The sequence below is a fragment of the Juglans regia genome, chromosome 7, assembly GCF_001411555.2.
Source record: "Juglans regia cultivar Chandler chromosome 7, Walnut 2.0, whole genome shotgun sequence".
NCBI lineage: Eukaryota > Viridiplantae > Streptophyta > Magnoliopsida > Fagales > Juglandaceae > Juglans > Juglans regia.
In genome coordinates, this window is record NC_049907.1 from 45692975 (window position 1) to 45833121 (window position 140147).

General features: G+C 35.9%; 11 protein-coding genes and 1 long non-coding RNA gene across 16 annotated transcripts in view; 8 read left to right on the forward strand and 4 right to left on the reverse strand.

The window, feature by feature from the left end:
• Positions 1-2936: 2936 nt before the first annotated feature.
• Positions 2937-4295, reverse strand: LOC109009764 (F-box/kelch-repeat protein At1g80440-like). Its single transcript, XM_018990377.2, has one exon. The coding sequence runs from the start codon at positions 4151-4153 to the stop codon at positions 3077-3079; it is 1077 nt and encodes a 358-aa protein (XP_018845922.1). The 5' UTR covers positions 4154-4295; the 3' UTR covers positions 2937-3076.
• Positions 4296-14066: 9771 nt separating this feature from the next.
• Positions 14067-17255, forward strand: LOC109008631. The gene is made up of 4 exons (XR_004802014.1): positions 14067-14128; positions 14452-15209; positions 15520-15630; positions 16689-17255. It is a non-coding gene; the product is annotated as an uncharacterized LOC109008631 (long non-coding RNA).
• Positions 17256-18747: 1492 nt separating this feature from the next.
• Positions 18748-59760, forward strand: LOC109008634 (N-terminal acetyltransferase A complex auxiliary subunit NAA15-like). The gene is made up of 26 exons (XM_018988803.2): positions 18748-18981; positions 20087-20165; positions 32411-32493; positions 32596-32745; positions 33416-33531; positions 34457-34562; positions 34711-34782; positions 34879-34994; positions 41595-41727; positions 42491-42568; positions 42655-42708; positions 42874-42944; positions 47978-48032; positions 48133-48228; positions 48550-48678; positions 48814-48896; positions 48996-49226; positions 56322-56454; positions 56534-56641; positions 56719-56850; positions 57181-57237; positions 57428-57525; positions 57621-57679; positions 57785-57896; positions 58024-58124; positions 58968-59760. Exons 1-26 carry the CDS (start codon positions 18931-18933, stop codon positions 59174-59176), a joined length of 2712 nt encoding a protein of 903 aa, XP_018844348.1. The 5' UTR covers positions 18748-18930; the 3' UTR covers positions 59177-59760.
• A 372-nt stretch (positions 59761-60132) lies between these two features.
• LOC109008635 (E3 ubiquitin-protein ligase At1g63170-like) lies at positions 60133-65412 on the reverse strand. Its single transcript, XM_018988804.2, has 5 exons — positions 65275-65412; positions 63549-64427; positions 61573-61698; positions 61195-61486; positions 60133-60753 (listed from the first exon to the last, which is right to left on the reverse strand). The coding sequence occupies exons 2-5, from the start codon at positions 64223-64225 to the stop codon at positions 60589-60591; spliced, it is 1260 nt and encodes a 419-aa protein (XP_018844349.1). The 5' UTR covers positions 64226-64427; positions 65275-65412; the 3' UTR covers positions 60133-60588.
• Positions 65413-77977: 12565 nt separating this feature from the next.
• LOC109008639 (auxin-induced protein 22C-like) lies at positions 77978-81298 on the forward strand. The gene is made up of 3 exons (XM_018988815.1): positions 77978-78392; positions 79389-79482; positions 80923-81298. Exons 1-3 carry the CDS (start codon positions 78023-78025, stop codon positions 81029-81031), a joined length of 573 nt encoding a protein of 190 aa, XP_018844360.1. The 5' UTR covers positions 77978-78022; the 3' UTR covers positions 81032-81298.
• Positions 81299-82630: 1332 nt separating this feature from the next.
• On the forward strand, positions 82631-83344 carry LOC108979433. Its single transcript, XM_018950105.1, has one exon. It carries the CDS (start codon positions 82631-82633, stop codon positions 83342-83344), a length of 714 nt encoding a protein of 237 aa, XP_018805650.1.
• Positions 83345-86881: 3537 nt separating this feature from the next.
• On the forward strand, positions 86882-88692 carry LOC109008638 (auxin-responsive protein IAA1-like). The gene is made up of 5 exons (XM_018988814.2): positions 86882-87225; positions 87529-87710; positions 87850-87961; positions 88114-88175; positions 88316-88692. Exons 1-5 carry the CDS (start codon positions 86969-86971, stop codon positions 88351-88353), a joined length of 651 nt encoding a protein of 216 aa, XP_018844359.1. The 5' UTR covers positions 86882-86968; the 3' UTR covers positions 88354-88692.
• Positions 88693-89947: 1255 nt separating this feature from the next.
• On the reverse strand, positions 89948-102242 carry LOC109008636 (cyclin-A2-4-like). 5 transcript variants are annotated; one of them, XM_035692338.1, is made up of 12 exons: positions 102132-102242; positions 100334-101988; positions 99711-99978; positions 98514-98641; positions 97817-97909; positions 92830-92963; positions 92454-92529; positions 91214-91290; positions 91080-91113; positions 90824-90973; positions 90598-90732; positions 89948-90449 (listed from the first exon to the last, which is right to left on the reverse strand). In XM_035692338.1, the coding sequence occupies exons 2-12, from the start codon at positions 100697-100699 to the stop codon at positions 90393-90395; spliced, it is 1518 nt and encodes a 505-aa protein (XP_035548231.1). In that variant the 5' UTR covers positions 100700-101988; positions 102132-102242; the 3' UTR covers positions 89948-90392. The 5 variants fall into 5 exon arrangements, with proteins under 5 accessions (XP_035548231.1, XP_018844357.2, XP_035548232.1 ...); XM_018988812.2 differs by having other exon boundaries at positions 100334-100690; positions 102132-102235; XM_035692339.1 differs by having other exon boundaries at positions 100334-100690; positions 101924-102234.
• Positions 102243-108885: 6643 nt separating this feature from the next.
• LOC108996364 (aromatic aminotransferase ISS1-like) lies at positions 108886-115705 on the forward strand. The gene is made up of 10 exons (XM_018972228.2): positions 108886-109283; positions 109361-109515; positions 109692-109739; positions 110719-110847; positions 111136-111195; positions 111877-112033; positions 112783-112889; positions 113085-113143; positions 114391-114499; positions 115093-115705. Exons 2-10 carry the CDS (start codon positions 109453-109455, stop codon positions 115543-115545), a joined length of 1185 nt encoding a protein of 394 aa, XP_018827773.1. The 5' UTR covers positions 108886-109283; positions 109361-109452; the 3' UTR covers positions 115546-115705.
• A 1550-nt stretch (positions 115706-117255) lies between these two features.
• Positions 117256-122492, forward strand: LOC108996066 (katanin p60 ATPase-containing subunit A1-like). Its single transcript, XM_018971823.2, has 7 exons — positions 117256-117569; positions 118378-118846; positions 119902-120099; positions 120637-120881; positions 121168-121326; positions 121469-121556; positions 122011-122492. Exons 1-7 carry the CDS (start codon positions 117448-117450, stop codon positions 122290-122292), a joined length of 1563 nt encoding a protein of 520 aa, XP_018827368.2. The 5' UTR covers positions 117256-117447; the 3' UTR covers positions 122293-122492.
• Positions 122493-123149: 657 nt separating this feature from the next.
• On the forward strand, positions 123150-127498 carry LOC108996211 (neurogenic locus notch homolog protein 3-like). Its single transcript, XM_035692341.1, has 6 exons — positions 123150-123318; positions 123492-123632; positions 124517-124606; positions 124734-124856; positions 125176-125271; positions 127182-127498. Exons 1-6 carry the CDS (start codon positions 123195-123197, stop codon positions 127268-127270), a joined length of 663 nt encoding a protein of 220 aa, XP_035548234.1. The 5' UTR covers positions 123150-123194; the 3' UTR covers positions 127271-127498.
• A 3496-nt stretch (positions 127499-130994) lies between these two features.
• Positions 130995-140147, reverse strand: part of LOC118348958 — a 9939-nt gene continuing 786 nt past the window's right edge. The window contains exons 2-12 of the mRNA XM_035691573.1: positions 138588-138851; positions 138439-138499; positions 137469-138295; positions 133676-136628; positions 133066-133220; positions 132558-132828; positions 132394-132490; positions 132170-132294; positions 132008-132086; positions 131297-131417; positions 130995-131147 (exon numbers count right to left, since the gene is read on the reverse strand). Coding sequence (XP_035547466.1) covers positions 130995-131147; positions 131297-131417; positions 132008-132086; positions 132170-132294; positions 132394-132490; positions 132558-132828; positions 133066-133220; positions 133676-136628; positions 137469-138295; positions 138439-138499; positions 138588-138851 — 5106 coding nt within the window. The remainder of the gene's footprint in view (positions 131148-131296; positions 131418-132007; positions 132087-132169; positions 132295-132393; positions 132491-132557; positions 132829-133065; positions 133221-133675; positions 136629-137468; positions 138296-138438; positions 138500-138587; positions 138852-140147) is intronic.

Sequence of the window (140147 nt, forward strand, 5' to 3'; positions counted from 1 at the left end):
ACATTGAAGGTTGAAGTCGTCGGTACCTTTTATGCAACTGTAAAGTGTAAAGTGATCTTCTTTGCCGCCAGGCGACGGTATGGCGTTTATACGAATCAACTCGCCCCTTAACAATTCAGTTCAGTTAGATTTTAACTGAGCCTAAATATTTGAAATGAATTGAGTTCTTTTTATAAATAATAGTGAATTAAAATAATAGAATAAGTTTTGTAAAATTCACTTAATATGAATTTAGACGTATTTAGATGTTAAAATAAGTTTAGATATATTTATAAGAATTTAAAAAAGATTATAGATCTCGCGTGTAAAGAGATGTTGAGTTGAATGTGAGTCTCATGTATAAATAAGTTTTGTGTTAAAATGAATTTAATAGTTTGAGAGTTGAGTGTTTAGATATTAAACTCAACTTAAAATTATATTGAGCTGACTTGATTTCAGTACAGTCTAACAACCAAACGAGACCTAAATACCTAACTTTTAAATTATTAAATTCATCTTGAGTCAAAATCTCTTTATATGTATAATCTATAACTTTTTTCAACTCAATATTTTTTTACACGCAAGACTCACAATCTTTTTAAACTTTTTATAAATATATCTAAATTTATCTTAATATTAAAATACATCTAAATTCATCTTAAATAAATCTCATAAATTTATTATATTATCTTAATCCACTATTATTAAATAAATTAATTCATCTCAATTTAACTCTAAATTCAAACGGTACCTTAGTTTTACGCCGGGGGGGGTGGTTTGAATGATTCCATGTAGAAGGCGCAGCAGGTTCCAAGCTGGCCTTCCAAGAACAGAAGAGAATTGAGCATCAGCGCACTCTTTTTAAAGATCAGTTAAGCACCTAACGAATACGATCTGTTCGCTGCGAAAATGTAAAATATGATGATCTAGTCAGATGGATCGCTCCATCATGTACAGGATGCGAGATATGATGCTTTGTTTGTTTTCGTAATATTTTTTAATTAATTTTATTTAATTATTATAATTTTTTTAAATTTTTATATAAAATAAAATAAAAAATTTAATTTTTTTAAATTTCAAAATAATTAAAATATATATTCTAATAATAATTTATTTAATTTTTAATTTTAATCAAAATTCTTATATTACATTGCAAAAACAGATGAGACGTTAGAATTCTTATGAATTATTACTACAGTAAAAACTTAGCTCTCTCAGAATAATGTGACGTAAATCTAGCCAATATTAATTAGGATAAGAATTTATTTCTTCCAAATAAGGTAGCCAGGGATCTCATATATATATATATATATATATATATTGTTCTTTTATGCTCAATTTAAGAACATGTGGCCGACCGTCCCCACAACGCTCAAATTATTGAGAAATTATAATCACACACATGGCATTTGTCGGCTTCGAAATGATCAGCCCAATTGAGTGACCAAAATTAAAACTAAAAATAAATAAATCCAGATAGTAATTATGCCTAAAGAGTAGGGTAGGGTAACTATGCCTCCTTAATTTCTCCGTCTTTTAGTATAAATTATATTTTTTTATTTCAATTATTTTTTAAATAAATTTAAATATTTAAAAAAAATATCAATTCATTAATAATCACTTCATTAATAATTAAAAAAAAAATTTTAAAAATTCAAATAAGTCAGGTGTTTTTTCTTTCTTTACACGGATTAATAGAATTTCAATACATACTTATTTGTGAGTCAATTTTTCCTTTCTCCCTTCGTCTGTTCATCCCATCTCCTCTTCCTTTTTCTTATATCTTCTTCCCTTTTTTCCATTTGTTTCATCTCTCCTCTCCTATTTCTTCCCTTTTTTTCTTTATTTATTTGGCATAAGAGAATTGGTAGTTCTACCCTCCTGAAAAGAAAATACTTACATTGTGAATAATGGTTTATCCTCAAGGCACTTCAAAACACACATGTAATCTTCTTGCTATTATCTGTGAGAAAAATTTTAGAAGACGAACTCAATAAAGATGTTACATATGATGAATTTTGGTGGTGCAATATTATATTTCTTGTTGTAAATTTTATGTTATTAATTTCAGAAATTATGAATGATAGATTTTTTCAAAAATTGTAAATTTTTTATTGCTGTTGTAAATTTTTAGAAGTGTAATATTGCATTGTGAATGTTTGAGAGACAAAGGGAGCAGACCGACGGCGGGAGGAGGGGAATGGGAGAGAGAGAGCCCGCCGGGGGGGAGGGGGGGAGTTCTTAATTTGCAGGTGTCAAATGGAAGATCCCACCCATCCGGTTGGAAGTGCCTACCTTAAAAAAAAGAAAAATAAATACATAAACAAGTCATAATAGCATTATTTTAGGCCTAAAAATTGATGGGCGGAACAGGGCGGTCGTTCACAAGACCCAAGGTTAATTGGTTTTGTCGGAAAGTGCCAGCCCAAGAACGAAAAACGAAACGGTGACACGCATAAAGCACGTCAGTGGAAAGTGGAAACAGAAAGATGACCAAAATAATAATTATAATCAGACTTTTAAGAGCTGATTGAAGGTAGTGGAACCTTTCCAACCAGTTTGTCCTGAAAAAGATCAACCTGCAATGTGATACGCACAACACAAACAAAGATGCAACATGCAAAACATCATATTATAACTTCAATAATGTTGCCTTTGGAATCACTACATATATAATTATTTCAAAACTGATCAGTACAAGGCCAACAAATATATATATATATATATATATACATTATTATATTATGCTGATGTGACTACCCATCAATTATTAAATTAATTTTTATCTGAAAAAAAAATTCAATATCTTTAATAATTTTATTTTCAAACATCACTCACACATAAAATATTTTTTAATTTTAAATTTTTAAAAATTTCAAAATAATTATGTTTTGGATGCAATTAACATGAAACAAGCCTATTGATGACCGCATTTAGAGCAAGCAAGAGAATTTTGTCTAACAGAATTAAATAGAAGCTCCAAAAAAGGCAAGCCTAAATTCTGATTGCATATATACAAGTAAAAATTTTGCTTCAAAAAATAAACAAATTAAATAAAGGGAAAAAAACACAAAAACGAATAACAAATACGGTAGGGTTAAATCTCCAAATAACACCCAGCTTGAACATGTCCGGAGTAGTTCTCAGGGGTCTGTAGTTTCGTCCATGCATAACTTTTCAAATCCAGTATGTAAGCCACGTGGGATCGACCAAACCCTGCAGAACCAATCACCATTAACTTTCCCAGCCACATCCACGTGTAAGCGGTATTGCACACCTCAGCAGGTAGCTTGGCCACCACTTGCCATTTGGCACTTTTATTCGCCACCACATCAGCTCCCCTACACATGTAAACTGCTCCGTCGTCGCCCCCGGCACAAGTGCGTGGACACTTGCCAGCTTCTAAAAAGTCCTCCTCTACATGATTCCAACACCACGTGGAGACATCGAACACTTCGGCGGTTCTCTCGAACCTGCCTTGCATCTCTGTACAGTAGCCACCGACGATGCGGAACTTGCCAGCGTGGAATATCGCCTTGCACTCGTCGCGATCTCTTGCCATGTCAGGTAACATGACCCACTCGTCTTTGTCCACGTCATACGCCATAGCAGATCTCAGCGCTACCTTGTCCTCGTCATGTCCACCGGCGACATAAACGATCCGTCGCTCCGAATCCGATGCGCACCCGAAGAACGTCCTGGGCCTACCCGGCATATCCACCCCACGCCGCCACGTGGCAGTCAATAAATTATAGACGAACACCGAATTGGAGACAGTCCACGTCATCGGATCCCATCCACCCATCACCACCAAATACGACCCCGTTCCGGCCAAGCGGCAAAACATTGGTAACCCGGCAGACATCTCGGGCGCCAACGGCAGCTCCCTCCAAACACCGGTGTCCGGTTCGCATATAGTAAGGCGGTGAACCGGGTGATGAACCGAACACTTTATTACGCCGGAAGTCAGATTGGGTTCGACCCGAGCTTGGGCCATGACAATGAGTTTCTGAACATGGCCAGCGTTCTTCCGTAGCCGGTGAAACTCCGGGAGCTGAATCTCGGCCATCCAATCCTTACACACTGATGCGATAGTCGGGAACCCCTCGTAAGAAACACGAGTTAGACAATCGCGGACTATATCGTCGGGAAGAACTGAAACCAGCTCCGTCATCAGTACTTGAAGAAAAGGCAGGAATTAACAACGATTAACAAGACCTTGGTATTGGCTATGAAAAAGCAGGGAAACAAATAAGCTGGGTAATTGAAGAAGTTTGAGACCAGGTTTGAAGAAGCATTTGTTGTATGGTATATATTTATGAGAAGTGGAACTAATTGGGAACTAAAAGCACGACAGAGGGGTCAACCTTTCCCTTTTTTTTTTTTTTTTTTGGTTGGTCTCCAAATTCAGTGTTCTGCTCCCCATCCTTTACAGCGTGCATATTCCGCGGCGCTAAAAGCAATACAATTAAAAAAATAGAGTTTCTAGAAATTTTTTGGATTGATCTGACAGAGACCACCGGATACCATTGAAACGGCTTGCTACTCTCTCTCTCTCTCACTTTTTTTTTTCTTTTTTTTTTTTTCCAAATATGGCATTAAATAGTTACCACCTTATTTCTTTGACAAACAAATAGATTGGAATCATCCAATTTCAGTTTGGATAAGCATGTGAGGCTGTCTGTGACGGACATATATGCCTCTTCTTCTTTTTTTATGAAGTAGAAGAAGACATATTTATGTATATTATATTAAAAATTTGTAAGTGGGAGGATCTTCTCACGTGGTATTGATGATACGTTCAGAAAGTATTTTGTCAAAAATATGAGGACAGCCAAATAAAAAATACGAGGAGTTCGGTTGATTTGTTTTTGCAGCTCATTTCAATTTATTTTATTTTATTATTATAATTTTTTTAAATTTATATATAAAATAAAATAATTAATTTAATTTTTTAAATTTAAAAATAAAATATATATTCTAATAATATTTTATTAAATTTATAACTTTAATCTCAATCAATTTATCTCAGATATAAAAACAAATGGGGTCGTAGGATGTGGTCTGAATCTCGATGAATAGGTCTAAAACCCATGGTGGCAATTCGGGGTATATATGATACAATACTCATATGTATATGATCCATAACAGTGAATAAAAAAATGAATAAAACACATAAATTTATATGATTTGATACAAGGTCTACGTCTAAAAATCGTTTAGAAGATAAATTTATTATAATATAAATATTTTATAGTCTCTAATGATCTTATATTTCTCTTTGTATAATGAAGAACGAAGATCTATTTTTCTAAAAAAAATAATATATCTGAAACTCTGGTTGTGAGATTGAAAATGATCCATTGCTTGATCCAATTATTGAGGTCTCTTTGAGTGTTGGTCAGAAGTTCCCTCTAATTTTTCATTTTTCTTGTGAGTTCTCTCTTCTCTTAAGACACCTTATGAGTTTTTGTTTTTTGTTTTTTTTAATCTCGTCCTCTTCCTCTATTTTTCCGTTTACCTCCTGTCATGACTCTTTAATGGAGTGCCCTGTTATATATTCGAGCTGATATTTTTAAGGCAAAAAAAATATTTTAAAAAGTTTTTTGCCTTCTCGGAAGATCCTCCTTAGCCCGAGGATCTTCCGAGAAGGCAAAAAAAAGTTTTTTTTATTTATTTTCATTCATTATATTTAAATATTTTAAAAAAATAATCACAATATCTTTAAAAATAAAATATTTTCTTAATTATTACGTAAAAAAAAAAATTCTTATAAATCACAATATCATTACGTTTAAATTAAGATTTGTACTATATATTAATTATTATTTATCTTCACTACCCACATTTGATATTTTCTTTTATAAGATATAAAATATAAAAATAAATAGTGATTAATGAAAATAATTATTTTTAAATTAATAAATAAATCGACTGCTTATGTTACCTCCCAATCCATCAAGCCCAAGACCAACCTAGACCGGAACCCGGTTATACTTCTTATAAGAGCAGTGCTACGGCCGTTGAGACAATCTCGACAAGGGTTATTTTTTTTTTATTATTCATTTTTTTATATCTTTAAATATTTTAAAATATATATAATATTATTAAAAATACTTCTTTAATTAGAAAATAAAATAAAATAAAATAATTATCGGTATCCAATCGGACTCAATCGTTCAAGGGAGTAGTATTCTGTTCCCCATCCTTAACAGCGTGCATATTCCAAGGCGCTAAAAGTAATATAATTAAAAAACAAATACAATCTAATGTATTGGGATTGTAAGGGATTTTTCCTTCCTATTAGCCTAATATGTTTTGTAAGTAGAATTCGACACAAAATTTTAATTTTAATTTATTTAATCATTATAATTTTTTAAAATTTTTATATAAAATATAATAAATAATTTAATTTTTTCAAATCTCAAAACAATAATAATATTAAAAAATAATATTTCAAACTTTAGTTTAAAATAAAAAATTCTCATCTTACTATCCAAATCTATGTCATAGAGATATTTGAATGAGTGAGTTAAAAAGTCCAATCAAGTCTAATGATCATTCTCTAAAACAAGTCAGTATGCCTTTACAATGTACTCGACTCATAAGCAAAATCCTCCATGAACCAACCAACGCATGGGAAAAGTGGATGGTAGGGGCAGATGGGACTCGTCGCCCTGACACCCAACTGTCGGGAACCTACACAGGGTGGGTGAGAAATACAGGAAACCCTCGATCTTCTGACAACAAGCATGTAAGGATTTAACAAGAAACGTCTGCAAGATAAAGTGAGTCAGAAAGCCATGCTGCATTAATAGTGCCACTCTCCGTACTCTACGTCGCATTAATAACACCGCCCCAAGAGCCACGTAGCATTAAAAGATTATGACTACGTGAACAGTTGAAATGACATGAACTCCCTAAGGTCAGATGTGAGTTGTCCCATTCCAGAAACTTAGTATAAAAATCGATTCCCAGGTATGAAGAACTCTCTCTAATTCTTTTAAATTTTTGCACAAACTACTAAGCAGATATACTGACTTAAGTATCAGGGACTCTTCAATCAAGACCTCCCCACTCTTTGTGTTTTCTTAAGTGTGCAAGTGAAAGTTTCAAAACTCGAGTTGCTAGAACCCGGCTTAAAAATATACGAAACACAACGTTAACATGAATCATCCAAGTTTTAGTTTGGATAAACATGTGAATCTGTCTATGAATGACATATATGCCTTTTTTTTTTTTTTTTTTAAAAAGAAGAAGAAGACATATTTATGTATATTACATTTAGAATTGTAAGTGGGAGGATACTTCTCACGTGATATTGATGATATGTTCAAAAAGTAATTTGTCAAAAATACGAGGACAGTCAAATAAAAAAATATGAGGAGTGTTAATATAAAAACTCGCACGATTAATTAGAATAGGAAAAAAAGTCATTTATGGCCTACAGATGTAGTCTGGATCTCGATGAAGCGGTCTAAAATCCGTGGTGGCGATTCGAGGTGTTAATACGGTGCTCGTACATACATGATCCATAATAGTAAATAGAAAAAAGAATACTGTAAATGTAAATGGAGATGGAGACACATGAATTTATATGGTTTGACACAGGATCTACGTCTACCGATCGTTTAGAAGGCAAATATACTATAATATAAGTATTTTACAATCTCTCATGGTCTCATATTTCTCTTTATACAATGGGGATCGAAGATCTATTTTTCTAGAGAATATAATATATCTTTGGAGTTCTTGTCGTGAAGTTGAAGATGATCCATTGCTTGATCCAATCAAATCTCCTATTATTGTGGTCTCTTGAGTGGTTCGTCAAACGTTCAACTTTATATTGTTGATTTTTCAACTTAGAAATTATTAAAATATTTGATGTAAAGTGAAAATAATGTGAACTGTTACCATTGTTCAATCTATCGGTTCGGTTATCTAGATTTAAATAAAAATATATATTGGTACTTAAACCAATGCATGCCTCTTATGGATAAGAGCCTTAACCGTTTCCCAACCAAACAAATGGTTGTGTCATTTGGTGAATTAGAAACTTTTTCAATGTATTCTCTAATATTTGAGAAGTTGTGACTTATCAAAAGTGCTCATTCATTTAAGTTGTGATTTTTCATACGTAGCATTTCATTTATGTGATGTGACTTTTCACTTGTACCATTTCATTTAAATAAGTTGTGACTTTTTACAAGTATTTTTTCATTCTCTATAAATAGGAAATCTCACCCACAAATTCAAAAACTTCAAATTCTCTACAAAAGTTAGAGAAACACTTCCTCATTCTTTTTATATTTATTTTTTTGGGCTTTGACTATTTTATATTGGTTTGAGGATTTTCTTTTGTGTGCACCGACGAGGAGATTAACATGAACCGACGTTTTCATATCTTGAGATTAAACTGTAAAAAAGACTAGTGCATGTTTAAATTTGAAAGCGACAGAATCTACTCTAAAGAAAGTGTCTATCACAACATACCTCAACATCGGATTCCCTCTTTCAAATTTATCCTTATTATTTTACATATTCTCTAATTTACAAAGCATTTCAAAATATTTTCGAACATATATTACTTCATTCTTCGTGTCTTTGACTTCCTTATCTCTTATTTCTCATTTTTCTTAAGAGTTCTCTCATTTTTCTCTAACATCTTACTTTTTCTTTTTATCTCGTTCTCTTCCTCTATTTTTCCATTTACCTCCTTGTTATGACTCTTCGATGGCTGCCTTCTAGATATTCGACCTGATATTTTTAACCCTAACAAGGAGAGTCAAATCGACTTATTAATTATAAATTTTAATAAATAAGTCAATAATCATTACGTAAATTAATGAGAATTTCTAGACTGATTTTACGTTTAAATCAGATTTGGAGCTTTTGTGTGGAGTCTAAAAACGAAACCATGTGTGGAGTCTACAAATGTTTTATTCTTATGGTTGTGGCGGCCAAGCCAGTAGGCTCTTTTTTTTCGCTGCAGAAGAAAATTGAATACGATCACATTTTTAAATTGAAAAAATAAATGTCAGCAGACACGTTTAGTGATTCAGCCTGGGTCTTCATTTTTCCTTTTTAATTATCTCATGATCCGGGTCCTGTGTAGTGTTTATGAAAAAATATATTTATCATCTTAATTTCTATTATCTTTTCATCTTCTTATTATGTGATATTAGATGATAGGTTTATAAATAAAATATAATAAATAATTTTTAATCACCTAATATCACTTTATAAGATAATGAAATAATGATAAAAATTAGAATGATCAGTACATTAGTCGTCTGTTATACTCGATCCTGCAACTGCCCTCTAATCCCAAATATTTGTTGGGTAACGACTAACGACATTTTTTTCTCAAATTATTCGGTTGGTTGGCAAAAGTTTTCTCTAATCTATTTAAAAAAGAAAAATTCTATTTGCAGTCTTTATTTAGAGATTGTATGTGCAGACCTTTTATTAAATAAGAAAAAAAATTATTTTAAGAGGGATTTTTTGTAATTTTAAAGATAAAATTACCTAAACTTGTATTACAGTCTCCAAATAAGAACTACATGTAGCATTGCTCTTAAAAAAATTACACCTGTCCATTAAATATACTATAACTACATACTTTTTTATAGCTTAATTAAGTTAAGAAATTGATATATATTCTTTATAAATACTTTTTTTATAAAAAAATTTATAAAAATAAATTCATAAAATTGATGTAATTTGATATGATACGTTATATTGTAAAATTATTTTTATTGTAAAGTAGATCTAACCGATTGTATAAATTTAAATCAATTTATAAATTTAATTTTATAAAATATATTTATAGGTTGCAACACTTTTCTCCCTTTGTAAAACACGTGATAATCTTTTAATGAATAATAGAGAATTTCCTAAAGCCTAGTTTGAAAGAAAATTACGGTAATTTGTGGAGAGGAAGTCATAAGGGGGTTTTTATTAATTTCTTGACGTTGATTTCCCAAAAGTCTTTTTCTTAAGTTTTGCCCTTTACCATACTATATTTATTGGAATACAAATATTCTCACTCATTCTTAGGGCGTATTATTGAACGTTGACATTTTTTTAATAACTCCCGCACGTTGAAACAGATAATACGACATTATTCTGTTTGTGTTTTGATTAGAGAAAACCAATACGTCACAGCGAAGATTACGATGCCAAATTAGAATTACCTTTCAACATTATAGTTCTTCTTTTAAAAATTAGGTATGCTATTCATCCTACACTACATATTTTAATATTATTTTAAAAAAAAAATTTATTAAATTAATTGAGTTGTTCTACTTATAAAAAATTAAAATTAAAATAAATATGATATATGATGTATAAAGATGATAAATAAAATTATTATTTAAAAATTATTGTCACCACCTTTGTTAAATTCCAATATGTGAAATAATTGAAATTTATCATTATGTAGTGTACGTTTAAATATTACAATATGATAATAGCACTTCTCGTTTAAACAATGAGATCATCCAAATCCTTAAATATTGTGAGTATGAATATAATAATTAATGAGTGACGTGGCGCCAAGAAAAAATGTAGAAAATGGCTAAGCATTATTTGATTTTGGTATTTATTTAATAATTAATGGGTTGACAATATGGAAATTGATCGAGGAAGATCTCTAAAGAGAGGAGTTAATAATGCCATGCAAAGCCGTGGTTGGTACTTTTAATTGAATTAAATTAAAAGAAATTAAAGAACAGTATATGTTAAATTTTTTTTTTTTTTCTGGTCAGTTATGTTAGTTGTATCATAAAAGTCTTAATCATTTGTAGATACAGTTTGTCGATTAAAACTTAATAAACGGCAGCTCATATTGTTGTTATATAATTAAGATAATCATTCTCTGGCCAATTGAAATTATTGGGCTATGTAGTAATGTATACTTTTTTTAAAAAAAGTAAGGTTTATTATTAAAAAAATAAGTGCATAAGACTTATATATCTTAAAGCGGCAATTATTATTTCTCTTTTACAGTATATTCAATGCTACTTGATATGGTCTTCTAGACAATATCAAATGCTTAGGATGCACTTGTATCTCTTACTCATGCCAATTTATTATGAAAGTTTTTAGTCCTTCGAAATGGCAAAATAGTCTTAAATTTAAAGGGTAACATAGGCATTCAAAGTTATGGTCCAAGTGAAGAGAAGAACAGCAATTATTACGTCAGACCGATGTTGGCGTAAGCTCTTGTATATGTGATTCGATACGAGAATGGAGGAATGCTGACTGCGAAGACAATCCAAATCAAAGGAAAGGAACCAAAAAATTGTGAGGAATAATGAACGATTTTGACATTTTCCAATAGAAGCTGAATTCTAGAAGATTTGGAACCATTCAAAGGTTCTACCGTGGGAACTGGAAAACCTTTCAGTACACTTTGATTAAGGTCACGAGCAACGAAAATTCGCAAAAAGGACTATTCGAAACCTAGTACTTCTCGAATGTTTCTTAATTTAATTTTTGGTCGTTGCCTATTTCGTTCTGGCTACCTGTTGGAAGAATAATTAAATGCTGTGGCATGTGGCCACTAGTTGAAACTTTCAAAAACTTTCTTTTGAAGATCTTTTGTCTTCCAAGTTCCATCTCTTTTTCCTTGAGAACTTTCCGTAGCTATATATTCTGGGTAACCTTTAAGAGTTTTTAGATCTGTAGAAAGTTCCGTAATCAAAGTTAAAGCAATTAAAAACATGTTACGGTAATTGTCAAAGGAAAATGATAATTATATCCAGAATTGCAGCAAATATCTTTAAACTAACAATGCTGGCAAAAGCTGCTATTATTTTATATTCAGCTTCAATGAAAGGAGGTTAAATGCACGTAACCAACTGATGATGATCAGTTTGTTGGACGAAGAAATTACACAAGGGAAAACCATCCCACAAGAAGAATTAAAAAAAAAAGAGTTAGTCTACATACAGTCTTCAAATGGGACTACTCATGCAAGCTCGTACAGTTTTGTTTAAAAAAATTTTAAAATTACAATAATATTCTTTTTAAAATGATTTTTTTTTTCTTTTACCTTCATTCATCAACGAGACTGTACACTCAAATAGAATTTCTTTTTGTTTGTTGTTTCCCAAAAGTTTGTTGTCTTTATAATTATAAAGGCATACTAAACTAATTCAAACCCTTAACAACAGAGTTATAATGAACAGACGTTCTGCATACTTCTATTTACCAATAAACACAAATTCAGCCATACCAAATAGGCGATGCAGAATTATGAACATAAACACTTTCCATCTACTAATGATTATTTTTGGCATAGAAGCTAATTGTCCACAATAAGAAGCATTTGATTATCTACCACCATTAGAACTCACAGATGAGTCTTCTCCCATTTTACATTATTGAGTAGAAAAGAAAGCGTCACAAGACAGATTATATAAGAAAACTAATCAGGGTACCTAATATTTCTGAATATTTCCATCATCTCAATGTAGAGCTGCTAGTTGGACAAGCTCTTTGTATTCATCCGATACAATAGATTTCACTTTGAGACTCTGAGACTGAGAGTGGGTTTTTCACCATCCTTTGTTGGAGAAGCATACTTCAACCCACTAACTGTTGCAAGACCTGTAAAAAGTATAATACAACATATCTATATGCAGGGTTCCTTTTTAATTTTACTGTTGGGGGAACACTACTTCCTTGCAAGTTGAAAACTGTATGGAATCTGAAAGGGATTTTCCCCACCTTACAAAGCCCAGGCCCATTATCCAGCCATTGGGTTCCAAGATCACCCACGAAGCAAGGTGCCTACAGGAAAATAGATCAAGTGACTGACGGGACAAACAAGCTTGACATCGCTTGTTAACATATTAAGGTTAGAATAAATATATCTTATATAATATTTGTTTCTTGTCATATAACTCTTAGATCTATCTGGCACAATATCATGAGTCAATTTATATTGATCATATAAATCTAAATGGAGAATTCTGCGCAAGTACCGCACAATCATTTTGAAAAATACTAGGATCCACTATTAAAACGATTACACGGTACTTGAACATTCCATGATTTACTTACTTTTTTTCATAAGTCCTGTATTTAATCATTTTTTCTAAAAAAATTGTACGACACTTTTACACTCTAAATTATAAATATCATTGATCTTTCATTAAATTCCCCTTAATAGGCAAATGATCATGACAAGCCCTCCAAGCAAAATTATTGATTAGGTAACTTCAAATCCCAAAAAATAGACTTCCCCAAGGGATCTGAACTGTCAACACCATCACCTGCAGCTTCCAAGTTTAATAATAAATTATATGCAGATCTAACAGAATAGCTACCATTCTGGATATCTCCCAAAAAATTATTCTAATTAAACCTGTGGAAGTAAAGGAACATGCAGAGTCTGATCAGCTTCATATGGCGGAAAAATCTCATGCACTAAAGCTTGATTCCAGGTTCTTGATTGCTGGTTTAACAATATACTAACTGTAGCAATGGAGATAAAAATTAAAAACTGGGAATGGTGCGGTTCTATGGTAACAGTATACATAGTCGGTGACAATAACCATTCGTGCAGGTCCACTTTGCGGCCCATCAGAAAAGGGCCATATTGCAAGAGAAGTTGGAAAACAGATCACAAACGTCAATACGCCATAGATGAGGGGCATTAACCAAATCCAAGTCAAAATTTTAGTTTTTTTGTAGTTAAAATTCTACACGTCAAAGAGATATTTGTGAAATTTTGAACTAATTTAGAGCCCTCATATTTGGATATATTTTATAATTTTTTCGTTCAACTATCTCTCTCTTTTAATATTAAATGTTAATATAAATACATAATATTAAATATTAAATATAAGTGTATTTGTAAAACACTAATTTTTTTTAAATATTATTAAAATATATAATATTCTATTATCATTTTAATTTTAATATGACTAATCTAATGCAATTAACTTCTCCAAAAGTGTTAATTATAGGCAAAATCTCAAATTTTAGTCAAAATTTGGACTTAGACGAGGGCTAATGCTCTTAGCAGCAAAACGGTGGCACTGAAAAGTGGAACGCCACAGCGCAATACACAGATTCTTTATGGAACTAGAACCCAGAACCCCGAATGTATCGACAGGCAAAGCGAAGACAACCGAGGGTTAGTTCTCTCACATTACTCTCAATTTGTGTTATTTTGTTGCATGCTTATGATTTTTTGCATGATATGTTCATGGAGAACCCACTTTGATGATTGATCCATATTTCGTTGATTTTTTGGTGGGTGCAATCTGATGCCATTGCTTATCGGTTTTTTTTGCGGATGCTTGTATAAGAGATAAAATTTTACTCGATACTCAATAGATCACTGGACGAACTGGAGTTACCTTGCAAATTTCTGGGTCCCCTTCTATAACAATGGTTTTGAAGCCATTCCATCTGTTGTAACTAGAATTTGTAACAATGTATCGGTGATTTGTGCAGGTTGTAACAGCTTTTACGGGCACGTTATTGTCTATAATTGGGACTGTGTATCTTTACTCTATCAGCCTATATGTGGCATCTCTACTACCTTATTCCTCCGTGGATGAGTTCAAGAGAGAATGATGATAGATTTTGTGGAAAGAAACAAACCTCGGGATGGTGAGGATGGGAAAAGTAATGAAGATGAGAAGCCTAAGCAAGCCAAAGGGTGTGGTAAAGGACATACCGGAACCACAAACTTCTCCAAACTTGTACTAAAATACTGTAAAATGACTTTACATTGTTGCATTGTTAATCATTAGTGCATAACCTCTAGAGGTTGGCTCAATTGGTAAGGGCTGTGGTCTTGGTGGTATGGTCTGTCCAGGTCTAACATACGAAGTCTTGGGTGCAAACAATTTCTAAGGATCACGTCATGTGATGAGGACGCGTTACATGGATCTGGGGTTTAACGGAGTTAAAGGCATGTTGTGTTTGCACGATCTCCAAGATTCCTCATCATAAAAAATCATTAGTGCATCATTTGAGTTGTCAGTATTGAGCTCATGTAAAACTTTTGTATGGGCAGGAAGGGGTAGTATTTGTGTTGTCAGGGTTTGTTAATCCCGAGCGCAGCATTTTGTGATCACACGCACTAGAAATGGGAGCAGAATATCAGGCTGACTGGAACTTGGATTGCACTCTCTTGGTTTGCGCATTTCCCAACACCCCAAAGTTTCAACAAGTAGAGTCGGACTGTGGGACCATTGCTTCAAAGGGTCTCTCTCTCTCTCGCTCTCTCTCTGTTGAGATATATGATATATTTATTAGTTTTTGAATTTTTAAGCAAAATACAATTCCTTCTAATTATTTGAGACTGTTAAAACTGAAGGCGAGGAGGATAGGTCTGTGAGAAGACTGTATGATACTTCATACTCTTGTTAATTTTTGTATTTCTGTTGCTTTGTATTTATAAGCACTCTGGGATTGCTTTGTATTTACTTTAGAATCAGTATAAACCCTGCTATCCAATCTGATTCTAAAAGTAAATATTTTTGTATGCTCCATTTGTTGCTGTATATTAAGCAGTGACAAGCTTCTAATACTGGCAAAGAGTGCTTGTCTCCTTCTAAAGTGAAAAGATGGGCTGCTGATGACTTGAGTATAACCATCACATGGCTAGAGAGTCAAGATGAAGAGGTATGCAACCGGCAATCTAGCTTCTCTAACAATTAAAGGAAAATGATTGGCCTTCAAGTTTGCCACTCTTTTAATCTTGATGGTAGTTATTATTGGAAGTTCTCATGAAGGGGCATGTGAAGAGGGTATTCTGCAATTTCTCTACTTGGTTGAAGTTTTTTAGTTATGTTAAATAGCAGATTGTCGACATCAATGGAATTTATCCATAAAAAAAGACAGTTTGAAAATGAACGAACGAATATATTAATAAACTAATATGTAAGACTGACAAATGTATGAAGTGAGCACCTAGATATCATCAGTGAAGTGGAAATTTTCTTATGGAAAACAACAAAGTCTTAAGTTCAGAAGACTGGTTTGTCATTAACAATATTTAGATTGTTATTAGCGTTATTTGCAACTTATTATATGTGAAGAATAGACTCTTCTCTAACCTCTCATATAATCTCCTTACCTAAGCCATCAGCATCTTCATTCTGTTACACCTGCAATTATTTATTTCCTTCCTGATGGCAGACACCATGGTAGCCAAATTCCATTTCTTACAATTGCTACTAAAAATCTTTCCTTGGCCCACTAATAGCCCCTGGTCAACTCACCATCCGAATGCCCACCCATTATTCTCATGAAACAGTACTACATTTTATCCAAATCTGTTTGCAAATTGGTGGTAAAATAATTGCCTCGATTTTGCAGCTGGAGCCTTGCATATAACTGAGAACATCTATCTAGTAATCCTACAGCACTTTATTTTGTATATCCAGCAGCTTTTCTTTCACTTAATAGTATTCTTTGCAGATCAAAATTCAGATGTTACTTCGATTTTCACTAAGATTAGTCTTTCAGTACCATCAAAAGTAAAAGATTCCATAATCATTGTTGAGCGATGATTAAAAAGTGCAACTAGCGGTCTTATAGTTACCTGTTAGAACACAACATCTCATTAAGAAAGTACAAAATCACAAGAATGCTCTATTCTGAAATTTGATTTCAGCAGCATTTATGTAATTTCCATATTTGATGCACACATGAATTTTGATCCTTGTACCTCTTGACAGTGACTTGCAACAATTTGCTCGTTATAAGGCAGGCAAGCTCTGCTGAATGCGTCATGTTCTTCCTGAACTTGTAATATTGTTGTCTGATTATTAGGATGTCCAGTACATAACTGAGCAGTGAAACTTCATCCCTCGTGTGGTTGAGGAGCTGGCACAGCTTGAAGTCGATGGAAATGATTTAGCTTCAGTCTCAAAGGAGGAGCTTTGCAGACAGGGCAAGGCTTGCAAACAAATATATGATGAAAAACTTAGCACTTTAGATGATGATCCGTCGACCAAGAAGAAAAAGCCAAAGACTGGTGAAAGGAATGAGAGAACCAAAAGGCAGCACCAAGGAAGCAAGAGAGTATGACAGCCATGAAACCGTTGAGATGACGGGAGGCAATAGAGCTTCCTATGAAACTATTGCGTCTAAGATCTGTAAATGATGACTTTATTCCAGTTTCTTGACAAGAAGGTGGTATTTTTGTGAGCTCATTGTGGATTAATATTCATATCACACCTATAAAATTATCTACCCACATCTTCAGTCCTACCCCATGACTTTTGCTAGGTGGGACTGACATTGGCTCATGACTTTTTTCACCCCTTGTGTATTTAGGAATTCCAAGCAAAATCAAAGAATCTTCTCTCTTCGCAGACCAATAATTTTGGAAATTGTATAATTTTCTACTAAAGGAGGATCATCATTTTTTTTTTCCTTTAGCTATTACAGGAGGATTAGACGGTTGATAATGTGCTTGAATGTTTGAAGATTCAAGGAGACTTTATTTTCAAGGATCTTTTTGATAATTTTGAGGAATGAAAAGGGTATAATTTTACTAGACCATAACTAAAGATATAGTTGGAAGCTTTTTTGTGCCCATTAAAACAATGAGTTATTCCCGTAAAATAATTTAATAAAGAATTAAAGGCATGACCTTATTATCCAATTTAGGTTACGTTTGAATGTTGAACTAAGTTCAGTTGAGTTAAGTTCTTTATAAATAATAATGAATTGAGTAGTAAAGAGAATTATGTGGGATCCATCTAAATTGAGTTTAAAGTATTTTTTGATGTTAAGATGAATTTAATACTTTTTATGAGAAATTGAAAAAGGTTACGAGTCTCGCATATAAAGATGTTTTAAGCTGAAAAAAGTTGTGGGTCTCATATGTAAGAAGGTTTTGTATTGAGATGAGTTTAGTAATTTGAGAGTTGAGTGTTTGAATGTTAAACTCAGTTTAAAATTAAACTTAATTGAGTTCAGTAACTAAACGAAGCCTTAAATAACTAAATGATTCATTCTAAGCAAAACATCAAATACTAAAATCTTGTTACAGATAATATAATTTATAAGTATTTTAATTATTATCCATTTATATTTTTAACAGGACATTAAATAATTATAGAGTTTTTTTTTCACATTTATATATAACATATTAATTGAAGATAAGGATTAAAAATAAGGAATGATTGTTAAAAACCTTACAAATGAGACATTTTTAATGTATAAACACCTTTTTAGTAGCTCTTTGAAAGTTTAAGAAATGTGTTTTTATACCATTGAACAGAACATAAAAATAAGGATAGAAGGATTTGTTTGGTAAATATTATAAATACAACATATCTTGAATGTAAATAATCTTTTAGAACCACTCTTGATAAAAAGTTAGTGATTTAATTAGTTTTGTATAGGAAAATTTTTGAAGATGCGGTATACAAAACCAAAATTTATTCTATAGGATGGGTTCGAAGGATCTACTTTGAAGAGGTTCAACATTAAAAAAAAAAAAAAAATTAAGGGCTCGTTTGTTTTTAGAGATGAGATGAGATGAAAATTAAAAAATTGAATAAAATATTGTTAAAATATATTTTTTAATATTATTTTTATTTTAGAATTTGAAAAAGTTGAATTATTTATTTTATTATGTATTGGAAGTTGTAAAAATTATAATGATTAGATGAAATGAGATAAGATAAGATGAGATGTTTTTTAAAAACAAAAGAGACCTAAATAAATAAATATAAAATACTTAATTGTACGTCATTGATCTTCGAGTCTTCGATCATGAAATAAACACGAGAAGTAAATAATCCCCAGGTCCCAACCTCGGACGCTTTGCAAATCGTTTGCCGTAGGGTTGAAGCAGCAGCAGATACACGCCACCTCTCTCTCTCTCTCATCGCAGCTCTTGATACAAAAGAGACAAACCCCAACTCCGCGAGACTTCTCTGTCTCTGTCTCTCTCGCCGTGAAACAATGGGTGCCTCTCTGCCTCCCAAAGAGGCTAACCTCTTCAAGCTCATTGTTGTAAGCTCCGATTCCCAACTCTCTCACTCACCCACTCACTCACTCGCTGTCTCGCTGGCTCTCTGTCAATATCTTTCTACATCTTCTTCACTGTTATTTATTACGGCACAACCGAAGTTCGTTCACTTTATCTCGCTTATTTTCCCCACTACCCAAAACCCTAGATTATTTTCTTTATTGTGTAGCTTTGTTTCTAGCTTTTCCTTTCTTTTTTCTTTTTTTCTGGAGAAAAATATGATTAAGCGAACTGGGCTTTGAAGTGATGGTTGGATTCGTGCTTTTAGTTTTATATAGGAAGTTAGTGGTGGGAAGACGGATAAGGAAAAATGGGAATTTTCTGTTTCATTGCTTTCCGTTTTCTCTCGGCATATGTGATTAATCAACAATAGTTTGCATAATTATGTCAATTTGCTTTAATGCGTGCTTTTCCTGTGGGATTGGATAGTTTGAATGGAACAACAAACTATACGAGTTTGGATTTTGTGTCTCCGTTTTTTTTTTTTTTTTTAGATTGCTTCTAAATCGAACGAAAATTTAAGGGAAGGAAAAATTGGGGACTTTGTTGCTCATGGGTGAAAATAATTAATTAAAAGTGTGTTTTTTTTCTAATTGTGCACAATTGCTTGAATTTTGGTTTCTAGAAGAATCATATGGGTGTACTTGCGAAAAAAGGGAAGAATCAGATGGCTGGAGAATAATTAGGAAGTGTGTGGGTGCGGCCTTCAATGGATTTCTTTATTTTGTGTTTATAACTTTGAAAAATGTTACTGGTTCAGTTATGCAAAGATGAGTTTTGAGATAAAAATATGTTGAAAATGTTATTTTCAACTTGAGGTAGGATTTTTTGCACTATTCTACTCTTTGTTTCGTCCGGATGCGATGTATGCTATACTTGAAATGACCTTTTAGGGACAATGTATGGACATTCGGACATTCATATGTATATATATTTATATATATGTCCATATGTATTTCTTATATTATGCCACATTTCTTTTGATGTATTTGCTTCCAGCCTATATTTTCTACATTAACAAGCAAATCTACCCAGGGAACTAAAATGAATGTGGAGAAAATTCTTAACTGTAGCTCATTTTCTATGCAGAAATCGTATGAAACTAAACAGTATAAGAAGGGGCTGAAGGCAGCAGATTCCATATTGAAAAAGTTTCCAGACCATGGAGGTAATTTTCATTTCATGCTCCATCTGTTTAAATTTTCTTTATTTTTGCGAAATTGAAGTACTTTTGGTTTGGGATTTACTTCTAAACACTGAACTTTATATTGCTTGATTTTCTCTCCATACAGTTGAGAAAAAAAAAAAAAAAAACGTTGTTTCATCTCGTTTCTGTTAATGGTGGTTGAGTTCAGTGGTGATTAGCTTAGTATTCTCTATCGCGTTATGAGTGTTTGCGTCGTGATGGGGTCGAGTAGGAATGTTATCATTGATCAAAAGTGTTTTGAGTTTAAGATGGTTAATGAAAGATGGTGGAGGATAACGGAGAGCAGTTGTCGGGTGGTGAATCACATTTCCATTGACCATGAATCGTTGGGATGGTTGGCTGCCATAGTGAAGGAAGGTGCAGCCTTTGGGGGTCCTTCTGTTTTTCTTAAAACACGGAGAAATGGTTCCCAGGTTTGGGTGGTGCAGAGGCAGTGTAACTCCTACGGGAGTTTTTTCACCTTATCGGAGTTCGGTCAAGCAAGGCGGTGTGGGTTGCTAGTGATACCAAAAGGGAGGAAAGGAATAGGATGAAGAAACTTTGGAGACTTGTTGGAGGAGCGCTCTGCAAAATCCTCCGTCACAGGGCCACCAAGCATACTCTTCGTTTAGAGAGGCCTTGTCTCGAGCCCCAAAACATGTAGAGAGGGCAGACATTCCTTATTCTTTGGTGAAGGCGCAGCTGTGTGAAGGGAATGGCAGGAGTGTGTCGGGGACGAATTGGGCATCTCTGTTGCAAAATCTTTTGTTTTGGGAGGGAACAACAGAGGGACTCACCCATTGATGCCTTCTCCTCCGTCATAGGGCCACCAAGCATACTCTTCGTATAGAGAGCCCTTGTCTTGAGCCCCAAAACATGTGGAGAGGGCAGACGTTCCTTCTTCTTTGGTGAAGGCGCAGCTGTGTGAAGGGAATGGTAGGAGTGTGTCGGGGATGAATTGGGCATCTCTGTTGCATGCCTTGACTAAAATGGAGATGCAAGTGGGTTGCTTGCATACTAATATGGAGTTTCTGAAACGCTGCGTTGAAGAGGGGATAAAGAAGGACTAGGACATGGGCCAGGAAGAAGTTCCTGGTAACGGGTTGGGTAAGGGAAAGGCTGTGGCCTCAAGTGGCCCCATCAGAATCTCAAGTGGTCCAGTGGCCTTTCATGCAGGCCAGTGTGGAGCTCCAGGCCCATCCTATCTCCCAAGCCTAGGCCTAGGCAGTGAAGCCTATCTGGAGGAAGAAGCCACAGGACTTTGGTGGCCCGTCGACGTGTCGACCCGTGCCACTGATACCATAGATGACATTGCCGAAGGTTGTAGAAGCTCCGGCGGAGGTCCCGGCGCTGGAGTCTGCTTCATCGGAGGCTAGAGGAGGGCTTAATGTTTCCTTGCCGGTTCGCATTGACTTGTTACTTGCTCAGACCACCTCGGCGGAGCCTGCAGGTGCACATACAATTGCGAAGAGGTCAGAGATGGTGTCTGTGAGCAGCGACAAGTCTATTGTCCCCGAGCTTGCCACGGTCAGCTTCTGCGATGATGTTTTGGAGCTTTTGACTTCTCCTCAAGCATAGAAATCCCCGACAGCCTCAAGAGGAAGTCTCGGGAGGATTACAGATGGTGTCTGCGAGCCAAGGTCAGCTTCTGCGATGATGTTTTGGCCACTATTCCCGACCTTTTGACTTCACCTTAGGCACAGAAAGCCCCGACAACCTCAGAGGAAGTCTCGGGAGGATTATAGATGGTGTCCTATGCACCGGTAATTGAGGAAGGGGAAATTGTGGACGTATTGAGGTCAGAGGAGGAGGGGGCTAGCCTGTGGAAGCAATCCTTGATTTTTGAAGATAGTGAGGAGGAGATGGGTAGTCTATCACCTCTACAGACACTACCCCCTCAGATCCACCTAGAGCATCAGATTGTGTTAAAAAAAGTTGGGGAGCTTCAAGGGTTGGTAGGATTGACATGCGATGGATATGAAGAACAATTCAAGGCTCTCCTAATAGCCATTGAAGCTGGCAGTTTTACGGCCATGAAGTCAGCTGTTAGAAAGAAGAGACAACTGAGATGATTGCAATGTTTTATCAATTATGATAACAAGGAGGGAACTTTGGGGAGAGTTAGAACAAAAGGGAGGGATTCAATTTTTGTTAATGAAGCCTAAAATACTGTATTGGAACGTAAGAGAGATCAATGACGTGAATAAACGTCTTTGTATTAGATCTCTTCTACGTAGTTGGAAAGTTGACATTGTTTGTCTACAAGAGACAAAATTGAGTGGTGTTGATAGAAGTATAATTTGCAGTTTGTGGGGTTGCTCATTTGTGGGGTGATGTTATTTAGCTTCGTCTGGGGCTTCGGGAGGTGTTAGTGATGTGGGATAGGAGAGTGGTGGAGATGGTAGAGGATTGCATCGGGTCCTTTTCTATGGCCGTATCTTTTAGGAACACTGAGGATGGTGGAGGTGGGCTCTTGTGGGTGTGTATGGGCCTAATGTGGATAGTGATAGAAGCTTATTGTGGGAGGAATTGGTAGGTCTAAATTCTTTATGGGATTTACCTTGGATTTTTTGTGGCGATTTCAACGTTGTTTGGTTCCCTAGTGAGAGAGTGGGGACATCTACAACGACAAGAGCAATGGAAAACTTTTCTGAGTTGATTTTTGAGTTGAATCTCGTGGGTCTTCCTTTGGTTGGGGGGGGGCTATACTTGGTCCAACAGTCGAGGGTGGTCAAGGTTGGATAGATTTCTAGTATCCCCTTTGTGGGAGACGCACTTTCCGGAACTATGTCAGAAAAGGTTGTCACGAGTATGTTCTGATCATTTTCCAATTCTGCTGGATTGTGGTGGCATTCATGGGTGTAGGCGTCCATTCAAATTTGAGAATATGTGGCTGAAAGTTGATGGATTTGTGGAGAAGGTAAGGGCCTGGTGGGAAGCTTATTCCTTTGATGGAACACCTAGTTTCATAGTGGCGGGCAAACTTAAAGCTCTAAAGGTTGACTTAAAGAAGTGGAATGAAGAAGTATTTCGACATATGAAAGTGCAAAAAAATATTCTTTGGGATGAGTTGCAAGTATTGGAGGAAGGAGAGGTGAATGAGGAATCTTTGTCAAGAAAAAATGTGGTGGTAATCGAAATTGAGAAAGTGTTGTTGATGGAGGAAATATCTTGGAGGCAGAAATCAAGGGCGCTTTGGTTGAAGGAGGGAGATAAAAGCACTAAGTTCTTTCACAAGGTGGCTAATTCTCATTGGCGCCACAACGCGATTGAAGTCCTTCATTCAGGCTCGAATGTGTTACAGTCTCCCGAAGAGATTCAAGACCATATAGTGTAGTACTATGAGGAGCTTCTAGCTGAAAAAAGTTGAGTGGCGCCCCAAACTGGATGGTTTATTTTTTGATCAGCTCGATTCAGAGGTAGCAAGTTGGTTGGAGAGGCCGTTTTTTGAAGAGGAGGTGCATCTAGTGGTGAGAGGCATGTGCAAAGATAAAATCCCGGGTCCGGATGGTTTTTCCATGGCTTTTTTCAAGAATGTTGGGAGATTGTGAAGGAGGAAGTGATGCAGATTTTCCATGATTTTCATTCTAATCTTAAGTTTGAGAAGTCATTAAATGCTACTTTTATTGCTCTTATTCCAAAGATAGTTGGTGCCCATAATTTGAAAGACTTTCGGCCTATTAGCTTGGTAGGTGGGATCTACAAGATTATTTCAAAGGTGGTTAGCTAATCGCATGAGTTTGGTGATGGACAAAATCATTTCCAAACCTCAAAATGCTTTCGTTTGGGGGTGGCAAATTTTGGACTCCATTTTGATAGTGAATGAATGTTTGGACAGCCGGTTAAGAGAAGACACTTCGGGGATCCTTTGCAAGTTAGACATGAAAAAAGCCTATGATCATATGTGTTGAGACTTCCTTTTTTATATGTTGAGAAGGTGTGGTTTTGGAAACAAATGGTGCGAATGGATTAAACATTGTGTTTCAACCACTCGGTTTTCGGTTTTAGTTAATGGAAAATCTTGTGGTTTTTTCCAGTCTTTGAGGGGTTTGCGACAAGGGGACCCATATCACCTTTCCTCTTTGTTTTGGTAATGGAGGCTTTGAGCCGCATGGTGGAGGATGTCGTTAGGGGGGGATTTATTGCTGGTTTTTTGGTGGGTAACAACAGTAATGGTGTCAGTTCCCTTTCTTACCTATTATTTGCGGATGATACGCTTATCTTCTGTGATGCTGTTAGTGACCAGATTCAAGCTCTAAGGGCGGTCTTGTTGTGTTTTGAAGTTGTTTCGGGACTTAAGGTGAACCTGGGGAAGTCGGAATTGGTACCAGTGGGGGTTGTGAGTAATAATGCTTCTCTAGCAGAGTTGTTGGGTTGTAAAATTGCCTCACTTTTTATGAAATATCTTGGACTTCCCTTGAGGGTGTCATTTAAAAAAGAACATTTGGGATGGGGTGGTAGAGAAGATTGAGAAAAGACTATCGGGGTGGAAACGACTATATCTATCAAAAGGGGGGAGGTTAACACTTATTAAAAGTACCCTGTCCAACCTTCCTACTTACTATCTTTCCCTCTTTCCATTGCCGGTTGGAGTGGCTGACCATATGGAAAAGTTGTTTAGAACTTTCTTGTGGGGTGGCATGGGGGAGGAAGTCAAATTTCACTTTGTAAATTGGCAAAGTGTGTGCTGTCCGATTGCGAATGGGGGATTAGGGGTGCGAAATTTGAGCATTTTCAACAAGGCCCTTCTTGGTAAGTGGTTGTGGAGGTATCAAATGGAAGGGAACTCGTTGTTAGAGAGGTAATCGAACACAAGTATGGTAGTGAGTGGGGGGGATGGTGTTCCAAGGAGGGTAGAGGGTCAGATGGAGTGAGCTTATGGAAATTTATTAGAAAGAGGTGGAACACCTTTGAAAAACATATTAGGTTTGGAGTGGGTGATGGAGCAAGACTCCGGTTTTGGTTCAATGCTTGGAGTGGGGAGGGGCCTCTTTCCATTGTTTTTCTAGTCGCTTTTAACATGGTTGGAAATCAGCAAGCGGCAGTTTCAGATTTGCTGTGTTGTGCCAATGGGACGGTAACTTGGACTGTCACTTTTACTAGAAATGCTCAGAATTGGGAACTTGATGAGATGGCAGCCTGTTTTAGACACTTGTATTCAGCAAAGGTAGGAGGAAATGGGGGTGACCGTATGTTGTGGATTCACACGGGGAGAAAACAATTTACTGTTCAATCTTTTTACAAGGTTTTGACAGTACAACAACCCAACTTTTTCCCGTGGAAGAGTATTTGGAAAGGACAAGCTCTGTCTAAAGTTGTGTTTTTTACTTGGACAGTTGTGCTTGAAAAGATTTTGACAGTTGATAATTTAAGGAAGCGGGGTATGGTGGTCATGGAGTGGTGTTATATGTGCAAAATGAATGGAGAATCGATAGATCATTTACTTTTACATTGTGAGGTGGCGGGGAAATTATGGGTTGGTATCCTTGATAGAGTTGGACTGAGTTGCTAATGCTTAAGAGTGGTGGAATGACTAGCATGCTGGAACATGAGGCATATCGGTGCACAATTGGTAGTAGCGTGGCGTATGATATCTTTGTGCTTAATGTTGTGTCTATAGTTTTTTTTTTTTGATAAGTAAAATAAGTATATATTCATCCAAAAAGTGTCAATTACAAAGAAAAGTTCTGCTGCTCCCATCCTAACTAGGTGGGAACATTAGAAACTAGAAACTCATGAAACTCCATGCCATTAAAGTCCACAGCATGAGCCCAAGTACAAAGGGTCCTAAAAAATAACATTTTTAGCTCTGCTATTGATCTCTCTTTATCTTCAAAAATCCTCTCATTGCGCTCCTGCCATAAGCACCACAAAATACAGTTTGGGATCATCTTCCAAACCGCTTTAATCTGTCTCATTCCTCGAATTGAAGTCCAACAGGCCAAAGCATCCATCACAGTTTCTGGCATCACCCATGCTAGATCTATTCTGTTAAACACCGCATCCCAAATAGTCCTGGCTACCTCGCAATGTAAAAGTAAATGATCCACCGATTCACCCCCTCTTTTACACATACAACACCAATCTGCTATGATTATGTTTCGTCTTCTCAGATTATCCGTAGTAAGAATCTTCCCCAAAGCCGCTGTCCACACAAAGAAAGAAGCTTTGAGAGGAGCCTTATTGCACCAGAGCTTTCTCCAAGGAAATTGACTGTCAGGCACTTGTGTGAGTACCTTGTAAAAGGAGCTAACAGTGAAGACTCCTTTCCTTGTTGGACACCACCACAAATCATCTGTATGCTGGGTATTTGGGCGACAAGAGTATAAAAGGCTATAAAAGTCTATAAAACTCCCCATCTCCCAATCCTGTGCTGCCCTGAAGAAATTGATATTCCAAAGGATGTTTCTACCTTCAACTTCCATTACCTCCGCCACCATGGCATCTTTAGCATTTGCAATCTCAAAAAGTGTAGGAAAACTGTCTTGTAGAGTACAATTGGTACACCAAACATCCTTCCAAAATCTGATCTTTGAACCTGTACCCAATTGCAATCTTGTATGTTGATGAAAAACCACCCATCCTCTTCTAATGTGTTTCCATAATCCCATTCCAGCGGCCCCTCGCACCTCTCTAGTACACCAACCCCCCTCGAGACCACCATATTTGTTCTCAATCACAATCTTCCATAAGGCATCCGGTTCCTTGTTATACCGCCACAACCATTTGCCAAGTAGTGCCCGATTAAACATCCTCAGATTTCTAATACCCAATCCTCCATTGGAGATTGGACGACATACAATTTCCCACTTGACTAAATGGAATTTGAACTCTTCACCTAAGCCCCCCCACAAAAAATCTCTTTGTATCTTCTCAAGACGTCCCGCTACGCTGGCCGGTATAGGGAATAAGGATAAGAAATAAGTTGGTAGATTGGAAAGCGTACTTTTAATAAGCGTGATCCTGCCCCCTTTTGACAAATACATTCTCTTCCAACCTGCTAATCTTCTCTCTACTTTTTCAATCACAGTATCCCAAATAGAAAGCGCCCTCGGGGCTATACCCAGAGGTAATCCCAAATAGTTCATAGGGAGAGACCCTATCTTACAACCCATTATACCAGCTATTACCCTTAAATTCTGAACTTCTCCAATAGGCACCAACTCAGATTTGTCATAATTCACTTTTAAACCAGACACTGCTTCAAAACAAAGCAACAATGCCCTCACAGCCCTCAACTGTTCTGTCTCGGCATCACACATAATAAGCGTATCATCTGCAAACAGTAAATGAGAGATGGTGGTGGTACCCCTACTCGGCGATCCAATCTGAAAACCACTCATATTACCATTAGTCACTAAGGCTGAGATCATCCTGCTTAGTGCCTCCATAACAATAACAAAGAGTAAAGGAGATAATGGATCCCCTTGTCTCAAGCCACGCGAACTCGGGAAGAAACCCTCTGGACTGCCGTTGATTAACACAGAGAATCTTGCCGTAGAGATACACCATCTGATCCATGACCTCCATTTGTTTCCAAATCCGCACCTACCCAGTAGATATAGAAGGAAATCCCAATTCACATGATCATATGCCTTCTCCATATCTAACTTGCACATAAGCCCTGGGCTACCAGTCTTCACACGACTGTCCAGACATTCATTAGCAATTAGAGCCGCATCAAGTATTTGTCTACCCTTTACAAAGGCATTTTGGGGCTTAGTGACGATCTGTCTCAAGACCCCACTCAGACGATTAGCAAGTACTTTAGCAATGATCTTGTACGTACCATTCACTAGACTGATAGGCCGAAAATCGGAGATCTCAGAAGCCCCTACCTTTTTAGGGATTAAAGCAAGGAAAGTGGTGTTGAGGCTTTTCTCAAATTTGCCAATCAAGAAAAGCTCCTGAAACACCTTCATAAGATCTCCCTTTATCACCTCCCAACATTCTTGGTAAAAACCCATGGAGAAACCATCAGGACCGGGTGCCTTATCTTTAGCCATTTTCTTTATTACATCATAGACCTCTACCTCTTCGAATGCCCTTTCCATCCTTTCAGCTTCCTCCAACTCTATATTACCAAAAACCAATCCATTCAAAGTCGGCCTCCACCCCACCTGTTCAGTTAGAAGCACCTCAAAGAAATTTACCACATGGTCTTTTATTGCTTCTTCTTCTCTACACTCGACCCCCTCAATTTTCAGCATCTCAATGTTATTATTTCTTCTATGAGAATTTGCAATTTTATGGAAGAACTTTGTGTTCCGATCCCCTTCCTTTAACCAAAGGGCTCTCGATTTCTGGCGCCACGACATCTCTTCTTGTAGAATTATCCTCTCAAGATCTACAGCCAAACTTGATTTATGAATTTGTTCCTCCTCAGTAAGTGGTCTCCCTTCTTGAAGTCTTTCTAACTCCTGTATTTCCTCCCACTTTGAATTTTTATTGTCTTCTACATTGCCAAAAGTATGTTGGTTCCACACCTTTAGATCTCTTTTTAACTCTTTCAATTTGCCTGCAAAAATGTAGCTAGGTGTACCTTCAAGATGATACGAACTCCACCATTGTTTGACCCTATCCACAAAACCTTCAGACTTCAACCACATATTCTCAAACTTAAAATACCTTTTACCACTACGAATGCCTCCACAATCAAGCAAAATTGGCCAATGATCTGATGCTAGGCGTGCCAAACGAGTTTGCCAGATATCAGGAAAATGACTTTCAAACTCAGGTGAAATTAAGAAACGGTCCAATCGGGACCAAGACTGATTATTTGACCAAGTTGCTCCACCCCCAACAAGTGGAAGGTCAATCAAATTCAAGTCAAAAATACACTCCGAGAACTCCAAACTTGCTGGTCTCAATCTTCTACTTCCAGAACATTCACTTTGAAAACGAACCACATTGAAATCCCCTCCAATGCACCAAGGGAGCTCCCACCAACTATACACCCCTACAAGCTCATCCCACAACATGCTTCTGTCTGAATCTAGATTAGGCCCATATACCCCGCAAATGCCCACGAAAAACCATCTGAAACACATTTGAATGCACACGCTATCAAAAAACTCCCTATATATTCCTCCACTTTCTCCACCACTCTCTTGTCCCACATCACCACCATTCCTCCCGATGCCCCTGAAGAGGCCAAATAAACCCAATCTACATATATGTTGCTCCATAAACTCCTCACAATCTTCCTGTTGATCATTTTCAGTTTAGTCTCCTGTAAGCACACAATATCCGCTTTCCACTCACGAATTAAATGTCTAATCCGAAGACGTTTCTCTACCACATTGAGGCCCCGAACATTCCAAGAAACAATCTTAGGCTTCATTGAGAAATATTCAGCCCCTTCCCTTTTGCCCTATTCCTACTCGAACCACCTTCCGAATTCATCGACCACATCAATCTTTTCAATTCTCGGCTTTTCTTCGATTCCCCCTTCTTGTTTTGGCGGTGACCAGCTTCCATAGCAGTTAACAAAGCTATGAACTGCTCCTCAAACCCATCACAATCTATCCCTACCACATTTCGAATTTCTTTTGCTTTGTGTATCACCCAATCTGAAACTTGGTCTGGAAAATAATAGTTCAGTGGGATTGGATTCCCCACTCTGTTATCCTGAAAGCTACCCCCTACCGAAAGCTCCTCAGATCCGCAAGCCTCAGGGATGAATAGTTCGTCCTCCACGGAGTGCATAAAATCATCCGAATCATTCTCCTCCTCATCTACCTCAAGCTCCTCCAAATGTCTCACTGAGAGGTCCACCTGAGTCGAGAAACCCCCGCCTCCCTTCGTCGGCTGTATCTGACCCACGTGAGGTGGAGAAAGTCGATCCTCGAAACCCACCATCGTCTGTTGCGCGAAGAGCACCGGCGTCGCTTCATTGGCGACAACTGCCACCGTCGGCACTGTCTGTGTAACCGTCGGCTGACCCAGCGCCGTCGATTGACTATCCGGCACAAACCCGAGGCTGCTCAGCTCGGGTGAGAGCCTGCTAGGGCTCGTGGACGAAACGGGTTTCTCAAACCCGAATCTGCTAGGGCTCGAGGGCGGCTCTGACCCGAGTCCTGCATTCCTGGGCTGAGCCGGCCCAGGCCCAAGTACCTGCTGTCCAGAAAGCCTAGAGGGCCCTGCCCCATCAGCCCGAGTGATTACGGGCGGGCTGCTAAGATTGGATTTGGGCCGCGTCGGCCCACTCTTTTTTCTCCACACAGCCCAGCCCTTACCTTTTTTTGTTTTCAACTGGGCCTTATTCATATAGCCCGGCCCATGAACCTTCTCCTTCCCTTTTAAAACCACCGTCTCCTCCATTGCGTTAATAGACCCGGCAAAGTTCACTAGTGAAGCCATATCTCTCTGCAGTGAATGCATCAGTCCCCGCAAATCCGCCAAGTCCTTTCTGACTTCCCACGTCTCCTGACACAGCGTATGGCACGACATACACTTAGGATGCAGCGTACCTTCCCTCTGCCATGGCCTTTGTCCTCTACCCGTAGCTCTCGCACCTTCTTCACGCAGGTTCCCACCGCCATCGCGCCTGTTCGCACCACCCTGCCGCTCACGCACGTTCGCACCACCCTGCCGCTGGTTGATATTCACGGACAACGCCTCCTTATACGACCAATCTTTATGTCTCAATGCCCCACTACCGAGGTTCCGGCCCCCTCCTCCATGCACGCCAACCCTTATCGAGCCATCCGCACCTTTCTCTTTCAGCTTCTCCCTCATCTTCCTCCATCCCCCTCCGTTAACACCCTCAGGAATGCAAATGACATTTCTCCTCCCTCCCTGATTATACTCGGATAATTCAAGAAATCTCCCTCGCCTGTTAACACAACGTTGTGCTATAAGACTAGAGAAACCATTCCGAGTTGCCGAATAAACCTCCTTCTTCCCCTTGCTCAAGCACTCCTCCAGTACCTTCACAAGCCACTGATTTGAAGAGTACCCCAACTCCACCGAGTACTCCGTTTTCCAACTTCTCTCTGTAACTCGCACAACACCCTCTCTAAGTTTTAACACGATGAAACATTTGGACTCAATCACAACTTCATCATACTGCCCCATCATAAACTTATACCTTACTCAGTTGCAAAATCAAAATCAAGATGACTTGGAATGCTTAAGGGAAACATTCCCGAGAAAATAAATGTTAGTGGAAGATAGAAAAAGGCCACACCTTAAAAACAAGTAAAATAAAAACTTCAAGAATAAACCGACAATCAAGTCATTACATGGAAAAAAAAATGAAAGAGTATGCGTGTCTATAGTTAGAAAGGAATGATAGGTGTTTTAGTAACAAGGAGCGTGCAATGGGGGAAATCTGGAATTTTTTTGTATTATCTCTTTTACTGTGGTTTTCTGCTTTTGTATTGAAGGGTGAGAATGTCTATGAGTTTCTATCTTCTTTTCAGCTCACTAGAATGTAATTAGGTGTCTCATTTTGTATACTTCCTGTGTACTTGGACTTTGCCTAGTTTCATTCTATTCAATAAAGGTACTTATTTACTTATAAAAAAAAAAAAAAATTATTGGTAAGTAAATTGAAAGAGACTTGATGAGGAAAACAACAGAAATGAACATTGTAGTAAGGAGCCTGAAAAAGCTGTGGGAGCTCTCTCTCTTTTTTTTTTTAGCATTTCTCGAGTTGATATGTCCTTTTCTATGATACCCCATTATGATAATTGATAAGGATATGTGGTATATGAGATCATACATTGCTTGGAGAAGAGAAGTTCTTGTTTTTTATAATGTTCTAATAGGGCTCCAATTGTATCATCGACTAGTCTTTTTGGAGTATAGGTCATGTGACTTGGGCCTTCTATTGGGGTGTTACAAATGGTATCAGAGACTATTCCAACTAGAAATGGGGGACTTGAGCCTTGCCACCTACGACGGGTTGACCTGACGAGGACGTCGGGAATATTAGGGGGGGGGGAGATTGTTATATCCCATTCTGATAAGTGATATGGGGAGGTGGGTATGAGATCCCACATTGCTTGTGAATGAGAAGTTCATGCTCTTGATAGTTTATAATATTCCAATGGGGCTCCAATTGTATAATTGACTAATCCTTTTGGAATATAGACTATGTGACTTGGGCCTTCTATTGAGACATTACATTTTCCCTCTGGGTTTAAATTTATTTTTTTGAGTTGATTTGCATTTTTCATTTCTTTATGTTTGTGGATTTATGTTTCCCTCCTGTTTACCAGAAACTTTAGCAATGAAAGGTCTAACATTAAATTGCATGGACCGTAAATCTGAAGCATATGAGCTAGTTCGGCAAGGACTGAAGGTCGGGATGCATTTCCAATTCATTTTGTGATAAAACATATTCATTTTATGGAATCATTTCTTTGCAATGTGATATCATACCTGAATTCTTGTCTTGATGCAGAATGACCTCAAAAGTCATGTTTGTTGGCATGTTTATGGCCTCCTTTATCGGTCAGACAGAGAATACAGGGAGGCAATTAAATGCTACCGAAATGCCCTGAGGATTGATCCTGATAACATTGAGATACTAAGGGACCTGTCACTCTTACAGGTATGTGTTCAATGCTGATCTCTTCTGTTGATGACTGCTTACTGCTGATCAAATAGCTAAGCTCTGTTCTGGTAAATTACAATGAATTTCTGGAACCATATGGGCATGGATATTTGTATTTAATATTGGCTTACGGCATGGCTTATACCAAATTTTCGTATGCAGTTTGTGCATTAGGGTTTGCTATGGTACATAATTCTGTGTTAATAGTGTTCTGTTACCACACTTGTTCATAAGGATGATGTGTGCGTTCTGCTTCTTTCATACTATTCCTAATTCTTGGCCATTGGGATATACTGGTAAAGCTTGGGGGTATCTTTTTCTACATGTCTGTACGTCTCATGGTCATTTGAAATGTAACAGCAAGAATCAATCCCGATTTGTGTGACCTTATATGCAGCTAATAAGTCTGTCCATTTGAGTCAGATATGGACATAATTAAATTTGTGGATATAAGTTGACATGATGCATTTGGGGCAAGGGAAATGACCACGTGCGAGTTAGATGATTCCTCATGGTTTTTTCTTGTCATTGGGGTTTAGATTTTGTTTCATGTTTCCATTAAGTGTGCATGCTTTTGTCATTTTTCATATTCGTTTCTGTAATTATAATAGATTTTTTCATTTGGCTACGATTCAGCAAATGGTTCCTTTTACCTTCCATTTTACAGGCACAAATGCGGGATTTGACTGGTTTTGTTGAGACAAGACAACAGCTTCTGTCTCTTAAACCAAACCATCGCATGAATTGGATTGGCTTTGCTGTTGCCCATCATTTAAACTCAAAGTATGGTTGGATCCTTGGATTTGAAAATTTGAAAATTAATTTACAATATTTTATTGTGCATGTATATTTTAGTTTTTATTCACAAGTTCTGGTTACGATTGTTTCATGGTAACTGAACAATAATTTATTTGTGCGTGTACCAAATATGATCATGGAATTCATTAAATTTGAGTTGGCTGTCCTTCTTCATTGTGGGTTTTAACAATTTTATGATATATTTATCTATGGATAGTTTAGCAGTTTTTTTAAGATATTGAATATCCTGTGGTTGATAGTAACAAGATATTTATCTTCCACTAATAAAAAGAAATAAAAAAAATAGATATTTATTTTCCACTCCGTACTAATGTTTTACCATGCGCACAATGGTTCGTTTGCTCCTTGAATGACAAAGATGTTTTATGATTAACAAATCCATCTTGATCAATGACATTATACACATCAAAGTCATCATTAAACCCATGCAGACATGAACTTTTTCTATAGGCTTTATATTGAGAATACGGTTAAAAGGGATTGAAAAATTGAGCCCCCGAAAGAAATCTGAGCAAATTTTCCCACATGTGGATACCTGGATGATCTTGCTACAAAGGGCATCTCTCTTCTTCTGATGGTATTCTCCTTTGTTTGCCACAAGAATCCGTAGGAGAGTACTATTTAAACAGATGATAATCTCTCTTTTTTCTTTCTCCATTTTTTTTAATAAGTGATAACACTTCATTAACAAGTGCCAAAGGCATGCCAGGTACCTTATTATCTACTTATACTGACAATTCCTTATAAACTTTATCTTGATTGCTAAATGCAACTCATATAGCACTCAATGTTCACTCTGGCAATTAAAATTTTTTGTCTAATTTAATGAAGTAGTAATTTAGATTCTCAATTTGTTTATTACTCTAATAAACTTCTGTTGATGTATCAGCGCATCAAAAGCAGTTGAAATTCTGGAAGCATATGAAGGGACACTAGAAGATGATCATCCTCCAGATAATGAACGTTGGGAGCATGGGGAAATGCTCTTGTACAAGGTATGATCATTGACTACATACATCTGCCAGCCCTCATCTATACTGGGATCCCTTTTCAGTTGTTTGATGTTTTATTTAGATCTGTATATGAGTTATTTAGTTTAATTGCATATACCTGAACTCGCGTATTTTGTGATGTTTTGAACAGATTTCTTTGTTAGAGGAATGTGGATTTCTTGAGAGAGCTCTTGCGGAATTGCACAAGAAAGAGCCAAAAATTGTAGGTGTTTTTTTATGTTTCTGGGATGATTTTCTATTATTGACTTTGACTATTGCTATAAGGATCATCAGAGGCCAAACTGCTCATGGTTTTTAGGTTGACAAATTGGATTGTAAAGAGCAAGAGGTTTCTCTTCTTTTGAAGCTTGGTCGCCTAGAAGAAGGGGAAAAATTGCTCCGAGCATTACTTTTCATGAATCCTGACAATTACAGGTACTTTATAGTCAGTTTCAACATTGACATTGAAAGAGCCTCTATCTGAATGACTAATTAAATGAGAAAAGATCTCTGATCTACTTAGATTCTAATAATGGAATGAGCTGACCTAAAATGGCTCAATACGTTGTGATGTTAATCGCTATTGTCTCTCTTTACTATGGTTGATTTGATGTTTAGTATGCCCATTTATTTTTGATCCACTTACATTCCTTAACTTATAACTAGGTGTTCTCGTTGTATACTTCCTTTGTACTTGGGCTTTGCCTATTTACTTGATCAAATAAAATCTTATTTTACCTAGAAAAATGCATTTCTTAACAATATCTCTTGCCACAGTTTTTCTTTTTGGTGGTTCTTGAAGTTTGGTAAAGACCAGAGATTTGTTCTCATTGAAAAGATCATTTATAGGAAAATGGAAAAATAACAACTTTTCCCAGACTCCGTGTGCTTGTATGCTGTTCCTTCTTCTAGTGATTAAAATCTGTAGTTGGTTTTAGTTCTATGCCTTTTGAGTACCTTAACTCTTTTGGACCGGTTATTGACCTCATGTATAATTCCCCAGATAGGGTAGATCAATACAATTTTAATCCCTGTTTAGAAAACAGTTGTCATTATGAGCACTTATAGCTAGCAACAGAAGGAAAGAGAAAATTGTAAATCCTGGTTGGACACCTGATTATTTTCACTTGATTTGCTGTCTCCAAAAGCCAGATCCACAATCAAAAGTTTTGGTCGTTTTGGGCTGTTTTATGAAGCTTTCTTTCACCATATTGATGCTGTTTTTGACTTTTCAAAAACACGATATGCGTGCCAGCTTAGAATATAAGCAACTCTAGCTCTTTTAGCAAGAAAAAATTGATAAACTTGTTAAGGCAAGATCTGCATCTTCATCTCTGTTGGCGACATTGGCTGTGGAGGGTTGGTTCTTCTGTTGCCCCTTTAGTTTGGGACAATCTTTTTTCCAATGCCTTTTGTTGTGACAAAAGGCACATTCATCTTTGGCAAGTCTTTTGCCGACTGATGAACCACGTGATGTGGCCCATGTTCTCGATTGAGAATCCTTCTTCTTTTTTGGATACCTTGATTTCGATCTCCCTCTTGCTGTAAAGGCTTCATTAGATGTATTTAGCTATACCTCCTTATCTTTTTTGCGGTACTCATTATTTATCAAAACACTAGATGCATCGCTAAAATTAATATTTTCATTCTCATACAAAAGTGTGGTAATCAAATGCTCATACGTGTCAGACAAGGAATTTAATAAAAGTAAAGCCTTATTTTCATCTTGAATTTCTACATCCAAGTTTTGCAAATCAGCAAGTATCTGATTGAAACTATTGACATATTCGAACATAGACATACCTTCTCGCAATTGGAATATGAAGAGCTTCAGTTTTACGCTATCAAGAAAATTCAAGTTAATCCAAATCAACTTTTGTCCACACCAGAAGGTTGTCTCGATAAGAGGAACACGTTGCCGCAAACGGCATAAAAAATGGATGTCGGAGGAGCTCACACGCACTCCTAGAAGGTCAGATGGTGCGTTTCACGCGCCAACGGTTGCCAGAGGTTGAAGACGCGTGAGATACATGCGCTCACGTGCCCCCACGTGCTCCAGAGGAAGACGACGCGTGAGATACACGCGCCCACGCTCCCCCACTATCGCCACGCTCTCCACGCGCTCCTCCTGCTGTTCCTGTTCAATCTGGACTATTCAAGATTTCAAATCTGTTTTGGGCTTGATCTAAGCCATTCGGAGTCCGATTTCAACTATCCAATAATATTTTTCAACTATTTGGATCATTCCGGACTCATCCGTACGGTTGGAATTTTGAAATTCGTTTTTCAGAGGTAAGTAATTTTTAGATGGAATCAGAAGGAGAAATTGTAGGTGCTAGTAGCTCTGGGCGTAGATCCATGGTGTCAAATGCCAAATTTGAAGTTGAGAAGTTCGATGGAACTAATAACTTTGGTATGTGGCAATGTGAAGTCATGAACGTTTTGATCCAACAAGAGTTGAATATTACGGTGGAGGAGAAATTAGAGGACAAGACGGAGAGGGATTGGGACAAGCTTAACCGACAAGCTTGTGATACAATTTGTTTGTGCCGTGCCAAAGATCAGAAATATTTTGTCATGAAAGAGACAAAAGCAAGTGAACTTTAGCGAAAATTGGAAGAAAAATACTTGACAAAAAGTATTGAGAGTCGCTTATACTGAAGAAGAAACACTTCAGATTCCAATTGTGAGAATGTATGTCTATGTCCGAACATTTCAATAGTTTCAATCAGATACTTGCCGATTTGCAAAACTTGGATGTAGAAATCCAAGATGAAGATAAGGCTTTACTTTTATTAAATTCCTTGTTTGATGCGTATGAACATTTGATTACCACACTTTTGTATAGGAAGGAAAATATTAGTTTTAACAATGTATCAAAACAATGTATCTAGTGTTTTGATAAATAATGAGTACCTTAGAAAAGATAATGAGGTACATCTAAATACATCAAATGAAGCCTTTAGAGCAAGAGGTAGACCGAAGTCAAGGTATCCAGGAAAGAAGAAGGATTATCAATCGAGAACACGGGCCACATCACGTGATTCATCAGTCGGCAGAAGACTTGCCAACGATGAATGTGCCTTTTGTCACAACAAAAGGCATTAGAAAAAAGGATTGTCCCAAGCTAAAGGGGCAACAGAAGAACTAACCTTCCACAACTAATGTCGCCAACAGAGATGAAGATGCAGATCTTGCCTTAACAGGTTTATCATTTATTTGTCATTCTAATGAATGGATAATGGATTCCAATGTACCTATCACATGTGTCCCAATCGGGACTGGTTTACTGACTTCACAAAGAGTGATGGAGCAGTACTTATGGGCAACAATAATGCCTGTAAGACTCAGGGAATAGGTAACATTCGGCTGAAGTTGCATGATGGAACTGTCAGGACATTGACAGAAGTTCGGTACGTTCTAGACTTGCGGAAGAATCTTATCTCACTTGGAACTTTGGATTCAAAGGGATTCAGAATCACCTTAGAAGATGGAATTTTTAAGGTGGTAATGGAAATTCAGGTGACTATGAAGGGCTTAAAGCGAGGAAATCTGCACTTCTTGCAAGGAAGTGTTGTTAGTGGAAGAGCTTCCACAGTTTGTGAGAAGCTAGATGAGATTGATGCTGACACCATCAGGCTTTGGCACATACGTATGGGACATGCGGAGAAAAAACTTTGCAAACACTTATAAAGCAAGGCTTACTCAAAGGTGCCGAGATTGGCAAACTGTCTTTCTGTGAAAACTGTGTATTAGGGAAGTAGACGCGAATCAAGTTCGGAACCGCAGTTCATAGTACACAAAGGATACTTGACTATGTGCACTCCGATGTTTGGGGACTTACCAAGAATGCATCTTTGGGAGGTAAATATTGTTTTGTAACATTTGTTGATGATTATTCTCGTCGTGTATGGGTGTACACAGTGAAGCATAAAGATCAAGTGTTGAAGATCTTCCTTGATTGGAAGAAGATGATCGAGACTCAAACCGGAGCGGCTCAGATCAGATAATGGAGATGAGTACACGTTAGAGCCCTTCATGGAAGTATGCAGGAAAGAGGGAATTGTTAGACACTTCACTGTATGAGGAACACCGCAACAAAACGGTGTGGCAGAACGGATGAATCGTACTTTGCTAGAGAAAGTACGGTGTATGTTATTGGATGCTGGATTCAGTAAATAATTTTGGGCTGAAGCTGTGCTGTGATGTATGCCTGCCACCTCATCAACCGATTAGCCGTAGCTGCTAATGGCGGGAATGGCGGGAAGACACCCATTGAAATATGGGAAGGTACACATCCTACTGATTATGACTCTTTACACATTTTCGGATGTCCAGCTTACTATCATGCTAAAGAAAGTAAGCTTGATCTTAGAGCTAAGAAAGCAAAATTTTTAGGCTTTAATACTGGTGTAAAATGGTATAGACTCTAGTGCATAGAGTCAAATAAGGTAATAGTCAGTAGAGATGTTACATTCAACGAGTCTGAGATGCTTAAGTCACATGAGTATAAAGACTTCCATGAAGGCAACCATGATAACAAAGCACCTTGTAAGTCGCAGGAGTCGCTAATGGAGAGCATGGGTAGCTTGAAGTTGATAGTCCAGTCACGATATCTCCAAGCCAACCTGAATCAATTGCAACAAACAGGCCGAGAAGAGAGACACCTTTACTGGCACGTTATGCAGACTTTGTGACATATGCACTGCCAGCTGAAGGAGATCAGATCCCAACCACTTACAAAGAAGCCATAAAGTCTAGTGAAAAGATTAAATAGAAAAGTGCAATGAGCGAGGAGATGCAGTCTTTTCATAAGAACCAGACATGGGAGCTTGTGCCGTTTCCAAATGGAAAGAAGTCGATTGGTTGTAAGTGGGTTTTCAATTAGAAAGATGATCAAGCTGCTAAAGGTGGGGTGCTATTCAAAACTAGATTGGTAGCCAAGGGCTATGCTTAGATAGAAGGAATTGACTATAGTGAGGTATTCTCTCCTGTTGTGAAACACATCCATTCGGATATTGCTAGCTTTGGTTACACAATATGATCTTGAGTTAGCCCAGCTTGACTTGAAGACAACTTTCTTACATGATGATCTGGAGGAAGAGATTTATATGTCTCAACCGGAAGGTTTTATAGAAACTGGTAAAGAAAAATTGGTTTGCAATCTGAAGAAATCTCTCTATGGTTTGAAACAGTCACCTCGGCAGTGGTACAAACGTTTCGACCGCTTCATGATTGACTTGAAATACACTCGTTGCCAATACGATCATTGTGTGTATTTCAAACAATTTGCAGATGGATCTTTCATATATTTGCTTTTATATGTAGATGACATGTTGATTGCAAGTAAAAGCAAGGTGGAGATAGATCAATTGAAAGCTCGACTGAGTTAAGAGTTTGAAATAAAAGACCTAGGAGAAGCACGAAGAATATTGGGGATGGAGATTAACAGAGGTAAGGTGAAAATCACAATTCATCTCACTCAGAAGCAATATCTGGAGAGAGTACTATAACGCTTCAACATGAATTCAAAAACGAAGCCAGTAAGTACTCCAATGGCCCCATATTTCAAGTTCAGTGCATTGCAGTCTCTTAAAAGTGATGAAGAGCGGGACTATATGGAAAATGTCCCGTATGCAAGTGTTGTGGGAAGCTTAATGTATGCCATGGTGTGTACACGACCTGATATCTCCCAGGCCGTCAGCTTAGTCAGTCGATATATGCATAATCCTGGAAAGACACTTTGGCATGTGGCTAAATGGATTCTACGATACATTCTAGGGACCGTAGATCTTGGTTTGAAGTTCGAGAAGAGTGAAGATAGTCTAATAACTAGATATGTTGACTCAGACTATGCTGGTGATCTTGACAAACGACGATCGACAACTGGATATCTGTTCACTATGGCTGGAGGATCAGTTAGTTGGCGATCTATTTTGCAGTCTACAATTGCACTATCCTCAATAGAGGCTGAATACATGGCTGTGACAAAAGCCGTGAAAGAAACCATTTGGTTACAGGGATTGGTAACAGATTTGGGCTTTAAACAGCAAGAGGTTACTGTTTACTGTAATAGTCAGAGTGCAATTCATCTGGCGAAGAATCAAGTGTATCATTCTCGAACAAAGCTTATAGATGTTCGTTTTCACTTCATACGTGAGATATTAGATGAATGGGACGTTCTACTTCAGAAGATTGGCACTGAAGACAATCCAACAGATATGTTGATGAAAGTCGTCACAGGGATCAAATTCCAACACTACTTGGAATTGATCAATATCTCACACTATTGAGCACCTTCGGGTGCGTTGGTGTCTTAGGGCGCATTTGATAGCGAAAATCTCTCATGGCAGATATAACGAGTATTGAAGGATTGAAGGAAGCAACAGTTTGCAGTATCTTAATATGACACACGAGTAAATGGGGTGATTGTTAAATATCAACCCAAGTGTGAATATGAATGTGAAAATGTCTTGTATAGCTGTTCCATAAACAAGCTTGTCTCCTAACATTTATGTCTGTCTCCAAAATATCAGACTTGTCTACCAACAGTCCCTCAATTGTCAATGAAAGTGGCTGTTAGTCGATTTGTCTCCTGAGCCTTCTCCTATAAATGGAAATCAGTTGTAAATGAAATAACGTGTGGGAAATACATAGAACATGGGCCATTTGTAGAGATAGAGATAGTTTGGTTGAGGTTTGTATATTTTGTACAAATACTTTGAAATCTATTGTTTCCGCTCCAGTGGACGTAGGCAAGTTGCCGAATCACTTACATATTGTCTCTATCTCGTGTTTGGGTGTGATTTTGAGTGGTTTTGGTACAACAAAAATATATGATGATTTCTATCTCTCTTTCTCTCTCTTTGATTGCATGTATGATGTATACATACTTACCTGCAATCGCATATTTCGCACACTTATGTCTGTGTGCACACAAAAACCTACATGATGTAATTACTCTTTGCAATTTGTTGAGTTATGCTTCGAATTTTTACTAGTGGACTCATTTTATTTTTATTACTTCCATGTTAGATATTATGAAGGCCTGCAAAAGTGTGTTGGGCTATATTCAGAAAATTTGCATTTTTCTCCTGATGAAATTGATCGGTTATATGCCTTGTACAAATCGCTTGGGCAGCAATACCAGTGGTCATCCGCCGTTAAGGTAAGATTGTTGTTTATTGCATCTTCCCTTTCTTTAGAAAGGAAATATTATTTCCCGCTGAATTTATTACAAAGCTTTCCAGGGATGGGTTTAAAATATGCCTTCAGAAACTTTAACAATCTCTCCTGTTTTCTAGTGTGTAGTAGGTATTTCCTTTGTATACTACTTGGGCTGTGCCTATTTTTAGTAATAAAATTCTTATTAATTATTAAAAAAAAAAAAAAATAATCATCTCTTACTATCTCAAAACTGCCATCTTGCTAAATTTTGCCTGCTTTGTTAGCAGGGATTTTTCTTCATTGTAATTTTCTCTTTCTTTTGGGCATCTCATACCTTATCTTCATGAAGACCATGTAATCAAACTTAAAACATTTTTTTTCTTGTCAATAACCAAATGCAACGAGTAGTATTGTAAAAGGTTTTTCCCTACAAAACGAGTCCTTCCCAAAGTGATCTTGGGTGAAATAATATTTACCAGCTGGACTCGTTGGATGACAAGGAAATTTTTTTTTTTGATCGGTAAAGACATTTTTATTGATCAAGAGAGTAGGGATGACAAGGAAAATAAGAAAAAAAAAAGAATCTAGAGGACAAAGTGTCATTTCTTAAAATCAGGTTAGTCCATAATACTCGCATGTTTTTTCATATTTATTGTTTGTACTTGCTGTTGTTATCACCACCACCACTGTGATGATGGTGTGCCTAATTTCTTTATATTGTAAAATTGATTTTTTAGATTTGACCCTTTTTTCCCTGGTCTCAGAGAATACCACTTGATTTTCTGCAAGGCGACAGGTTTCAAGAAGCAGCAGAAAATTATATTAGGCCTCTTGTAATCAAGGTATTTATCGCTCTTTCTTTTCAACTCTTATTGTTCTGTCTAGTTTTGTGTTTAAAGTCATAACTGTTCTTCTTGGGGGTGTTTAGGGAGTTCCATCATTGTTCTCCGATCTCTCTCCCTTGTACGATCACCCTTGCAAGGTTAGTATGACCATGCTTATTGTTCATCTGATATTAAGGGTGATATTTTCCTTGTATGTTGTAGAACTATGAGAAGCAAAAATATTTTTGAGTTGGCTTATTATTGTTGTTGCTATTGTTATTGTTGTTATTATCGTTTTGATTGTGATTGGCAATTTTGTGCAGGTGGATATTCTGGAGCAACTTATGCTCAAGTTGGAGCATTCAATAAGGACAACTAGCCAATACCCTGGAAGGTTATATATGCTTTCAACACTCATATTATATCGTAATAGAAGTATCAACAAAGTTCTCTTTTAGACTGGTTAAAATAGTAGACAATATTATGCATGTGGAACCCTTTAAGGATACTGCATTGGAGTATCTTGCACTTTGGATTCCCTCTCCCCTGTTCTTGGAGAAAGTTGTGTTGGCATTGAGTATAAAAGATATGTCTATCGTGCCTTTTTTTCTTGGCATCATCTGGTATTAATTTCTAATTATTCTTTCTTTGAGCTTAGGATGGGTTTCTCGAAGGGCATTGCAATAGAACATAAATTGTTTGAGGTGGTAAGGAACAGACGCCATGTAACTTTGTTTGAGAAAGGATGGAAAGTTGCAACAAAGATGAGACTGGGGCTAGTGATTGCTCGTTGGTTCTCTAAAGCTTTGGAGGATAACCTGAAGATTGGGAGGAAGGAGTATTACTTTGGGCACCGAGAAGGGGATAGAGGGTACATAGCCCAGAGGTGTTCTAACTTCAGAGGAATCTTCATGGCCTTAGTGGAGTACGGCGGGGGAGGTCGTCGGAGCTGTATCTTCATTCCAGAGGATACAGATGGGATGGGATGGGATGGAGGAAACTAGTAGAGGAGCTGAAGGAAGCTGGAAGAGAAGGTGGCTTTTTGCGTTTGCCTCCATCAACGAAGACGGTGCACACGTCAACTCCTCGGTCGTACATGGAGGTGCTTCAGAGTCAGAAGAGGAAGCCTCGAGACGTGCAATGCACAGCGAGGGAAGGCAGGTCAGGGTCAGGGGGCACCACTCTTTCAGCAGGTGTTCAGAGCAGTCAGGGGGGAGGTAGGGAAGTGGTTGGTCTGAAAGAGGAAACGTTGCTTCTGGCCTTGGATGAAGTGGAGAATCGACTAAGTGATTTATTTGATGAAGTGAAGTGGCTTAAACGGTGCGTTTAGGGTAAGGGAATTCTGCAATCGGGCTTGGTCGGGGTTGTAGCCGTGATCCAATTTCGGGCTCAAACTTGGGCCGGGATAGAGGGCCCAAGGTTTGTAGTTCTTCTGGCCAGCCGAAGGAGATGGAAAGGGCCTTGGGCCTAAGCCCATGGGATGACCTCCAACCTTTCCACAGACAGGCCTAGTATGGAGGAAGAGAGCACAGGGGGGTCTGGGCTCGGCTTCTGTAGTCGAGCCACCGTCGCTGGCAGAGGGTCAGGCGACTTCGTAGAAGGCTGCCGACCTCTCGTCGGAGATTACGCCGGTGAGGACAACACTTATAGAAGACGTAAACGCGAATTCCTGTAGTCATGTTTCTCTCGATGACTTTGACATGGTCACCGGCGCAAAAACAAGCGTCGGTGGCTGCTGGTGCTTCCACGAAGTTAACCTAGGTGCTTAGCCCGTCAGTAAGTGTAGATGTAGTAGAAGGGGGTTTGAACCTCTTGGGTTGTCCCACGTCTTTGGCTGGGCAGAGTCTGGCTATGGTTTCGAAGGTCTTTAACCTTCCCACCGGAGTTCATGAACTGGAAAAATCACCGGAAAATGGAGGAGGGGACAACTTAAGAAACGAGGTTCTCCATGTGGGGGGGTCAGAAGTTGAGGATCTGCAGTTGGCAATCTGTGAAGGGGCTGTTTGGGGGATGTTGATCCCATAAGCATGCTCCGTCCTAGTCCCAACACAGAAAGATTCATACCAGAGTGGGTTTTTAAGAAAGTTGAGGTGATTCAAGAGGTCATTGGGGTGTCCTGCATAGGATTTGAAGAACAATTTGGAGCCCTTCTAGTGGCCATTGAAGACAACAGATTGAAGTCCGCAATAAGAGAGATAGGGAACTTAAAAGGCTTAAATGCTCCATTAATTATGAAGCAAAGGAGGGGAGTGGTGGAAGGGATAGATTAAAAGAGAGGGGGCCACCTTTGCTCATGAAACATAAGATCCTCTCTTGGAACGTGCGGGACCTTAATGATCGCAATAAGCGCGCATTAAATCTTTATTGCGAACATGGAAGGTTGATGCGGTGTGTCTACAAGAAACAAAGTTGCGGGTCATAGATAGAAGAATCATTTGTAGTTTGTGGGGGTGTTCGCAAGTGGGTTGGTCATATTTGGCTTCATTAGGAGCGTTAGGTGGTGTTCTCTCCTTATGTGGGACAAAAGGGTGGTGGAGGCCGAAGAGGAGTGTGTTGGTTCCTTTTCGGTTGCTAGCTGTTTTAAAAATGTGGAAGATGGGTGGGAGTGAGCCTTTGTCGGCATTTATGGGCCCACATGGATAGAGATGGGAGAAGACTTTGGGAGGAATTGGTGGGATTATATTTTTCATGGGAGGTGCCGTGGTGTATGGGTGGGGATTTCAACATCGTTCGCTTTCCTAGCGAGCGATCGGGGGATTATCGACTCTCTCTAGCTATGGAGGAGTTCTCGGAGTTCATTTTTTATCTAGATCTCATGGATCTGCCCATGGTAGGTGGTGAGTTCACATGGTCCAATAGTCGGGGATGGTCGAGATTGGATAGATTTCTTGCCTCTCCGTTGTGGGAGGCCCAATTTTCGGAGTTGTGTCAAAAGAGGCTGCCCCGTGTTTGTTCGGACCATTTTCCTATCCTGTTAGATTGCAGGGGCATCCATGGGGGACGTTGGTATTTCAAGTTTGAAAATATGTGGTTAGCATATGATGGTTTTGTAGAGAAGGTGCGACATTGGTGGGCTTCCTATCAATTTGAAGGCAACCCCAGTTTCATTCTAGCAGACAAGCTTAAGGCTTTGAAGCAAGATATTAATTAACAAGTGGAACTTGAAAGTTTTTGGTAACGTTGTCTACCAAAAGACGTTTCTTATGGAGGAATTACAGGAGTTAGAGGGGAGGGAGTTGATAGGAGATACCTTGGAGGAGGCAACTTTGAGGAAGAATTCGGTAGTGGCAGACTTGGAGAGGGTTCTATTGATGGAAGAGACTTCATGGTGACAAAATCCAAGGCCCTATGGCTGAAAGAAGGAGATAAATGTACGAATTTCTTTCATAAAGTGGCTAATTCTCATAGGCGCACAATGCTATTGAGACACTTCATTCAGGTACTCAAGTGCTCGCTTCTCCCTCTGAATTAGAAAACCATATTGTGAATTATTACGAGAACCTTCTCACGGAACTGGCCTGTTGGAGGCCGAAGCTTGATAACTTGTTGTTTGAGTTCATTGATGCGTAGAGTGCAAGTTGGTTGGAAAGACCTTTTGATGAAGATGAAATTCATAAAGTCATTATTAGCCTGGCCAAGGACAAAACACTGAGCCCAGATGACTTTTCGATGGGGTTTTTTCAAGCTTGTTGGGCTATTATAAAATGTGATGTTTTGCAGGTTTTTGGGGAATTCCACTCATTCAGAAAGTTTGAAAAATGCCTCAATGCGACATTCATTGTTCTTATTCCAAAGAAACATGGGGTTACGACAGTTGAGATGTTTCGTTCCATAAGCCTTGTGAGTGGAGTATATAAGATTGTTGCGAAGTTCCTGGCCAACTGCCTAAGTTTGGTTTTGGAACAAGTTATTTCTAAGCCTCAAAATGCATTTGTTTGAGGGAGACATCCTAGACTCGATTCTTATAGCCAATGAGTGCTTGGATCATAGGCTGCGGGAGAGAGTTCTTGGTATTTTATGCAAGCTTGACATGGAAAAGACGTATGATCATGTGAGCTGAGATTTTCTTATATACCTGCTTGGGAAATGTGGCTTTGGTGATAGGTGGATTTCTTGGATTCAACATTGTGTTTCCACTGCTCGTTTCTTGGTGCTAGTGAATGGCACCCCTGCTGGCTTCTTTAACAGTTCTCGTGGATTGAGGCAAGGAGATCCATTATCTCCTCTTCTCTTTGTCATAGTCATGGAGGCACTTGGCCGAATGGTAAAAGCAGCGGTGGGAGGCAGTTTCCTATCAAGCTTTTCAGTGGGTAATGGTAATAATGGCTCAATCATAATTTCACATCTCTTGTTTGTTGATGATACTCTACTTTTTTGTGAAGCGGATCATGGCCAGATTCAAACTTTCCGAGCTCTCTTATTATGTTTTGAAGCCGTGTTGGGGCTTAAGCCCTGTAGGCAAATGGCCCAAATATTCTAGCAGGATGTTCGGTGTGGAGATCGGGCTCTTAACACAGTTTTTCCAGCTCTCTATAGTATTGCAGCAAACAGGGAGGCTTTCGTGGCAGATTTGCGGGTATCTCCTCTTGGTCCTCCTTAGTGGAATGTACTCTTCAACCGGGATCTTCATGATTGGGAATTACCCACTGTTTCAGATTTTTTCAGCTTGATATATGCCACGGGAAACGGCACAATTGGATAAGATGCAGTGGAGGGTTAATGGCAGCAAGAAATGTTCAATCAGGTCGCATTACAAAATATTGATATCACAAGCTGATGCACATTTCCCTTGGAAGACTATCTAGAGGTCTCGTGTGCGTTCTAAAGCGGCGTTCTTTGTATGGACAGCTACTCTTGGGAATATATTGACCACAGACAACTTGGGAAAAAGGGGCTGCGTTTTGATGGATTGGTGCTATTTGTGTAAAAATGGAGAATTAGTGGACCACTTACTATTGCATTGTGAGGTGACAAGGGTGCTGTGGGATGAGATCTTTAGAAGAGTCGACGTCGCATGGGTTATGCCTTTGAGGGTGGTGGATTTATTGGCCTGTTGGAAGGAGATTCAAGGTTGTCCTCAAGTAACAGCAATGTGGAAGATGATTCCATTGTGCATCATATGGTGTATTTGGTCAGAAAGAAACGAGCGGTGTTTTGAAGATAGGGAGCGTACAATGGTGGAGTTGCAGAATTTTTTAGTAAACACTTTAATGCTTTGGTTTTCAGCCATTGTACTTAATGGAAACAATGTGCATGACTTCTTGTCTTTAATCTATTGATCTTGGAATGTATTTAGGTGTTATTTTGTATACTTCTTGTGTACACGGGCTATGCCTATTTCATTCGTATAAATAAAATTACTCTTATAAAAAAAAATTATTCTTTCTGCTGATGACTTGTTGCTGTTATTTCTTTTTTTATCTCCAGGGCAGAAAAAGAACCCCCTTCAACACTTATGTGGTCATTATTTCTGCTGGCTCAGGTTGTTTTTGTCACTTGGATGTTTAGTTGGTCTGTTTCTGTTTTTAACACCTTTATTCTGTCTACTTGTTAATATTCTTATAGATTTTTTTCTCATACAGCACTATGACAGACGAGGCCAATATGACATTGCTCTTTCTAAAATTAACGAGGCTATAGAACACACTCCCACTGTAATTGATCTGTACTCTGCCAAGGTCTGTTTCTGTTATCAGCTTGTTGTGCATCCATCTAATTTTCTTGTTCTTATTTAATTTTTCCTGTTTCTATTGGCTGTTGAGGGCTGGCTTTGTTTATGTCCAAATAATCAGAATTACCTTTAATGGCAAGTTCAGAATATGGTAATGAAAAGAAATGAATGACACGTCAAGAGGAGAACACAAATTCTAAAAATTATTGATCAGTTCTGTTTTTCTTTTTTGATGCTCCCAAGTATTTTAGCTAGTTGAGTAATTGTTTGAAAGCTTGTGATTCTGGTTCTTCTACAAATTAGTAATTCTGCTTGTCTTTTTGACCAGAGTCGAATACTGAAGCATGCGGGTGACTTGGCAGCTGCTGCTGCATTGGCAGATGAAGCTAGGTGTATGGATCTTGCTGATCGTTACATAAATAGTGACTGTGTTAAGCGTATGCTGCAGGCTGATCAGGTTTTGAAGCAGCATTTTAATTATCTTTTGGTTAAATATGTTTTTTTTTTTTTTCATTTGTCAATTTGCAAGCAGTTTCTCCTGCATATATTTGCACCCTATTGGGTTTGCTTTATTAAAACTTCTGCTTTGAAGGTGGCTTTGGCAGAAAAAACTGCTGTATTGTTCACAAAAGATGGAGATCAGCACAACAACCTTCATGACATGCAGTGCATGTGGTGTGTCTCTTTTTGGTGTCATGCTGTTTCTTGGTAAAAGTGCTATCTAGATTGCTGCTGTTTAATGTGTTATGTGATATTCTTTTGCATCTTTGGAAGGTATGAACTTGCTTCTGGTGAAAGTTACTTCCGTCAGGGTGATCTTGGACGGGCCCTGAAGAAGTTTTTAGCTGTTGAGAAGCACTATGCCGATATTACTGAAGACCAATTTGACTTCCATTCTTATTGCTTAAGGAAAATGACTTTGCGTGCTTATGTGGAAATGCTTAGATTTCAGGATAGTTTGCATTCACATGCATATTTTCACAAAGCAGCAGCTGGGGCTATCAGGTGAAACATTTTTGTAGACTGGTTTTTTTTACCATTTTTTTTTTTATAAGTAATCAAAGATATATTAATAAAGATAGGCAAAGTCCAAGTACACAAGATGATATACAAGAGATAAGACCTATCTAGGTCAAAGTAAGGGAAACTAGAAAGTCATGAAAAGTCAGGCCATTAAAATCTAAAGCAATGGCCCATAGACATAAAGTACGGAAAAAAACAGTCCAAGTTCCTCTGGAGACCGCTCTTTGTTTTCGAAAGTCTGATCGTTGCGCTCTTACCATATACACAACATAATACAGATCGGGATCATATTCCACACCGCCTTGATTTGTTGAACTCCTCTCGAAAGTGTCCAGTTGGCCAATAGATCTACCACCGTTGCAGGCATAACAACGGCTAACTCTATCCAGCTAAATACTGCAACCCACAAGGCTCTAGTAGTCTCGCAATGTAGCAAAAGGTGATCCACTGTCTCACCAGATCTCTTGCACATGCAACACCAGTCTAGAATAACTAAACGGCGCTTCCTCAGATTGTCGATAGTCAGAATCTTCCCCAACGCTGCTGTCCAAGCAAAGAAGATAGCTTTTGGAGGTGCCTTATTTCTCCAGATTCTCCTCCATGGGAACGGGGTGTTGTCGACTTGGGAAAGGGACTTATAAAATGATCGAATTGAGAAAATGCCCTTACCCGTAGGAGTCCACCACAGCCTATCTACTTGCGGCTTCACAGAATAAAGAAAGCTGAAAAAAGCCTCAAAGGTGTCCACTTCCCAGTCTTGCGCCGCTCTACTAAATGTGACGTTCCACTGCACTTGGTCCCCTGTTAGAAGCATAAGGTCCTCTATTGAAGCTTCCTGGTTGCATGTGAACTGAAAAATAGCTGGAAATGTATCCTTTAGAGCCTCATTTCCGTACCATATGTCCTTCCAAAACTTAATGCGAGAATCCCTCCCCAACACTAATTTAGAATGGCTACTAAAATCCCCCCACCCTTTCCTAATGTGTTTACAAACTCCCACACCTCTAGCCCCGTACACCTCTGCAGTACACCATCCCCCCCACATGCTTCCATATTTACAGTCAATCACCAGCTTCTATAAGGCTTCTGTCTCGTTATTGTACCTCCATAACCACTTCCCAAGCAGGGCCCCGATTGAAAGTTCTCATATTTTTGATACCCAGACCACCAGACAAGAGTGATGTACACACCTTATCCCAGCTGACCAGGTGAAATTTGAATTCATCCCCTAGCCCACCCCATAAGAAATCACGGTACAGTTTATCAATCCGAGCCGCTACATTGGTAGGCAATTGAAACAAAGATAAAAAATATGTAGGTAAGTTAAAAAGGGTACTCTTGATAAGAGTCAAACGGCCACCTTTCAACAAATCTTTTCCACCTTACCAATTTCCTTCCTATCTTCTCTATGACTGAATCCCATATGGATGAGGCCCTTGCTGCAGCCCCCAACGGCAATCCTAGATAGGTAATAGGAAGAGAGGCTACTTTGCACCCAAGAATACTAGCTAGCTGCCTAGTATTACTCACATTTCCCACTGGCACTAACTCTGACTTGTCAAAATTCACTTTCAAGCTTGACGCAGCTTCAAAGCATAGTAACAAAGCCTTCAATGCCCTCAACTAGTTTTGATCTGCCTCACAGAATATGAGTGTATCATCTGCAAAAAGTAAATGAGACAAAGTAATAATACTCCTATTGGGATCACCAATTAGAAAACCAGTGACAAACCCGTGCGTAACCGCTGCCGATGTCATCCTACTCAAAGCCTCCATAATAATAACAAAGAGAAGTGAAGACAAATGATCTCTTTGCCTTAGACCTCGAGAGCTACTGAAAAATCCGGTAGGACAACCATTAATCAATACTGAGTATCTGGCTGTGGAAATGCACCAACTAATCCAATTACGCCACCTAGGCCCAAAGCCACATCTCCCCAACAAATACAGGAGGAAATCCCAATTGACATGGTCATATGCTTTTTCCATATCTAACTTACAAATAATACCTGTGGAGCCAGTCTTTAATCTGCTATCCAGGCCCTCGTTCGCTATAAGGACTGAATCCAAAATTTGTCGCCCCTTAACAAATGCATTTTGTGGTTTCGAAATAATCTTGCCCAAAACCGCCCCCAGTCTATTAGCAAGAACCTTGGATATAATTTTATACACCCCATTCACAAGGCTAATGGGTCGAAAATCCTTAACCTACACTGCTCCAGTCTTCTTTGGAATCAACACGATAAAAGTAGCATTTAGGCTTTTCTCAAACTTTCCAACCAAGAATACTTCCTGAAACATATTCATAATAATGTCCACTTTCACCACCTCCCAGCAAGATTGGAAGAAACCCATCGAGAAACCATCTGGGTCAGGAGTTTATCTTTACTCATATGTTTGCCTACATCATACACTTCCTCCTCCTCAAAAGGCCTCTCCAATCAAGAGGCTTCCTGAGGCGCAATAGTGTTAAAAACAAGACCATCCAGCTTTGGCCTCCATCCCACACACTCTGTTAACATTTGATCATAGAAGTCCACCACATGGTCACGAATCACGGGGGCCTCCTTACATTCCATACCATTAATGTTCAGCATATCAATGGTATTGGTTATTCTATGAGAGTTAGCAACTCTATGGAAGAATTTAGTACTCTGGTCCCCTTCTTTCAGCCACTAAGCTCTCGACTTCTGGCGCCAAGAAATTTCCTCTAGGGATAGTGTTCTTTTTAATTCTGCGACCAATTCTGACTTGCGCAATAGCTCATCCGGTAAAAGGGCTCTAGCCTCCAATATTTATTCAAATTGTTGTAGCTCCTCCACTATGGATTTTTTTCGCTCCCCAATATCTCCAAAGGATTGTGAATTCCAAAGTTTAAGGTCATTTTTCAAAGCTTTTAGCTTACAAGCTCGGATGTATGCGGGATTACCATGGAACTGATAAGAAGACTACCACTGCCTAACCCTATCCACAAAGCCTTCACTTTTCAACCACATGTTTTCAAACTTAAAATATCGACGCCCGCTTCGAATGCCACCACAATCCAACAGTATAGGAAAATGGTCTGAGCAAAGACGTGGCAGCCTCTTTTGGCACACTTCCGGATGGTGCACCTCCCATTCTGGTGAAATTATCTGTCTAGCTGTGATCATGTCTGATTATTTGACCAAGTGAAGGAACCCCCTAGTAGAGAAATATCCAGCAGGTTTAAATCAAAGATACAATCTAAGAACTCTGTCATTGCTGGGTGCAGCCTACTCTCTCCCGATCGTTCACTAAGAATTCTGATTACATTAAAATCCCCTCCTATACACCAAGGAAGCTCCCACCAGCTATGTAACCCAGCGAGTTCCTCCCATAAGAAACGTCTGTCCGAATTAATCTTCGAGAAACACTTTTCAATTTGGTTTCTTGTAAACATACTATATCTACCCTCCATTCTCGCAACAAGTTTTTTATGCGAAGCCGCTTATTCGTCTCATTTAACCCACGGACATTCCAAGACACAATTTTCGGCTTCATAAAGGATAATCAAGTCCCTTCCTTTTGGATTTTTCACGACTTGAGCTTCCTCATAATTCAAAGACCAAGTTAGGCGCTTGAGCTCTAGTTGTTTTTTCGTCCCTGATTTCTTAGACTGTGTATGACTCGCTTCAATTGCAATAAGTAAAGCCATAAACTGCTCTTCATAGCCCCCACATTCCATGCCTATCCAGCGATGCAAATCCTTCACCTTTTGAAACACCCAATCCGAAACATTTGACTCATCTAGTAGCACACGATTTAACGGTATAGGTTCCCCATCACTGGAAGCCCACTGCAGATTAGGAGTCGCCCTTTCTTCTTCCCCAAATAAATTCCTGCCCTCCCATGCAACCACAACATTACTAATGGGACATTGAGTCTCAGGGACCATCATGACCTTACTTTTGAGAAAGCCCATCAACAATCACCTTCGCCCCTACCCCCTCAGCCCCTAGATGAGCTTCAAAACTGAGACTTCCTGCCACAATACTATCTAGATGATCCTTGGGATGACCATGGGCCTTCGTCTGGAGAGGAGACTCTCCCACCATGCAAATCGGCACCTTCTGGCTGGCTGAAGCCACAGCAGCGCCGCACAGTGGTGGAGACTCCTCCTCCACTATCGGCAGTTTCTAGCTTACTATAAGGCCCCCCCCATCGCAAACGTCTCTTCACAGGAAGAGACCTTACAGCTCCGAGCCTTTGCTACTGGCGAAAGCATCACCGGCGTTTCTGCGGCCGTCGCTTTATTGGCAACCATCGGGGAGCCTTGAAATGGACCCTGAAACCTATCCCGCGCTTCCTCGAGACCAGAATCTGGCACCGTAGTCACTTTCCCCAGGCCTGCGCCCACTCCCACCTCTACCACTCTTTCAACGCACCGTTTTATGTCATTTAAGTTTGCCTTCCAATCTTCTATTTGTTTCTGCATCTCAATCACGACCTGCAAAAGGCTTACCTTATTAAGGCTGACAATATCTCTGTCAGCGCCCTGCAAGCTCTGACCCACTACCTCAATTGAGGCCACGCCGTCTCTAGACTACAGCGGCGCCTCTCCTCTCCATTTGACAAGTTGATGGGATGGGTCTGAAACCCTTGAAGATTTTTTACAGTATCCAGATACGATGTCGGGGGATGAGCTTCCAACGTTGTAACCCCCGTAGGGCCAACTGCGAAGCTGATCTCCCTCAACACTTCCACCAGTTTTCTCCACCCCCTCCCATCCCTCCCTTCAGGAATGAGGATACTGTTTCTCCGCCCCCCCATTCTGAACTCCACCAACGACATGAATGCCCCTTGAGAGTTAACGCACCTTTGGGCTATGAGGCCCCTGTCCCCATCTCTGTGAGCTGAATAAAACTCCCTCCTTCCCACCTTCAAGCAGTCTTCCAGAGCTTTGGTGAACCACCGTGCCGTGGCTAACTCTAGATGAAGACTTCTCACCAGCTTCCACCCCCTCTCTGTGATAGTCACCCATCGCCCGATAGTCACCCATCGCCCTTCTCTAGCAACCTCAAAAATCTTACGATCTATAGCAACAACATTTGGCATGCTTGAATGCGAACTCAGACTTGCAATGAATCACTCACTCAACCTCCCCATGAACAACATCACCAACCATTAAGACAATTTTAATAAAATAAGGCGCATAGGAATGCAAACCCCCAAGTACCGGAGAAGTATATAGGAGAGCACGCAACTAGGGAGAAGATGAAGAACCAAAATCCAGAAATTCCAGAAAATTAGAAAAAGGAGAACTGTTATGAGCAATTGTCCAAAGACAGGGATTTGATGAAAGTATTTTAACTCAATCATCATCTTCTTGCAATTTGAAAACTACCATCATTGCATTCCTATGGGATACACCACATTAAGCATAAACAAAAGAAGTCACTCCCCCCACTTATGAATTCATCGAATACCTACTCGACATCTCCAACAAGCCATTAGCTCCCCCACCCGTTGAGGCATGACCCACCATATCCCAAAAGGATGGAAAATCAAGGCCATGTGGAATTACTATCTTAAATTCACTTGGAGATCTAGTTAGTGACATACTACACTTGCTGCTTTGTATTTGGTCTTTTTAGATGAAGTCTCATTACATAATATAGTGCATCTTTGGAGTTTATAGCGCCAGATAAAATGTCGACAAATATTGTCATTTTTTGGTTCATAAAGATGGTAATCCATCGTGGATTGAGATGTGTCAAAGGTGCAGGCATTGTGAAGGTTTCGTATTATTCCGCAATTATAGCACAGATCGGAGATATGCTCATATTTGAATTGTATCCATGTTTTGGAGACATTGGCGAGCTGCAGGTAGTGGCCTGGTGAGAGAGGATCCTCAATGCTGAGTATTTTAGCTCCGAGATATGATGTGGTGCTGATGCCTAGAACAAATTAAAATCCATTTCTTGCAGTGTACCAAGCATCTCAGCCAGAGATGTGGCAGTGGATTTGGATAATCAGTTGGATGGTATGCCATGGAATTGGTACCCATAAGGAGCATTCAAAAAACCTAATTGGTGGATGGATTGATCAGGGGCCATTCCTCAAGAAAATTGGGGTGCCCGTGTTCCATGGGTTGAGTGTTAATCTATCCTCTGGATTTGGGAAGGTATAGATGTGGGTGCAGTGGTCATGTGCTTCGAGCGAGAAGCTCCATGCATGGGAGAGATTTCCAAAAACTGTTGGCTTGGTTTGTTGAGTTGCTTTTGAGATTGAGAGTGTTCAGATTTAGAGAGGTCAAGTGTCCATGGATGAGCACCATGAACATTCAAGGCTGTTTTGGTGGAAGGAGTATAAAAGAGTGGAGAAGCAAATGTGGTTGAAATGTGGGTTGTGGATTGCAGCCTAACTTTTTCAAAGGTCAGGATGATTTTTGAATTTTTGGGGGAGGAATTGGGTGTTTGCTGCTGCTTTTGTGGGATGGAGTAGTGGAGATTGCTGATAGTTATGAGTGATGATTCAGATTATTTTGGGAGGTGAAATGGAGGGCTTATGGAGTGACGGAGAGGCAAGTTCTTAGGAACGCTACAGAGAGTGGAGAGTTTTCCTGTCTTTACCCTCAGACAAACGCCATGTGAATTTCTTACTCGTTGCCTCTGAGATTGTGCTTTTGTTGACACCTATTGTATTTTTAAATCCTGACAACTTTTGTCTCGGGTGTGTTGTATGAAACAACCCACTATTTGGTTTTATTTTGTTTCCATTATTTCCTTCCTCTTTAAAAATTTTCTGAAAAAATGAATGTAAAATGGCTATCATCTCATGGAAATGGATCCACTAATCCCTTGTATGAAAAAGGCTCTATTAGTTCCCCAAAAAAGAGGTATTGTGAACAAAGTATTAATTTCTAATGAAATGGATATAGAAACAGATTGAAGGAGGATGCTTTACTAAAAATATGCATTAGATTAATTTGTATGTTTAAAATGTGATATGGTGTTTATTGATATGATTGCCATCATTCACTTACAGTGTAGTGTATGAAGTACTTTAATTCCTGTCCTTTCTTCATATTTTTGGTTATTGGCTTTTGAGATGTAGGTGCTATCTAAAGCTGTATGACTCTCCTCCAAAGTCAACAGCTGAAGAAGATGATGATATGTCAAAGTTGCTTCCTTCTCAGAAAAAGAAAATGAGGCAAAAACAGAGAAAGGCAGAAGCACGTGCTAAGAAAGTATTGTAGTTTGTTTTTGTGGCATCTGGGAATTCATCCTGCTTAAATGGCTTTCACCAAATGTTTTGCATTCTTGTAGGAGGCAGAAGAAAAACACGAAGAATCAAGTGCTGCTGGTGCTTCTAAGTCTGGAAAGCGACACGTCAAACCTGTAGATCCAGATCCGCATGGGGAAAAGTTGTTGAAGGTTTCTTCCAATTCTACTAGTGCATTTTAAATCCCAAGAGAAATATCAGTCTGTCATTCAAATATTGCATTCTTTAGATTGAAGATCCGTTGCTGGAAGCTACAAAGTACTTAAAATTGCTTCAGAAGAACTCGCCCGATTCCTTGGAGACACACCTGCTTTCTTTTGAGTTAAATATGAGAAAGCAGAAGATTTTGCTTGCCTTTCAGGTATTTTTTCTGTTCAATTTGGAACATAGAAGCCCTCTTTTTCTGTGCCATCTTGTTTGTGAAGTAAATATTGAATTCAAATTTACACCCAAGGTTAACTTCAAATTACTAGATATAATTAGAAACTGTATCATTATTTTGTCTTGAAGAAGGTGAGTTCTACCATGAATGAGGTTTTCTCTATGTTAAGTCAAGTTATGAGGTTGATTGGATGAGCTGAATGGTTTTAGTTGCACCCCTTGTAGCTCAATTATACTTCTGCTTGGAACTTCAAATTTAATTTATGATGACATTCGGTGGTTTCCTTTTCATTTTTCTTCTGGCTTCTAGGCTGTAAAGCAGCTGCTGAGGTTGGATGCCGAACACCCAGATTCACATCGCTGCTTGGTATGGTATCTTTGTTGTTGTATTAGTCAACTGTTGAAATAATATCCTTTTTGCAGTTTGTGCTATGGATGCTATGGATGTTGTTGTGGGTTTGTGGTGTCAGTCTGGATGTGGGGGATGTGTTTCTGTGCTTCAAAGTACAGAGCCCTCCTATTCCATTATCACTTATTAGCAATATCCTATGTGGCAGATTAAATTCTTCCATAAAGCGAGGTCAATGGCTACGCCTATGACAGATACTGAGAAACTTGTATGGAGTGTCTTGGAAGCAGAGCGTCCAACGATCAGGTTCTCTTGTATATTTGTATTCTAATTTCAGTGCTGCTTTCTCATTTTCCATTAAATTTTTTTACTGAATGTCTTTATATATTCTTTTTCTGTAGTCAATTGCATGAGAAATCTCTAACAGAGGGAAACGAGATTTTCCTGGAAAGATTTAAAGGTCATCATAAACCTTATCTAGCCACTGTCTGAGCACCTTATCATTTGTTGCATTGTCATGATGCCTCCTTTTTCCTCCCTCTCTCTCCCTAATTTATTTGTGCAGATTCTTTGTTGCATAGAGCTGCAGTTGCAGAAATGTTTTATGTTTTGGAACCTGACAGAAAATTGGAGGCTATCAGATTAATTGAAGAGTCAACCAACAACATGGTGCCCAAGTACTGATTCTTCCTAGTAATTGGCATTATATCTTGTTTCTATTTTACTTTCTAGATTGAATTCTTCGCATTTTCATATCTTTAAGAATGCTTAAGCATTGAAGCTCTACATGCTCTATTATTATAGAAAGGGGGCACTTGGACCGGTCAGGGGATGGAAACTCAAAGACTGTATCGAAGTCCACAAACTCCTAGGCACAGTACTTGATGACAATGAAGCCTCATTGAGTAAGTACTTGCTTCTTATGGAGAGTGTACATGACACAGAATGCTTGTTGAAGCAAATATGAAGTATAGGTGACTATGGTTTGTGTGGGAGCCCCAAATATTTTTTTGATGAGGAGGAATCCTGGAGAATGTGGGAGCTCCAAATATTATTTATGCTTGATTTGTATTTCCTACATTCTCCTTGTTTTTTAAGCATCCATTGCCAGTTTCAATCCGCAACTTTAGAGATTTAAGATCAACCATTTTTTTTTAGGCTCCCATAGTCAGAAAAACAACTCTAATATTTTTTAGTGTGTCAAAAGGCATATCATCATATGTGTGGTTGGCTCTTTTATGCTTCTTATTATAATTGGGTTCGCCCTTATCTGATCTGACGTGTTTGTTATATATGCTATTTTGATGTTGTATGTTTAGTTCTAAAATATGGTTACCATGCGGTTTTATACTTATTGAAGTCTTGCATTTTCTCTTAAAATCATATAGTTGGTGCATATCAGTATTCTTTCCCTTTTTTTATTACTCCGTACTTGATTGCTTAGCGTGTTCAAGCGTGGAGATCTTTAGCAGTTGTTGTCTTACGTTTAGTAAAGAAGTGGACTGTATGTGTATAATTAAGCACTGGCACAGCAAACAAGGAAACTGTTTTCCAACTGCTACATAGTCCACATGGTAGGTACTAGCAACATTCTATTCAGAGGGGGGAAAACAGGAAAAAAACTATTAATCTACTTTTCTTAACTAATCAAGCCCCAATTGATCTCCTAGTGTTCTTCAGGTTCAGACTAATGTGGGTCAGATATTGTAACATATCCCTGGTACTATAATGAACATCTAATTTTGTAGGATGGAAGGTGCGGTGTGCTGAGTGCTTCCCTTACTCTACATACTTTGAGGGTAGCTGCAGCTCTGCCGTTCCAAATTCAGCATACAACCAGATACGTAAAAGCTCTGAAAATGGGAGTGCAAACCATTTAGAAGGTGGTGAAACTGCAGATTCTCTTGCATCCAATGGAAGACTAGAGGCATTTAAGGACCTTACCATCTGTCCATGATGTTGAATGTGCAAGTCTGCCAATGTATTTGCGAGTTACCATGTTTCAATACTAAATCACAGAACCAAGCTGAGACTGAGAAGTTGGGCGATAGGAGAGAAGGTTGCAGCACATTGAAAACTTGGAGTTTCTGTGCAGGTTATGGTGATCAGAATAACTGTTTCTTTGAGATAGAATTTCTCTTTCACCAGTCATACCTCCCCAATTCTGAGATGCATTCTATTTGCAAATGTGTATAATTTTACTTTCATTGTGTTTTAGGGTTTTTTTATTTGCTTGCTCATGAGGTTCTAGACAAAGGTGCTCCCGCGGTTTGAATCATTCTATGAGGTCATTTCTCATCTTTTTGGGTACGGGGTAGAGCTGAAGAGTATTCTTTTCCTTTTTCGAGTACCTTGTCCTACGTGCATCATGGTTGCCGGGCGGCCTTGTACTTTGCCCATTTTATTGGCTTATTTACCATGTATAAACATTAAATTATGTGAAAATTTTGCTGTGGAATTCGTAAAGGACGCGTTACTCAGTGAACAGCTTTAGTTTTATGCTATGTATGGAGATTAATAAAACCAATATGTGTTGCTATATCGCTACAACTTTCCGGCTATAAAATCAACAATTCAGAGACTTACAATGTGCTACTTTCAAGGCTCTTGAATCGTATGTTTTGCCTACTTTGTTTCGTAATGAATTGACCATTTTCCCCACGTTTACCAGACGCTAGTAAGTAGTAGGTTGAGGATCCACCCTTTTCAATTGAATAAAACCTTTCATAGTTGTCTAATGCTGCAGGATAATTTGCTTCTGTTTTCAGATGCATGCAGAAACAATGTAAAGGATCAAATGGTTAATTATAACATTTCAGTAAGAGCATTTGTAACGACATGAGAATAGCGCACATTCCATTGCCTAATAAAGCTTGGAGAAAGAGCTAAGCCCTTCAAGGTCAAGGCCACAAGGATTGTAATGGTTTAGTAATTATAGTATACTTATCTTTAGTGCATATGAAAATCTTCAACCAATGAGTACAGGACGTGCTGCACCAATCAAGGGACAAACTAAATGCCCCGCATTTTCTACAAAACTAAGGTTTTACAATGAGAGAAAAGCAGGAAGATGGCAGGCTAAGCAACTCGCTAAACCCTTTTGAGTTCTGTATGTTATAGACATGGCTCGCTGATAAACTTGAATAGCATAAGCGTCTATGCCTTGACTAATTCTGGGGTAGAAACCACCTTCCTCGAACAGTCTCAGCTGCTCTGGCTACCAAAATGGAATTTGGTAAGGGCTTTTGCATACGGTGTGACATTCTAACAACTGGAGTTTTAAGATTTGAGCCATCGTAACACAAAGCCCCCCACCTATGGCTGAACCCTTTCCGTCCTCTTCACTCTAGCGCTGGATGGAGTCTTAGGCTAAGACGAGGCGACAATGCACTCACCAACCTCACTTTTACAAAGGGGGCATAATGCATTGATCTTTAACCATTTGTCAACGCACTCAACGTGAAAGACATGAACGCAGGGCAGCTCCCTCAGCTCATCATCATCCACATATTTGGCCAAGCATATACAACAAAGCTGCACAAGGTAGGGAGGAAAAGGTTTTCCATTAATTAAAAAAAACAATAAGATAATGGATTATGTAGATGACCTTGAATTACTGGAACATCAAGTACATAACAAATATCAGCTTGAAAAAATTGAATTGTTTTTTGTATTTTGTTTGAAAGTTTGAAAAAGTTGTAATAATCAGCAATTGCAAATTCACCCCTTAGGAGATGAGATGATGTTTGTGTTTAAGTGTTAACTATTGCTAAAGAAAGGCAAGCTGATATGCAAATTCAGCTAGTTGCACAAAAAGGAGTTCGAAATTCTAAATGTCTAAGAACAGTTGGGCAGAATTTTCACAAGTTTTGCGTAATCTGTTTGTAACAGCAACTTTCAATTTAAATTCAGTTGCCAGTAACTCAATTTCAAACTATGGATTAAGACACCACAAGAACCCAATATCAAACTTACTGCATCCTCTCCTGATATGTCCCGTTCCTTGTCTGTTCCCACGGCCAAGACCCCACCTTCATTTGCTCCTGTGTTGATTTCCTGATCCTCAACATTGCCTTTTTTCTTCAACTTGAACTTGTAGGTTGGCAGAGCATTTATAGATTCCGAGGTTGCTCCTCTAGTCTGAGAAAGATCCTCACGAATGCCCAAAACAGAAATTATGCAAGGCAAGCAGCAACAAATCGTTGCACATAGTATGAAAGGCATGGCATATCCAATACAGCTGAAGGTAAGAAACACTATACATAATCTGTAGGCAAGACAAGAAACAGTTAGGTAGCTCAACTAGGAAAATCCCCCTAAAAATAAATCAGTAAAATGTCATTAAACCGGTACCTATACAACTTGGGAGCATCAGAGGGTGAAGAGTGACCTCCAAATATCCACACATTGCCCACAACAAACCAGACTGCAAAAAAGCAATCTAAGGCCATCTTGAAATGGTCCACCAATCCATTGAGTCTGCAAATCGGTAACCAAATCCTTCACTTTGTCACACCAGATAATGAGTATGAAACAGAAGAGCTTTTGTTTTGTTTTGTTTTGTTTTGTTTTTCCTTTTGGTGGGGGTGTGTTAAAGTTGGGGAAGGGAAAATACAAAAACTCCTATCTTTTTATATCGACTACTTGATTCTACACGTTACAGTAAACAGCAGAAAATCTACATAAGTTGCTGATTTTGCTCTTGAAACTACTTGTTTAGACACAAATTCTGTTAAGAGTGCTACTGATTCCACAGCAGTAAACCACACTTGAGAAAGTCAACTTTGCCAATATATTCTAAGAGGAATAATGGGTAAGCACAAAGCAAAATTACATGAAAACCTTGAGTTTTTACTGGTATCCTTCTATGCCTTGGTTGTATATGACATGCGCACACATGTTTGTGCACGCACACAGGGCATGAGACTGGACAAGGCTCTCATTCAGAAGCATGAAAATTGGCTTAATATCCTATACTAAAGGACTACAAGCCAAAGCAATTCCTTTCACATTTGATATATTTAATGATATTACAATAATTTTGACGGCCACATAATAACACATTTACAAGAAAGTTTGCAACAAAGTTCAACAGTTGTTTTAAGACTCATACTGAGCTACTCTTGTTGATTGTCAATACATCACACATATCTTTGATAACCAGGAACCCCAGGAACCATGCAAACACAACATGTCCTTTACCCAGTCAAACTTTGTCCCCGTTCCACATCACATGGATCAGGTAAACATTGACTTTTTACCGATAAGACATGGCCCCTAAAAATTGTTTGCACCCAAGGGTTTAAACCTTAGACTTGGGGTATGCTACCAAAATTCCAAATGGAACATTGTACTCCCCAAGGTTCAGAGACTTGTTTGACCTGTTCTAGTCTATCAACCATTCTTTGGTATTGTATTATGGTAAGCGGGATTTGATTGAAGAAAACATACTTCAACAATTGCAATGAACACTGCCACCACTACCACAGCTAACACCATTTCATTTTCACAATAGCACCACTGCCAACCACCAATTTCATGAAAGCAGAGATGCTGCGGCACCGCCAGATACCACTCTAAATTTGTCAGTTGCTGCCACTATAACCACCACACTGCTGCCAAGTGTCAACAACACTGCTCTGTGCATATGCTTAGTGTCTGCTAATTGTCTAGTACTGATGGCTATGGAAGGATAATCTAAAAATAAAGCATTCATCCAAATGCGTTGTTACATAACATTTAGATTAACTTGGAAAATTCTGCATCAATGCCAAATTTTTATTATGCTGCTCAAACTATCACCAAAATAGGTCATGAGTATTGATATAACATGCCATCTTTAGGGGAAAAAAATAAAGACTTTTGCGTTACTTTTATATATTAATTTGAATAAGACTCATCTAACAAAAGGCACTTCAAAATTAAGATATTTAACATGTCAAACCTAATTCAAAGTTCAAAATGTTTATGCTCATCACCCTAAACTATTGTAATCACTACAAAACAATAACTAACAAGGAAAAACTATTAAATGAATTGAGAGAATGAGAATCAACAGTTTTGTAAATTCATACTGACTTTAAGGGACCATAAATTTTCATAACAAACCTTAACTTCATTAATTAAAATGTACTCATATTCTTTAGTTGCTAAGTACAGGGCATAGCAGCAAGATCATGATGGCTATAATGAAAGCTTGGCCTGGACAATATTGCAAAACATGGACTAAACAACATATGATAAGTAGGAATATGGACCTCTATTTGCAAAACAAACAAGCATTACTGGATATTTGAATGCTAAACGAACAATAAAAAATGCAGAGATACCGTGTACTTAAGGTTCCACTTTGGTTGTTCCTTGAGAAATTCTCTGAGGTCTGGATATTTTCCTCATCTAGAGATTGAGTGACAGAGATAGCAGTATAAGATGTAGGTTCTGGAGTATTGGTATGAGAAGAGCCTTGAAGTTGATGTGATTGAGTAGAATCTTGGTCAGTTCCCTGGTTGCGGTAACGATAACGCCAGTAAAGAATAGGAAGTGTTGCAACACAGCCGAAGGCATAACCCACAACCCATGCAAACAACGGAGTTTGTGGATTTTCATTTCTTGACAACGACAAAACAACGATGGATGCTATAATTTGACTCACAGTGACAACTAACTCAACAGAAATCCATAGCCCAGAATTCAATGGGCTCCCACGGCGACGACCATAGCCATCACCTCTTCTCCTGAATGAGGAAGTCCTAAAGTTTAATCTATTTGATGAAGACAGAGAAGTTTGATAAGTGGGGACTTGTGTGCTACTGGATGGTCTATCTTCATGCTGAGTTGAATCCATTCTGGCTGGCTGTTCGTCATGAGAGGAGCTTGATGACGCATCATCATTTCTAGATACGTCAATTATGTGCTGATGAATGTTATGGCTTTCCATCTGCTCCATCAGCAAAGGGTATTGGTCAGTTTGAGCGTTTTGATTTCTTTCCTGAGAGGTAACATCCATCTACGTCAGGTGGTCAGCTTAGAAGGCAAGAAAGCATATATCCCTAATAATGAACCTTCCAACCTTCCAACCTCTTCCCCAAATCTCTTTTTGAACAAACAAAAACTTGTCTAAAATGCTGAATGGCTTGCAACAAGATCCCAGTAACACTTGGCATGACAAGTTCTAAAACATTCAACTGTCATTCTGATTAATATGCAGGCTGCCACGGAATAAGAACCATAATCAATTTCTTTACTCAACAAATTACAGAACCGAGTTTCAATTCCAGAGACATTGTCAAAGAAGAAATGCAACATCCACAAGTTGTAAGACATGTAATAAAAGCTTACTCAAAATGACTGATAGTATAATCAGACAAAAGGGCAGAAACATGTTTCACGCGATATTTTTTACATATTTACAAATACGTATTAGCAGACTACTCTCTACAACTTTGTGAACATCAGTACAAAAAAATAAATAAAACAAAATAAAATAATTAACTCTTAATAATCAATTATACCAAGATAGATGGTCAATAATAGCAAGATTTTTACGAATAGATTAAAGCAGGCAGGCGAAAAAAATATACATTGATAAAAGAGAAGAAAAACATAGCCACCAAAATTTGGGGTGGTTATAAAGTTCAGAATGCATCACGTTTTCATCTAAATCTAGATCCTTGCAAGAATAATACTAATCAGCACACAATAGCCCCAGATGACAGAGACCCGCTGACTGAAAACCCAAATTCACAGCATCTACGATCAATATATAAAGCTCAGAAACAAAACCCATAAATCAAACCTTCCTTGTACAGATAATTTGTAACATATTGGACCGACTTATGAGAAATCATTAACTTTTACCGATCAAAAAAGAATTGGACTGATTTATGAGAAATCACTAATAATTTAAACTAAAAATAAAATTAGCATGAATTAGAAATAAAATAAAACCCGAAACCATCAAAGATTGGTACATTAAATCCATACCAGATTCTAACAAATGACAACATTTAGCGGGAGAATATAAAGAAACTAATCAGATAAGCTTTCGGAGCTCACTTTATTTCCTGGTGAAATGTGATTTTCTCGAGAAAAATATAGCGTCAGCTTTCGTGCTCCATTGATAACGCAAACTCTTTTCCGCGAGAGAAAGAAAGAGAGATAGAGGGTGGGAGTGGGACACTGGTAGAGTCAGAGAGAAGGTTGAAAACAGGTGTGTTATCTCAAGCAAGCGGTAAATTGGACCGTTGGATTATAGAGTGACATCGAAATCGTGGGGTCTTTCTCGATTGGGAAGACGTATTTGGGCCGTCTGATAATTTTGAGCTTACCCATTTTATACTTCATAGTTTTTTTTTTTTTTTAAATCCAATGTTTAGATTTTTTTTTTTCTCTAATAAGCTAATGGTTGGGTTTAAAAATATATATATAAACATTATAAAGTTCTTTAAAATGCTCTAGATTGAAAAATCCAGCCATTCTTAATAGAAGATGAAAGATGAGGTAATTTTAGATGAAAAATAAAAATTAAAAAAAATATTGTTAGAATATTATTTTTTAATATTATTATTGTTTTGAGATTTGAAAAAATTAAATTGTTTATTATATTTTGTATGAGAATTTAAAAAAAATATAATGATGAGATAAAATGAAATATTTTCTGAATCTAAATGGGATCAATTCTTGTATTCAAGAGTTTCTTTTTTGTGATTGAAAAGAAATTTAAATTTACCATGTTATTTGAAAATATGTTCTTTTTAACTTGTAACCAAATTGCACTTTCTTCTGCTTGGTTTTGTTTATGAAAGCATGTGTATAGGTAGTTCTCGCCTCGGCTGGTGTAAATGATAGCAAGAAATTTGAGTTTGAGTTTTTGTTCCAGAGGTAGTTTGGAGGGATGTGCTCGTTAAGGAATGAAATGATTGTTTGGATACTTAGAATATCTCAATATATTTATAAATAGTAGTAAAATAATTTGAGTTAAAATATTTTATTAGATTTTGAAAGATAGAAGAGAAAAAATTGAATAAAAATATTATAAAGCTAATAAATTGTTCAAAAATAATTTTTTAATATTATTTTTATTTTGAGATTTGAAAAAAGTATTTTTTGTATTTTGTTTGAAAATTTAAAAAAGTTATGATCATTAAATAATGATTAGATGAAAAAGTTGAATATTTGAAATTGAAAGTGTTTTGTATTTTAGTAGGGCTGTAAATGAACCAATTTGTTTGATAGCCCTCTCGCTACTCGTCCGGTTAAACTCGAATCAAAATTGACTCGTAAAAAAAAACATTCGCCCGTGAAAACAGATACCCGCTCGATTAGTAAATGACACATAATTGACAAAACTCGACTCGACTAGGCTAATGAGCGTTAAGACCCCACTCGTTTATGTCTAAGTCGATTCGTTAGGTTGATTAAATTAAAACTCATTCATATATGAAAAAATCTTCTTCACACTCTACTGTGTGAAGAAGCCCCAGCACACCTAACGTGCTGGGTTGAAAAAAAAAAAAAAACTAAACTAAACTATGTGAGGTGTGTGGAGAGTGTAATGTGCAGTAGAGTGTGATATAACATTCCTTTTCATATATATATATATTTCTATGTATTACCTAATAATATAAACATAATATTTTTATAATTAAATATATAATATTTAACCTAATTATTTATGTCTATATATTGAATATACTTCGTGACTATATTTTATAATTTGTACAATAATTAGTCGATAAGATTTAATAATTTCATATACTAGTATGTGTGAACTATATATGAAATAGATATATACTATCATATTATGTGTATATATTAATAATTTCTACATGCATATAATATCTTGTTATTATGGATAAATATCAACTAGTTAGATATTAATTATTTATAAATTTTGAAAATCTTATTATTCAATAGATGTTCTACTTGTTAGTTGTACAAAGTCAATATTATATTTCTTTTATCTAATTTATTAATTATTAAATCTTATTAAAAAAAAACAATTCGAGCTGAATTTGAGTTGGAAATTTAGTTTACTGAGTCGAGCTCGAATAAAATATAAATAAAAATTTCGAGTTCGAGTATTTTGATTTGAGCCGAGCTTTATAAGCCAAAAATCGAATCAGCTTGACTCGATTATAGCCCTATATTTATTTTAGTATTGTTTGGAAATAAAATATTAATACATGATACAACTTGAAAATAGTTGTGTTGTCAAACAGGCCCAAAATCATTTTGTTATTATATATACATATATTTGGGAACTTGCACTGTTTGGATAGTGAATATATTTTATTTCATCATATTCAATCTCATCTCATCATTATAATTTTTTTAAATTTTCACACAAAATATAATAAAAAATTTAATTTTTTAAATCTTAAAATAATAATACTATTAAAAAATAAAATTTTATTCAACTTTCAATTTTTATCTAAAATTATCTCATATTGTTATAAAAAAAAGGCACCTTAGTTAATCGCTTGTTCAATCTCATACGTGTTTGCTACGAAACAATGTTTTCCAACCGATAAAAGAAGGCGACACCCACGACCCATAGGATTTTGAGAAAAGTCTCCTTCTATAGTTTAGTCAATGCCCAATCAGGTAAGAGAGAATTCTCTATCTTAGAATATTGGAAATTAATATGTTGAGACTTGAGAGGATAGCACACATTTGTTGCGTAAATTAAAATAGAGAGTAATGTTGTGCAAGTACCGCACATTTGTTTTGAAAAAGAAAAATGAAATTTATTATTAAAAAATTAATTTTTTTCAAGTTGATCATGTGTTTACTCATTTTTTTTAAAGAGATTGCACGACACTTGCTAATTTCACGGCTAAAAATATCATTTCTCTGAAACCTAAGTTATGTGGACTAGATTTTTTTTGCATATTCCTTTGCAAGAATGATCCCTGTAACGATACCTTACCTTCCAACTTGTTACCATTTTACTAAACAGCATTTAGCCTAGGGCTGTGCATTCAGATCCAGATTCGAGAACATCCAGATCCAAATCGGGGCGGATATCGGCCGGATAAATCCGGCATAAATCCGGGCAGGTATCGGATATCCGGTTTAATACTATCTTTTTCTTTTTTTTTAGCTTTTCTTTTTTCTAAATTATTGTTTTAGCACTTTGTAAACGGCTATTTTTATCACTTTCTTTTAGCACTTTTTGAAAGGTTTTTTTTTTTTTTTTAAAGGACATATTTTAAACACTTTAGGGTAGGTTTGGGGGGTGAGATTAGAATTTTGTGTTTTGTTTTGAAGTTTAAAATATTAAGTTTTAATATTATTATTGTTTTTGGATTTGAAAAAAGTGTATTGGGATTTTAAAAAGTTGAATTGTTTATTATATTTTGTATGGAGATTTGAAAAAGGTATAATGATGAGATGAGATGAGATGAGAATTTTGTGTTTTGTTTGATGTCCCAAACCTGCCCTAAAAGCCTTTTTTTAAAAAAAAAAAAAAATCTTTTTAACACTTTTTAAAGGGCTTTTTTAATAGGCCATTATTTTTTATAGGCATTTTTTATATAATGAATATCTTTATAGGTATTTTAAACTTTTTATTGACCATTCAAATTTTTATAAAACAAACTAATCAATAATAAACATCAACACATATAATACACTGCATATTACATTGTTGTTTACATCACAATGCAAAACATCAATTTACAAACAAAATAAATAAAATACATCACAACAATATTAAGACGTAACACTCAATGCTATGACTATCTGCCTCCAATATAAATAAAGATAGAAATATTTCTATCTCTTAATATTTTCAAAGAATCATATTGCTGTTATTGCTCATCTTCTTCATTGTCTCCATCCAAATTGGTCAATGGTACCAAAACTATTCTGAAAATAGACTTAGTAAATAATAAAGTACTAAAAATTGATAAAGATAAAGTACTAAAAACATATTTAGAAATAAATGCTTGACCCAGTTGTGGAGATGGAGAACTAGGGAAACAGTGGCAGCACAATAAGCTTGGTTATTCTGTCCTTTTTAATTTATCAAAGATAAAGCACTTTGGGACATATTCAAACATATTAGTTGATGGAAAAAGAATATATTAATGCTCAATTTATGATCAGTAGCTTGATAAATAATTACCAGCATGCATATATATTAATAGAACATATGTTTTAGTAGCTTGACAAAACTACTAAAACTCTTATCAACAAGTTAGATATATATACTGCTCATTAAACAAAAATACAACGAGAAACATAAAGAATAAAGAATTTTAAATAATTACAAAATGTATGTTAAAAAAGCAAGATAATAAAGCACTAAAAATGGCGTATTCATCTTTATCTTCATCTTCATATTTGCATAATATGTCTTTAAATTCATCTACATTGACTTATGCATCTCTAAATTTTCACATAGCCATGAATAATACTTCTTCAAGTTTAAAGAAGTACTATTCACTCTTCAAACATTATTTTTAATGTTTTTTCTCTCTCCTACCCATTAAAATCAACTTTGTAGTATTTGTATTAATATGATTTTGATATATGAAATTTGTATTAAGTTGATTATACAAAGTGTTTTTTTAGTATATATTAATATTTATTGATAAAGTTGGTCATTTTGATATATGAAATTTGTATTTGTGAGCACATGGTACTAATTGTAAAATATATAAAAATAATAATTTAAAGAAAAAAATAAAAAGTAAAAATATTTTATTATTATTTAGTTAAAAAATGCATAATTCAATGTGGAAGTTTTTCTTGATATGCAAAATCAATATTCAAAAGATGTAATTTTGAAGATGCATATAGAGAAACCAATACTAGTGCTACATCTTGCACTTTAGTCTTTAAACAAAGCAAAATATTTAGTAATACATCTTCTATTTCAAACAAAACATTATTCAAATACAAGCTCATGGACACAACATCCCTTCCATAGAATCGGTTCATAGGGTACAAAGTTTATGCCCTCTTTCAGTCAAAAGCATATATATAGTTTATTCACACACACAAACACAAAAATCCAGATCTAGGCAAACTGCATCTGGATTTAAACACAAAAACTTAGATCTGAGCAAGTTGCATTTAGATTTAAACACAAACACAAAAACCCATATTCACATTTAGAACTCTAAAAGATTTTTGAGGAATAGAGAGGACATAACAAACGACCAAGAGTAGATTCAAGTCATTAGCTATCTCAACGAGTCCTATATGAAAGAGATCTGCAACAACTTAAAAACGAAGACAAAAACATTTCACACAAAACACACATTCGACTGGGTTTCCATAAACTACACCAAATCTATAATAAAAAATTTTAAAAACCCCATAAAACGTTCAAATCTAGAACGGATTAGATTCACAGACCAAATGGATATGAACAAACAAAAATGTAAACTCAGATCTAATCTATCCAAACCAAATGGTGAAGCCAAGTTGGGCAGATCTGGGAGAAGCTGCTTGTAAGCAGAGATCTGGGTCAATAGAAGCTCCTCGTGCTTACTCCACTTCTATAACAAGACACGAAGTGGAGACCAATGAGAGCGAGAGAGATCGGATCTCAGAGTTTTGCCTTTGTCTAAGGGGGGATGGCGGCGATAGGTTTCCTTGAGGGATGCTAGGGTTAGAGAGAGAGAGAGAGACAGAGAGAGAGAGAGAGAAGTTAGGGCCTAGGATTTCGTTGGGTTGAAGTTTTGAAGGAAATTGAAATGGTGATGGCATGATGCACAAAACGACATGCGAACCGTTTCTTTAAAATGTAATTGGGTTACAGATATCCGGTCATATAATCGGATCCGTAATCAGTTTTGGATTCGTAACCGAATATCTTACCCATCCGGATTTAATCCGGACAAATAACTGCCCAGATTAATCCAGATTTTTAGGTTCTAGACCGGATCAAGAAAAAATCTAGTCTAGATGTACATCCCTAATCTAGCCATGTCCATTTGCTTGATATTCCTTGAAGCACAACCTTAGCATTTATTAACCTACCAATGACTTATCCTATTGGGTCAAAGGTTGTGACTTATCCCTTATGAGGTTAATAAGGGAGTTACACCCTTTCAATGCACTTGAGACATGTATGCCATCTAACAAGAGAAAAATAGAATTGACTGCAGGTAAACAAATTCCATACACCTCTCCCCCCTCTTTCTCTCTCCTCAAGCCTAAGGTCTCTCTCTCTCTCTCTCTCTCTCTCTCTCTCTCTCTCTCTCTCTCTCCAAGTCATCGCACTCGATTCTCTCTCTTAAGCTCGAAACTCTCTTTCTCACCCCTCAGTCGCTCTCCCTCTCTTTCTCCTTAGTTGATCTCTGTCATCCGGTTGCTCTGTAAGTAAGCTTAATATCTGTCGCTTTCAAATAGAAAAGAATTTGGTTGTGAATCTGATATATTTTAGGTTGATTGTGAATCTAGTGTATTTTAGAGGCTGATTTTGTAAATTTGGTGTATTTTAGGCCGATTGCTCTGTAGGTAGGCATGGTATAAATCTAGTGCATTTGTTGTGAATATAGGAAAGTATTGGGCTTGATATAGGGATAGAGGGAGCATTTTTTCCCCTTCAATGTCTTTTTTTTTTTTTTTTTTCTTTTTGGGTTTACCAATTATCAATGTTCTTAAAATAATAGCTCGGACAATTTATAATAATATATAATTATTTTTTTTCCTGGAGTTTCTACTGTTGGATAATTATTCGGGAAGAAGAACTTCTAGTCAGTTCAATGTTCTAACGTGGAAATAAATTATGGACCGGTTGGAGTGGAGAGCTAGGTGGTTGAGAAATTATTTTCTCAAATCGATTCTACTATAAATAACGCAAATCTGCTAGGTGTCTTTTTTTTATTGGAGGGTGTAAAATACACACCACATCCAATCTGAAGTTTTTTTTCCCTAATATTATATCTTGTAAAAAAATTTAATAAACTGACGTAAGTATGCCATATTTATTTTATAATTAAAATAATTTTATAATTTAATATATCATATCATACACAAACTTCTTCTCATAAAATCATCTTGTGCGCCAAATATTTTACTTTTTATTATGTTATACTTTATTTGTTATTTTAGTTTGTTGTGAAATGTGTTTTGTGATTATCATTACTTTTTTTTTGTAAAATACTTTATAAAATTAATATTATTTTATAAAAATATTATTATCGTATAATATTATTATAAAATAGAGAAATGATACTTGTAATCGTGAGTGTTCAAACACCGTGTAGTCGCTGTGAAAAAAGTAAATAAATACAGGACCCACATGAAAAAAATTAATTATTTAATTATAGATCTCACTCTTTTTTAAAGTGACTGCACGGTGTTTACGCATTCTACGATTATACGTAGAATTACTCTATAAAATATATTATAAAAATATGTTGTGCAATTATCATTGAGCTAATATGTTGGGCCTTGCCGTTCTGCTTTCAACTCCTTGGGCTTATCTCGTTGGGCTATGCTTCGTTGTACCGAATAGGCAAATACGGCATAGTCATATTCATCAATATATTACATATATTTATTATTTTTCTTTACTTATGGGTGACCTTTGATCTCCTTTCTTTTTTCTTTTTAAGATATATTTTTTTAAGATAAGTAAATTGTATCAATTTAAAAAGCTTATGATATATTTATATACGGTAAAGCGCAAAAAACAAAGAAAAGTGGGTCCATAAGCATGTAGAAAATGATAAAAAAATAAAAATAAATAAAAAAAAAACTTCCAATAAACTATAATAGGATAGTAACCCTATCACTACCCTATATATAAACTCCTTACTTGATACTTGTCAATTAGAAAGTGGATCAAATTAAAGCAAAGAAATTTTCTGAATTTTTAAACCATATTTGACGCCCAAAAAACAATTGATGGTCTTATTATGTTTTTCCATGCTTTTAAAACGCATGCATTTGCCGAGTAATTTATGATTCTGATATATATTATGATCATTCTGTTTTCATGCGCATGATAAACTTTTATTACACTGTTTTCACTTGGAAGATCAAAGAGACAAAAATAAATAACCGCATATTAATATCGAAACCGGCCTTTATATATATATGTCATATTTGACATGTATTGTACGACTTTAAGCATATTTTGAAAGAGAATAATTGTTTAGTGAGTGCATATTATATGATAGAGCAAAAAGTTCTAAAGAGTGTGAGTTGAGATTGAGTAATTGTAATATCTTCTTGTTAATAAGATTTATGCAGTTCTGTGAATATAGATAATTTGACAAACCACGTATATTGTGCGCCGCGTTCTTGATTGTGTTGCTTTTATTTTATTTACCATCATTGGTGTGTGTATTTTTATTAATGAAACACATTCCAAAACAGATGACAGCAAGCTCGATTCCATTCCATGATCTGAGGGATTGTATTCATTCATTTCTTTCCATTTATGGAAAGATTTTAATTATAGCTATACGCTAGTCTTTCCTATAATTATGCCAATTCCTATAATTACTCTAAGACACAAGTTTTGTAATTTTTATAACATTTATAAACTGTTATATATATACAATTCCTCCCGACAGCAATTGCACGAGAGTTTCTATCCTGTGAGTATTGTTTTATGGTAATTAGAGCCAAATCGTGATCTCTATCCCTTTTTTTTTCAAGCTCGATCCCATGGCCTCACCCAATACTCCTGCTAACCCTACAAGTAGGGGTGTGAATTTAAACCGAAAAACTTGACCGAATCTGACCAATTGGTCCGGTTTTGAACAGGTCCAATTTGGAACGGGTTTCTATATTATGAAAGCCAGCTAGATCCGGTCCGGTTTCGGTTAAGTAGTTTTTGAGACCGGATCGGACCGATTGGAAAATATATATATAAATTAATTTTATATATTATACAAAATATTTATAAGTTTTATATATAATATATAATTATATATAAGATAATGTTATTGTAATTTATAAAATAAAAAATTTAATCTTAAAGATGAAAATTTAATTAATCGTATGCTTTAAACATGATATATATATTAAATTATTAATAACATTTTATCATAAGAAGTAATAATTTATTATATATTTTTTACATTTTAAAAAAATCTAAAAACCGGACCGGCCTGGTAAAACTGGAGGTACTAGTTTAGAAGGGTAACCGGTACGTAATCAGTTTTAAAAAATGTAAAATCGGTATATATCAATTCGGTCTTAAATTTTGTCCAAAACCAAATCGGAGTAGACCAGTTACACTCTTACATGCTAGAATCCATAGTCTGGTTACATTTAAGCATAACATTTCACAACAAAATATATATATATATATATATATATATATAATTTGTCTGTTTCTTGAATTTGGAGCTCGATCGCGGGAGACCACCTCTATCTATGCCAAGTCTACGTACCCACTGATTACTTTATCTTAGCTACATAAATCCTGGTTTCCTGCTAATTGTACGCGCACTTTCTAGTTTCTCTCTTCCTTCCGTTAATAATCTCTCTCATGCAAATTTAAGCCCAACTTTTCGAAGCAAAGTACTACTGATCAAGGTAGCTAGCTAGCTACGTACTATAACTCGTCTTTTATTATAGATCACTTTTTGACAAACATTTTTTTCCAAAAAAAATTAACCGACAAGTTTTGGATGAATGCATTTTGTCTAGTTAGCTGTACTTTTGCGTGCAACCACAAAGTTAATTTCATGAATCTTATAAACAACTTCCCGAATTCTCTTTTCCATGGCTAATTCAGCCACAGATTTCCCATGTAATTAATTGCTCCAACAATACAACCATTTATGCAATTGCTTGGAATTCCAAGCTGAAAAGATTACACGCTCTTGCTCATGACAGTATCCTACTTAAGGAAATTGGAATGGGGTTCACGTACGTCTACTTCACATGCTTGTAGGTCCAATGCATGGCCATGTGGCCACCCATTACACATCTTGTTCAACGGTTCTGATCATATAGTCAGCAATACGTACAATCAGCTAGCTTAATTAGTACCCTAAAGAAAAATTAGAAAAAAAAAATGGTGCAAGCTGGTCGTCCACGATAGATCATCTCTCGCTAGAACCAATGAGACTGATATCGAGTGGTACCCTAAATCCCTAGTGTCTAGTGACATGATGATCGACCGATCTAGCTAGGGCAAATCTTTACAACTTGGTTTCAGTGTCGATTGACCTAATTAAAGACAATGTGACCCAGTAATGTTCCGGAGACAACTCCATCACGTGTGCCTATGTGTGGGGGCTTTGGCGCCCTTGTATCTCATTCGACTTGTCTAGCCCAAAGGAAACATATGCTGGGTTGGGAAGAAACATCTGCATTATAATTTAGTTGGGAGGTTTTGCTTAGAAAATAATAATAATAATAATTGGGGCCCGGTTTGAGTCGGTTACCTGCAGGCGATATATGCATGCATGTCAAATTATTTACTTAATAAGCAAATTTGAGAGCGAGAGAGAGGGAGAACTGTTGTATATCTAATCATGCCTAACATGTTCTTTGGCGGCCTAGTACTGCTCAATGAACTTGCTATAATACTTATTACGTCGATGTAATCTCTCTGAGTACGAATCATTTGCTAGCTAGATACCAACATTAACTTTGGTATATATATTATATATTTAGATAATTAGTTACTTATATATATATATATATTATGATTCGCTTCCAAGATAAACCTTACCTCAAAACTAGCATAAAAAAACCCTATATTATACATCAATGAACCTGATCATCATGTGTATCATGTATATAATAATTAATCTTTACTAATAATTATTTGGTTCGATCGCCTGGCCTCTGATCAGAACAACGGAAAATTAAGAACAAAAGAAAAAATAACCCTTTTGTTTGTTTCCCCCAATGAGGCAGACATATATAAGATTGCACATGAATGTAGATAAAATGAACTAATTAAGGGCTCATGTGTGTACATGGAGGATCGAGCAACCAAATTTCGATCGAAGTAGTTCCTCTGTACGTGGCCGGCCAGGCCGTTCTTATTATAAAATTATTCTTAACAGTTCAGGCAATATAATAAGTCAAGCGACTTTACCATTAATGATTGAGAAATATTTAGACCAGTAGGTACTGATCATCAAGCACACAAACTCTTAATTTTAGAAGTATGCATGTGCTTAATTAATTAATCCCTATATTTAGTTAGAGACTTAGACTAGTAATCTAACCAAAAGACCGTCTTATTGTCCAGTTATAACGATAAGACAATCTACTCTGCGATCTGATCATCTTCCCTTTAATATCATAATATATATATATATATAGAAGTAAAAAGATCTAATTCTTTTCAAATGCGCGTGCACATGCATGGAAGCATGATCATGTGCGCGTACTAAAAGTGTTCATGCTTTAACTTATTTTGCTTGAAACATCAATCATGAACCATTCCATGATTATGCCTAGCTAAACTAAAATTTCAATGTGCTTTGTAGTTCATCAAAGCATATATGTAGGGATAACGCAAAATTGAGAAAAATATTTCGTAATCATGATTATATAGCATTGGGTGTATATATATATATATATATATATATATATATAAGCTATATCTTCATAATAGAGTGGTTAGCACATATGCATCGATCAGAAAACAAAGATTTGGGTTGATCATTGCCATGCATTGATCTTTTTCGAACCCTAGAAATTACATGATCAGTTGAAGATTATAAAATATTCTTCAACTGTAATTTCTTATCAGAATTGATTTTACAGATATACGCATGCATGCTTCTGTTGTCCGTTCTGATTGAGCTATATATATACGGATTTGAGAGCAGAAGCAAATTAATTAACACGTCATGAGTCACAATGTCAATCTAAAGTGTGAAAATCGACCGATGATCCTATCAAGATCATTATAATATTCCAGCTCACAGAATGAAAGGAGTACTAAAAGATAAGAATTAGTATCACTTCTTAATTTCTTTATGGTCATGATGTCATGACTTACGGTCTATACGTACGTATAATATGTTTAATTTGATGGAAATCTTTACGCGTTTGTAAAAGCCTAGCTTGGACAAGGGGGATCTCCTCGATCCCATGATGCATGGAATCTCCCACAGGAGGAGGATCATGAACTGCGTCGTGGGGTTCCACAGGCAAGACCATTTCATTCCTTGATACACGAAGATCATATATATATGCAGACTGCAGACACAAATAAATGATAATGTCATGGCATGAATGAGTTATTTTTTGTTTTAACTTCATATATAATCATAACACTATATGCACGCGATCGGCCTTCATGTTCCAAAACCTATAGGGATCACATTTTAACGTTAATATAATCTCATGAGTCATTGGTAATCATACTCAATATTTCTGTGCGTGCATGTGTGAATGAATAATTCGTGACATTAAACATATACCTGTGTCTTCCCAAAGTTGCATTCATCATGGTTCTGATCTCTAGCCGTTAATGTATATTAATTTAATTGTGAAGACCCCCTGAATCAGGCAAACCACATGGCTTGTTCTCAATCACCCATTCACACGGCCAAGATTAAATCCCACCGAATCGCCCAAAAAAACCAGTTTCCATAGGATCTCATGTCCCATATCCAACTTATGGTGCCGGCCTTTATTGGTGTTTTAGGAGGCAAAAAGTCCCCACATTTGCCTAGCTATCATGTGACCGACCACCAAGTCTTAGTTGACCTAGCTGTCATTTACCCACTATGTCCTCTATATTCACCATGTATATATAAGAACTAGGCGTTGTCACTTTTATTATTTATAAACCCATCAAGCAAAATTGAAGCCAATCAGACGTTCCAACCTATCACCAAAAAGGAAAAAAATGGAAAAAGGTGGTCTTGGACTAGAAATTACAGAGCTCAGATTAGGTCTCCCAGGTTCATGTGGTCCTAGTTTAGTGGACAAAAATGATAAGAAGAGGGTATTCTCAGAGATTGCCGAAGACAAGAATAGCACCACTGACGAGAAAAGTACTCAAACAAAGAGTCAAGTTGTGGGGTGGCCTCCGGTGTGTTCATACCGGAAAAGGAACAGTTTTCAAGAGAAAGATCACCTGAAAAAAGAATCGAAAATGTACGTGAAAGTTAGCATGGATGGGGTGCCTTTTCTGCGCAAGATTGATTTGAGCATGCACAAAGGCTACTCCGATCTCGCTTTGGCATTGGAAGAGCTCTTCGATTGCTTCGGTATCAGTAAGTGGTCTCATTTTTGCCTTTCCTTCTATGTTTAATACTGAGAGAACTTCATTAAAACACACACACACACACACACACAGAGCTATGGACGTTACAGATAGCTTACATAAACCTACCGCGCGTCAATTAAGCTAGCCAGGTCTTAGTTCTACATAGAGCCATGCAAATTTGGAATAAACGTAGTTGGAAATTAGTTTATTTTCAGATTAATACATTATGAGAGAGAGGAAATCCTTGACAATCGTACATATCAAGCAAACTGGGAAATGCTAGCTGAAACACTGTAACAAAATCCCCACCGTAGTTTTACTTAGTAATTTAGGCATAAAACTGTAAAAATACGTCCCAGCAGTACTCACACGATCTCATGTACTGCATGACCAAGTGATCATGGATTTATATCTTCTAAGTAATAGTAAGGCTTATATATATGGGCGGGGTATGTAGCGTTTGAAAGAGGGGAAAAAAAGGAAAAAGAAAAAAGACCCATGGACCAACTTACGAATGGCTGGATGGACTCAAAATCTTAAGTTCTAAATTACTACTACTCATCTAAATTCAACTTGTTATACTAAAAATTGTCAACTAATTTTGAATATATATTTTCAAGAGAGGATTTGTATTAATTAAGTTTTTTTTTTAATTTTTTTAATTAGTTGTTTGCAAAATTCATGATGCTAGTTTGACGCACAGCACTTGAGTCTAAATAGGTGCGCAACGTTTCTGTCAATGGAAAATGTCAAAAATAGATTTGTTGTGGAATAAGCACTCTATCTCTAGCTTGCTCACAGTCTCGCCACTGATTTTTTGCAGCTTAATTTATGGTATTTTTCACATTATAGCTAGATTTTAGAAACTATAAGAAATACAGATTCTTCTATTAGAAGATTAAAAACAAAATAAAACTAATTATATTATATAAGTGGTACGTACACATGACAAAATACAAAAATAAAACAACGACATTAAATGCTGTTATATATCTGTGGACAGGCGAGGCGTTGAAGGATGCAGACAATTCCGAACAAGTTCCCATTTATGAAGACAAAGATGGAGACTGGATGCTAGTGGGAGATGTTCCTTGGGAGTAAGTCTCTGATCCGGCTCATTTATCACATAATTTATATTTGCGCACGGACATATAAATCAAAAGTGCATGTATTAAACATATTAGTAATGCTAGATACAGTCATAGATTGTGCAAGCACTATACATTTCTTTTTAAAAAAAGTAGAATCCATCATAAGTGAAATGATATTAATTTGCAGTTATAGAGTTCGCAAGGCCACGCACTCCTTTTGAAAAAGTGAATAAATATGGACTCGTGAGGAAAAAAATTAATTTTTAAATAATAGACTCCACTCTCTTTTAAAATGAGTGTGTAGTGCTTGCACAACCCCTGACTGTATATAACATTATTCAAAAATTAATTTTTCATGTAAATCTTATATTACTTTTTGTTTTCAAAAGCAGTGCGCATCGCTTACACACTCTATGGCTATAAGAAACGCACACTCATTTAAAAAAAAAAAGAGTAAATATGTGACCAACATGAAGAAATTAATTTTTTAATGGTGGACCCTATTCTTTTTCAAAAGAAATACACGACAATTGCACAACCTATGATTGTATTTAGCATTACTCATAGTCATATATATAGTAATTATGGAATACCCAAGCTATTAATTTTTTGGATGAGTATTAGGAGCCACGATCAAGTTTATAAGTCTAATATTAATATTAAATAATCTTATTATCGAAAAACCTTCACACCTGGCCATACGTTAAATAAAGATCATGGTTTTTTTTTTCTTTTTTTTTTCCCTTTTTTGTGGGCATCTCTCTCTCTCTCTCTCTCTCTCTCTCTCATAAAGTCACAATTGCATATCATATGATCATGATATATATAGATACTGACGTGTAGCCTATATATGGCAGTACGTAATAGCTAGCCGTGTTAATTAAGAGTCAAGTAGTATTTGATTCAAGTTGATGCATGTAAACCGGATGGCCGGGGGAAGATTCTTATTCAATCAATTCTACGTGCTTACTACGTTTCAACTTTCAAGCTTATCCGTCAAATAAAGGCATTAGAGTACTTTTGTTTGGGCGTAAAAAAGAAGTCATTTTGTGTAATCAGGAGATTGATTAATGCCTTCTTAATAATAATCTGGCAATAGAAGCCGACAACAATTAAGTATTAGTACTCCTAAAATACTGTAAAATTAATTAAGCATATTGTAACTCTTATCTTAATAATTAACTTGGTCCATATATAAAAGCGGCATGCCGGTAATTATGGTTGTACTTGATCTTGTTCTTTTGCTTAGAAATTATAACATGATTTAATACTCTTTTTTTTCCCTCGTCGATGGAGAAGATGGTCGTTGCAAAATTGAATTTATAATCAGTTTTAGATAATAAAATGGTACTGTTTAATGGCTAATTTGCATTTAATGGTTGTACGTAGATCTGAATATATATTTATATATTATTCATCAGTACCTTATTGGCATTTAATTTGCAGGATGTTCATTGAATCGTGCAAGAGGCTGAGGATCATGAAGAGGTCAGAGGCGGCCAAGGGTTTTGGACTGCAGCTGAAGGGTTTCCCCGAAGGCTTTATAAATAAATAATGGCTCGTTGAAAGACCAGTATACTTTTAACCAGATTTTCTTGTCTCCTACATGCATGTTTTTAGTTTCATTGATCGTGCCGGTACTCGACCGCGTTGTTTCTAATTTCGTTAAGCAGACAGTACTAGCTAGCTAGTACGTACTACTTGATCTTGTTTAAATCACGAATGTACGTGATACTTTCCTACTTTGGTGTTTAATTTGTGGTAGGAATTAAGTACTAGCTAGATTATCAAATAAAAATAAAAAATAAAAATATTTTTTCCATCTGCCACATTATAAATCGATGTAGTACCATTATATATGTATATATATTGAAAACAAATCATTCAAATTAATTAAAAAAAGTCCTAAATTACAGAAAAACGAGCATTTGTTTAAGATTATTTACAATATAAATAACTATTTATGACGAAAATATATTCATTTTAATAGAAAATTTTTATTTTTATAAAAAATAATTAGTGACGAATAAATAATTTTTTGATAGCTAGTAATATATATATATATATATATATTATAATATGACTAGCTCGTACATGAGCGCGCGCGGTACGTACGTACTAGGAAACTCGCGACTGAAAAGTCAGTTCGTACGTAGTTAAATTGGAGTTACGCGTACGTTCTTTTTTGTTTCCTTTTCTCATGGCAACAGTCAGAATTTCTAATATATATCTAGATCATCTGCATCTAGACTATATATATGAAGGCAAAATACATGAAATTCTAAGTACCTAGCATTAATCCTGCATGGCTCAGATCGCAAACAATTATATATATATTTTGGCTATACGTACTATTAATCTTTAAATATTTCCATAATTTTTTCCTTGTAATTTCTTTCTTGACTAAAATTGCATAGTACTCCTCATGCAATCACTATGTATAGACTACTACTAATGCAGTAGTCTTGCTGTAATTAATTAATTAGAATCTAAAAGGAACACTTTTCAACAAATATCCTATATAATTTTAATCTCTTACTTTTCGTATATATAATATGCCGATCATGTCATGCTTAATATATGAAAAAGTCTGATCAATTCTCCCATTGATTGTTGAGCCTGAACTAATAAATACGTATGAAGAATAGTGCTATAATCATAAATAGATTATATAAAAATAATTTTACAAAGTAATCACGTAATTACATGTGATCCGTCAAATATATTTTATAATAAAAATAATTTTATAATCTTACAAATCACATCAAGTCACGCATCAGTTTATGAAATTATTTTTATGTAATTATTTTAAGACTAGAATATTTCTTAATACGTAATTGTACAAGCTACCCTAATAGAAGAGACTATTGACGTGGCATGAATACATATTTTTTATTTTTTATTTTTTCTCTTGTTGTTTCATCCAAATGCATGTTCCTAGCTATAGTATTGCATCGGACCTGAAGAATATATAGCTTGTTAACTCATTAATCTAAGAAATAAGACCAAGGTTAATGCTTTTTTAACTGTAAGGAGTGCATACCATCTCCTCGGGGATATGGAAAAACAGGTAAAAGGACAAGCTTCTCAATCTGTGAACTGTAGAGAGAGCTGAACCCATATGTGGAAGTTAAAGGTCCCTAATGCAGTAAAAATGTTCTTGTGGAGAGCCTGTCACAAGTCGCTGCCGACAAATCTTAATCTCAGCAAAAGGAAGATTACGGAATCAAATCTTTGTCCAGTGTGCAAAAGGGAACCCGAGAGCGTAATTCATGCATTATGGTCATGTGTTGCGGTGCAGGATGTATGGGGAATCTGCTCAAGGAAGCTTCAAAAAATGAAAGTCAGATTCCATTCTTTCAAGGACTTATTGAGCCACCTAGAATCAGAAGTAAGCGAGGGAGACTTCGAAGTTTTCGCAACCACAGTGTACCTAGTTTGGAAGAGAAGGAACGAACTGGTGTTTGAGAAGAAATTCGAGAACCTCTCCAAGCTCATCTATAACAGCTACCAGAAACTGAGAGATTTTAAAGATGCAAACGCAAGCTGTCCCTCCAGACATAGTGACAGGCCCCAAGCAGCAGAATGGACTCCTCCACAAGTGAATGGCTTCAAGGCAAACTGGGATGCGACTATTGACAGATCAATGTGCAAAATAGGCATAGGGGTGGTGGTCAGGAACTGGGAAGGTAAGTTAATTGCTACCATGAGATCTCAAAGGACTTTGTTTCCGGAGGCAAAGCTGGCTGAGGCTTTGGCGGCTCTAAAGGCTGTAATCTTATGTAAACATCTACAGCTTCAAAACCTCATATTGGAAGGTGACACACTCAATGTGGTTCAAGACATTAACGCAGAGAGAAGAGATTAGAGCACAGTAGGTCTAATGATTCAAGATATTAAAGTAGAACTTAGAGGATTGAAATCCTGGTCATTTCATCATGTACCTAGATCATCAAATTGTATGGCCCATAGTTTAGCAAAGGATGCTGTAAAACTCTCTGAGGAGAGCATCACTCTGGAGGAAGCCCCTCCATGTATCCAACATTTGCTGTAGTAATGAGAAACAAGTTTGGTTTCAAAAAAAAAAAAGTAGTACTATTACTGAAAGTGGAGATCAATTTCTAGAACAAATTCAAGCCCATGTTCTCATGATGTCCTTAATTAGCACAAACATGAACTCTTTTTGTCTAGTAAATTAATATAGGCACATGATTAGCTAGCGCCTAAACATCGAATATATATATATATATATGTATAATATATTTACAATGCCAGTTTATTAATTGATCTGGCCGGTACAGAATCAAATCTGCATTCTCATATCATGTTTAGATATACGAAAACCTAACTAACTAATTACCTACCATTGTATCAGGTCGGTTTGGTTTACGATGTTCAATGATTAATTATAGTTTCCCCATCTTAAAATTAGCAACCCAAGATGCCAAACAAAGTGCACGACAACTACTGATCGCGTTCATGTTGTGAAGACTTTCATGACCATCTACATGAATATAATTAATGGATCTGTTTTTCTGCAAATTATAAACACACACAGTACTGACACACACATATGTATAATCAGTCTGGGCTCCAAAATTCGTTGCATGAGGCCCTCCACTAGCTAGCTAGCTAGCTCGCGCGGTGCATCAAAGCGCGCGTATTTAATGTGTAGAATGTAGTAGTAGTAGTGATGATTAATGTGCATCAAAGAGTTGAAAATTTCATTTATTGAGTTCTTGTCTGCATATATAAGAATAATCAGTAATATTGTTCAGTTTGTATTTCTAATCAACCAACAATACTTCATCAATTAACCCACATGATCATTTGCTACTCATGATCATAAAAAATATTAATTGCATGGTACGTGCTTGACCAATTAGCTAAATATATAAATATACATATACATGCATATATATATATATACACGAGGGATCCAAGAAATTAACTAGCTAGCTATTTATTTCCCCTATCGATCTTAATCTTTACAGTAAATTATGCGCGCATTAAATGTACGTAGAGCAAAGACCACTGGAAACCAAGTCCATGCACTAGCTAGTCCTTTTCCGCAGTTGTTGAATTTAAATCAAAAGCACCAAATTTTCATAGTAATTACCAGACACGAAAGGGGAGACATGGAAAAAAAAGCAACGAAAAGTAAGAAATTCTTCGGATCGAGAAGAAGCTGATCATGAATTGGCATGAGCGTCGTAAGACATGAGACATGATGGAGAGAGCACCTAATTAAAACACCAAAAAGCACCTGTGGAAAAAATTTGCGTATCTAAATATATATATTATTCCATTCACCTTATCACAATTAAAATGTCACGTTATTTTATATAACTAATCATTTTTAATATGAATTTATAGCGTACATATATCCATTCATATATGAAAAGTACTTATACCTAATTAATTAATAATTTGTTGGAGATCGACCAATTCGCATACGGCAGGGGTCTGCACTTTAGGAGACACAAGTACGTGGTTACCATACTTTCAAATCAGTTTCTATTTTCGATTCATTTCATTTCATGAAATTAATAAAAAGCTATATAGCTAGCTAGCCTACATTCTTGACTTAAGTAATTAATTTGGATCTTGACCATTTAGCGTACGTATATACCATCTTATACGTATATACGAGCAAACAAGAAGAAGGATCCCAGCACATGCACAAAGAAATTACGTGTCTTATCAAATCAAGAAAGTGATATTACACGATGATGATCAGACATAGATGATTATTAATTTCATCATGAGCTTTTGCTCGATCGTGTATATTTGCAGAACCCGATTCATGATGCAGTCTGCCCTACAATTAATAATATTAATGTCTTGTTTGCACATGACCTTTGTGCCTTAGCTAACTGCAATAAAAGATCATCTAGCTCTATTGGTATTAGCTGCCTCTTTTCCTGGTTTTGGAAAATCTGTTAAAGATTGAGCCATTGGATGGCGTTGGCTCCAATTAAGGAAATTAAAAGAATTTATATGTAGTCACTTCATGCTTTTTTTTTTTTTTTTTTTATTGATATCAAGTGTGTTTTGGATAAAATCTCAATTAATTTTGAGCGTGTGTATATAGACTCTCATACAGCTAATTTGTTACTAGCTGTATGATTCTTCAAGGTATTTATTATACGCACTCTCCAAACCATCCTATAAGCTAGAGTCTTCCTTTAACTAGTCCTTGTGTACGCGTTTATCATGATAGATTGAAATAAAAAAGCATACATAATGATGGGTACATAGAACTTTTTTTTTTTCAATGGTAAAAAGGATTGGTAGGGGCGGCCTGATATGACTTTCTTATTAAGAGGAGGTGACTATACCACCACCCATCCGTTGGAGATTTTAAAGAGTAGGCGCGCCTCTATTTTTTTTTTTAAACAAAGGTTCACTTTAGCAAAGAAACTTTATTTATTTAAAACTTTATAAAATGTAGATCATGTTTGCACACAAGTTTTTTTCATTTTAAGTGATCTCATTACTTTCACAAACATTAAAAAAAAAACATATAGGTTTTCTAAGTACTTTATATATATATATATATATATTGTTAATGAACTTCGTCACTTTTCAAAGGTAAATACAAATAAATATATATTTGTTTTTTTTTTAAATTATCAAAATTATTTTCTCAATACTGATCGCTTTGAAATCTAAAACTGAATAAACTTATAATTGAAAATTATTATTAGGCAAGTGGGGTGTTTTTTCTAAGGCTTAAAATTATGCTGTTCCCTCAACTTCCGTCCCAAGTCCCAATTATCCCATCTGACGCGGTTGATCATCCTCCACGAGAGAGAGAGAGAGAGAGAGAAATAATTCACTTTTTTTTTAGCGTGTCTGATGGGACGGCAGGAGGAACTCGAAGACATGAGGACCCGAAATACCCGGTTAATGACGCGGGACTCAAACTCTCTATCACCGGTAACGTGTCTAGTACAAGCCGCCACGTGCCGGTGGCTCAAAAGAGACAACCTGACCGACAAACCAACAATCATCACATGGATGTCGCGTGGGGCCTCCACGACTGAAATTTCGTATCGCTTTTTCACGTGGACTCTCACATAAAGTCGACTACGGGGAACATGTGTGTCCCACACCTTCCGCACATATACGAACACGGGAGTTTCTTTTATGTGTATATGCTTAGAAGATTCCATCACAAACACAAAGCGGGTCATCGAAGCAAATGAAAAAGACTGGGACCCGAACCGACGCAGGGCACAGACTTTGATGCAAATTCATCACGAACACACACTTCCATCAGATACGATCACGGAAGTAGACGAATCACAACCGTTCTTAAACTGAACGTGTCACTTCTTTATTGGTCCATTTTTCTTTGACGCTCAGATTCTCCCTTGATTATATATAGAGCACACGGCCAAACGTGTTGGTCACATACAATTCTGGGTCTCAAAACTTTAGCACCAGGGTAAAAAGAAGAGCAAGAGAGTTATCACTTTTGACAAAAATGTCACCGGAAAATGGGAAACACTTGCCAGAATCCGATGCCACAGGACTGAATCTAAAGGAGACCGAGCTGACCTTAAGGCTGCCGGGCGAGACACGGGGAGATATAGAGATCAAAGCAAAGTCGGGCACGAAACGTGGATTTTCGCAGATTATTGATCTTAATCATGATAGATCGTCAGATGTTCATGAACATGATGACAGAGGTTGTGACAAGCTAGAAAACGAGACCTTGGCTTTACAACCGCCGGCAGCGAAGTAAGATATATATAAATATATATAATATATGAAAAAAAAAAAATTCATCTTTTGCGCATATATGATATATATCATGTTTACGTTTTTCGAAAGTCTTTTTCTCTTAGTACTTTTAATTTAGAGAACCTAGTTACATGAATTTATGTTTTTAGAATTGAAGAGCATATATATTATATATTTTTTCCCAGGGCAATATATAGCTACACATGCCTTAAGATAGGTTTGCATTATTGCATGTATATATAGTACTGCACTGGCCTGCCCTCAAATTAATTTAAGTTTTATACCGTTACCCATTTTCAGGGCGCAGATAGTGGGGTGGCCACCGGTGAGAGGGTTTAGGAAGAACGCAATGAAGAGCTTCAAGTTCGTAAAGGTGGCTGTGGATGGAGCTCCTTTTCTAAGAAAGCTGGATCTAGAATTGTACAGTAGCTATCAGGAGCTACTGTGTGCTTTTGACAACATGTTCTCCTGCTTGACTATTTGTACGTATTAATTCCATAATTAGTATTTCTCTAAATTGGTACTACGTACATACGATAACTAGCTCTATGTATTTGGATTTATGTAGAATATATATTTGTGGTAATTTAATCTTTGGGGGGTGAATTTATGCTCATGTAGGTAATTATTTGAATGAGAAGAAGCTTATGGACACAGCAAATGGGGTGGAATATGTGCCTACTTACGAGGACAAAGATGGTGACTGGATGTTAGTTGGAGATGTACCATGGAAGTAAGTTTCCAAACCAGACTTTTGTACAACATTAATGAATTGATTCATCATCATCATGTCTCACGTCGAGGATGTCTGGCCTGAAATCTTAAAAATGTAATTTTAAGTGATCAATATTTTTTTACTAATATTCTTCCCCTTTTGATCTTCAGAATGTTTGTTGAGTCATGCAAACGGCTAAGATTGATGAAAAGCTCAGAGGCAATTGGACTTGGTAATCATTTATTTCGAGCTTGGGGCTACATATATACCTTGCTTAATTTACATGTCTTTTACGATTTAAGATAGCCATTCTTGAACCAATATCCTACCGTACGTACGTGTTGATTTTTTTTGCGTGTTTTTTTGACGCAGCTCCAAGAACACCTCAACAATCTGCAAGCACAAGTTAAGAAAAAACAGAAAGAGAGAAGCCTTAGAGAATTAATCAATATCGATCCTTGGAATGATGTAATTGGTTGAACAGAGGCTAGCTATTTTTTCCCTTGTTCTATACCTTTCTATATTTATTTTGGATGAAGAGTTAGGATTAGATAGGAAAAAATTTTTGGAAAGAGAGGTTTCTGTATCTACTAGTTGCATCGTAGTGCCAGCTTAAATATTGATGTTGTGGGCTTCTTTTCTTTTTTTTTTTCTTCCCCATTTTCGGGTCTGTTACAGCTTCTTCATAGAGACGCTAGGATTGTAATAGTTTTGACAGATTTTATACCGTCTATTTGATTTTTATGAGACTTTTTGTTTTCGCAGTTGATGTGATTTAAATAAACAGGAAATCAACAAGCGCAAAACCGTATACTTTGATAGCAGATGGCAGTCCATGATTTATGTCCTACTAATTCATAGATGGATCCAACAATGATCAATAGATCTCAAAAAAAAAAAAAAAAATGATATTCATATATATAAAACGATGTTACTTTTATAAATTCTTATAGTTGAGGGCATGCATCTTTTAACGATGTTACTCCAACCCTTATATAGATCCCCATCGGATGGGTTAATGGTAACCCTACAGACGTCATTGGCCGTGTACACAACTCTGGTCATTAATCTCGATGACTTCATGACTTCCCAGTCGGCGAACGCATTAGACTATCCATGCCTTCGAAACTTGTCCCATGCATAGTGATAGACTGACTACCTTATTACTACTCATCTATTATTAAAAGGTGTTTTAAGTTTTTTTAATTTTTTATTATTTTTTTTTAAGTATTTTTTTAACATCCTTAATCACTAAGAAAAAATTAAAAATATATATATATATATATTTACTAATACACACTTTCTTAATTATTAGGTAAAATAAAAAAATAAAATAAAAATAAATATAAAAAGAGTAGTAAATAGATAGTAATAGGGTAGTAATCCTATCATTATTCTAATTTGCTACGATATTTTTATTTACCTTCTCTAGCTGTGATCAAACATTAATTTTTGCTGTGAATACTCCTATTAGACTGGCATGTAAGAAGAGCATGCATCTTACTTGTGGATTGACGCTTTTGACAACTTCTACAGAAGGGGTTTAAAACCAAGCATCCAACCCTCGAACAGAAAAACCTAAACGACCACTAAAAAACACATAAATCACTGGCGACATTACACGAATCCGACATTAATTTTTATTTACCTTGCTCGCAACTATTGACTGTAGGAGCAAATTGCTCCTGATTTGAACCCATTTGTAGTCCCGAGCAGAGGCAAGAGAGAGTGCCTACTTTGTGCCAATTGAGATGATGCTATCTTGTTCTTTTTCAGCTCAAGACATTGTAAAATTATTGTGACATGATTAACTGCCATTAATTCCTATCCTTCACAAGAAGAGATCATTAGAATTATCGCTATTGGTCACAAACCATTCTGAGTGAGAGGGATTGGTCAAAACCATTCTATTCAATCCATCCAAATGGCATTTTTTCCAAACTAAATCACTAAGGCAGAGGAAGCAGTGAAAACCAGAAACAAAAGAAACCATACGCATCAGACAAATAAGTTCCAATAATGCTGCAGAGATATTCGAGATACCATTCTAAATGAAGAATTTAAATGACAACTACAAGACAATTACAAAGAAAATTAGTTAATTGAATTGAGGCTTTGGCTGCCATGGTTACAAACTAACTCTTGGTTACAGCTGATGACGTGCTACATAAACTGAACAGTGTGACACAGTAATACACTCGATTTCAGACTTTGGGGCTAGACATCCCTTGTTCTCTGATTAAAAGAACCCAACCCAAGGCCACAAAATCTATAAACAGACTCCAAAATTTGGTGGAAAGGATATGAATGGATATGAGAGGAATAAGATTAGACATCTGGTAGAACATCGTGGAGTAAATGGCAAACCCAGAAGATCCTTTCATCTGGAAAGTATTACTACTATCTGTTAGCAGTCCCTTGCTGTAAAGATCCAACAGCCAGTATATATTCAGAATAGTGTTTCAAGCAGTTTTGGGGATGACAAAGCCGCCACAGATTTGAACTGCTACAACAACAAGAACTTCGTAAGAGAACTTAATGAAATTCTAATATTGTACGTGTTTAAAACTAATCCTTCAACGTGAGTCAATGATACTCTTCTCAAAATGCTATCTCCAAAAATACTTCTGCATGTATTTTTTTCTATTCATTACCTTTTGTTGCCTATATTTCATGCGTATAGCACTCAGAGGACAACCGTTGGTGTTCAACTGTAAATCTTGCATGGCAATTACTGTGGTCTTCAAATCAGATGAGTTGTAAGAGGTATAGTGTTCTAGAGTTGGATTCTGCAAGATATATAAACGAAGTCACATTTCCAGCATATATATAATTTATTCTACAAAAAGTAAACAAATAAATAAAGGAGAAAATGCAAACCCATGGGTGATTTGACTGATCTAACGTCCATCTGGCAAGAAAAACAGCTGATGAAGCTATGACAGAAGGAAGGAAATTCAAGAAGCCATAGTCAATTAGCGAAAGTTCAGCTAAATAGTTGGACAAGTACTCCATCTCCAGACTAGGGGTCTACAAGTTTTCAATTAGATATGTACATATTAGTTTTTTATTATTCTAAAGTGTGTAGCATTTCCCGCTCAAAGGCCGGGACTCTGACTTAAACCAACCACGTTACCTTGTAAGAAGCCTGTGCTGCTCGAAGAAATCTCCTGGAAAAAAATAAAAAGTGTGTAGAAATGCATTGGAATATGAAAATAAATACTGAAACTATCAGCAATATGGATGTCAACATTGGGTAAGCTGAAGTACCTGAGAAAAGTTTTTGCGGTGGGAGCAAATAGCTGGAAGCCAAAATACTTCAATACTTGAATCTCCAGTTCCAATACCTGCCAATGCTCTATTCAGAACGCAGCAAAAAAAAAAAATGGCAGACGTATATGAAAACAAAAAACCTTGATACATGTTTCCAGCGAGCTAGAAGTTCTAATACTTGAAAAAGACCATCTCTTTATCAATCACATTGGATTGAAATATCCAAATCTCTATTAAGTTACAACTGTGACATGGATGTAAAAATGAAACTATTATGGGAGGAATAAGATGGTGGTCTCACTGTCTGTCAGTAAAGATGATGGCACAAGGATTAATAGACATCACCATAAATCAGAATGAGAAAAAAATGCTTCTTAAATTATGATTTCTAGAGTCGCTTCCCCGTGACAGGTCATTTTTGTCCCCCTAGTTCTATTTAAGTGCAAGGTAATTTTTATTTCGTATTAACTCTGATAACATTTTTATGAAATCTGAGATCCAATGCATCAGGAGACTTATATTTTCCCAAAAAAATTCAACATACATTTCAAGTTTGATAGTGATTGAAAGCTCAAGCCAAAATGGAATCTATGATCTGTTTTCCCTTTCTCCTACTGATTACTTCTTTTCTCTAAATCGGCATGACTCTATGCAGCCATTGCAGCATATCAGCATTATAAGAGAATTTGTCTTCAAACGGTATTAGGAAATAAATTATAAATGGACGAAATAATTATCCCATCAAAGAAAAGAAAACTAAATGAACAATAACATCAATTTGTTAGGACCTAAAGTGATGCAACAAACTGATGTCTAGGAAAATTTGAATAGATAGAAGACATAAAACTAGATGGTAATTTTTGGTCAGCAAGCACGTTTTGAACTGTAGCATTTACTTCATCTTTAAATTTCTTTTCATCATTTTTTGATTTTGAGTTAAGCATTCTATGTGCCGGCACTACAGCCACCAATTTCAGGACCCAATTTGGGTCACAATAAGTGTATTTCATCTTCTTCTTCTTCTTCTTCTTCTTCTTTTTTTTTTTTTTGGCTTTTTTTATGCATTTTTTCAACACCCTTAAATATATATATAGTTTTTTTTAAAAAAAAAATTCATAATATCATTAAAAAACACTTACTTAATCATTAAGTAAAAAAAAAAAAAAAACATCGGGATGCACTATGGGGACCCACTATCGGTGGGCTTAGCATTTCTCCAATAAGAACTAGGCCATACCTCCTCTCTTGTGTAAGTGTTGTCTGTAATGAGGCAGAACTCTTCCACGTGCGGTGCACAAATTTCTTCATACTTCCTTCAAACCACAAAGTGGAGAACCACAATCAGTAGATACTACAAGTTGAAAAATCATTCAAACTATTTGCATCCACCCTCTGCAGAAAACTTTCGTGTCTGACAAGTCAAAAACATAAAGGACTGCAAAGATCATGAAAACTTTCAACCTTTACATGATATCACCAGATTAATGGGAAAAAAAAATCCATTTATTCAAATATAAAAGGAGGAAGTTTCAAATCCTAATTGGTTTAAGATTCTAGGCTAAAATTTAGATTATGAGCAGTCCATGCTGTGAACTATAGATAAGGGAGCTTACGAGGCAATTAGCATGCAAGTGATGCCGAGAAGTTGAAGTCTCTGTCTTTCAATATAATTTTGAGTCAGAAATGAATCAACGAGATAAACTGTGAGGTAAAGCGTATCTGACACCAACTTATATTCCTCAGATACCTGAAACCAGGATTTATCTGATCAGATAATTTTAATTTTCGTTCACAAAATATAGAAAAGTAGAAGATTATGCCATTGATAGCCATTAAGAAAGCCTAATGTATCCACCTAGTTACACAAACTAAAGGAGATACACGAGAAAAACATATTTAACAGCATTGGCCCATTATTTTGATTGATCAATTGTGCCCTGTGAGTGTTAATCTATATTACAAAAATAATACGAACAATGACATGAATATAAACTAGCAGCAATAAGTGCAACAAAATGGATATCATTTTCATAAGAAACATATTGGCTCTGCAACAATATGCAGTTAATTCTAGACCAAATAGCCGTCAAAGTATCAGTGACATTAGGTTGCAGCTTTTAAATACAAGCGCAAAGATATGTACTAGAAGACAACCTAAAATTAAATAAAAAGATCTGTAGTAATCTTCGCAAATCCAATATGTGCTCGATCAACATTCTTAAAAAAAAAAAAAAAAAGTATAACAAAATTTATCATTCAATAGATCGTTTACAGAAAACTGCTGGACCGGGGAGAGAGAGAGAGAGAGAGGATATTTCAGATCTCCGGTACATCTTGTGAACCCTAAGTATTAGCATAGTGTACAGGACATTTGTGTAAAGTACAGCAACACAGCCTCAGTGACAATTAATTAAGCCAAAGATAAACTAGAAAGGCTAATCCTAATATAGATAGATTACAATGTAGAAAATTCAAGCAAGACTTAAATGTGACCCGTCAATAATGACAGAATTCACTTTAAACCAATAAAGACAAGTTTCAGATAGACATGATGAAAATTGACCATAAATTATGAAGTACAGAAAGGTGGAGATCCCTTTGATGACAAGGTCTGCACTTGAGTTTAAGACAGAAGTTTTTTTTTTTTTTTTGTAAGTAAGAAGATATTTCATTATATAAAGATAGACATTGCCCAAGTACCCAGGCGGTATACATGTGATTATACCTATTTAGGAACTAAGAAATGGTTATAAGGAAATCATGGAAACTGAGACCATTTAAATCTCAAGCGATGGTCCACAAAAATAAAGTCTTCCAAAAAAACTCTTAAACTCTTCCAAGGAGCACTCACGATCCTCTAAATTTCTATCATTTCTTTCTCTCAAGATACACCAAAAAATACGAATGGGAGCCATCCTCCACACAGTTGCAATCTGTGTTGTCCCCATGATCCCTCTCCAGCTAGCTAGTAGTTCAACCACCCTTCCCGGCATAACTCATGTTAATCCCACTTTACAGAAAAAATAATTCCATATGGCCCTTACTAACTCACAATGTAAAAGTAGATGATCCATTGTTTCACCACTATTTCTGCACATACAGCACTAGTCGATGATGATAAGCCTACGTTTTCTTAAGTTATCAACAGTTAGTATCTTCCCTAAAACTGTTGTTCAAGCAAAAAAAAAGCCTTTGTAGGTGTTTTACTCCGCCAAATATTCTTCTAAGGAAAGTGATTCCTACCTTGGGCAGTAAGAGTCTCATAAAAGGAGCATACAGAAAAGTTGCCTTTCCTAGAAGGCCACCACTCTAGTTTATCCTCTGCTGAAACAGCAGGACTAATGTTGTACAACAAGTTAAAGAACTCCACCATGACTCCTACTTCCCCATCATGTGCCTTCCGAATAAAACTAACATTCCATTGCTGCGCGCCATTATTAATATCCCTCAATTCAACCACCACGGCATCTTGTTCCCTTGCAATTCTGAAAATAGTGGAGTAGACATCCTTAAGAGCCATATCTCCAACCCAAATGTCATGCCAAAAAATGATTCTATGGCCATCCCCCATGCACAGCCTAGTGTTGCAAGAGAAAGACCACCAACCCTTTCCGAATATGCTTCCATAACCCCACCCCATACGCCCCCCTAACTTCCTTAGAGCACCAACCCCCCTTATACTCTCATACTTACTATCAATCACCATCTTCCATAAGGTTTCCCTCTCATAATTATATCTTCATAGCCACTTCTTGAGAAGAGCCTTATTGAAGGCCCTAACATTACAAACCCCCAATCCACCACCCCTCAAGGGAGAGCACACCTTGTCCCACCCAACTAAATGGAACTTAAACTCATCTTCAAGTCCACCCCACAAAAAGTCTTGTTGAAGCTTTTCAATTCGCAAGGCAACACTAGCGGGAAGAGGAAATAATGACAAGAAATAAGTGGGAAGGTTGGAAAGTGTACTCTTTATCAATGTAGTCCAACCCCCTTTAGACAAATACACCCGTTTCCACTTAGCCAACCTACGCTCTATTTTCTCTAACACCCCATCCCAAATAGTCTTAGCTTTGAATGATGCTCCCAACGGTAGGCCAAGGTACTTCATAGGCAACGAAGAGACCGCACATCCCAATATATTAGTCAGCCCCCTAACATTACGCACATTACCCATAACAACCATCTCTATTTTCGAGAGATTTATTTTTAACCTGGATACCGCTTCAAACACAGCAGAATAGCCTTTAAAGATTGAAGATGACCTGGATTTGCCTCACAAAATAACAACGTATCATCTGCAAACAAAAGATGCGATATAATGGAAGCAACATGGTTAGTATCTCCCACTGAATAACCTGAGAAAAAGCCACCCTCCATTGAAGCCGATAAATAAGAGGGGTGATAGTGGATCTCCATGGCACAACCCTCTCGAGCTATTAAAAAAACCCAAGGGATCACCGTTAACAAAGACCGAGAAGTGTATTGTTGTCACACAATGTCTCATCCACCCCCTCCATCGCTCCCCAAAACCACATCTCCTCAACAAGTAAAAAAGGAATTCCCAATTGATGTGATCATAGGCATTCTCCATGTATAATTTGCATAAAATACACGAGACTCCTGACTTGATCCTGCTGTCCAAGCATTCATTGGCGATGAGAACCAAGTCCAATATTTGTCTACCTCTAACAAATGAATTTTGAGACTTAGAGATGATTTTATCCATAACCGTGCTCATCCTACTAGCAAGAACTTTTGATATTATCTTGTACATACTGCCCACAAGACTAATAGGCCAAAAATCATGCACCTCTATTTCACCAACCTTTTTAGGGATAAGTGCAATAAATGTAGCATTTAAACTCTTCTCAAATTTCCCATAGGTGAAAAACTCATGAAAAACCTGCATAACATCACCTTTCACCACCTCCCAACACTTCTGAAAAAATGTCATAGTAAAGCCATCAGGGTCCAGAGCTTTGTCTTTGTTTGTTTTTCTAACTACTTGGTGTACCTCTTCCTCTTCAAATGGTCTCTCCAACCAAGCCATACTATTCTGATCAATGACCTCAAAAGCAAGACCATCTAATCTAGGCTTCCATTCAAAGGATTCCAAAAGCATTTCTTCAAAATGTCCAGCAATGTAGCCCTTTATGGCTGACTGGTCAGCAGAATCACAGCCATCTATAATCATGGTTTCAATGGCATTATTCTTCCTATGTGAGTTGGCAACCCGATGAAAAAAATTTGTGCATTTATCCCCCTCCCTAAGCCACAATACCCTTGATTTTTGCCTCCAATAAATCTCCTCCGTTAGAGTCACCCTTTCTAATTCAGAAATGACTCGGTCTTTTCTAGTGCTTTCTACTTCTACACCCTCCAATTGTAGCTCTTGTAGTAAGGACTTTTTTGAAATTCTACATTACCAAATATCTATTCATTCCATACCTTCAAATCCTTCTTCAAAATTTTCAGCTTACCAGCCAATATGATGCTCGGAGTGCCCTGTAACTGATATGAACTCCACCACTGTCTAGTCAATTCCACAAACTCATTACTTTTCAGCTACATATTCTCAAATTTAAAGGGCCTTCTTCCCCCTTGGATGCCTCCACAATCCAATACTATAGGAAAATTGTCCGAACATATCCGTGGTAGTCTTTTCTGGCATACATCTGGATAATGCGACTCCCAAGCTAGGAATATAAGAAATATGTCTAGTCTAGACCAAGCATGGTTATTAGACCATGTATATGTACCCCTGACAAGAGGGATGTCCGTGAGCTCCAACTCAAATATGAAATCAGAAAATTCGACCATGGCATGATTTTGTCTTCCTTCTCCCAATCTCTCACTCGGAAATCTTGTCACATTGAAATCCCCCCCAATACACCATGGAACATCTCACCAATAACACAATCCTGCTAGCTCTTCCCATAGAACCCGCCTCTCACTATCCAAATTAAGACCATATACCCTAGCAAATGCCCATAAAAAATCATTTTTAGTATTTTTAAAGAATGCCCCACCAAGTATTCCCCTACAAACTCTTCAAGATTCTCCACCACCCTTTTATCCCATATTACCAACACTCCACCTGATGCCCCATTCAAGGACAGATATGTCCACCCTACATGTTGGCAGCCCTAAATACTCCAGATAATACTTGTGATAAACTTCAGCTTAGTCTCCATTAAGCACAAAATGTCCACCTTCCATTGTCTTGACAAATTTCTTATTTGGAGGCGTTTGTCAATCTCATTTAGCCCCCTCACATTCCAAATTAGAATTTTGGGCTTCATTTATCTGCTACTACAGCCCTCCCTTTGTTTCTTCATTTGTTTGCACTCCCCTCCTTTCCTTCGTAATTAATATACCACGATAACCTCTTCAATTCTCTGTTTCGTTTTGACCCTATTTCATGATGATAATGTGTACTTGGGCTACACTTACTTTTTTATCAATAGATTTTATTTTTTACCTATAAAAAAATCATCAATAGCTTCACAAACTACAACCTAGGGATGTGCACTTAACAAAAGAATGTGCATTTAGACCACGTAAATAAGAGAACTTGGGTAATGACAAGATCCTGACCTCTACGAGCCAATCAACCAGAATCCCTCGCATGCTTTGAGTAATATCTCGCTGCATTGTTTCCATGAAATTAGGATATGGTCTCCGAGCAAGCTATATAGAAACAATTGATGAGACTATAAGTAAGCATCAGGTATACTTATATGATATTGATCAGCAACAAAAATGAGTAAAATGCATATATGACAAACAATTCTATGTTGTGTTACCTGGTTTTGACATGAGGTATTACTCTTACTATTCTAGGTTTAGCAAGTCATAAATTTCATAATATATTTTCTTTGGGGTTAATTGCAGCTATCCATCCCAACTATGAGATCATTTGCAATTTCCACAGTAAATTATAAATTATTTTGAGATTACTTTGCAAGAGTACTTTGCAATGTTCACCCCGTCCCACCCCTAATTTTTAAGAGTCGGTTAATATAGATGGCAGGAAGCACATCGTAAATTAATCTCGAATTAGGGTGTTAGTTGTAAACACTTATAGTTTAAATGCAAATAACAAATACTTCCATAGTACAGGATAGATTGCTACAATAAAACAACCCTTTTCTTTATGTCTTTGGAGACAAGTGCTAACAAACAAAATTGACCAAGTCTTAATCTAACAAATCACAAGCGTACTATTTGGCATTGATAAAAGCGGAAACCGGTAATGGCAAAAAAAAGGAAAGGACGTATCTATATTACAAACCTCAGCTACACGTAAATTGTTATATATGTCAGGAGCATACACACTGCATAATTGAGGTTCCATGTAATCTGCATCAATGTCTATAACGTCTGGATTGCTTGATATAATGATGTCCCCATAGAAGCCACCTTTGAAAATTTAAACAAAATGTCATTGTTTGCAACAGGCAGCTATATATGAAAGAACCAAATATAAATGCTACTTTTAACAAGCAATTCTTCAGCCTTGAGATGAAACCATATGCACCAAGTTTATTATCGTATTATCAATAATATTAGAGAAACCAAACCCACTGAAATATCAAATGGCTAAATCATTCACTTGAAAGATGCATGGCCTGGCAAAGAACAAGCTTGCAAGCAACATCAATAGATGGTACTAGAGGAAGTAAAAATTATCACACTCGAGAGTTTTCCTATTTCATGGTTTGATTGTACTACAAATGATTAATATTGAATAATGGCAAGTCATTGTAAAGCAAAAAACCAAACAAAAAAGGGTAATCATTTAAAGCAAAAATGAAAAATATTAGGAGAAAAAAGGCTCAAACAGTTCTTTCTTGCAAGTCCCGTTGACAACCCAAGTCTACTCTTTGTTATAGATTATACAGGTTTAGTGTTATTTCAGTTAACTGCAGAGTTCTCTCCAAAAGGGTCCATGTTTACTCTGAGACCCTGGAACTGCAGAAGACCAGCTAACAATATGATGATTTTAGGAAGTGAACCTATAAAACTTGAAGTTTCATACTTGTTTAAGCTCTCTGAGTTTTGATTTGAATTGTTCTTACCATATCTGTGGTGTGAATTTTTTAAGTCTGCTCTGCGATTGGTTGGTACAATTGGCTAAGACCACATTTCATATAGGAGGGAACAAATATATAAAATCGAAAAATCAGCTCAGGTTAAGCTTTAAGAGCTTATGTAACCCTTTGAACTCTCCCTTTAGTAACTACTGCTGGATTATAGTTCCACATTGCAGTTCATGATCGTGATCATGAATGTCACTTATACTTCATTATCAGTCAATTTTTCTTACTGTACTAGCAGAGTTTGTTCACGTCTCACTTTAAAATATAAGTACATCAATATACAATGGATCTCTTCTTGCAGTCTACACAAATTGGTATGTAGTTGGTAATTTGCAGGTCAGTAATGGTTATCATGCATAGAGGTAAAAAATTGAAATAGATAACAAAACCTTTCTTTGGGGGACTTTGAGGGTGTGAAGGCACTCCAAAACTCTGATATTCAAGTAGATGATCGCCTATGCCACAGTCCCTTATGCTACTTAACTGAAGAGGCACCTTTTCTTCAAAATTAGTAGAACTTCTAACTTCTTTTGATTTAGGTTCTTGAAGAAGGTTTGCTTTCGCATCAGCTTGAAACTGTAGGCCTTCTGTAGCATCTGAAGGCCCCACTTTGCTAATGTTTGCCCTACTATTTTTAGCCAGCTTGCTGTTCTTAGCCTGACATTGAGCAGGACAAAAGGAAGCAAAACTCAGGTTCTGGAGTAAATTAAAGCTTTTGGAAAATACCCTAACCTAAGTCTTGCAACATGTCGCAATATTCCTTTTTTCTATAGGTAAACATGTAGCAATGTTCAAGTAAATAGAACGTCCAAAGTGATTATAATTCAATTTGAACTTAATACATTATCGACTACTGAAAGATTCAAAACCATATAATATTTTCTGGCTCGAACTATCTGAAATTTGTTAACATTCAAGCTGCGAAACTCAGCAATGTAATTGGATAACATAAGTTTGTTGTTATTTCCTTATAAGAACAGAGGTCATGAACAAAATTACATGGAATATTGACCTGAATTTTAGTTGCATTCAAGCAGCTCCTAAATGAGCCTTTGTGGCAAATATTGCTGACATCCTGCAACACAACCCTCCTCTTGCGCTGAAGACACGCATCAGTGGGAGCATGATTGCTGTTCTCATCCAAGTCTGCACCTTTTGGATTTCCTCGAAAAGTTCGCTTCTGATTTTGTTGTATAGGAGCTTTCAGATAAGGCAACTTTCCAGATGCAAGGAAGGCAGCAGCCCTTGCGCGTGTAAGTGGAATGGTTGGCTCCTGGCCCTTAGCAGTAACAAGGTTTTTCTCCCTCATGTTTAAAAGCCTCAGAGAAGAACAGCACAAAGTATTAACTTTAAACCATATGAACAAAACCTGAAACATAATTACAAAATAAATGCAAAGAAAAATTGAGAGCAAGCTGTGCAGGCATTATGTGTGCAGAAAACGGCTTGTAAACAATAACATGTGCTCATCTTAGGGGATATGTTCCAAATGCAACTTCAAAGAAGAACCATTTCTAGTCCTAACTCATGGTAAAAATATACGCCGAACAGCCGAAGTGTTATCAAGATCCTAATTGATGTTCCCTTGCAGTCACATCAAGTAATTTATATAATAAACTGATTCTGAAGTGTCATGGCAAAACTAGAATCTAGATATTTATACGTGTAGTATTGGCTACTGAAAATATATATTTTAAATGCCATTAGAAGTCAATTTCCTGATAAAAATGGAGCAGATAATCAGATTCAATCTGATTCGCAGTAGAGATCCACTAATCATTGAAGTCCTTTCAAACCTCTGAAAATCTATTAAGCCCCGTGGGTTCAACTCAATTCAACAATTGTGAGTGGTTTGAAATTAGTAGCTGAATTAAAGCCGACAAAACCTTATCAATAACAGCTAAAAACCTGGATAACTGGGGCCAAGAACAGGAATCGGTTCCTACTACAACCCTATCTAAGGCAATGTATCCTGCTTTACTACGATATTATGTCTCCGGATTCGCTTCAAGATATTAAGATTCTACCTCGATATTTATTTCTTCTTCTTTTTTGAATCATACAAGGAACTCTTTTTTCTTCCAATATAGTTTCAATCGAACAGCTTTGACACATTATCAGAGTAACATAGTGAATAAACAACTAACAATGTCAAACAGATTCACATACGTTAAAGACAAAAAAAATACATAATATAAAATTTTAGTCGAAACCTTTTTAAATATTCATGCACAACTGCAGAACGCTGAGAAACCACGCCGTGAATAATGCAAGAAAATCTATGGAACGAGCATGGACATAGTTGGAAGAAACTATAATGCCTGATGTGGTCGCTCGGTCAATGTGCAGGAAATAAAAGATAACAAATTTTGAACCTTGAATTTACAAACAAGAACAAAACAAAATCCACACCTGACCTGAGATCCAAGAAACGATACGCAGAACAACAAGTATTTAAAGGATCCAAAATAGTTAAACTTCTCTGTATTTACCCGGAGGGGAAAAAACTCAGATTGTTGCATCAGCTTTGCTAGAGTGGAAGTCCCAAATAATTAGGAAAATAAAAAAAGGAATTCCAAGCTGTATAAAGTTTTGAATTTACCGCATTTTCTCATCAAGCAAATGAGGCATCAACGCCACGGCCCAGAAGTTGAAGAATATGACAAACTATAACAAACCCAGTAAACACAAGTCGATCTCTGACTAAATAAACCCAAAATTTGAAAATTCGAAAAAAAGTACGGGCAAGCGAACACATACGTAAGTGCATGCATTTATAAATTTATTAATGATGATTCGTGAAGTTTGACCTGAATCTATCTTGTAAGCTCCTCCAAGAGAACAAAGACGAGAGCTTCGAGAGAAGGCCAGAGAGAGAAAGAGAGAGAGAGCGAGAGAGCGGGATGGTCTTTGGAGTTCAAATTCCCTGAGGAAAAAAAGAAAAAGAACAAGAAAATGAGGAGTGACACTGATACCTCAATAACCATTGTAATAATTAATTAGAAAGAAAATGGTGTTTGACTCTTTGACTTTAATAATAGGAAAACAGTTCATTGGGTGATTTCGTTCCCGAGAACTGGCCATTTTAGGTTTTTATTTACTATTTCACCCCTGCTACTTTAATGTTTTAGCTAACTTGTTTATTGTATCTGAGAGGATTTTTTTGTCATTGAACGGCTAAGGTTTGATCGCCGGATGATTAATGATGGTTTGGCTACGAGTTTTTGGAGTTTTTAGTATGCATTTTAATATCAAATAATATAAAATTTTACCTGTTCTATAATTTAATATAAATACAAAGCTCTTTGGAAGTGCTGCGGATTTTAGAGCTTTTTGAATTTGGAGATTTTTTTTTTAATTTTTAATTTACGTTAATTAGAAGTAATTTGTTTTTCATTTTATACGTTAAAAAAAGAAAAAGAAAAAGAAAAGCTGTGACATGATTTTGATAACATTATTTATATTAACGACAAGGTAAAATATATAACATGGCAGGCCAGCTGGGATTATTTGATAGGAAATATGGCAAGTCCTCAGATATTAAGGGATGCAGCAAAGACCAGCTATTTCTCAAAAAGGGACCACCTTATTTGCATCCAACTCTTTATTATTTGTTATTAAGTTATAACTACGTATGTACATGACTTGCATGTTGTTGTCGAGAGCAACAGCCTGCTAGTTTTTTGCTTTTATTGTTTCGTTTCTGTTTTCGAATTTCGAATTATTGCAACGTTCCCCCAAGTTTTTTATACATGTTTTTAGCTTATAAAAATTTTGTACATATTTGTAAAACACGTAACGTTTATACTTTTCACGATTGTAAATATTATTTTTATATTTAAAATTAATAAAAATAAAATAGTGTGTATTGAGTAAAGATGCGACCATTGTTGTCAAGTCGTAATTAATTAAAAACTTGAATTTACAGTGCGGGAGAGATCAAAGAGAGTAACCCAACAAAAAGTAGTCTTCTTTTTAGTCCTTGTTACGTTGTTTTACTTTCTTGTTCTGTAAAGTTTAACCATTGTTGTCAATGTCCCCCCACCATTGATGGTAGCCACCAATACAAACGTTGTTAATGTCACCGTACGTTAAATATTAATATATACAATCAGACTCTCTCCCAGTCTCCATGAACATTTATTGTTATCGATCATCATCATCATCATCATCATCATCTATCTCCCAATCAAATTCACCAAAAATCAATCATTATATAACTACTCAAAATGGGCTACCTCCATTTAATACGCATGCAGGTTAGTTACCATGCGCGCATCATCGATCCAAAGCAATTATTAGATGTTAGGATCATCACTAGGATATGCAGGCCGGTGATCCTAATTACAGTACCGTTACTTCATCATTATTACCATAAATCCACCTTAATTAATTATTGTATTCTTTCATTCAAAGTTTATTGCACTCGTTACTGAAACTGTCTCTATGATCATGACCATTGATCATGGGGAGTGGGGCATGAGAACTCGATTCTCAACAATATCATAGCCCATAAAGGCTAATGAAAGATAGATCAAGTGCGAGATTTACCCCTAAAAAAAAAAAAATTTGGGTAATGTTCCAATAAACCCATCCAACATGGGGTACAAAGCCCAAGTTAAAGGCATGGGTAAATTTTGCAGTTTATTGGTCTGTCATGGCTGCCCAACGACAATGGATCGGTGGATGGCGAACTCCTAAGGATAAAAGGGTGACATCTTCTCAAGGGAGGATCGAGATACGACTGCCAAGCTACAAACGAAACAAGCAAGCCAAATCAATCAGCCAACACTTCCAACCAATACAACGTAACCCAATCTGGTGTGGTGTATATATAACAAATGAGTCTTCGTTTTTAGGTGTGAGTTTAACCCAACCAAATCATTGATCTTCTACAATAACTGATAGATAGAACTGCCATTACACTACTTAATGGCATATTAAAAACTTAGATATACATAAAATAAAATAAAAAAATAGAGCAATGTAAACTCAAGAGAAGATAGAAAATGGTGTCCCGGACTCCCGAGGAATATGTTGTGGTTTTTAGAAGATTTTGTGAAAAAAAAAAATAGCTCTAAGAAAAGTTCTAGATTAATTTGTCGATCGAGATCCAATGCTAGATTCTGAGTTTTAGTAAGAAATTGAATACCCGTGTTTTTAAGATTTTGAAAACTTAAAATACCATGTTGCTTATTAATAGTCTTAGTTTTTAAGAGTGGCTTTGATAGTGAGATGAAATGAGATGATTTTAGATTAAAGTTGAAAATTAAATCAAATATTATTATAATATTATTTTTTAATATTATTATTGTTTTAAGATTTGAAAAAGTTGAATTATTTATTATATTTTGTGAAAATTTGAGAAAGTTGTAATTATGAGATAAAATACTTTCACAATCCAAACAAGACCAAAAAGACCAAATGTGTGTGTGCATGAGAGAGAAAGAGAATATTTCACAAAAATTATATGTGCAGTCACTTTTGTGTATTATTTATGCATTCTACTGATGTGATTGACAGCGTCATTTTTTTTTAATATAAATAACTTATTTAATTAATTACACTAGTAGAGTGCATAAAAAATATACAAAAATAATTGTATACAACAAAGCTTAATTTAATCTTTTGTGAGATCAAATGTGACGTGTACGCGAGAGAGAGAGTAGTAACGTTTTTGTAAGGCCAAGTGTGTGCGCGTACTTCGGTTTAGATTTGGGTTCTTTTTATATAAAATAAGGAAATCGGCGCCATGAATCACATGAAAGTGTCTATATTTGAAAATGATTAAATAGGAGTTCTTTTCATCTATTTGATATAAAATATAAGATGTTTTTGTTCATTTTACATACTACTCTTGTTAATACTCAAAAATAGCACAATAGATTAGAAGCGGAGAAAGAGTAGTTTCCAATCTGTTGAGACTATTTGGATCTCGATCGGTGTGGTCCGATACCCTCAATGGTGGTTTAGTGCGGTTGTATGGCGTCGGTGCGTACATCCATGAGGTGAACGAAACTAAATGTAGGAAAAATAAAAGAGAGACAGATTTACGTAGTTTGGCACTAGACTTACATCCACGGGTCGATTAAAAAGGCAAATCCACTATAATATACTTGTTTTATAGTTTCTCATAGTCTCTCTTTCTTATTGTATAATGGAAATCGAATATTTATTTTCTGACGGAGAAGTTGTCACTGGAGCTTCGATTGCGAAATTGAAGAAGTTGGAGAAGATATCAAAGTCATTGTCTTATCCCTTTCTAGGTCCTTTCAGTTGAATAAAACATCCCCTTTAGAAGTGGTTTGGTCGTTCCCTTTATCCTCTGATCTTCTCTTGTTTTATGTCACATCTTCATTTTTTTATGTTACTTCTCTCACTTTTCTCCTGACACATTGTCCTTCCTCAACTTTTGTCCCCTCCTTGTCTCTTTTTCTTCTCTCATTCTGCTATCTTCTAGTGGGGGCCCTTCATCTTGAGTTGGGCTTAGAAATCCATTGCGGGCCTAGTTTGGATATAAAAGTATCATCAACTCATCTTTTATAATCATTACAACTTTATTAAATTCTTACACAAAATATAATAAATGATTAACTTTTTTAAATATTAAAATAATAATATTATTAAAAAATAATATTCTAATAATATTTTATTCAACTTTTATTTTTTTTCTAAATTCACTATCCAAATCTCCCGTTATTCTTTTTTAGAATTGATACGTTGTATTTTGTCAAGTTTTCCCTGGTTTTTTTTTTTGTCTAATTTTTCATCTTCTTAATCATGTTACATAATGGCGCATAATTTGACGCAATGGGCAGTGGGCAGCGGTGACGCAAGCCTACGACAACATTTATCTAATCCAAATTTCTCATTCTCTATTATTATTTCATAGTGAAAATGATCCATAGTTGTATAATTAATTTTTAGTTTTGGACAACTTCAGATGTACTGACTTTCTGTATTTATTTATAAAAATAGTAGTCCACTTGAGAAAAAAAAGATGCTACACATGGTACTGACAAAAAGTTATTTATTGTAGAGGTGAGCAAGACTTAATGCATGGTTGCCACGTCTCTTTATTTAATATAAAATCGATGCGTTACAAATATATATCAAGTTTCTTTTTTAATATCCCCAATTGTAATATTACAATTGGTGGTACGAAGTTCTTTCTCGTAAAAATCCTACTTAAATTCATGGTTGTCATGTCACTCTATAATTAGATAAATATTTTAACCATAAAAATATTTTATAAAAATAAATTTACAAATTAACGTATTTTAATATCAAATTATTTTTATTATAAAATAGATCTAATATATTATATTAAACATCGCCAATTTATGAATTTAACTTTTATAAAATTTTTTATAATGATGACAATTCTCTTATTAATACAATTGACGTTAAGTCTGCATCATAATGACATCATAAAATTATTTATTGTAAAAACTGTCCGGTCCACTTGCACAGTTCCACAAATTAGTTGCTTTAAAATTTTAATTTTTTCCATGTTAATGACCACAAATTCTAGTAGAACGAGATACTTATAAAAAGTACTACAATTACTTTTATATGCATTCATAGATCCGAAGCAAGTGCCGTCTATGGCTCGAGCTTACTGTGAGTGGAAGCCTCCGCCTAGTAATTGGTTGAAATTGAACGTAGATGAAGCAATTTTTGGTGAGATCAATAGAGCAGGGGTGGGATTGGTGCTTAAAGATGGGAAGGGTGATGTTATGTTGTGTGCTAACATCGGAATCTAAAGAATGTTGATTGAGTCAGATTGCTTGATGGCTGTACAAGTGCTCAATAATGAACTTGAAACTGCTCCTCTGTTTGATCCTTAGTGCATGAAATCAGAAACTTCAAGTGCATGAAATCAGAAACTTCAAGGGTTATATGCTGAGTGCAAAATACAACATGTGTATCGAGAAGGCAATCGGGTTGCTCACAAACTTGTCCGGTTTGTTTGGAATGTTGAGGATATCTCAATGTGGTGTGATTGTTTTTCAGATTTTATTTTTCAAACCATTTGATATGAAAAATATCTGTAAAATTTATTTATTAATGAAATATTTTGTTCTTATAAAAAAGAAGAAGAAGATAATGTTCAATAATTATAAGAAGTGTCCTCTATCCATTAAAGAAGAGAATCTATGCAAAAAAGAATTTCAAGTCGCTGATTAATGTTTGCTAAGAGCATGCTTTTTTAGCTGTGATGAATTTAGATTTTGATATAGATTTTTTATAATTCTTACTGAAACTCCCAAATTTTAGAGTAAAAAAGATATAATTATATAGAGTAAGTCTCATATAATTTCGATATTTAAGAAAATTAGATAATTTTGTCGACTAATTTTAGATAAAACTTCAAATGTACAAGCAGACTCTGTAAAGAAAAATTATATTTATATATATATATATATATATTTATAGAATCTACCTTTTATAAAAAAAAAAAATATGCGCCAAATTTGTGAGTGTATATAAACTCTGGTTTTGAAGCAATTCAAGCGTACAAGTAAAAATAAAAGAGAAAAATAAAAATCATTATCTCATGTTAAGATATAAAATAAATAATAAAATCTATATTTTTGTATCCGTTTAAGTTTTTGGAATAAGTAATGATTTCACATGGTATCAGAGCAGATGTATTGAGTTCGAATTCTAACTCTACACTCTATCCCATTTAATTAAATATTATACCTGTTGGTCACTCATTGAGGGAGAATTTAACCCAAACGTGATAGAAGTGTTAAAATATAAAATAAATAAGAAAATCTATATCTTTTTATCAGCTTAAGTTTTTGAGATAAATAATAATTTTACATCCCCCAAAATCCGCACGAACGCAAAGTTAAAAGATTGTCAAATGAGATCTTGATTCTGAGTAATGTTAAGTATAAATTTTAAATAGATAAAATTTATACAAATTATTTCTAAAAAAAAGTAGATACCATTAATAAAGAATATTTTTATTTATATATTTTTTTTAGATATAATCTACTTTTTTTTATAAAGGTTTGTATGTATGTAGCTGATCTATTTTCTCCTCCACACAGCCAAGGAATCTCAGGAATAAAAAGTTAAAGGCTTCGTTTGGAAGTTGAGATCATCTCAACTCATCATTACAATTTTTTTAAATCTTAATATAAAATATAATAAATAATTCAACTTTTTCAAATCCTAAAATAATAATAATAATAAATAATAATATTCTAACAATATTTTATCATCTCAACTCAACTCAACTCAACTCAACTCACTTCGACATCAAATCCCGTTCAAAAAGTCCAAGTAAAAGCCTTAAAGGGTATTCATGGAATTCAATTTTCCAGAAAATCCATGGAAATCTGACGAATTATTCGTCCGCCACGTTCTTGCTCCCCCATTGTCTGTGATCCCAATCCTGCTCTTCCACCAATATCTAATGCATTAATTAATAATTAAAGACAAATAAAGCAACAAAATAAATGTCCAAGCGTTTTTCTCGGAGATATCTGTCAAAACCGTTATGGTCTTCATTTTTCCGCCGAGTTTACAAAACGAATATTGTACAATATCTGTCTTTACGGCTTTCTGGGATTTGTTTTCTCTTCGATAAAGGTTCCCATGCAAGTGAAGTGACCAATCCAACAAAAAGGTCAAAAACTTTCGTCCACTTCTGCGAAGAGACAAACGTATGTCTCGCACAGAGACAGTGCCTGAATTTGCAAAAGAGCATTAAAATAAAATAAAGTAAAATAAAAAGAAGAAAGCTTTGCGTCGTTCGGCTTATCTTTTTGACTTTTTCACTTTATTCTACAAGGAGCCACATCATATCATATTATATAATAGTGGGCATCGTCGAAGGTGTGCTGTACTTAGATCGTTGTAGCTGAGAAAGTTGAATTGCTATCCTGTTGCTCTATTAATTTCTCAGAAAACTACAAAATTTCGACGCTCGGCCTTTTGCTTAGGTTGGTCTTGATCTCTTAACTCCGAATTAATTTCCGGGTAAGTTACTGAGTTTAGAATTTGTCTTCGTGGCTTTTAGATCGGTGGGTTGTATAAAAACCGGACATTTTGCTTTAAATTGGAGCTCATTTGGAGGATCGTGGGTGTTGCTGTGAGAATTGGGTAAGACAGATGGGTTCGTATGGAAAGCTTGCAAGGAGGGCTTTGGAGACTGACATGCCAGTCATGGTTCAGGTATTCAGGCTAGAATCCCCCAACACTTTTTATTCCTTGAATCCATTTGTTTTTAGCTTCAATTTATATTTGAATTTGTGTATTTTTATCGGGCGCGGAGAAAAAGATTGTTTTGTTTAGTTCGAAAAAGATTATGTTCTTGGTGGTGAACAAATGGGTGGTTTTGGTTTTTGCAGATACAGGAACTGATCCGAGGAGCCAAAAATGCCGTGTCTTTGGCTCAGGTTTGTTTTTCTAATTCCAATGTCATGTTGTTGTAACTTGTATTTATTAAGGCGTTGCTGTTATCGTGGAGGTATTGAGGGACGAGATGAAAACAGTATATCTTTTAGTGTTCCAAACTTGCAATGTGGAGGAACCGAGAAATTAGATCTTTTTATTTTTCTCTGAAATTAGGCCGTGTTTGGTGCAAGGGGCGTTCTTAGTTTTGAAAAGTGGAGACTGTCAAGGGCACGAAAAAATTGTTTGGCAATGCATATTCAGAAACTGATTTTCCAAATTGATCTAGAAACTTGTCCCTCTCAGAGACTTCAAACTGAAGCTTTTGATTTTTTCTTCTAATTTGTTTGAGAACCTCAAAGAAAATGGCAGGATTAAGAGAGTATTTCCCCCTTGTTTCATCCTTAAATTTCGTGGTCCCATTTCATTACATTACATAAAAACGGCTATAAGAAAATTGGGGTTGTTTTTGTTTTTTTTTTAATGTCATTTTTCCTAAACGGAAAATATAAAACAGTAAAAGTGATATAAAAAAGTTTAAAAGGTTGAAAAAAGGGTTTCCAAAAACACTTTATAGAATGCGGTTTCGTACTTTCTCTTCTTCCTTTATTTTGGGAGAACAATACCAAACATGCTCTAACAATGCATATACCAGGTATGAAGTTCACTTCAGAAAACCACACAATAGATTTATTCTTGGAACTTGAGAAAAAATAGCTGCAAAATCACAAGTAGTGCTTTAAGCCACTTTGTCTTGACAAACTCGAGCCACTTCTTGGAGTTTTCGTGTTTAAGGTTCTGATTATGAATGCAGACTTGTTCATTGGTTGGAGATTGTTAAATCTGCTGTTATTGTTTATTCAATTGGTTTCTTTTCTTGCCAGAACTTACACAATTAATTTAAAGCTGTCAGTTTTGGTGGTTTTTGCCTCCCAATTGCATCTTTCTGTATCTTGTTATGCTGTTGGTTGAAATATGCCGTAGGGAGTTGTCTATTGGAAACCACCCAAGCAGGCCTTGGATAAGGTGAAAGATCTTGTGTATGAGCCATCCATCAGTAGATACGGTGCGGACGAAGGTATCCCTGAACTCAGGGAAGCCCTGGTAAAAAAGGTATATATATCTTAAAGAGTTGTATATGACGTAACATCTCAGCTGACTTTCTGTTTCAAGTAACTCATTTTGGCTGACTTTCTCTTTCTGGTCCCAAATAATGCTGCTCAACTTCTCAGAAAAGAAATCGTTAATGTTCTGTAGCCACTGTCATCTCAAACACCCCTCCCAATGGTTCAACTTGGCATTTTTCCCTTAAATTCATTTTCTTAATCAGAAATTGAATGTTGACAATTATGACTATCCAACTGAAAGTTGTAAGTTAATTATTTTATCTTCATTTTGCAGCTGCAAAATGAAAACAAATTATACAAATCCTCAGTGATGGTTACTGCTGGTGCAAACCAGGTAGTCAAGAATCCTTTTCAATATTTTGTTTTCTCAAATTTTCTTGAAGGGTATATCAGGGAAAGAAAAATGATATGATTTTTGGATTGTACCAAAGTTAAGTTGAGAGACATGCTCTGTGTTGTTTTATCACTCAGCTATGGGATGAGGGGAAAGGGTCCACTTGATGTAATCTGATGCTTAATTGTACATAAATGAAAGCCTTCAATCGGCTCCTTGTGGTTAGGTTCATGTACTTTATTCTTCAGTATTAGGTGTTCCTAATGCTTGCTTATCCATGATCTCATTTTTCAATTTTACAATATTTGCTTCTAAGTCTCACAACTGCTTTTAGATATGAAATAACTTCCACATGTTATGGAAGATGGAAGGATAGAATAAGACCCCTCCAAAGATACAAGTTAAGAAGTTCTTCTCAACAAAAAGTGTGTGCATGTGTGGGTGTCCTTAAATGTTGTATCAGAAACTTTTTGATCAAATTCTGAAATTCACATATGTTAAAAGTGATGGGTTTTCTAATTTATTTAACCTAGTTTTTCTTCAGTCGCTAGAAATAATGTATCAGTTGCAAGATTAATGTTACTCATTCCATTAACTTGAAAAAAAAAAATGTGATTTTCAACAGTCCCATAATATCCATCTCATGAAATCTGATGCAATTTTCTACCTATTGTGATGCAGGCATTTGTAAATCTTGTTCTTACATTGTGTGATGCTGACGATTCTGTGGTTATGTTTGCACCATACTACTTCAATGCCTACATGTCCTTCCAGATGACTGGCATCACTAACATACTGGTGGGTCCTGGTAATCCCACGACGCTATATCCGGATGCAGGTGTGAATCTTCATCACCTTCTCACTTTATATAAGACATCTGCAACTTTTGACATTTATTTATTTATTTTTGATAAGTTGCAACTTTTGACATTTATGAACTTCCTCTGAACAATTTTGCTGCTTTCTGTGTGAAATTGGATACTATAGACATGCAACAGTTTATTAGAAGGGAAATGGGTATTATATGGTCCTAAATAAATGTAACAAGTATAACAGAATCAAGCCTGGACATGTTATCTTCCATTTCAGACTCTCGGTACTTTGTTTCCATGTTTCATGACGCACCATGAGGTTTATTACCGGGTTCGTCTGTGCGTTGGAAAACTATATGCATAATACAATATAGTTTGTTATTTTTGTTAAACTCCCGCTTGTCCCAAAAACTTAAGTTAGATGTATATTTAATTATTTATATTAAATCCTTAACACTTCCCCTCACATGTGGGCCAAGTTCCCCGTTGATAAGTGGGCCCAAGACATAGAATATTTAATTAATAGGGTGAAGTGTAAAGTCAACATTCGAACTTTGGGACCTCTGCTACGATATTATGTTAAACTACCACTTGTTTCAAAAGTCTAAGTTGATGGAAATAGCTAGATTTAATTATTTATATTATATCCTTTAACAATTTTAAAAAGAAGAAAATTGGAGGATTGATGCGAATGAACATAAGACATGTGGCAGCTCATTTTTTCCGACTATTATTTCTTTGTTTAGACATTTGCCTGATTTCTATTGATCCCTAGACTGGCTAGAAAGAACATTGTTGGAAACTAAACCAGCCCCGAAGCTTGTTACTGTTGTTAATCCCGGCAACCCATCTGGGACTTACATTCCAGAGCCTCTTCTTAAGGTCTCTCTCTCTCTCTCTCTCTCTCTCTCTCCCCCTATCCATTCTATGCATGAGTGGTCATGCATGCATATACCTATGTCCTTTTTCAGACAAATGTTGCAATAATGAGAGTTGATCAAGCCTTGGAGAGCAAACTATTTTCTCGGATTTGATTTCTCGTGAGTTTTCTAACTGTTTTTGCTGCTTTTTATGTAGAGGATATCAGATCTCTGCAGAGATGCTGGATCTTGGCTCGTTATAGATAATACATATGAGTAAGTGTTAGTTATAACATATAATGGCTTTATGAGTAAATGTGTTGGTTACAACTTATCAGATATGTTCTTAAGATCTCTCTCTCTCTCCCTCCGAGTCTTCTATACATATTAGTTTTTTTTCTGTTTCTTTTTTTTTTTTTGGGGGGGGGGGGAGGGGTGGTGGCTAGTGAAATCCTAAAGATGCTGAAATTCTTTATGAAATCAATTATCTGGTCCTCAGCTAGAATTAGATCTATAAAATACAGGGTTCAAACTATTCCATAAGTGAGGATAATCGATACAATTTAAAATCTTTACAAAATGCATAGAATCCTGTAATATGTATATTGCTGTATATGTGTGGTGTGTATACTTACCTACATATATATGTATACACACACACATCGGTTACAAATCCAAATTAGATGTCTCCCTTGTATATGTCCTATGTACATGGACCATGCCTATTTTTTCAACAATAAAATTATTGATTACTCCAAATTAGATGTCTCCCTTGTATATGTCCTGCGTACATGGACCATGCCTATTTTTTCATCAATAAAATTATTGATTACCTGTTACTACACACACACACACACACACACACACATGTACGTGCACACGTGTGCATGTGCGCATGCACACCAAAGACTTGGGAAGGCTTGTATTTTTTTAGGAATTGTTTCCCTATATTTATCTGCAGTTTTGTAATGTCACCGATGCTTAGCTTCGTGCCTAGGTGAAAAATAATTAAGAATCAAACTAAGATATTTGGCTTTTATGGTTAATGAACGTGTAGAATAACTCTGTTGATGATAAATCTAATGCAGAGATATGGTATTTTTCCTGAAATTTATGTCCTCTTGCATAGCCTTTATTACATAAAGCTTTTTATTGACTTAGCTTTTGTAGCTGCTGTTACGTTTGCTTTATATTTTCTTTAATAGTTGTTAGATAATTGGGCTTTTAAACCCATAAGTGTGTCTCAGTTCATCCTATTTCATAATCCAATATGATTTTAATCTTGAACAATAACTCATTTTTAAAAAAAATATATATATATTTCTATTTTGTGATGGGAACAAGGAGGATACACTTTACATAGTTTTGCGTAGCACCTTAACATTAAATTTGCTATGGGAACTCCAATTACTTTCAAAGATATTTCTCCAATTATATCTAATCCGGTTGACTTTATATTCAAGATTATCTTTTAATCATTTTTCAAGTGTTCCCTCCTGGTTGAGTCTGAATTTTATTCACAGGTACTTCATGTATGATGATTTAAAACACTCGTGTATGGAGGGAGATCACATAGTCAACATATTTTCCTTCTCCAAAGCATATGGGATGATGGGATGGCGGGTGGGATATGTAAGTAATGCTTTGATCTCTCATGTTTGTTGATGTATTTAGATCAAGATATGAAAGAATCATATACTCTTTTTGCCAAATTTTAAATGGAGCACAGCTTGCTCAGAACAAATTGTGCAGTTATTATGATTGAAATATAGAGAGTGACTGTGAATGTACCTCTTACTCGATAGATAGCAATCACTTTTATTTCATAGTGTTAATTGATTTGAAATCTTATTCTTTTGGATTTAGTTATTATCCTCTCCAGCAAAATGTTCCTCCCGTTCAAACAAAAAGCCTTCAAAATTGCTATTACCTTCATTTATCTTCTCAGTTATTATTATATTATTTTAAGCACGGATAAGCTTTGTAACCGTCGAGTATCAAGATTCAAGACACATGCTATTCCAAAATATGACATCTTAATTATTTCATTGTGATGACTAATCAGTTATTAAACACAAAGCTCACCTCCTTTCCTCCGTAGATGCTGGCTTTTAATTTGTTTTGGTTGATAAATAATCTCTTCCAACTGCATATTTCACAACTTCATCCTAGGTTTTATTTTCTGAGCCTTACTGCTGATCCAAGCTAATTATGAGTGCATACAGATAGCATACCCCTCCGAAGTAGAGGGCTTTGCCGCTCAACTCCTCAAAGTTCAAGACAACATTCCCATCTGTGCTTCAATAATTTCACAACATCTTGCCCTTTACTCCTTAGAATTGGGACCAGAATGGGTTACTGAGCAAGTACAAAATCTTGTCAAGAACAGAGAACTTGTTTTGGAAGCACTGTCTCCCCTTGGAGAAGATGCTGTTAAGGGAGGAGAAGGTGCTATATACCTGTGGGCAAAGCTTCCGGAGAAATATGTTGATGACTTCAAAGTTGTTCGGTGGCTTGCTCATAGGCATGGGGTGGTTGTGATCCCAGGAAGTGCTAGTGGGTGTCCAGGGAATGTTAGGATCTCCTTTGGAGGCTTGGTAGAGAGTGATTGTAAAGCTGCTGCAGATAGGCTGAGGAAAGGGTTAGAAGAGCTGGTCAGAGATGGGATGGTGGAGTAACCCAAAATTTTTAAGGTTAATTCAAAACCTTGAAATTGGAAGTACATTTGCATTTCAATAATGGAATCCTTGATAAAATTCGAACACAAACTTTGGTTTTATATATTCAAAAAGTTATTTCCGAAAACATACATTTACTTTAATACAGTGATGTTTAATACATGCAAAATGCTTCTTTCTTTGACAATGTTCACATCATAGTGTGTGTGTGTTATAATTTGAAGTTTTGATGGTAGAGTTGAGCAATTGTCATCATGATCAAATTCTTCACCGGACGAATGAAATGAAGTAGAATGAATACATACAGTCCTGGTTGTCTCATAAATGATCAACCTTAGCATGGTTTTCTTAGGCACTCGATGCCTTGATTAAAGAGAAATGATAGTTATAGTCATGAGTACGCAAGTGTCGTGCAATCATTTTGAAAAAAGTGAAAAAATAAGAGATTCATATAAAAATAATAATTTTTTAATAATAATGGATCTTACTATTTTTTTAAACGACTGCACGATGTTTATATACTTACAATTGTATGTAATATTATTTTTTTTAAGGAAAGATTTGGAGGTCTCCAATAAATACCCAAAAATGGTAAATCTCATAACGGGAAGAAGCGGATTGAATCTGACTCTGGGGGAAATTGCTTTAGTGCATTCTCGAATAGGAGTAAGCAGATAAAAGCTATATAATATGTAAGCTCCATGCAACATCATATTTCTTTTTAATGTACATAACCATATTTCTTTTTTCTATGTTACTATCCCATGATTTCCATTGGTCAACAACCCGTGACAACTCTCTATGGTTATTCACTACTCCAACGAAGGAATCTCTTTTTATTTGAAGATGTGACAATCTTCAATAACCCAATTGAATCAATCTTTGTTACAAGAAGAAGAACAAGAATCATATGACTATCAAACACTTGTTACATCAAAAAGCGAAATAATAATAGTATAGCTTTTAATAATGTTGGACCACTTGTTTATGCTCAAAATATTATATACTACACCATATTCGACTTTGATTAAACTATAAGAGGAATTCTATTCATCAATTATTATTCACTCTCAAATCCTACACTTACAATTTTTTTTTTTTTTTTATGTAGTATTGTTCATCAATGGTTAAATCAACTTTTATCTTTTAAAATATGAATTTAAAGATTCCACGTCAACACCGTAAAATATAAATGAGAGGAGGATTTATACTTCGTTTGCTTCATAAACTTATCTCAACTCATTATTACAACTTTTTCAAATTTCAATATAAAATATAATAAACAATTCAGCTTTTTCAAATCTCAAAATAATAATAATATTAAAAAAAGATTTTAACAATATTTTATCATCTCAACTCAACTCAACTCAGTTTAATATCTAAACGCAGTCTTAATATATAATATTTAAATAATTATATTTATAATTCGGTGTGAATATAAATATTTTATGGAAGATTCAAAATTAAGTCTGCAACGGCTGGGCCCCACATTTCCAACGGCCGACAAAATCAAACACAAATCAAACCCAACCCCCCCACCCCACCCAACGGCCGAACCACAAAAGAAAAAAAAAAAAAGCCCAATTCATACCACCCACTTTTCCTGAAAACGTAAAACTTTAAAAATATCAAGGGCAGTATCGTCAGTTCATCTCCCTCCACCCCCTCCGTCGGTCGTCGTTTAAACGTCGCCATCAAGTCCACTGCTCCATCGAACCAGACCGAGCGAGAAAATCTGAAAGAACTGGAGAGAAAAAGTACTGAAGAGAGAAGCTTTCGGACACTGTGAGCTTTTTCTTCTTCTTTTTTTCCTTTCTCTTCACGAGGAAACCGTAATTCTTCAGATTTCGTTTTTCTATAGAAGTTTAGAGAGAGAGAGAGAGAGAGAGAGAGAGAGAGAGAATGGGAGGAGCTTCACTGTCTGGCTTGCAGGAACACCTGAAATTGGCGAGGGAATATGCTATGGAAGGAGTCTACGACACCTCCGTTATCTTTTTCGATGGCGCCATTGCTCAGATCAACAAGTGAGTCATCTCTGCCTTCATCTCTTTAGAACTCTGTCATTTGATAAGTGGCTTTAGTTTGGTAATGTGTTGATAATCTTGGAAGTTCCTAGGGGAAGTGTTTGAAAATGTTGGTGTTATTGGCTTTGATTGCGCGCTTGTTTCTTTTCCATCAGTTTTGGGCTCATGATTTCCTTTGGTTTATATGGATTTGGGGATTTTTTGTTGTGGAAAATGGTTGGCTGAATTTTTCCGAGGTTCTATTTGTTTGGATGGAGAATTTTAGTAACTGAAGAAGGAAAATTTTAGTGCGGGATGTACATTTTTGGCGTGGATAAGTATATTTTTTTTTCAGTAACGATAAGCAATCTGGTTTCTGAAACACCTCGGAATATGAAGAATTTTAGAATTTTGGATATTGGGTTTTGTTTTAGGTGAGGCTTGGTTAAGTTGATTAGAGTTGATATTGTACTTTTCAAATGTATGGATATTGGTGAATACATGCAATTGGGAATCTGGGAACGAGGACCTTTACTTACTGGAATATGCTAATTACGTCAAACATAGTTTTCTCTCAGTTAAATCTGCTTGGCTAATGTGGACAAGGCTCGAAATATTTACCCCAACCTTCTACATCGTAAACCTACTAAGACATACCCAGGGTTAATAGAACATCATATCCAAAAATGATTATTGGTTGTTGTCAGTCACACTATGCTGCAAATTGTGTCATATAAGATGATAGCACCTCATATTGTGATATTGCAGTATTCTGGTTTGTGCCGGAGTTCAGGTAGTAAAGCTTTTTCCGTATCTGTTATGATTTCAGGCACCTAAATACTCTTGATGACCCTTTTATTCGTGCAAAATGGATGAATGTTAAAAAGGCCCTTTCCGAAGAGATAGAAGTTGTAAAGCAACTAGATGCAGAGAGAAAGGCATTCAAGGAGAGTGCCACAGGCCGACGCACTTCTTCGCCACCAGTAAATTCTAAATCTTCATTTGTTTTTCAACCATTGGATGAGTACCCAACTTCCTCACGTGGTCCAATGGATGATCCTGATGTATGGCGGCCACCTAGTCGGGATACTTCCAGTAGAAGACCAGCGAGGGCTGGTCAAGTGGGCACGAGGAAGTCCCCACAAGATGGGGCATGGGCTCGTAGTTCTGCTAGAACTAATACAACTGGCCGAGCTACAAAGGCTGGTGGTTCAAGCAGGGTTAACTCAGGTGTTCGAGCATCAACTACTGGAAAGAAAGGCACTGGTTCTGGCAAATCTAGTAAAGGAGATGCAATGGTAAGTTGTAGTTGGCAAAATAGTTCTCGTTAACTACAGTTTGGAGTTACCATTATAAAGCATAATTTTTGTTATTTAGCGGACCTATAGTTGGTAATAAATAGGTGGGTGGAGTTTATTCTCCAAAGGAGGAAGCATACAATCACATAGTTGTTTTTTACTGTCCTTGCATGAAAACATTTTGATCCCAAGAGTCATATTACACTTGGCTATTCTGGTTTCAAATCAAATTGAACTCCAAGCATCAATGTTCTATTGGATGCTTGCCTATGTTGTGGAAGTTTTGAAGAGTTTTTAGATCCAAAAGCTGGAATTACTGACACTGAAATTTTCAAATGTTGGAGTTTTCCTTTGAGATGTGATTATATCAACTAATGAGTTCCTTTTTTAATTATATTTTATATGGGATCAAAAGTATGGTTTGGTTATTCAAAGGTAGTGACTTGATGGATCCAATCAGGCTAAAGTAGACACGGCCTTGATTATCTAATTTTACTTTAATAAAGGATTAATTTCCCTTCTCAATGCATTAAACTGGTTTTACTGAAGCACAGCTCCTCAGTGTATGGTGTTCCTCTAACGTTCTACGGTTAGTCTTACCTTCGATGTATATGAAGATGTTGCAAGCCTCATTGAGAGAATATGTTGTATTTAGGATTTGTTTGACTTATAGGCAAGTAATTGGTGCAGGCAGGGATTTTCTTCGCACAGTTGTTTGATCTTTATTATGATTTTAGAAGGAAATTATGCATGAGATGGATGAATTGATCTATCCTATGTCCATCCAGTAATTTTTTATTATTTGTAACTACCGACCACTTTTTTATTCTTATCACGTGAAATCTTTCAGAATAAAAAAATGTGTAAACTATAGCTTTTTTCGGTTATCTTTTTTTGCTATCTGTTATTTCTGCTGAGGAAACAGTAATCCATGCTCTTCTTCTGTTTCCAGCCTCTGAAACACCTGTACCTGTCTTCCTTCTCTAAGTATGGTTAATAGTTATATAAGACTGACGTTATCTATATTCTGCTAAATGTGTTTGTGGAATTATTAGATTGGTGATGCTGAAGATGGAAAGTCAAAGAGGGCACAATATGAGGGGCCTGATCCTGAGTTGGCCGAAATGCTTGAAAGGGACGTGTTGGAAAACAGTCCTGGTGTGAGATGGGATGACGTTGCAGGGCTGAGTGAAGCAAAAAGGCTACTAGAAGAAGCTGTTGTGCTTCCTCTATGGATGCCCGAGTATTTCCAGGTACTATTGGCTGGTTACAGCTGAGTTTGCATTAGATTATATTGCATGTGGTTTGTGTATCACTAAATTAAATCATGTTCATTAACAATTATAATTTATATTAGCTCATATCTCACTTTAATTATACATACCCGTATTAAACCTGTAGTATGTGCTCAGATGCAGATTTCTTTCTGCTCTTGTCATTGTTTTAACGTTCAATGTGCTAGGATTATTTTAACTCCATTTGAATGAGTATTAAGGACATACCAACATAACTTTTGTATTGGATGTGACCACCCAAATTTAATTCTCACGTTTTAATTGGCCTGGGAAAATGAAAGATAAAAGAATAAATTTAAAATATAAAATTTAGTTTTTTAATTTTCTTAATTATTACTTATCCAAAAGAATGGGTAGGGGTCTTACTAATTTTCTATCCCACATTGCTGCTTCTCCTTGGATTTAATGGCTTTCTCTCGTGCAATGAGATGTAGCTGCAGGTATAGATCATTGGTTGGAACTTGGGGTTAAAGCTTATTGCTTTTTTACTTGTAGGGAATTAGGAGACCCTGGAAAGGAGTACTCATGTTTGGTCCTCCCGGAACTGGGAAGACACTACTAGCTAAGGCGGTCGCTACTGAGTGTGGTACCACATTTTTCAATGTTTCGTCAGCTACATTGGCTTCTAAATGGCGTGGGGAGAGTGAGCGCATGGTCCGGTGCTTGTTTGATCTTGCAAGAGCTTATGCTCCAAGTACAATTTTCATTGATGAGATCGATTCTCTCTGCAATGCCCGAGGGTAAGTCTTTCACTTCTTCTTGTGGATACTTGAAAAGCCAATTGATGTTGGTTCCGCTTCTTTTAGTGTAAGATCTTTTATGATCCTTTTTTCTCGGAATTGTTTTTCTTGTGTGTTATCCATCTTTTTGCTATGTTGCTGCTCATATAGTTTTGTGCTTTTGTGGATAACCAGATCTATGATATGTTTATTCTGCTCTAATATGTAAATTAATTGAATATTTTTTGGCAATTCTGTTTTGTATTTTTATTGAAACCAAATTCAAATAATTTCCTTTTTTTTTCAGGGCATCAGGGGAGCATGAATCATCCAGACGGGTTAAGTCTGAGCTTCTAGTTCAGGTGGATGGCGTAAACAATAGTTCCACAGGTGAAGATGGTACCCGTAAAATAGTGATGGTTTTGGCAGCTACTAACTTTCCATGGGACATAGATGAGGCGTTGAGGTTGGTTTTCTATATTATGCATCTATCTATGGGTTTTTTTTACTCAATGAGTTGTCAATTGTAGTAACCATCCTTTATTCATATACATGCCTAAAGTCTACCATTTGAATTTATTAATCACACTCAATATAATTTAATGCAGGAGGCGGCTGGAAAAGCGTATTTATATTCCTCTTCCAAATTTTGAGAGCCGTAAGGAGCTTATACGGATCAACTTGAAAACTGTAGAGGTATAATAGCGTACGGGTATTTTTTCTGGGCATGTACTGGAATATGATGTTTTGACGATCCCAGATTTGTCTTTGTTTTTTTTGGTCCTGCACATAACTTCTAATTTCTCTCCAGTGTTATCTGAATTTCTTGTTTCTATTTTCAGACGTGGTGTCATTTCTCTCCTGGATTCGATAATATAATTCTAACTTGATTGGCATAGAACTGCACCTACATGTTTACAAAGAAAGTCTTAACACTTTTGAATAAAAACTAGGATTTCTCATCAAAAGATTCATGGTAGCTTTTGATCTTGTTGCTTCTGCTTTCAGTCTGCATTTTTTTATATTGTTATCGTCTTGATGGTATAATTTTGTCATAGTGGGGAATTATGTGTGTGCATTTATCATAATTTTAGCCTAAATATATTTGGCAGTTCTTTTTCCCTGATCGATCATATTTATCATGTATCAGGTGGCCCCTGATGTAGATATTGACGAAGTGGCTCGCCGAACAGAGGGGTACAGTGGAGATGATCTGACGAACGTGTGCCGGGATGCTTCCTTGAATGGCATGAGGCGTAAAATAGCTGGTAAAACACGTGACGAGATTAAGAACATGCCAAAGGATGAGATTTCAAACGATCCTGTTGCCATGTGCGACTTTGAAGAAGCCTTGGTGAAGGTCCAACGTAGTGTTTCTGCAACTGATATAGAGAAGCATGAGAAGTGGTTTACAGAATTTGGGTCAGCATAAATAAAGAATATAATGCCATAGAGAAGATAGTACGTCGTCTTCCTAACGAGTCAGTGTGATTAGTGTCTTCGGATTGTCTCTCGGTATTTCATTTGTTTCTCCGGCAGCCGATCGATTGTAATCAAGTGTTTGGAAAGTTATACAATTGTTGTGCTATTTTTTGTCTGTAATCCCTGAAATGTAATGTAAATTGAACTCGATCTCAAATGCCTTATTAATTTACTTCACTGACACAACTCTCGAATTTTACTATATCAGTTCTGAATCACGTAACAATCCAAAGATGTGACGAATCATATCCAAAAATCTTAGCTATCATCAGCAAAACAGAATTGATTTCGTGACCAATGAAGAGTTAAAAGAAAAAAAGGTGAATTAAGAAGATCAAGAGGAAAAGGAAAACGAGAAGAAGCCTCTTTGTCTATGAAGTGGCACATATTGAAATGGCATTAGAGGTCAGGCCTGCGGTCGCGCATATATTTATTAGTTAAGACGGCCGAAGCGTGCACTTGGCTAATTAACCACCAATTGCTGATTGCATTGTGGCTAAAATCGACACTACCAATTTCATCTATATGTCTCATTCTTTCTCCCTCCATCGCATGCACCGCCCCCATCTAAACCTCATTAATTACACGTAAAAATCTTGGGCGGACACCCCCATCGCATTGCCCACCAAGGGAGGGATAGATACTCTTATTGTTGCTTCCGCCCATATGTTGAATAACACTTTTTTTTTTTTGGTTGGGAAAGAAAATTTATTAAAAAATAAAAGAAAATAAGAAAAAGATGACTTCGGGGTGAGTTTATCATTACTAGCTAAGAAGCTGCTCATATAAATGACCTTGAAACGAGGCTCTACCAAATCGTGCCGCCCGTCCATCCAGCACCCTAGCTAGAACATGGAAATCTTCAGTTTGAAGTTAGTCACTCGGATCATTCATTTCCATCTCCTTCTCTTGACTCTCTTGATATGCTGCAATCTGAGAGCCACTTCTGCACAGTTGATTCCAAACCCGTTACAAGGTGACAACCCATTTGAAATTGAACACGTACTAGCTAGTCTTGTTTCGATAAATTTGTTCTGTATGTATATTATGTTATTGAATTAAAATGGGTTTGGTTTTGATTAATTAGCGTGTTTGGAGTGGTAGTGATGATGATGATGATGTGTTTGTGCATATAATGCGGAGATGTAGTCTGTGCACTAATAAATTGTGGGGAAGGGACATGCAAGGCCTCTAATGCTTCATTGCTTGGTTTCGACTGCGAGTGTAATCCTGGTTGGAAGAAAATGCAACTCGGTCCTTTGACTTTCCCCTCTTGTGTTGTGCCTAACTGTGAGTCTCTCTCTCTCTCTCTCTCTCTCCTCTCTCCCTCTCTCTCTCTCTCTCTCCATGCAGTGTGTCTATATGCATGGTTGGGTTTATGTCTCTCTGTGCACTACTACTGTAATTATATGCATGCAAAGAAAGTAGAACCGCAAGGAAAATGCCCGCAAGACCATCCATACATAATACGTTACAATTTAACAGTTAACAGACCTTCATTATTTTTTACTCTCTCTCTCTTTCTCTCTCAAAAAAAAAAAAAAATCAAATCCATCTTCTCCTATTTTCAATTCTTTTAATTTTTTCTTTATTTTTATTTTTATTTTTAAATATAGGAGGTTATAGTGTTTCTTTTCAATTAGCGGCTTAGAAAACAGTTTTTTGTTCGTCAGTTGTCAAAGCAGTCGACTAACGTTTCGGATTCCGATGGTTTATAGTCAATTCTGCTATACTTTTGGAACTACAATTTTAGCAGATTTGCTTTTTTGGAACTACGAATTAATACGAGATCTATATAAAAAAAATTTATTTTTTAATAATAAATTTTATTATTTTTTAAAACGATTTTCCGACGTTAATAGACTCTACGACTATATCAACATTACTCTAACTTAACGACGTTAATGGACTCTACGACTATATCAACATTACTCTTAACTTAAAGTTGGGTCACATAGGTTTTTTTATTTTTAATGATACTTTGTCATTGAAAAATCAAAATCCTAGAAGTCGAAGCTCATTGTTAATTCATTCCATTTGTAATATTTTCTCGATGACTACTTCCATGATTATAATTTATGAGCTCTATTTGTTGTTTTTTTATTTAAAAAAAAAAATTGGCTGAAATGAAAGAAAAGACAAATTAATTAATTGGGTCATTGATGAAATTGCAGGCACAATTGATTTTCAATGTGGCAAAGGGTCAACATCACCACCACCGCCACCAGCTCCTCTTGTTCCACCTCCTCTAAATTTGTCTAACCGTACTCCCTTCCCATTAACCACCGCATATATTTTTTTTTAATTTCCAAATATATAAAACAACCAAAAGCATAATCTTGGTGCAGTTGGAGAAAATTAAGCCCATTAATCAACATTTTCTTGGTACAGCTTGTGCTCTCATTTGGTGCGGCGATGGAACTTGCGTAACCAATGGAACTGGATACACATGCGAATGTAATGAAGGCTCCCAGAATTTGTTGAATTTAAAAGGCATAGCTTGTTTTAAGCAATGTAAGCTAATTACTACTTGATCTTCTTCTTCCCCATTTTCTGTTCAAAAGAAGCTTGATTAATATTATTTATACATACATGATATCGTGTTTTAAATAGCATCAAATAAGTTTAAATTATGAGAAATAATATTTAAAAATTTTAAAGTGGGTAAATCTTGCGTATTTGAAAAATGTATGATTCATATTTTTTTTTAAAAAAAGTACACGACTTATACACTCTAAAATTGTAAGCGGGCAATTATAATTTCATACTTTGAGATTTTTTTATTGATTTAAAAGATACATGTTAAATTGATGGTTACAAATCCTTTTGACAGGCTACTTGGGAGCAGATTGTAATAGTCTTGGGTTTGGCCCAGCACCCAGTTCTTCTGCCTCGCCAAGAAGTACTGGGCCTACTGGCATAGGCGGCGGTAAATTTATCTAATCTTTTGCTCATCTATTAAAATTGAAAATTCTTGATAGAATTTTGCTAGGGACAACCGGCTTGCGGAATTGGGAGGTAATCGGCTAATTAAAAATAATAAAAAAGTAGAAAAATAAAAAGTAAAAAGTAAAAATTAAAAGCAAAGCACCCATGTCAGTTCCTCTTTTTCTCTTTCTCTCTCTCATCTTGCATAGTTCTCTCGTCTTTTTCCAGCAGCACAACATCTCTACTTCTAGCATGCCTGAATTTAGTTTCAGCTTTATCAATAGCCTCTTTCATGGCAGTAGCAGCAGCAGAGTTCATCCCCAAATCACTTCTTCGTTCTTCTTCTTCTTCTTAGTTATTTTTTTCCCAGCGGCTACATTTCTGGACCGATTCATGCACAATAGTTCAAACTTGAGTAAAATGCTTAAGTGCTTAGGGCTGCTGCAAACTTTTTATTTTTTTATTAGCTCAGTGAACCATCCACACTACCACCAATTTTATTTAGCTGTGAAAAGAGTGATGAAAACAAACATCATACAAAATGTACCAACTAACTTGCATTTGCAAGTATTAAACCACAATTCATAATGCAAAAGAATAACAGCTACCATCAACATCTGTGGTCTAATAAAATCTGATAGAACGAGAGAAATGTGATAGAGAAATTAGTGGTTTTGGAAAATATCCCCTCGTTGAGCTATGAATGTTTAAGTGGTGGTGCTTCCTCTCAAAAAACCCATCAGGACCCTATGGAAACTCTTTGTTACGAATCTGCAAATATGGGTATATATGGAGGTGGCTTGTCCAATTGGGGATGGCCATTCGATAGGTTGTAAATTCTTAAAGCAGAGCATAAAACAATGCCTACATATGTTATCTTTTCCCATTTCCCCGCCTCACGAGCGTCGTCGTGATGAGCAGAGGATGCAAAGGTGCGCTTGGAAGGGGCAGAGGATCAGGAGGCACCACAAATAGCATTCCGGAGAAGATTAGATCGGACCATAGCCATCATCATTTCTCAGCTTCCCTATCCCCTCGTTCTGTTGTAGCAAACTTGAAGTACTTGATTTTTTTTTCCCTGCCGTCTCTCGATTTTCTATCACTTCTTTAAATGAAACACAACGTTTCATTAAGATGATGTGGCGGTTACCCACCGGTTGCAAGGGCCGGTTGTATCTAGCATTTTTCATATATATATATTGCCCTACACACACACACACACACACATATATATATTAACGATTTAAACAACGAAAATAATTCTTTTTTCTAATAAAAATAATTATGCAATGTATTCTCATTTATCATCTCTACACTACACACCAATATATAATTTATTATTTTTATTATTTTTCTATTTAAACATAGATATTTATATATCAATACGTGTGTTTAAATAAAAATATAAAAATAATAAATAATTTATTGGTGTGTATTGTAAAATATTATAAATATAATTTTTTTTAACTACTGTATCGGAGGAGCAGATTCCTCCCAAGGACTATATATGGGCCCATGAGCCCAAGTCCCTTCTCTCTGGATTTAATCCGGTTTCTTATTTGTTTGCCTTATGGGCTGAAAGAGTAGTCACAAGCCCTTTTAAAAAAATTATGTAGCAATATTTACTTATGATCTGCTGATGGATCTGGATCCTAGGTAGTAGGTAGATAGGCAATCAGTATCGACATCCACGTAGGCTCCTAGATCTTTTTGATGTGGTGAGATGAAATGAGATGAATTGAAATTAAAGTTAAAAAATTAAATAAAATATTGTTAGAATATATTTTTAATATTATTTTTATTTTGAGATTTAAAAAAAATTGAATTGTTTATTTTATTTTATATTAAAAATTAAAAAAATTATAATGATTATATGAGATGAGATGACTGATAATACTTTTCCTGCAACAGGATCTAGTGAAGCACCAATTTGCTTGAGGAGTCTCCACGCACTAAGCACAATAATATTGGCCCTGATCTTTCAACCTTGGACTAATTAAGCGGGGAGCAAAGGAGGTGATGATCAAGACGTTGAACACAATGATCATAGTGATAAGAATTAATAATTATATGATTTTTATACGCCAATCTATATATATATACACTTTTTTTATTTTTTAATTGGCAATAATTATAACACATGCAAATCTAGCGGCCACTAAGCTAGCTAGCTAGCCAGGCAGTTCTTATATATAATAATACTAAACAAATTAAAAACATTATCTATCTAGCTGATCTTCTTGTCTTTTTTGAGGATTGTTTTCCAATCTCATCATGTGCTTCTCGACCCAAATTAAAAGTCATAAAGTGGACTACGTTTATATATATATATATATATAAATAGATATTTGGTCAGAACTTTCTAATCTTGATCGTCTGGTCAAAATTATCATTGAAAAAGCCGGGGGCCGGCCTGTAAAAATGTTGCACGTCATAATCTACTAGGTTCGGCAATATTGTTATTAACGAAGATCATCGTGGGGTTGGTAATATAAAAACAGCAGTAGAAGCCTGAGTCTTGCGCAATTATGATCTATTTAATTTGCTCCTTGGGTCCTTGGTTTTATTATATATTGATCCTCGATCGACTTTATAATTTTTCAATAAAACCCCTCCATCGATCATATATATATATATATATATATATTTCAATTGGAAAATCTATCAAAATTTTTTACCACGTCCTAAATTTTTTAAAAATCAAATAATTAAATTCTTAAAATTAAAAATTAAAAAAATTAAAGTGTGATCGCAGCATGCAGTACTCCATGGCATGTCTCATATTATATTTTCGATGATATCTTATATAACGATAAAATTTGAAAAAGAGATACTTTTAATTGAGAAAATTACAAATTTAAGGATTATAATAATGATAATTAAAAATAATAATCGGAAGAAATAAATAAAGCTGAGAGAATAATATTATAAAACCGATTGATTGGATTATATATCATGTACTCAACATTTCGTGCTAGCTCATGAGAAGCATACAAGATATTAATTGGGACAAGTTCCGAAGCATAGCAGGGTGCAAACATTTCGTGCTAGCTTTTCACGGATTGCACATTAATTGGGACTACTGATCTTTAACTCGATCGAAAGGACAAGTACTTTTAGGTTCACAGATCACAGTACGTACTCATGTCGTCGTGTTAATTAACAAGCTGGTTGGAGTATGGCATGCATATATGGAGGTACAAACCTAACCTATTGAATCCGACAAGGAAATGATACTAAAAAATTGTGACCAAAAGTACAGGAGGAATGGTAAGCTGTTGAATCATGCAGCATGTGTCTTGCTTTACCTAGTAGATCATCGGGACAAGTCATGTGCGCGAGGAAGATTATTTCTGTTATCATGGGATCAGCAGTACTACTTTTTAAATGTCTTTCTTGCCTGCTTTGCTTTTGTTCTTTCTATTGTCTCAATTTCTGGTTCCTTTAGTTCTGATATATATTAATCTTCTCATGTATATCATGGTAGTCATGATTTATATATATATATATAAATAATATCTTGAAGGGCCACAATTAATTAATTTCTTGTTCAGTTTGTTGCCTTCTTTAAAATCAGGGGATCTTTGTTTTCTCCTTACGTATATCGAAATGAAATGAATTGATGAGTCCAATTAAAGCATCTCAACAAATCAAAGTAGTCGGAGTACACGATTCCATTAAAATTTTAAATAAAAGCCCGATTTGGATATACAAAATCATATAATTTTATTTTATCATTACAAATTTTTCAAATTTTCTTATAAAATATAATAATCAAGTCAACTTTTTTAAATTTCAAAATAAAAATTATATTATAATAATATTTTATTCAACTTTCAATAAAACATCTCATGTGAACTGCATAATCAAACGAGGCATAAATTTTGTATTAAACCAGTATAAACTTACATGCCCGGCCGCTTGCACGCTCACACATATGTATTACTGAAATAAATAGCCTTGTAAATCAAGGGCTGATTGTAGCTTTGCCTTCCATTAGAAAAGGGTACTTACTGGCTGGTTTTGCACAAATACATGAAGATCCAAGGATTGATATGTATGTATATGTCGCATAATATAAATAAGGAAAAAGATCATAATGAAATTGGAAGAGAAAGTACAAGAGCATGGCAGCAATCAATGTCGTGCGTTGCTTCCCCAACTAGAGGGCAAGGCATGCATGATATGTCGCTAAAATTAGATTTATATACCGCCCATGAATCAAAGCTGTACAGAATGGCCGCTTGCTTTATGCAATTATTGTTCTTTCTCTCGTCTTCTTCCATAGTTCCAATATTACTTCTTTGATCCGTGCGAACTGCATTTGATGAGATTATATATATATATATATATATATATATGTGTGTGTGTGTGTGTTTATAAAAAGGTGAACATTTGAAGGAAAACAAACGGAGAGGGTACGTACTGGACATGCAAATGGAGGGAAAGTAGGTTTCGACTGGCCGGCCGTTACTTGAATTCTTTGAGGAGGAATGGGAAAGATAATATATCATGTTAATTTCTTTTGTCTCTAGCTAGGCACCTTACAAATTTAAAGAATTCTTGGGATTGGGTACCGGAACCTAACTTTGAGGTGCTCTTTAGGCTGTATTTAAATGTTTAAATGAGTTGAGATGAGTTGAGATGATAAAATATTATTTTTAATATTATTATTATTTTGAAATTTGAAGTTAAATTGTTTATTATATTTTATATATAAATTTAAAAAAATTATAATGATGAGTTGAAATGAGTTTAGGAATCAAACGAAGCCAGCTGACTATATATATACACCATCGCGGTTAAAGATTTAAGAGAGTAAGTGCTGGCATTGATTTTTTTTTTTTTAAATAAAGAACTTTATAAAGGAACCATTATTAATTAAGAAATACTTTAGACACAAAGAGATTCGACAAAAGTTAACTCACGAACTAACGTGGCTTAATATAACTCGTACATTAAATTGTAACACTATTTTTATAGTAAAATAGATGTAAAGTAGCATATAAAATTATATCAGTTTATAAATTTATTTTTATGATATCTTTTTACGCATGTCTGTAACACTTTTTTAATTAATTAGTAAAAGCCTTCAGATTTTAAGAGAGACAAAATAACAATAGCAATTTGGTAGAATGAAAGACAATTCGCTTTAAATTAATTAAGCATCTATTAATTTTTCATTCTTGATCGATCGTTCGTTAATGTCGTCATTTATATATAGAAATTAATTTAATTTCACCTATAAATGTATGAGATATATATGTGGCAGTACTGAAACCGGCCGCCTGGCTTGTCCAATTAATTTACGTAAATAAATTTTATACAAAGCACAATATTAATTACTGCACGTACGTGCGTATATATATACTAGGTCAAAATAACGTGCAAAGCACGTTTGCCTAGTTGGGTAAAATAATTATTTTAAAAAAATAATATATATTCTATAAAAATGATAGTTAAGTAGAGTATAATAATTACATGCTTGCATAGATTAGAAGATAAAAACATTAGTTTAAAATATAACATACTCCAACACATATTTATAACATTGATAGTTTTAGCAAAGTTACTTGCGATAAGTTTAATACAAACCCAACAAAAACATTAGTTCAAAATATAACATAGTCCAACACATATTTATAACATCGATAGTTTTAGCAACAAACTCGACAAAAACATCAGTTCAAAATATGAGTCCCTTGATGTTTTTACTATGATCCATCATTTTGTGTCTTCTTGTACTGCATCAATAGAAATGACATTGAAATTCTTGTGCTGTTGTTGGTTGAGTCGATTGGGATCTACTAAAAGTTCAATCATCCACTCTTTCTGTGAAACTTGTGCTACAAGATTTTCTATATAAGGCAAATGTTCCTGCAAAAGAAATTTTTAATAACCTTGCATGATTAATAAAAATTTAAAGAATATATATGCTGGAAATTAATGTAGTAAATATGTCAAAAATTCTAAGACAGACGTTTTTACTCACAACAATAAAGGTAATAGAAAATAAGAAAACATACATCACCAGTATGATTCATTAGCTCAACTGCCGAACAACCGAATGCTTCCTCTACAACTTCACCAAACATAACAGCAGATAGTTTTCCTGTACCATCGTCGAGTTGAACATATGCTCGACAACTATAAAATTGATGGAAATATCATTTTAAGTTAGAATCAATAAAAGTTATACATTAAATTTATCACATAAATTATCAAACAGAACAAAAAATTTGAATGATACATACCGTGGTTGGGAAATACTTTGGTGTTTGCAATGGTAACAAAGGAAGCTATCATTGTAATCATACCCAGTTCCTTTATTACAACCAATACATGACATGTAAAAAAATATCTGGCGCAAGTCAACCACTATTATCTTCGCCTTTATCCAAAATTTTGCTTTCTACATTACATCAAAAATAATTTTTTAGATGAATTGATTGTATAAATATTTGAATTTGTTACGAAAAATAGGATTTTACCGCCATGGGTTGTAAACTTTTGATCAACTCAGCAACATCACAATTCTTGATTATTTCTCGTATACCAACAGAAGACAGAGATGTAGACGGGTATGTCAAGCATCTTGCAATAATACTCTCAAGTAATGAATCATTAATTACCGCCCTTAAAATTCATAAAAACAAATGCAACATAAGAAATACAAATATGAAGATTTTAATATTCAAGTAGCACGAAACAAATAATGACTTATTTCTGACGATTACCACTCTTGCAATGAAGTTGCCTCAGGAAGAACAGGATTGATCATAAATTTACTTTTCGGACGTGATGAAAGAGACAATCCTTCATTAGAAATAGAGATCGTGATTAATGCAAGCATATACAATATAAAAGAAAAATATAAGATTGTTAATTATTAAAAATACCATTATAAGAACCAACTCTTATTCTTGTTCCAAGTATAACTGGCTTTGTCCCAATTATTTCTGATATTTTTTTGCATTCATCTTGCACAAATTGACCCCACATAGTTAAACATATGGGGTTTAAGCTACAAAAATTGGAATAAAAAAAGAATTAACAGAATATACAAGAAATAAAGATTGAAACATAATTTTAAAAAAGTAAACTACCTAAAAAATATTTTTACCTTTGATCAATGACATATATTTCCTGAATAGTTGTTGGTCCATGTACTGAAGTTATCTCTCTACATGGCTTGATATTGATTGCAACAGCTAAAACATCTGACAAATAAGATTTAAATTTTTAATAAATTGATAATTAAATATTCTAAAATCAAGAGTGAATTACCTATTTCTGCAATTGAGTCTTTGTAAGCGTCTAATTCATTGAACGGAATGAGTTGGTACTTTGGTACCTCCAATTGTTCTTCATCCTTTGGAACTTCCTCAATTATCGTTTTGGAATTTAAGATCCATTGATATTCATGTGTTTCAATTCTATACTTCGGATCCAGTGGCCTTACATATGCATTACTGATGTAGTATGACCGGAAAATATGTAAAGTATCATCTCGCGAGTCTATATCTTTATCAAACATTGTTGCTTGCACTCGATTTCCCTGTATAGTATAAGAAATTGAAATAAATAATTTACAAAAAAAAATATTGTAATAAATAATTGAGTATAATAATTTTGTTTATTTTAAATTATTTTTGGGTTTTAAAAAAATAATATTTTTAAGATTTTTTACAAATTAGTAGTAAAAAAAATAAAAATACAAAAATAACAAAATCATTTATCAGTTGTTAGTACACCAAAAAAAATAAAAGACAATAGATAGAAATAAATATTATACCTCTGGATCAATCAATGTTAGGCTTTGGTACTTCACTGGTGAGCGTTGGCCTGTTCGTTTGGGTGACTTGTCTGCCACGATCATTTTGATTTTCCAATTCCTTGTACTTGGAGTGATATCTTTCATCGATGTATAAACCGTCCGCATCTTTAAAACTGTTCACATACAAAAATATTAAAGGTGTAAGTGTAGTAACCCAATACTAAATTAAAAAAAAAAAAATTACAATGAGAAATAAAGAACACAATACTAAACATATAGAAAAAGAATTCTATAAAATGCATAATTTTGTTTAAGTAGTTAAACTCAAATTATACAATTGAATCATTACCTGTAGAACATTAATCTGAACATGCTAATCTTAATAATTCTGTATAGACAATATTTTTTGTGCAGTTCTTTTCTGATCGATCAGTCGACACTGGCCGTATTAAAACCCTTACTGTAGATGCAGTCTTAGCCCTTGATAAAGCCACATATAATTGACCATGTGAGAAAACAGGTTGAGGTAAATATATCCCAACAAAATCCAATGTTTGCCCTTGTGACTTATTTATAGTCATTGCAAAACTTAATCTGATAGGGAACTGGGTTCTTTTGAATGGGAAACCACTATTTTCATCAAGATTTGGCAAGAATGGGATCCTTGGAATAAAGACTCTTTTTCCGCTATGGTGCCCAACTGCGATTTCTGCATCAATTACATTTCGATCAAAAGCCCGACAAATTAGACGTGTTCCGTTGCATAGTCCTTCTGAAGGGTTAATGTTTCTAAGCAACATGATGGGACAGTTTATCTTTAGTAACAATTCATGAGGAGGAAGTCCATTTGGGGTTAGAGTATTTAAAAAATCCTCCATAACTGATTGTTCAGATGCATCTATTGCTTCATCAAAGCTATAATATCGCCTAAGCTCACCAGGAAACCTATGAATCAGTAATGTATTTATTTCATCAACATAACTGTTCTTTGGTGTTAATATGGCCCGATTCATCATAGCTGAAATATTTATTGAATATTCATGAATATCTTGGAAAACAACATCTATTAAATGATCCAAAGAAGTACAGTCATCTTCATAGGGAACAAGCATGCCATTAGGAATTTTTACAGTTTCGTCAATTGTGATTGGTGGCATTCCGTTGCCTAATTCTAACACATATTCTGAAAAAACTGGATCCAATCTTGCTCTCATATTTTCAGTTAAACGAAGTTTGATCAATGTAGGCCACAAATAAGATGAAACCAAACTGGCGTCAACATGTTCTTGTCTTGTTCCTTTACGAACCACAGGTAAAACCTGGCGAAAATCTCCACCAAAAACGATAACTTTTCCACCGAATGTTAACTCTGAATCATTAATGTCTCGTAACATTTTATCTAAAGCTTCGATGTGTTGTTTTCTTGACATAGGGGCCTCATCCCATATAATTAACCTTGCTACACGTAGTAGCTTTGCAATGGCACTTTGTTTACTGACACAACACATGCTATGTTCATCAGTATCTAATGGAATCTTAAAGCGCGAGTGTGCTGTTCGACCTCCAGGAAGGATAGATGCAGCAACACCAGATGAAGCAGTTGCAAGTGCCACTAATTTTCTTGATCTTACTGCAGCGAGAAGTGCCTTGTACAGGAATGTCTTCCCTGTCCCACCAGGGCCATCAACAAAGAATGTAGCAGTTTTGTTTGAAAAAACATTTTCCAAAATTGAATTATAGACATGTCGCTGTTCACTATTAAGGATTTCTGATGCAGCAGTATCTTCTTCTGGAATTTCAACAGCCAATTCATCATCGATTTCCCTAGATTCGAATTGGTCTTCATCAAAACAAATGTCGTCATCAAGAAGATGAAATGAATTAATGTGTTTCCCCATTGATTCAAGTGTAAAAGAGATTGAGCGCAAAACTTGCATTCTTACAGTCAACATAGAATCTTCAGTTGACCTAAAATCAATTGACATATCTTGCTCAAAACGTTCCCAAAGCTCTCTCGGATTGGTTGGATTACAATAAACCAATATAGTTGCAAATAGCCACCTCAAACTGGACGGCATTTGATATAGAGATGCTTCATGTAAGCAATCTTCTAAACCACTGTCTCTCTGTAGCAAACCATGCATAGTTGCTGCCTCACGAAAAGTTGGAGCCACAACACCATCAACTGTCCTAAGATCTTCAAATGACAAAGGTCCTCTTACATGATTTAGCAATATCCGCAGATAATACCTCTCACCTTCAAATGGATTTGCTGTAATAATTCGACCTATAACAGTTTTCTTTTTTCGACAAGTCCACTCTTTGTATTGCTGGCTCCAAACATAGAATTCTGGAAATTCTTTGTACAACAAAGTCCTGGCATTCTCATCCACTCGATTTAATGCAAAGAATTCTGTTAACATCGATTTTGCAGACCGATCAGAGTTGAGAACATTGATTAAGTTTTCATTTGCTCGAAAAGTTACTTGGTGTTGATCCTCAAGATGTAAATGTAAGCTATACACTGCTGGGTACATTTCATTAACAACAAAGCCATATATTCTCCACATAGCTTCAGGCGGAGCAATCCATCGGGCTGATTGGAATTGTTGGATTTCATCAATTTGTTGATTATTTTGTTCAGAAACCAAATTGAAAGCAACACGATCATGCCCTTTGTAAATGTACTTATAAAGATATTTGACTGCTGTTATAGTAGAACAAATCTCGACGTTAATGTGACAGTCAAATGTTGCAAGCAAATACGGATTATATGGAACGACCCAACGGTTATCCAAATTATGACCTCTCACTTTGACAGTTATTCCATTGTCAGAACGCCTATATATTGGGAAGCAATCATTTCCAACAGTCGTACTTGATGCAAAATTTTTTGGATAATGGCTTTTGCAATAACCATTTTTTTTCATGCAAATATTTGTTGGATTCAACACTCCACATGGTCCATGCATCATATGCTTGACAACGGCGTTATGCAAGTGCAAATTCGTATTTTTATCAGGTATCTCTGCCGATACAATCTCATCAAAAGATTCAGGCGCATAGAGTTTCCAATCTCTTTGTAATATAATTAGAAAATGAGCATGTGGAAGGCCTCTTTTTTGGTGCTCAATAACATAAACATATGCTGAAACTTTTCCAAATATCTGTTGCTTGAATAATCGATCCTTTAATTCTTCTAATTTCGCACGAAAGACCCGAGCAACTAAATCAGGCCGATTTTGACTCTCCTCATGTAGGCGTAATTCATTTGAAATTTCTTGCCAATTTGGATTGCATGTCATTGTTAAAAAAATGTCTGGTTTACCATAACGCTGAACTAAAGCCATTGCTTCCATATATCTTTTTCGCATGTCTCTTGGACCCCCAATAAATGACGAAGGCAGAATAATCCGTTTTCCAACATTAGAAGCGTTAGTTTCCCCTAGTGTAATGGTATCAACAATACCTTGATATAACTCAGATCGAATATGTTGTTGTTTGCTACGGAAATAGTCTAATCTTGATGTCTCGATCTTAACATACATATCAACAACGAATTGTTGCAATAGACGACCAGACTGCAACAAAATTGATCTGAAATTTTCTCTGATTTGTAATTTGTAGCAATAATACTCACGACACGAAACAATTGGATCCTTCATTTTTCTGTTTAATGCTACAAAAGTTGAAGGGGAATGCAATATTACAAAATTGGACGTGTACAAACTGAGCATTAGCATTGGTCTATGCATATACATATGCAAAGTCATATTTGCATAATATGACCATAAAATCCTCCACATTGGCTTATGCATATCCAAATATTTAGCTACCTATGAACAGCGCTTATCCAAATTTGGATAACCACTATTCACCCTACAAATATTATTGTAATCATTATTTATCTCTCCTCCTACTCTCTCTCTCACAATCATTTCATTTTCTCCCTTTTTCAACAACACAACAAATCTTCACTTGCACATTCATTTTATTATTATAATATATTATATATATTTTTTTCATTTTATTATATTTTTAATATAATATATAAAAAAACTATATTTTTTATTATTGAATTTATATTATTAATGTCAAATGTATGTAGTGGATGCTAATTGCAAAATATATATAAAAAAATTGATTTTAGCAAAACAATAATAATAATAAAATAATAATAATTTATTATTATTTTGTGTCAAATATGCATAAACCAATGTGAGAATTTTGCTTGAATGACAAAGTGGATATGGAAAAGAGGCGATTTTGCATATGCATATGTATAGACCAATGCTAATGCTCTAAGTACAAAATGGAAAGATTAAGATTATACTCTAACCTCGTTGTTCTCTTGTAAGTAATTCTTCTGCTGACATTGATTGGTGAGGATCTATTGATCGGGTTGTTTCATTACATATTACTGTGCTTCCTCTATTGATCCTTTTAATGCCTTGGTGCCAACCAGTATCCCCAAAAGGAAATAATAGCGGATACTGAAGTGGATCATAGCAGCCAAAATAATACTGAACTATATGACTTCCACCAGAATGACCAAAGACACAAATGTCCCGTCCTCCCAACTGATCTGCATCTTCATTTTCAACCCATATCGCTGCAACTTGTGAAGATGTCGGGGCATTGAACACACGCTGATCTAGGCCAGCATATGATCTTATATGGATTACTTGATTTTCCAAATTTGGCAAATCACCAAGAGATCGGAAAAACACAGAATATGGATTTATGCGAAGAATATCGATGAGTTGAGCTATAATTGATGGGTTCATTCTGTCTGAATCAGAAATACGATTTTCTAATTCGTGCTCAGTATCATAGAAATACAATTGGAGAGAAGAAGGACGACCATTTAAAGGGACTAAATCATCGATATAGTGATAGATCTGTCCCTGAGTTCGGAAGGTATAAATCCCTTTATTTCGTCTGCAAAGATCTCTATCGAATTTAACTCCAAAAGATGTAAACGCGAACTTGTTATTATAAGTCCGAACATAGGTCTTAAAATGCGCCGCTTCATTTGCATCGGAGGTAAAAAGATCATAAAGCTGATCAGGGACATCATTTGTGGCCAAAGAAATTGTCCCATCTGCACAGCAAAATCCATTTGTTTCATGATAGAATCGTTTTGCTTTACAATGTCTGCAACAAGGCACATACGGCAAGGAATATGATTCAGATGGCACAACTTGCAATAGTTGTCTACGTCCAACAAAGCGACGATGTCCCCTACCTATTGAGTTTAAAAATGAACAGAAGACAATAGGCGTAAACCCATCGAATTGTTTGAATGATCTGGCTAAGGACACTGCTGGAAGAGTGTCAAGAGTTGACAATGGAATAAGAACGAATAATATAATTATACTTGTTTCTTACCCCTACGAGATGATGGTATACTTGTTTCAAAACTTGACTCTTCCCGAACAACACATGGAGCCTATTTGAATAGGATGTTCTCAAATTTCAATAAAAAAGAATATAAGATTGATTGAATAAGAAATATGAAAAAATAATTTCAAGAAAACCTGTTGAATCAAAAACTGATTAGAGACGGTCGTTTCATCTATGTTTGTGTTTCCTGATTGACGTGTCAGGAAATCCATAGAATCACTCGGACAATCAGAACGATTCGCCACATTGTTTAATGATGAAGTTGCCTCTGAATCAACTATATAGACATTAACACCAGGAGGAACACATACTTCATGAGACGAAACCAATTCATCGATATCAACACCAGCGCGGAAAATTCGTTGTCTCTTTGACACTTTTTGTAGAACAGTGAAATCCTGAATGATGTTTATATGTTGGACATCATTATTTGAAGGTTCATCAATTGACATAGTCATTTGATCACCCCCAAATGAAGCTGAATGTTTTAATTGGATGGAATTGCTTCTAGATGCTTTTTTTTTTAGCATATCTTTCTCTCTGTTTTCTACGGAGTTCTTCTTTTTTCTCTTCAGGTAAATCTTTATACGAGATTTTCTTCGCCGGTTGTTTTCCATGATCTTCAAAAAATAGTTTCAAAGCTTAACTTTTATAAAACTAATATTACTATTTGAAAACAAATGCTACATAACTCATTAACACAATCTTACCGCTTCTCATTATGTTAACGAAGCAAACAATTCTTCTAAACGTTGGATAATACTGTTCCACACAACCCAAACTAAATGAATAATTAATAACTACTTAATGCGAAATAAACGTCTCCACATTAGTGACATATAATAATATATATATATATAAAGGGACTTACAGGTCTTGAAATGAACAGTGGAGAGTCTTTTATATATTTAGATCTCTTGATAAGGAGGATAATTCCTGTTTAGACACAAAAGACATTGTAAGTTTTGATTGCATTGTATACACACAAACACACACACACACACACACGCACACAACATCGTTGGTCTTTGAAGGTTTTTTCCCACCTTGTTGTATTTTTCATGTCCATTTTTGCATTTCGATCTGGATTTGAAGGTTTTTTGGTATCTTTATTCGTTTTGTATTTCCATTTGGATTTGGGATATATTTTCATTTTGTTGTATTTTCATTGTTCATTTTTGCATATGAATTAGGATTTAGATGCGATATATTTTTTCATTGGTCTTCGAAGTGCTGTTTGTGTATTTTTATTATTCATTTTTTGATCTGTATTTGGATCTAAAGGTTTTACTCGCATTTTTTCATTTTCTTGCAATTTTTTTCATCTAATTTTTGGATGTGTAAAACCTATTATTAGAAAGAAAATTATAATATTAGCAAAAATGTTATGATTTTTTTTGTTGTATTATTGTATTTTTTTATTTTCATATTTTCACTAAGTTGTGTTCGTTTCGTTAGTTGATTTTGAGATGACATATGTAGTAGGCCTGCAATCCGAGCTAAAAGTATCGGATATGCTTTCTAATTGAACAGTTAGTCATGTCATAAGAGTAATATTATTATGTTTACATTTTTAAAAGACGGATGTTAGATGAGTGATGCATGTAGAAATAGTCTTAAGACGTGTAAATTTCGCATAATATTTCATTTAAAAAAATTGGATAAATTTGAGACTCACATAAAAAATTATTTTT

Bases quoted from the DNA above. Each gene is read 5' to 3' on its own strand.
- LOC109009764 (XM_018990377.2), bottom strand. From the start codon at position 4,153: ATGACGGAGCTGGTTTCAGTTCTTCCCGACGATATAGTCCGCGATTGT.
- LOC109008634 (XM_018988803.2), top strand. From the start codon at position 18,931: ATGGGTGCCTCTCTGCCTCCCAAAGAGGCTAACCTCTTCAAGCTCATT. The intron at 18,982-20,086 runs GTAAGCTCCGAT...TTTTCTATGCAG, and splicing joins ACCTCTTCAAGCTCATTGTT to AAATCGTATGAAACTAAACA. The intron at 34,783-34,878 runs GTAGGTGTTTTT...CATGGTTTTTAG, and splicing joins ACAAGAAAGAGCCAAAAATT to GTTGACAAATTGGATTGTAA.
- LOC109008635 (XM_018988804.2), bottom strand. From the start codon at position 64,225: ATGGATGTTACCTCTCAGGAAAGAAATCAAAACGCTCAAACTGACCAA. The intron at 61,699-63,548 runs GTATCTCTGCAT...ACCGATTTGCAG, and splicing joins AGTGGAACCTTAAGTACACG to ACTCAATGGATTGGTGGACC. The intron at 60,754-61,194 runs GTAAGTTTGATA...TACCTTGTGCAG, and splicing joins ACATATCAGGAGAGGATGCA to CTTTGTTGTATATGCTTGGC.
- LOC109008639 (XM_018988815.1), top strand. From the start codon at position 78,023: ATGGAAAAAGGTGGTCTTGGACTAGAAATTACAGAGCTCAGATTAGGT. The intron at 78,393-79,388 runs GTAAGTGGTCTC...ATCTGTGGACAG, and splicing joins CTTCGATTGCTTCGGTATCA to GCGAGGCGTTGAAGGATGCA. The intron at 79,483-80,922 runs GTAAGTCTCTGA...TTTAATTTGCAG, and splicing joins GTGGGAGATGTTCCTTGGGA to GATGTTCATTGAATCGTGCA.
- LOC108979433 (XM_018950105.1), top strand. From the start codon at position 82,631: ATGTTCTTGTGGAGAGCCTGTCACAAGTCGCTGCCGACAAATCTTAAT.
- LOC109008638 (XM_018988814.2), top strand. From the start codon at position 86,969: ATGTCACCGGAAAATGGGAAACACTTGCCAGAATCCGATGCCACAGGA. The intron at 87,226-87,528 runs GTAAGATATATA...ACCCATTTTCAG, and splicing joins TTACAACCGCCGGCAGCGAA to GGCGCAGATAGTGGGGTGGC. The intron at 88,176-88,315 runs GTAATCATTTAT...TTTTTGACGCAG, and splicing joins CTCAGAGGCAATTGGACTTG to CTCCAAGAACACCTCAACAA.
- LOC109008636 (XM_035692338.1), bottom strand. From the start codon at position 100,699: ATGTTTCAGGTTTTGTTCATATGGTTTAAAGTTAATACTTTGTGCTGT. The intron at 90,974-91,079 runs GTAACGTGGTTG...GAAAACTTGTAG, and splicing joins CAGCACAGGCTTCTTACAAG to ACCCCTAGTCTGGAGATGGA. The intron at 90,733-90,823 runs GTTTGCATTTTC...TATATCTTGCAG, and splicing joins ATCAGTCAAATCACCCATGG to AATCCAACTCTAGAACACTA.
- LOC108996364 (XM_018972228.2), top strand. From the start codon at position 109,453: ATGGGTTCGTATGGAAAGCTTGCAAGGAGGGCTTTGGAGACTGACATG. The intron at 109,740-110,718 runs GTTTGTTTTTCT...AATATGCCGTAG, and splicing joins ATGCCGTGTCTTTGGCTCAG to GGAGTTGTCTATTGGAAACC. The intron at 110,848-111,135 runs GTATATATATCT...TTCATTTTGCAG, and splicing joins GGGAAGCCCTGGTAAAAAAG to CTGCAAAATGAAAACAAATT.
- LOC108996066 (XM_018971823.2), top strand. From the start codon at position 117,448: ATGGGAGGAGCTTCACTGTCTGGCTTGCAGGAACACCTGAAATTGGCG. The intron at 120,882-121,167 runs GTAAGTCTTTCA...TTTTTTTTTCAG, and splicing joins TCTCTCTGCAATGCCCGAGG to GGCATCAGGGGAGCATGAAT. The intron at 121,557-122,010 runs GTATAATAGCGT...ATCATGTATCAG, and splicing joins TCAACTTGAAAACTGTAGAG to GTGGCCCCTGATGTAGATAT.
- LOC108996211 (XM_035692341.1), top strand. From the start codon at position 123,195: ATGGAAATCTTCAGTTTGAAGTTAGTCACTCGGATCATTCATTTCCAT. The intron at 123,633-124,516 runs GTGAGTCTCTCT...ATGAAATTGCAG, and splicing joins CTCTTGTGTTGTGCCTAACT to GCACAATTGATTTTCAATGT. The intron at 125,272-127,181 runs GTAAATTTATCT...TTCCTGCAACAG, and splicing joins GCCTACTGGCATAGGCGGCG to GATCTAGTGAAGCACCAATT.